This window comes from Phoca vitulina, unplaced genomic scaffold, assembly GCF_004348235.1.
Source record: "Phoca vitulina isolate PV1807 unplaced genomic scaffold, GSC_HSeal_1.0 scaffold5, whole genome shotgun sequence".
Classification (NCBI taxonomy): Eukaryota; Metazoa; Chordata; class Mammalia; order Carnivora; family Phocidae; genus Phoca; species Phoca vitulina.
Window position 1 is genome coordinate 73,266,456 of NW_022589708.1, and position 144,179 is coordinate 73,410,634.

Below are 144,179 nucleotides of genomic sequence, written 5' to 3' on the forward strand. Positions count from 1 at the left end.
GGGTGTGGAGCCTACTTAAAAAAAAAAAATACTAGAGGATTTGAAATACAAGTAGTAGCTCCACTGTTTGAAACCTGGCTAGCCTATAATAAATGTGTCAATTTATATAACAACAACAACAACGAAAAGAAGAAGACATGCATAAATGCAATTTAAAAAGAGAGACTCAATAGTTTCTCTCACAAAAAATAAAATAAAATGAAATAAAGTTCTCTGTAGCAAAAGTAATGACATTCAAAAAAAAGGCAAACAACAAAGTTTGTAGAAATAAATATAAATACAAAAATTCGGGCAGTTTACAGAAATAACTTAAAAAGCCCTAGGACACCAATGGGCAAAGACTACGGATACATAATTCACAGAAGAGAAAATGCAAACTACTAATAAACAAATCACTGTGGCAAAGAAATGCAAATTAAAGAGTACAGTGGTTTTAAATATCTCCTATTAGTAAATATTAAAAATAATACGCTGTTGAATAAAAGTGGTGGGAGTGGACATCCCTGCTTTGTTCCTGATCTTGGGGGGAAAGCATCTGGTCTGTCCTTGTTAAGCATGAAGCTAGCTGTACATTTTTCACAGATGCTCTCGATTGCATTGAGAGCTTTTCTCATGCCTAAATTCCTTTTTGTTCTCTATTTTAACAATAATGCACCATGTTGGCAACAGTCGAAAAGACAGACACAGTCTGCTCTGCTGTGGAGTGCTAAGGTCACACGCTTTTAGCGATCAAGTTAGCAATATGCATCCGCTGATTTTAGGCCATATTTTATGTCAATACATTTACTTCCACATATCTGACTTAAGGAAATGATCTGATACAAGATTAAAGAAAAGTTCATCATGATATTCATTACAAAATTATTCATAATACTGACAAAGTGAAACTAACATAAAGTCAGCATCAGGAGAATGGTTGAGATAATAAGGAGAATAATACGCAACTATGCAATTTTAATTTACAAAGGCTTTTTAATGGCATGGGAAAATGTTGATATATGAAAAAAAAATTATAGTAAAGACCAGATGTGGCCCAAGAACTTGGTTTCAAGTCAAAGCAGTAAGGTAAATGGATACAAAGTGATAGGGCTCTGAGATCCTGATTAGGGTTATGATGTTGGGACCAGAGATTGGAGTAAAGACTCCAATTAGGGTCACAGGATCAGAACTCTGGGTTTGGTGGGAAAAGAGCAAGAACAAAAGGCAGGAAAAAAGAGAGTCATCAGTGAGGAGAGTCAGAATAAAGACACCACTGCTTTAATATTTAGGTCCACCCATTCTCAGCACCAATGTGAAATCTAGCACTCCGAGCAACCTTTTTCTACTTGCAGAGAAAAAAGACTAGAAAGAAACACACCAAAATGTTAAGACCGATTTTTGTCTGACTGGTGGATTATGGGTGAGTCTAATTTTCTCCTTTATGTCTTGTTATGTTTTCAAATGCTTATGATAGAGAAGTATTTTTAAAGATTTCTTATTGCAGAAAATCAGCTTTTTAATTCCAGGTGCCAAGTTCAGAAACATACCCTAATGGAACAAGATAACTAAAAGATGGAAAAGACTTTGAGGTATATCCTTTTGATCTCTAGGCCAATTCTCAGTTGCTTTATACATGGACTTTTAGCCCCAAGTGTCCTCAAAGCACCGCAATCACTTTTACAAGTTGAGGAATAGCAAATGTCTCAAATATACCTTTTTTTTAAAACAGTTGGTTCAGGTTTAGCAGTCAGTGGGTGATTTTTTTGTGTTCCTTTGTTTTTTCTTAGCGTTCCTGATATACCCTTTCTTTTTTTTTTTTTTAAGATTTTATTTATTTGAGGGAGAGCACGAGCAAGAGAGCACGCACGCACGAGAGAGCGCACCCACAAGACAGCACACGCACGAGGGAGCACGTACAGGGGGAGGGGCAGAGGGGAGGAGCAGAGGGAAGGGGCAGAGGGAGAGGGAGAAGCAGACTCCCTACTGAGCAGAGAGCCCGATATGGGGCTCCATCCCAGGACCCTGAGATTGTGACCTGAGCCAAAGGCAGATGCTTAACCAGTTGAGCCACCCAGGCACCCCCTGTTATGCCCTTTCTTTTTGCCAACATAATATTAGGCCAGACCAACTGCTAACAAAGGTTAGGAGCTGTCCTCCCTGAGGATTGAACTCAGGACCTTCACATGTTGAGACTGACACACTGTCAGCAGCGCTAAGAGGGCAGGCTGAGAGCTTGGGCTTGTGTGTTTTGTAACTGTTCTTAATATATTCATTTACTCATTCATTATGTTCCCATTAGATGTTGAAGGTCTTACAAAGATGAAGTAATTATCTCTACATGTCTTCTGTTCAGATTCCTTATGTGGTACATATACAAGGAGCAGTTCAAATGAAGCAGAGCAGGAATTTTAGAGGCGTGAGAGAATATTTCTGCCTGAAGAGGTCAGGGCAGACAGAGGAGATGACATTTGCACTTCATATTTAAGTGCATGGGATTCCAGCAAGTAGAGAGGGGAGGATGCCATAATCTCCCTGTGAGGGTGAGATTTGTGCTTATCTTGTTTACTACTGGATTCTCTAGCTACTAACTAGTCCCTGATGCCTAGTAGGTGTTCAACAAAGATTTATTGAATGAACATTTGTATGCAGGCTAAAGAGACGAGACACATAATCAAATTCTCAGAGCCGTGGAAGCCAGGTTTATTCATACAAAAACCAGTTTACTTTTGCTGAAGGATAAGCTGCATGAAGAGGAAAACTGGAAACTGAAATTGGAAGTTATATATTGAATCCAGGTTCTACTAGACTAAGAAGTATTCAGTAGATAATCATGACAACGGATTGGAAATATTCATCCAGGGTGTTTTTTTAAAATCAATGGGATAGATCAAAGGTAAAGAAACCAATTCTAAATCTATTAAAAGAGAACTGCAGAGATGTGGACACGGGCTGGATATTTGATAATGTTAACAAATTATTGTTCATTTAAGTGTAATATTTTAGTTATTTTTTGGGGAAATACAAGGAAATATTTACAGATAAAATAATCTGATGTCTGGATTTGTTTCAAAGTCATCCTGGGAGTTGTGGGGTAGGGGTACAGATGAAAACAAGCATGGTCATGTATTGATAACTACTAAAACTGGGGGATGGCAAAGGAACTTTCTGGGGTGATGGAAATGTTCTATATGTTGATTGGGGGTGGTAGTTAAACAGATATATACATTTGTCAAAACACATTGTACACTTAAAGTTTATGCATTTTACTATATGTACGTTTTATGTAGAAAAACTGGGTGATGGTTAAGTTGAGTTCATCTTACTATTCTGCTTTTTAAAATATATTTGAACATTTCATAATAGAAAGTAAAAGGAAAGGAAGAAAGGGAAAAGAAAAAAATAGAGAGGAAGACATCTACTGCAGTACTGGGAGCAGGAAACTTACTCCAAGTGGTGGCATGGAATAAAAGGGGATCGATTGAGGGTCACATTTTTCAGGTCAAAACAGCTGATCACTTGGACTGAGCAGGGTTCTGCCTCATTGTAACACTAGCGCGGTATCGCAGAAAACGGGATGGGCAGCGTTGACCCAGGCATTAAAAGGAAAAAGCACACAGAAGGGTTTTCTGATCCAGTTCCCATTTTCTCCAACCAACTTCATGATCAACATCATCAAAATGCCTACTTGTTATTCTCATCCACAAACTAGTTACTCCATCATCTCATAAGGAAAAAAACGATTTGAAGAAATTTTCTTTGATGTGCTTTTGGTAGGATTGAGACTTTCTTAGACCATAATTATGGACCCAAGAAGAAAGGTATTTAGGGCTTTCCAGGTGGGGGCCTAATCCTAAAGAGATCTCTCTTAGAGATTAGCGTCCCCGGGTGCCTTGCTTCTAGCAGAACTATGTCTGTGGAATAGACTATATTATCATTTTCATGTTTGTAGATCCATTTTTATTTTAATATTTGAATGGTAGCAATTTCTGTGGGTATGTTTTTCTATAGATTTGATATTATGATGACTAAAAATACTATTGATGCAAAAGTTAGGGAGCAGCAACAAAGAAAGTTTTAATGATAAGGCTGACCGATCTTGACCATGAACAAATATGAACAAACAGGCTCTCATGTCATGCGTGCCAAGGAAGCCATTCATCCAAGCCTCTACAATAATGTTCTGAGTTATATTCAGATGAGGTTAAACATACTGTCCCAGAGATACCCTGACAGGATTGAAAGAAGGAAGACATTACCAGATGCAGCTATGGCCCGGAAGTGAATTATTCCCCCCAATCCTACCCCAAATGGACACTGTTTAGCTGGCATCTATTCTTTGCATCTTCTCTTCTGACAGAATGCCTGTATTGTCCAGGGTGGCCCCCATTCCTCGGACAGCCCCGTGCCTCAAGGGAAGCTGACTCCCAGCCCCAGTTCCAGGAGCGAAACTGCTTAATCAAAGCGAACCCCATACTTACACCATCACCAGTAATTTGTTCAGAAATTAACTTATGTCTGTTTCCTCCACTTAAATGTAAACTCGATGAGAATGTGGATGTTCATCTGTCTTGCCGAGAACCTGGATCAGCGCCTGGCATGTAGTTCTTCATAAACATCTCATGAATTCATTTTTCCATTCCTCTTCAGCAAATTTTAAATGAACACCTATTACATGTCGGGGGCTCTTCTGAGCACTGGGGATGCAAAAACACACAAGACTCAACAAGTCTAGTAAGGAAGATGGACATATAAACAATTCTCTAACAATACAACATGGTAAACACTGTCATGAGCTATATACATTGAAGGCTGAAGGAGCATGGGAGGAGAAACTGGCTTCCTCCATAGGACTCAGGCAAGGCTTCCCAGCACTTCTTCCAGCACTAGGAGCAGACTTAGAAGATGAGCAGAGATTTTCCAGGTGAAGAATTGGGGCAAATGCGGCGTGACCACATAATCTGTTGACCAAACCAGAACATTTGGAGAGTGAAAGGGAGGCTATTAATAATTACACTGAATTACAAGTGTAAACAGAGACTGTTCTGGGCAAACCAAGCCATATGGTCAGTCTTGGAAGAAGGAGCAACATGGGAGAGGGTGGAGGATGGTGGAAGCTCAGGGGAAGGCCAGCACTCCGGTGTGTGGGAGTAAAGAGTGTGGCACAGTGGGGGGAGGGGCTGCAGCTGGGGTGGGGGTGAGGGTCGCTGTGTGAGGGACCTATTCTGGCAACCAAAGAACTTCAACTTGGTCCTCCAGCATCCGGGTCCTGTGGAGCTTTCTCAGCAGGAGAACACCATTACCAGATTTGCATCTGGGGACAATAGCTCTGGCAGGCATGTAGAGAAAGAACTGGAGGGGCACAGACTAGAGAAGAGAAACCAGACAGGAGGCTGGTGCCGTGGCTCCTCAGGGGATGACGGGCCCCTGGTCTCAGGCAGCATGGGAGGGTGGGTTCAGAAGGAAATACATACTCCAGGTAATGCTGAGGGAGAATTGACCGATTGTATGGAGGGGCAGGGGGTTCGAGGAACAGAAGAAATAGATGATGCTAAGGTTTCCAGACCAGGTGACTGGTGGCTTCTGTTGTCCTTTCCCGTGGGTGGAGACAAGTAGAACATTACCTCAGCTGATGGCAGACTGAGAGTTGACAGGGAGCGGATACAGGAAGCTGAATTTTGTAGGAGCCAAGTGCCAAGCCAAGAGGCCAATCCAAAAGCTGAGTCACTATATCCAAAGGGGTCAGCACAGATGGGAAAGAAAGAGTCAAGGTGCCTCTTGGGACCAGGGAACCCCGTGAAGGAGAAGTACTGAAGCAGATGGGGAGGGAAGCAGGTACCAAGGGCAGACCCATTGAAGAACAGGTAAGACATGCCACCTATGTTTGGAGAAGTAGACTTGGTGGCAGAAGAGGTGAATCTGTAGGCAAGTCAACATAATAGAAGTGATTGGTGTTTTTGGTGCCCAGAGGAGGAAGAAACTCAGCATAAATGAACAAATTGGGTGGCTGAGTGACTCAGTGGGTTAAGCATTGCCTTCGGCTCAGGTCATGATCTCAGGGTCCTGGGATCGAGTCCCATGTCGGGCTCCCTGCTCAGCGTGGAGCCTGCTTCTCCCTCTCCCTCTGCCTGCCATTCCCCCTGCTTGTGCTCTCTCTCTCTGTCAAATAAATAAATAAAACCTTTAAAAAAATAAATGAACAAATTGGCATCCTGTTTTGTCTACAAGCCCTGGGTGATTTTTTAAAAATTATTGTTTTTTATTGGGGTAAAATATACATGCATTTTATTTTTTACCATTTTAACCATTTTTAAGTGTACAGTTCAGTGGTACTAAGTGTAAGTACATCCACATTGTTGTGCAACCATCACCAGTATCTATACCCAAAACTTTTTCCATCATCCATCCTCGATAGAAACTCTGTCCCCCCTTAAACAGCAACTGTTCCCTGCTCCCCCCAGCTCTTGGCAACCACCATTCTACTTCCTGCCTCTATGAATTTGACTTCCCTAGGTATCTCATATAGGTGGAATCAAATAGTATTTGTCTTTCTGTGACTGGCTGATTTCACTTAGCATCATATCTTTAAGGTTCATCCATGTTGTAGCATGTGCAGGATTTCCTTCTTTGCCAGGCTGAATAATATTCCACTGTATGGATATACCAATTGTGTTTAACCATTCATCCCTCGATGGACACGTGGGTTGTTTCTACATTTGGCTATTGTGATAGTTTTCAAATTAAGCAATCACACACTATTTTTTTTTTTAAGATTTTACTTATTTATTTGACAGAGAGAGACACAGCGAGAGAGGGAACACAAGCAGGGGGAGTGGGAGAGGGAGAAGCAGGCTCCCCACTGAGCAGGGAGCCCGATGTGGGGCTTGATCCCAGGACCCTGAGATCATGACCTGAGCCAAAGGCAGACGCTTAGCCATCTGAGCCACCCAGGGTCCCTACAATCACACACTATTCTGACTAACTGGTCTTACTGAGGAGAGGAGAGGAAAGATTCCAGGTGAACAATGGCATATTCCTTTTATCTCATTCATCCTATGATGGCCCACTGTGGTTCTGAGCACTTATGCACAGTTTCTCATTTAACCCTCAACAACGTGATGAAATAGGGAACTTTTCCTTTGTATAACGATGACACTGGAGCTTAGAGGGTTAAGAGCTTTTTCAGCATCGCAAACTGAATTGGACATCCTGGGGGGTGAGGTTGGGGAGAGGAGATTCAACTGAGCGTTCTGATGCCCTAATTATTATTATTTTTTTAAGTAATCTCTACACCCAACGTGGGGCTCAAACTCAAAACCCCAAGATCAAGAGTCCCATACTCTACTGACTGAGCCAGTCAGGAGCTGCTGATGCCCTAATTCTTAACTTGGGGCACCTGGGTGGCTCAGTCGGTTGAGCTTCTGGCTCAGGTCACGATGTCAGGGTGATGAGATCGAGCCCCACGTGGGGCTTCGTGCTCAGCAGGGAGTCTGCTTGGAGTCTGCTTCTCCCTCTGTTCTTCACCACCCACCCCGCGTGCGCTTGCTCAGTGTCTCTCTCTAAAATAAATAAATAACATCTTAAAAAAACAAAAACAAAAACAAACCTTGCCCTTTAATTCATGTGTAAAGAGACTGTTGTCTTTCTTTACTAGGAGTCTCTGAGCCACTGAAGGCATAAGGGCTCTAAGAGGGTCCTAAGGAAGGAAGTGTCGAGTTCAAGTGCATGTTCCATTTAGGCAGGGAGACCAGAATTAAACCAGGCTCACACTGATAAGTTACTTTTAAAAAGAAAACATTTTTAGATTGTGCCTAGTAATTAAAAAATATTGTCACATAGGGGCGCCTGGGTGGCTCAGTCGTTAAGCGTCTGCCTTTGGCTCAGGTCATGATCCCAGGGCCCTGGGATCGAGTCCTGCATTGAATTCCCTGCTTAGCAGGGAGTCTGCTTCTCCCTCTCCCTCTGCTGCTTCCCTCTCTTGTGCTCTCTCTCTCTCAATAAATAAATGGATAAAATCTTAAAAAAAATATTGTCATATAAATATGTTGCTTAAGCTTTAAAAATATTCAATCTATTTAATTTTTGAAATAATTATACATTTGTGTGATTCAAAACCCAAAAAGTATAAAAAAATAAATGGTAAAAATTCCTATTTCCATCTTGTCCCTTAACTCACACATTCCCACTTCCTCAATCCTGGGACTATGAACTGTTTCTTGTGTATCTGACAGGAGTTTCTTTATGCTAAATATATTTTGGAATTTTTGCTTTTGTTCAGCTTTGCAAAGCTTGGCTATTTTAATAGAGTATTTTTTAGAAAGAAGAAGTGGAAGCCACGCCTGTTTCTCTCAAGTGATGACAAAGTTTGAACATTTCAGGAAACCCCCAGGTGATACACTACCTCTTACCAGGTGCCCTGGGTAAGCTGATCAAGGTCAAGGGGCGGGGAGGCTTGGTGGGTGCTAAGATACAAATCTGGCAGTGAAATCACAAGTTAGAGCCATACTTTTACAATACAAACTCCAAACATACGGTTAAACTCTGGTAAAGCGTACAGAAAAGCCATCCTGAGAAGTTTCCGAGGGAGAGGGCATGATGAAAGAAGAAGCTGTCTCCATGGGAAAAAACCTAAAGACACAAGAAGGAAAATCAGAGTTCTGATTGGGGAAGTAAGACATAGGTGCTTGAGACTTTTTAGAGTCCAGAGAGTGTTATATTTTCTTTTCTTTCTTTTTTTTTTTCTGATGAATTTCCTCAAAAGAACCGAGCAAATGCCGAGGTGAAAATGGGAAATTCCGACATGATGAGAGTCAGAGAAGCAGCAGAGCATCCGGGAGTGCTTTGGGAGCCTTCAGATCTGTTGTGTTGATTAAAGAAGATAAAACACCTCTATGGACCAGAATTATTTTATTTTTCTTTGCTCCGGAGTTGGACCTATGGAAAGGTGTTTAGGAGAAGCAGGCTCCCCACTGAGCAGGGAGCCCGATGTGGGGCTCGATCCCAGGACCCTGAGATCATGACCTGAGCCAAAGGCAGACACTTAGCCATCTGAACTAAGGTGTTTATCGGTTCCGGCCCACAGAATAACAGGTGTTTATTCAGCACTTACTATTCTTCTGCAGCCTTGGGGATAGAGCTCTCCAGACAGATGAGGGTCCAGTTCTTGTGGGGGTCATGCTGAAAGGAGGGTGTCCAGTGACAGCAAGGACGTGACTGTGTGAGGGAGGGACAGTGCTCCGGGGACGAGGAATACCTAGGGTGAGCCCTCGTAGGTGGCACGGAGCTTGTTGGTGTTTGAGGAACAGAATGGAGGCCCATGTGATAGGAACATAGTGAATGAAGGGGAGGAATATGAGATGAAGCTGGAAAGATAGAAAGGAGGAGGAGGAGGAAGGAGAAGAGGTAGAGGAGGAGGGGGGTATAACAGAAGTATCTGTTCCTTAAGTGTCAGGTGCTGTTTTAAGTACTTTACAAGTATTAATTAATTTAATTCTCAAAAGACGTCAGGAGGTAGGTAATATCGTTATACCCATTTTACATAGGAAGAGATTTTTCTTTAACGATTAGTTATGAGATGTAATTAGGTTACTCTTTGAAATTTTCCAACTTTTCCCTTCGGATCAGGTGACCTGATTCTCTAGTACGCGGTAGCATTTTTTGACGTCCTAAAGAAGAAACGATCTTTCTCTTCTCTGAACCCTTATGATACTGTAAATCACACAATTGGCACTTGTCTAATTGAAAGTTGTTTGGGTACACATCTTCTCTCTCAACTAGTTGGCATACTTTTTGAAGGCAGGACTGCCCTTCCCTAAGCGCCTACCACAAGCCTTCACAAGTAGGAGGTATTCAAGGATAGGTATTGAATACAAAATGCAATTCAGATATACATTGTTGAATAATTGTGTGACCAGAACAGACCATGTTCCTCATGTTCCTATCCAAGGTTGTCAATGTGCTCTACACTTTACGGCTCTATTTCTCTCTGTTCTGCAATTTGCGTAGAAGAAAGGGGTGGCTCATGAAAGCATTTGAAAGGACATCCTCTTCTCAAGTTAAGCTCAGCAACTTTTGACTTTTTACAAACAGCTGAGATAATTGTGTCATCCTTCCCAGCATCTGGATAGTCAGGTCCTGCTTAATGAGGAGCTGAGTACATGAAGAAAATATTCTGGTTTACTTCTGTGCTCACCAGAACTCAAGGTTTTCTCCCCAGTTGTAAACCTGGGAGCTTGATGTCTCCTTGAAATTCTCTGCCATGTTTGGTCTCAACAAATTGCAGGACTGGGAAATGAAATTGATATGATGACGAACAAGGAACAAGGAACTTCTTAAGGTTCGCTGATTCTACCACTTAGTATTGATGGATTTGACAGAAGAGATCAGAGACTCTAATCTTTGCTGATGTCACTGTGGATCGGATCATCCCCTTGGCATTCCTCACTCATCTTCACAAACTCCCTGCAACATGCCCGGTGCTGAAGCCTTAGACACATGCCGTGCTCTTTCAAGGTTGGTGCATGAGACCCTCTCTCTGCCTGGGAGACCACTGCCTTCTCTTCCCCCACCGCTGTTCATCCTATTCTTCCTGGATCATGATGCTGTCTTCAGCTTGTCCCCCCCCCACCCCCCACCCCCCATGGGCAGAGCTCTTCTCACCCCCTCTGGGAGCTGCCAGGACTTTGTTCTTCATTTTCTCAGTGCATTTTCCGTAAATGAAGTCATCTGTCTATCCCAATGGCCTGGGTGCTTCCTGAGGGTGAATTCTCTTATTCATCAGTAGGTGACCAATAGATATTTGTTTTAATGAATTCACTCACATTTCAGTTTTAAATAGAGTATAACAGGATTGTATCCTTTTAAAACCTAGATTTAAATGGCGAAGTTTTAGATACATTAGCTATATGCCATCCTGCCCAGCAAATCAACGTCTTATATCCTTGGTGCAGATGACTCAACTTTACTCATCAGAATTAGAAGTCAGCCTCGAAAAGTAAGTCACTGATTTGTTGATTTGAACCAACAAAGAACATCACTGTTTTCATTAACATCTACCTCTGAACAACGGGACGATGTTAATGCCACCAAGAAAGTTGATTCATTGGACTGTCAATGGGCAGGGTAAAGAAGGGGAGAGATCATGGGTTTTCAAGCCCGAGTGTGTGGTGTGCTCCTGGGTCTGCACTGGCTAGGCAGCGCCATGATGAATGTGGTAAAATGAGCCCAAAATGATCAAGTTCCAAGGGCACTGGGAGGCTTACATTAGAAAATGTACCTAAGGGCACCTGGGTGGCTCAGTTAAACATCTGCCTTTGGCTCAGGTCATGATCCCAGGGTCCTGGGATGGAGCCCTGCACCAGGCTCCCTGCTCAGCAGGGAATCTGCTTCTCCCTCTCCCTCTGCCTGCTTGTGTGTGCTCTCTCTCTCTCTCTGCCTGTCAAATAAATAAATAAATAAAATCTTAAAAAAAAAAAAAAAAGAAAATGTACCTAAAGTACTAATTAGGTGTCTGGCACATAGCAGAGGCTAATTCTGGGGGAGTAAACTGGCAGACTGAGGGCTGTATGTGCCCACCCTGATTTTTAAAATATTGACTTTCAAGTGGTCATTCAAAGCTCTCCAATTTGTGCTGAGTGCCAGGCACTGTTCTAGACACGTCTGCATGTTTTATCCTTGCTGCACCCCTCTGAGGTAGACATGATTATTACCCTTCTTTTCCGGAGAGGGAAACTGAGAAAAAAAATATTTGAATATATTTCATAACTAAAACCTGCATGTGGGTCCCAAAGGAGTCAATGCCTCTCAACCTACCTCATCCTACTAGAATCAAAATGAGGCATTTTTACATGAGCTGATATAGCAGAGTGGACACAAACGTGGCCTCTGCAGCCAGGTTCAAATCCTGGTTCCACTGCTTACTAGTTGTGCAATCTAGGAAAGTTATCTCTGTGCCTCAGTTTCCCTACCTAGAAAATGGGGATTAATAATAGCACTTACCTCACTGGGTTATGATGAGGATTTGATAAATCATTTGGTGTATAGAAAAGTCCTCAAGTCATTTGACAGTTACCTGTCATTATGGTTGTCATATACCCCAACTCTACCTCCTTCTGCCTACTTCCTTCCCCACCCCACCACAGGCAACATTTCATTTATTTATGCTAGTTGGTACAAACACAAATGCCTTCAGGGAGAAGAGAAATAGCAAGAAGTACACAAGCATACCTCATTTTATTGCTCTTCACCTGTATTGTGCTTCACAGATATTGTGGTTTTTTACACTGAACGTCTGAGGCAATCGTGTGTCCAGCCATTCTGCCAACATCACGTGCTCACTTCGTGTCTCTGGCTCCCATTTTGCTAGTTCTTGCAATATTTCAACGGTTTTCATTCTTATTGTATCTGTTATTGTGATCTGTGGTCAGTGATCTTGCAATAATTGTTTTGGGGTGCCCATATGAGACAATGAACTTAATCACTATGCGTGTTCTGACTGCTCAGGTTGTTCACCCTTCTCTCTCCCTCTCCGCTGGCCTCCCTGTTCCCTGAGACACAACAATATTGAAATTAGGCCAGTTAGTAACCCTACAGTAGCCTCTAAGTGCTCAAATGAAAGGAAAGGTCTCTCACTTTAAATCAAAACTAGAAGTGATTAAGCTTAGTGAGGAAGCCATGTTGAAAGCCGAGATAGGCCCAAAACTAAGCCTCTTGCGCCAAACATTAGTCAAGTTGGGAATGCAAAGGAAACAATCTTGAAGGAAATTAAAAGTGCTATGTTATGATAATATGGAAGTGACGCAGCCTTACTGCTGATATGGAGAAAGTTCGAGTGGTCTGGAGAGAAGAGCAAACCAGCCCCAGCATTCCCTTAAGCCGAAGCCTAATCCAGAACAAGGCCCTAGCTAGCTCTCTGTAATTCTGTGAGGGCTGAGAGAGGTGAGGAGGCTGCAGAAGGAAAGTCTGAAGCGGCAGAGGTTGGTTCACGAGGTCGAAGGAAAGAAGTCAGCTCCACAACAGAAAGCACAAGGTGAAGCAGCGAGGGCTGGTGGAGAAGCTACAGCAAGTTCTCCAGAAGGTCCAGCTACGATAGCAATGAAGGTGGCTACACTCCACAGCAGGTTTGCAATGTTGACAAAATAGACTTCTACTGGAAGAAGATGCCATCGAGGACTTTCACAGCTCCAGAGGAGAAGTCAGTACCCGGCTTCAGAGCTTCAAAGGCCAGGCTGACTGTCCTGTCAGGGGCTAACGCAGCTGGTGACCTCAGTTGAAGCCAGTGCTCACTGACCGTTGCGGAAATCCTAGGGCCCTTCAGAACGATGCTCAGCCTACTCTACCTGTGCTCTGTACGTGGAACGACAAAGCCCGGATGACAGCACATCTGTTTACAACATGGTTCACCGAATATTGGAAGTCCACTGTTGAGACCTGCTGCTGAGAAAAATGATTCCTATCTAAATATTACTGCGCACTGACAATGCAGTTGAACACATACCCATCTTTCTCTAGGTACAGTGAAGGTTGTGGTAAAGCTGATACAGCTGCAGGTAAAAACTGGGTTCTAAACCCAGATGACCCCTTCTAAGCTCTGGGTACAAAAGGGTTGTGTTTCAGTCAAATCTTTTTTTTTTTTTTTTAATATTTATTTATTTATTTATTTATTTGCTTGTGAGAGAGAGAGAACATGGAGGAAGAGGGAGAGGGAGAAGCAGACTGCCTGCTGAGTAGGGAGCCCAGAACCCTGGGATCATGACCTGAGCTGAAGGCAGACTCTTAAACGACTGAGCCATCCAGGAACCCTCAATCAAATCTTAACTGTATTACATATTGTTAAAAAACACCCTGTTGCTGTGCTTAGCACATAGAAGAATCTCTTTTTATATCTGTGCCTCTCCGATAAACTTCAGGCTGGGGAGACAAGTCATCGTGAAGTTCTGCAGTTCGGATCTACAGCATCCCTTCTGAATTTAGATGGTTATGACATCACCTAGACACAACTCTTGCTAATTCTACCAGGAATCCATTTTTTAAAAGTCCTGTTCTTATGTAAAATTATGTGTAAAGCTGGCGGCTTCTGTTCCTGTGACATTTTAGGATTCATGGACAAAGAGGCATGTTGGTGGACAGCGTAGATGGAGGCAGGGCTCAAATTCTGGCACATCAGACCTGTTTCCTGGAACAGAATAGTAGAAGGGGAGGGCAGGATTACAATAGGCATTTACCCAAATAGGCAAGACAGGGTCTGGGAGCATGGTGACACTGGTAGGCCCTGGGGGTCTAAGCAGAATAGAACATAGAAAGAATTCAGGTGGGTGATACTTCCAAGTCTTAGGCAGGGAGACAGGGAGGCAAGCACTCCAAGATCCTGAATGTGTGGTGGTGAAAAGCAGGGTCCTAGCCACTGGCTTGGGTATCAGGGCAAAGAGGGAGCGCCCCAGCTTCCATGGAGGTAGGTGCCTGGAGAACCAGGCCAGCTACTATGGGACTTGGCTATATTCTATTTGCAATTTTTTTCCCAAGCAAGCTTATAATGGAAATCACTATGGAAACAGCATTCATGTACCAGAAGTCTGTTTTGCACCTAAATTTTGTTTGCTTTGTTTTGTGTTTCGAATGCTTTGAACCTATTGGGCAAGGCATATCTGATTTTGGAGCTTCATCTGAATTCAGGCCTTCAGCCACACTGAAATGGGGGAACCCAAAAAGCACCCCATCACTGCAGCTCACCAATTGGGAAGTATTACAAGCTTTCCAATATAATAAAATTATTCTAACTTGAACTACTTTCTCAAATAGGAAGAAATAAAGCTGAGCTTCCTGACATGAAGAACAGGATGCAATGATGTATTTTATAAAAGTAGAAAAGAGGAACTCTACCCCTAACTGACCCTGCTTAAGTATTTCTCACAGGACATTTTGCTCACTCAGGAAACTTCTTGTCTATGGTAACATCATCATCGGTGTTGGGTTGAGATCTTCCCTGTTTTGCAACTCAACTTTCAGAACAAATATATTTAGGTACTATATTTATAAACATATTCTAAATTTATGGCCAGCAAGGAGGCGGGAAGGCTGCTTGGCCCCCTTTCCCCATTACTTATCTTTCTTCCTAATTCAAGGAGCTAAATATATAGTTTCATTTTTAATTACCTTTTGCTAAGTTATGGTGTTTTGACCCAGGTGATTCACCCACTATATGTCAAAGAGACAGACTACCTGACATTTTGTTAAATGCTTGGGATGTTGGATTGCCCGGTTATTTCAAACGTACAGAAGCAGGTTTCCTCCCACCCCACCCAGAATTATCCAGATCATCACGTCCGTTTTCTATTTGGGGAGTGGGGACCAGCTGTCCTCTCACCCTTAGTGGAGGCTGCGGGTCAGTCCTTTCCTGGACTTACCCAGGTCGCCGCAGCCCGTGCAGCGAGAGGACGACCCCCCCTCCTCCCGTTCCCCTGCTCCCCCCGACTCCACTCGCCGCCAGGGCTCTGCGGGTACTCGGGCTCTAGGACCGCGAGGGACGCGGGCGGGAGGCGGGGTCCGGCCGAGCGCGGGGTGGGGCCGCGCCGGAGTTTCCCTGCTCGCGCGCTCTGGGGCCGAAGAGTCGTGCGAGGCGGAGTGGGCGGGGCCGCGCGGCGGGTGGGCGGGGCGCGCCGCTGGGCCGCGCAGCTGCCGGGCAGGCCGGGCAGTAGGGCCTCGGCAGAGCCCGCTCCCCAGCGCGCAGGGCGGGGTGTACGGGCGGGCGGCTTCGCGGGCAGGCGCGGGCCCCGAGGCAGCGGCTGCGCCCTGCGCCGGGGAGGAGCCGGGGGCGGGCTGGCGAGCGGCAGGCGGGGACTGGGGCCCGAGGCGGGGAGTGCCGGAGCGCCGGCGGCGAGGACGGCAGCGGCGGCAGAGCAGGCTCGGTGCGTGGGTCCGCGGCGGCTCGGGGTCCGCCCGCGGGCTGCGGTGCGAGCGGGCGGCCCGGCTCCTCTCCTCCCCCGCCCGCGGCTGCTGTGATTGGGTGGAAGATGGCGTTGGGCGGATGGAAATCCTAATGACAGTCTCCAAATTCGCCTCCATCTGTACCATGGTAAGTGCGGCGGGAGGGCGGCGGGGGCGGCCCCGGGACCCCCGCGGGCGGGCGGTGTCGGCTCGGCCCTTGTCCCCGCCCCTCGCCCGGGCGGCCCGCGGGGCCTAGCGCGGGGGCCCGCGGCCCGGGCGGGGGCGGTTGGACGGCGGCGGGCGGGGAGCGCGGGGGCTCAGCTCTCCCCGGGAAGCGGGGAGGCACCCGGCGAGCCGGGGCGGCGCAAGGGTGGCCGGCGCGGGGGCGACCGTGCCGGACGCGGCGGGGCGCGGGCACCGATCGTCAGCTCCCCCGGGCTCAACTGTCCGAGTCTTCCCGCGGCGCCGGGGCGGAGCGGCGAGGCGCACCCCGAGCTGTGGGCGCGCGGACCGGCGCGCGGCCCCCGGCTGGGGTCGGAGGTGGAAGGACGCGGAGCAGCGCCTCTCCATTTCCGTCTGGCGGTGCGCGGAGCGGGGAGGTGGCCCTGAGCGGGGGTGGGGGGTCCGCCGGCAGGAAGGCAGGGTCTCATTCCTGCCGGGAGAGGACGGAAGTCAAGTGCAGATTTCCTCCGCGCGCCTCTAGCGAGGCCGAGGCCCCCACCCGGTGCTTAGGGGAAGGGGGTGTGTGTGAAGGTGGAAACTTTAAATAAGTGCTGTTAAAAAATTTCCCATTTTCTACTCTTCCTGAGCAACGAGCTCTCCGTTTTCCAACCATGTGTCCAGGTGGCAGTCTTGTCTTTACGAATCCACGCTAATCTTGAAAACAGCTTAAGCTTCCCCGTCGATTGTTTACTTTAATACATCAGACACATCTGTGTGTGGCTGGAAGTATTTCTGTGCAGGGACTGACTGTGAGGGTTGTTGTTGGCGTTCCGTTGGGGCATTTAAATAGACCTTAAGGGAAAAGTGCTAATGCCTGTTGCAAAGTCCCGAATTAATTACAGCAAAACGTGGGTGCGTTTAAATCTTGGTGTTTTCGTGATTGGCCAGAAGGGCCACAGTTTTCCACACGATGGGGCAAATTCGTTTCGTTAGCTCCTTATGAGCTTACATCTAGGGATCATAATTGTGAACCCTCGCAGAAAAAAAGTTATTCTTTGCAATGTGGGCCTAGTGATTATGTTATTAAAGATTTCTGAAATCTTTCCTTCTGCTCTGTCTTACTGGCTCTTTTTGTGCACCCGATTGCATAAGGAGATCCCCGAGCAATCTTCGATTTAAGGGTAGTACATTTTATATACCTTTTTTTAAGGAGTGGTGAATCAGATTGGAAGGATGCTTTAGAGGCAGATTCTATACTGCACGCTGAGGAACAGTACAAAAAATGGCTGAAGTCAGGTGGGATTAAAATCTACAGTATTAAATCATGTTGAAGAGTGAATCACTGAAGAATCCAAATGGATGTTTGTTCTTTCTCACAATTTACATTTTAGGAAATCATTGATATTAAAGGGACTTTATTAAAAACGATTCCCCAGGATCATTTGGATTAATTATTTTTAGATACGCCAGTTATTATCGTATTCTGTTTCAGAAGGAATGTGATAATTAATTCTTTGAGAGTGATAATCTTGCCAGATTGCTGAGCTATACAGATTGCCTGGTCATAGTTCGTTGTTAAAGTTTATTGCTTCGGGAGTGATGTGTTACTCTTTCCTCACCATTCATTCACTCAAGTATGTAAGGTACATACTTAGCCCTTGCTAAGGGAGAGAGACTGGCCTCAGCCGCTGGGGGGAAACAGTAGTGATCAGGGCAGTCTCTGCTTTCATGGTGTTTACAATCTAGTTGAGGGACGCAAACAGTATTCAGGTAAACATATTAATAAATATATATGTTCTAATTAGGTTAGGAAGATAGGGAGAGATTTGCCAAATCAAACGCTGAGTAAGGAATTCTGAGTAAGGGATTCTGAGCTGAAGAATGCAGGCTCCAAAGCTCTTTCTGGGGCTTTCACTCAAGTGCATTAATTGATTGCATGTGGTGTGTGTGTATTGTTGGTGAATATGGAAACATCAGTGCCTGGTCAAATAAGATTGTTCGAAAACTAGTGTTAGAATTGGGTGTGTCTCTAGTCATATTTGGGTAAATTCTGATGCACTCCCAAAATAATGCTGAATATCTCAAAGTAATCTGTAATCTTATTCTTTAAAGAAGACTGCAACTCAGAATTAGAAAATTGACAGTCAAGAAAAGTAAAAGTATTTTACCTTTATGGCTTTGTAGATGCTATTTTGGTAGACTTTGAACACTCCCTCTTTACTTCTTGTCTGGTGAGTTTTTCCTGGTCTCTCAAGCTGGTAGCCTTACTTGGATAATCCTACTCCTGTCCATCCCCACCCTCCTCTATCCCCCTCATAATTTCATGGAGTTTTTGTAATCTCAATAGCATTTATCATCCTTGCTGTGTTGTAAATTTTTCTCTCGTCTCCTCATTAGACTGGGAAGGCCTTAAGTGGAAGGACTGTTGTTTATTTCTGCAGTTTGGTGGATCACTAACTTCTGCAAACCAGAGAACAGTTTCCCCGAGTCCTTCATTTCTCCTACCAGAGTCTGGGGGGAAGGGAGTTTGTTTAGCATGGATGAGGTTGGGGCTATATGTGTGTGGAGTGGTAAAGAGGAGGCGTTGGATCTAAAGAGAATGATAGTACTACTCAGGGAGTCAACATCTGTGAAAATATTTATGATGAATTGGAATTTTATTTTAGAAATAGTAAAGTTTACCTGATTTTTTTCATTTGTCAACTTAAGGCATCTGGGCAAATTGGCAGTACCTTAATCGGATTAAGTAACTGTTAAAAACACATCTCTTCAGGTATGTCTTATTCTAGGTCACTCTTGTGCTAACATGTGAAAATCAGTTTTTCTTAAGTTAGTGTTATAGCCTGACCCAAATGAGTGATTCTTTTTAGATTGCAGTGAATAAATTTGCAAAGGTCCCTCTCGAAATGCCTCTTGTTATTTGTCCGTGAACTGATATATTTTCAGTATCACATGGTGTTTGTTTTGCCACTCAAGTGGCTTCAGATTTCACATAGTAGTTACCTAATATTAAATAGTGTACTTAATAATTATGAGGTGGTGGGAAAAGTGGCCTGGTACATATTAAGAGGAGCCAAGGTTTGGAAATTGAGGTGCAAGCTGTAGAGCAGTTTTGGGTGGCCTAGGACTCGAAAGTTATAATATGGGTCATGGACTGGTACACGAAGGCAGGTCCGTAATCATTGTTAGCACCAACTGGGACCATTATGTCTCTTCCTGTTCGGGTTGCAGAAGTCCTGGTTGGGAAGAGATTGCTGAGGAGGGGGATTGGGTAAAGGAGAAGTTGGTAAGGGTGGTAGGTCCTGGGGTGGCACTGGCCTGGCTGCTAGCCCACTCCCAGTCACAGCAGGGGGAGGTAGAGCCGTCGGAACGTGGTGAGGCCAAGGCCACAAGTCAGCTCTGCGTGGGTCTGACAGGTTTACTTCTTAAAAGCCTGTACCTAACACAGCACCCTACACACGGGAACCTTTAAACTACTTATTGAAGGAAAGTCACAGGTGGAGCAGGCTATTTGTCTTTTCTCATTGTTTTGCGTCTCAATGGGGTCACTCAGTAAGAGTTAAGATGTGTGCAAGGTCAGCGCAGTTTATCATCACTCCAGAGAGAAAGGAAAGGGAGGAAGAACCCTCAAAGCCTGTGCCCTGTTAATTGCCCCCCGGGGTGGCGATGGGTGTGTGTGCGCACGCGCTCAGGCTGCTCTCCTCTTATGCAGTCCGAATATTGTATTAAATAATAAAATGCTTTGTTCCTTCTCGGGAAATAGGGTGGGTGTATTTCTTTTATTAGTAAAATAACTAATTTTTATTAATATTTTATTAGTAAAATAGTACTTCTATGATAGGAACATTCAGAGTGAGTTGCCATTGTTTTACTAATTTTTGCTGTTTTTACCATAAATGTTAATTCTAGACAGGAAAATTTCAAAAAGAAGGGTTTTTCTAATCATGTAAATGGTTAAATACTGATAAGGAATGTTTGAGCATGTGTTTGAGGAGGCTTAGTGGAGAGAACATTTAGAACAAGTTATAAAAGTTTTATTTAAGCTTGCTAATCTGATTTTGGCTAAAGTACATTTTGGTTATTAAAAATTATACATTCTCATTATAGAAAATTTGGAAAATATTTTGTAAAAAGCATTTGAAAGCTCTTAAGCAAAAGGAAAGAACTGCTTTACCTCCCAGAGCATATTTTGTCTTTTAAAAAAAAACTTAATTGAGCTTATACCCTAGATAAAATTTTCCATTTCAGTTTTCCCCATGAATGGTTGTCTTGCTAGTTTTAAAATTTGTACAATTGCAGGATAAGCATGGAGAGTTTAATGTTTAAAATGATAATATGACAAGATAGTTAACACAGAAAGGTATAGTGATAGGCTACCAGGTTGTTGACAGGTTATTTATCGATCGTTAGAGGATAAAGTTATATAGTTAGGAGAAAAGGAATTTTGTAAAAGATGATGGGTTTAGTCTAATCTTAGGCACTTATTAGTTATCACAAAGGTAAGACCATTGGGATTTGAAACTTTTAATATGCTTAAAAAGTATAGTTTTAAACACCATATTCAGGTGTGTAGAATGTGTCTAAAGACTGGTTTTATTTTATATCATGTGGTTTTGCTTACCTTCAGCTTCTAGCTAATCTTTTTATAATAGATCTCAGAACAGGTTAATTATTTACCCTACCATGATCCATGTGGCCGGTTTTAGCCAGACTTGATCACAACATGTCTGTTGTCTTATTTGATTTCAGGCTTTTGACCAGGCCCCCGGAGATGGAAAACCTCCATTTTTGTTACTTGCAAGTTTCTTTCTTCCTGCCTTTGAGATAATTTTTATTCTAGTTCTTCTGAAATTTTTACTGTCTCAGGAAAGATTATTTAAGCACTTGTTCACTTAGTAGCATTAATTCCTTTCCAGAAACCTTCATTTTTCCAGATTTAGATGGTCTAATTTAGATAGTCTAACCTAAAATCTAATTTAGATTTTCTTTTAGTAACTTAATTCCAGAAACTTAATATTTAATATTTTATTATGTATCCTACGGCATGGTATATTAAAAAGAGCAGTTGAACCAGAAGATAAATTCTAGTTCACATTTTGACATTTAGATCTATATAGATGGGAAAATCTCTTAAAACTTTCTGAGTTCATTTTTCTCATCTGTGAGATAAAGGGATTAGATTGGACACTTTGATAAATATTTTTTGTATATTTGTTTCCTTCCAGATCTAAAACTGATACTTTGATCCCTTCAGGGTTTATAAATTATTATTGATATCATCAGTATTTTGGAAGCTCTAATCAGGTTTTATCTATTAATTTTTTTCTTCTGACTTTTTGACCACCTTCACCCCCTGCACCTCTGCAACCACCAATCTGTTCTCTGTATCTGTGAGTTTGGTGGGGTTTTTTGTTTGTTTGTTTTTAAGATTCCACATATGAGAGATCATCTGGTATTTGTCTTTCTCTGATTTACTTCACTTAGCATAATGCCCTCTAGGTCCATCCGTGGTGTTGCATATGGCAAGATTTCATTCTTTTTTTCTGGCTGAGTAATATTCCATGGTTGTGTATATACCATAATTTCTTTTATCCAGTCATCTATCAGTAGACACTTAGGTTGCTTCTATGTCTTGGCTATTGTAAATAATGCTGCAGTGAACACAAGGGTGCAGATATCTCTTCGAGTTAGTGTTTTCATTCTCTTCAGATAAATACCCAGAAGTGGGATTGCAGGATCATGGTTGTTCTATTTTTATTTTTTTTGAGGAACTTCCATACTATTTGCCATAGTGGTTGTACCAATTTACATTCTCACCAACAGTGCATAAAGGTTCCCTCTTCTTCATATCCTCACCAATACTTATTTCTTGTCTTTTTGATAATACATTCTAACAGGTACGAGGCCGTACCTCATTGTGGTTTTGATTTGCGTTTCTTTGAGGATTAATGATGAGTATCTTTTCATATACCTGTTGGCTATCTGTGTGTCTTTGGAAAAATGTTTATTCAGATCTTCTGCCCATTTAAAAAATCAGATTTTTCTTTTTTTTTTTTTACTATTGAGCTGTATGAGTGAGTTCTTTATATATCTTGGATATTAGTCCCTTACCAGATACGTGATTTGCAAATATTTCTCCCATTTAGTAGGTTGCGTCCAGTCATGTTTTAGATAATATAAGGAGCATGGAATTAGATATAGTTAAATATGAATTATGCCTAGTTCCCCAGTTTTGTTCATGGAAAATTGCAGTCCAAATTAATATCTATTTCTAACTTTAAAAGCATTTAGTGGAGGTTAGTGAAATTGCCATTTTATTCATTAACAGGCTATTCTATGTAACTATTTACTCATGTTTCAACATTTTTTCTTTTCCAGTACCATTAAAACGAATTTGAATTGGTGCCATTTCTTGAGAGTCTACATTTGTTTCCTTAGGTGTGAGTGTAACCTTGGACAAATTAATTGTGCCATGGTTTCCTTATCTGTAAAATGGGGATAAAATGATAGCTGGTTCATAGTAATCACTCTGTAATGGTGGTGGAGGTTCTTTAATACCCCTCTAAAGTGATTTGCTCCCTCAGTGTGGAAAGGACTCTTTGGCGCTACTGATTAATGTTAGCTCAACAAATATTAGTAAGCAAAACTGAAATTTGTTTTATGAAATGCAATTATTGCAGTTCATTTTCATCACAAGAAACAGCTCATTAGTAATATATGCCTCTGAAAGCACAGATTTATTTTGAAGTGGATTAGATTATGATACTGTAAACTAAGAATGAAGATGATCTTTCTCTGTTTTAAATAGTTTGTAGAAAGATTTTATTCTTTTTACCTGGGAATAAAAATGTCCTAATTTGTGACATTCTCGAACGTGTTTGAGAAGTTTAGATAAGTTGGGAATACTACTTTTAGAAGAAAAATCTTGCCTTATTTTTTATACTAGAAAAAAAGCAACCCAACTTTTTGTTTGTTCGAGCTGTGTGTATCAAAGTCAACTTCAGGCCTTATTTTCTTTTGTGTTTTCCTATTGTTCCTGCCTCTGTCCTTTCTTGGAATAACATCTCTTGTTGGCCTGCCATGCAGTTACCCAGTCTGCTTTCATATCTTGTCGAAAACCTGTTCTCTCCTTGTCTCATGGGCTGGAAGAGGATTAAATATCTGTAAAGTGCTTTAAGGTGTTGTAAGAAAAGGGTAAATGATAGATGTTATGAAGTTATGTATGGGTTGCTGGATTGAAAACTCGCAACCAGAGACAAAGTGTTGTTGAAAATACCTAAAACTAGAGTTTGAGCATTTAAAATCTTATGCTTAGAATTTGTGTTAGAAGGAGGTGAGGGACACAGTTTATAGACATAATTTGTTTTGGAAGAAAAACTATTAAGTCTTTGTTTTCACGAAAGTACTCAGTCAAGAATTTTGTGATAGTGTCAAGTACAAGATATTTAATAGGAAACCTAATTGAGTGAGGTGCTCTAGCTTTTCATAGTCCTCTGTGTTCACTGGCTTATGCTTTTCTGTTGCTTTTTTGTAAGAAAGACCATTAACTTTTTCTAAAAATTGTGTAGTGTCTGCAGTGTACAAGCTTGCCTAGACTCCCCATCTGTAGTAATCCACATGTCGAAGGCTGCATGCCAGTAAACATTTATTTCCAACTTAGAAGAAGAAGTGGATGTTTATTTCCATGATAGCTGACAGATGTTCTTATTGAAATGCTTCATAGGTGCAGGAATCATCCATGCATTTCCTACTTGTGAATACTGGTTTAAATCACAGTATCTTTTAACTGAGTTATTGACTGTTGCCTTTGATTTTATTTTGGTGTTTTAGTGACCTAATCAGTCTTCTGCCTGATAGTAAGTGTTTTTCATGGGAGGATGGGGAGGATTTTTTATAAGCCAGTAGTGACACGCTTTGTTTTTTTTGTTTTTGTTTTTTTGGTAGAGACTGCCTTTTCTTCAGTAAGTACTTTTAGGAAGTATTAATGGAGAATTACATTATATTAGGGTTTATGTGGGTACTGAGAATACAAAGATGACAATGATAGGCCCTGGTATTTACAGAGCTTCCCATTTAGTGTGTCCTGAATGGGTTCGAGTTGTGCTGAGAAAGTAATCCTGGTGGCCTCTGGGCAGCCAGGAGGCATGTGGATTGACCAGATCCCTTGACTAGTCTCATCCAGGTGAGAACATTTTTATCTGTATATTTTTGTGGGCTCCACAGTTACTACTGCTTATGTATGTCGTGATGAGAAAAAGGTTGAGAAAGAGGGTAGACATATAGAACAAATGAGTGCAAGGAGATGGTTTTTCTGTAAGTAATGATACATACATGAGAAAGAGAAAGTGGTTCTAAGAGAAAAGAGGAGATTTGAACTTTGTGAAATGAAGTCATATATTGTATAGACAAGAAGGGGTGGGATTCCAGATGGGAGCAAAGGTCATGAGATAATGTGCTACTTTTAAAATCTGTAGCTGGTTTGGCATGGAAGGAATCCTGGGAGAATTTAGGCTGGAGAGGAGGAAGGGACAGATCTGAAGAAGTACGAAGAGAGTTTACCAACCATTGACTTTCATTAAAATATCATTAAAATATGTATTTAACCTGAGAAAATGTAAGTTCAGAGGAAAGTTGTAGGGATAATGAAACAATGGAATTGATAAAAATATGTCAGTAATTTTATTACATTGATTGTTAAAAGTTACTTGTATTATTACTATTTTTTTAAAGATGACAGTAACAAGATGGGGTAGAAGGCTATTCAGTGGGTGGTTAAAACCTGATAAAGGTTTGATCCCCTGGAAAACCCCAGTATTAGAAATTTTAAAGTTATATAGGCATGTTAAAAATGAAGGATAGATAAATACACACCCACACAAGAAATGAATTTTCTTGCATCCAGACGAGCAGGAAATTAAACTATCACTCAAAGTCTGAGGGCAGGAAAATAGAAAAAGCAAGATGCAGAATTAAAAAAAAAAACAAAAAACAGAAAACCAAAATAAAGTGGAATAAGCCCTATTTCATTAATTACAATAAACTTAAATGGGTTAAATTTATCTGTATTACAGTAAAGGGACTATCAAATTGGATAAAAACCAAAATATTGCTAAATAAGAAACCTGCCTAAAACAAAAAGACAACATATATAACCATACAATCCTATTATCATTCCTAAGAAAACCAGTTATATAGATTGAGATATTTCAAAGTTATTTAGTCCTTTTTCTCTTAGCTTCATACTTTCTCGTAACTGTTGTCTTGGAGATCCATTTAGGGCTAGGAAAGCTCAAGTAATATTAACCCCGTTTTCACAGATTGGAGAAATAGGCTTCAGGTCATCCCCACACTCACTAGGGATGAGGTCTGAATTTCTTGACCCCCAAATCCATAATGGTATCTACAAGCCAATATGTTGAATCTTTCATGGTTGGAACAAAATTGTTTTTCCTTCCTTTTTAAAGAAGAATTTGGGAATTTTTGTCCCTAACTTCCAAGCTTTCTCTGTGTGTGTGTGTGCGCGCGCGCGCGCGCGCGAGCGCACGCGCGTGTCTAGCTTTGAGTCCCACTTCATTACCTATTGGTACTTGGATTTCAGCTATGAAATGGCATAGTCATTCCCATTAGATCGCATAAGGGGATGCATGTGAAATGAGATGATTCATATAGACATCCTTTGTGCTATAAAATAGAACCTAAAATCATTATATGACCATTATTAATAGGACTCCTTGTCCTCCTAAGGAGAGAATGGAAGGCACATTAAGGTGCCATAGTCCGGGAGTTACAACAGGGCTCACAAGTTCACTTTCACAAAGTGTAGTCGTGTCAAAATTTGAAAATGTTGTTAATTTCTTCAGTACTGGTCCACCTGGGTTTTTCAGGGGTCCTTGACAAGAGAACTTTTGTAATTCTTTCAAGTTAGGATCTTATAAAGAGCCCATCTCAGCACAAATAAACTAAGCAGTGAAGGGGCAAGGAGAGAGTAAAATAAAAGCCTTCTGTTCTTTGGAATGGTAAATATGTTTGTAATATGAGATTCTGTAGACAAAAACATTTATTCTGATTTGTATGTGATTATGTCAAGCATTATAACTGAAGAAGTTACTATCTTTTTTCCTAGAGTGTTGTTCCACAGTTTTGTTTTTGTTTTTGTTTTTGTTTAGTTTTTTGCTGATGTCGGACAGATTCCCTGGTATTTAATTTGCTTCATGAGGGTACTCATGCAGGATGATTACGGTGGTACCTTGGGGGTAGCAATTGGTACTTTGAAGTTTGCATGAGGGTGCTTGCTTCGGCAGCACATATACTAAAAATTGAAGTTTGCCTGAGGAAAATGTGTTTTGAAAGAGTAGGGAAGAAGGGTGTTCTTGTTTCTGCAAAACAGGATATAATATTTAGGTTTCCAACTTAGAGCTTTGAATGATGAAGCTTTGGTTCATCTAGGAACAGGTATGGAATAGAAATGGGGTGTTTCATCATTCATTATTTGATGGACTTAGGGTGATATTCTCAGACTGATGGTTGTCAGGGTTATTTCTTTAAAGGTGAACAAAAGTTGGAACAATTTTGAAATGTCAGAGGCTCAAAACTAGATATAATTGATTAAAAACAAAACCAGAAATACTGTGCTTTGATTCTCCTAGGCAAATTTATTATTCTTGTTGTTAGTATTTGCATATGTTTCTTTAAAAGACCGTTCACTCTTTTTTTTTTTTTTTTACTAGTTTCTTTAGTTTACTAGTTAGTTTTGTTTGTTTTACCACATTTTTTTTTTTTTTTTAATTTGAGGAGGTTTACATATCTCTCACAGGGAACCCAGTTCAGTGAAGACCTGACATGTTCCCATGCCCGGTAAAGCAGATGCCTGGACTTTGACTGTCAGTTTTACAAAGAGAAAGTTGAAGGAAGTAATCTTAACTTCTGATTCATTTTTTTCTCCCCCTGTGAAAATCAAGCCTTAGCCTAGTAACCCCACTTGCGAATTGGCAATATTGTCATCTTGTTTGAAGATGCGCTAGATTGCCCTTTTAAACTAACAAGTAAAATCTGTCACTTGTTTGTTCTGTCTGTAATTTTATTGTTTTTGTTCCTTAAAGACTACATGGCCGCCTTTGCTGAGGTCACTGGTTCTCCCAGCACTCCGTGGTCCTGCTGTGCCAGCCTACTTGTTTTAATTCTCTCCTGTCTCTCCCTTCCTTCTGGAGCTAGACCATTTCAGCCCTGACAGCCTGGCTTTGTTGTGATGTTCTTGCCATTTTCTGTTAGTGACGACTTAGATCATCTTAGCAGACTTTGGAAAGTTGAATATGACTTCAGTAATTTTCAGCTTTCCCAGAGAGCTTAGATATAGATTTCTTGGTGAGAATTTTTTGCATCCATGTTCATCAGAAATATTGGTCTGTAATTCTCCCTTTTGGTGGGGTATTTGTCTGGTTTTGGGATCAAGGTAATACTGGTCTCATAGAATGAGTTTGGAAATTTTCCTTCCGTTTTTATTTTTTTGAAACAGTTTCCGAAGAATAGGTATTAATTCTTCTTTAAATGTTTGGTAGAATTCCCCTGGGAAACCCTCTGGTCCTGGACTTTGTTAGGAGATTTTTGATGACTGCTTCAATTTCTTTGCTGATTATGGGTCTGTTCAGGTTTTCTATTTCTTCCTGTTTCAGTTTCGGTAGTTTGTTTCTAGGAATGCATCCATTTTTTCCAGAGTGCCTAATTTGTTGACATATAGTTCATAATATGTTCTTATAATTGTTTGTATTTCTTTGGTGTTGGTTGTGATCTTTCTTCTTTGATTCGTGATTTTGTATATTTGGGTCCTTTCTCTTTTTGATAAGTCGGCTAGGGGTTTATCAATCTTACTAATTCTTTCAAAGAACCAGCTCCTAGTTTTGTTGGTCTGCTTTACTGTTCTTTTGATATCTGCTTCATTGATTTCTGTTCTAATCTTTATTATTTTTCTGCTGGATTTAGGCTTTATTTGCTGTTCTTTTTCTGTCTGCTCTAGGTGTAAGGTTAGGTTGTGTATTTGAGATTTTCTTGTTTCTTGAGAAAGGCTTGTATTGCTGTATACTAGATTTAGATTTCTAACATTTATTGAGTGGCTACTTTCTGGTGATGTTGCTAGGTAAACTCACAATTTGAGATCTTATAAATAAAGGTGAAAAAACAGTTTGGACTTAGGTAAATTTATAGATGATAAATCTAGAATGAATTATTCAAGAAAGGATATTTGGGTATGTTTTTGGTTGACATCAAAGTTAACAAGGCTCTCTTTAAATGTTACTTGGTACTGTAACAGGGAGAAGGCTGGACTGAATAGGTGTGGCACAGTTGAGAAGTGAAATGTAATGATGGAACTTTTGTAAAACCTCCAGAATTATACGCCTGGTAGACATGGAGTGGTTGGTAAATGTTGCCTTATTTTCCTTCTGTCATTTTTACAAACGAAATATATTTAATACTGACTCTGAAATATGACGATGAGGTCAGTTTTAGAAATGGAGTTGTAAATATGCCTTTGTAGATTAGTAACTAATGAATTCTTTTGAATTGTCAAAATAAGGAATTTAAAAGGGAAGTAAATCACTCAGGTTTAACAGTGTGTGTTGTTAAAGAACATGACATCTGATTACCTTGGAAACAATAGTTTCTTTTAATTCTGCATTTCTAATAAGTTAAAAAAATTAAACCATTTAGTATTTTAAAAAGTACGAAGCTGTGTGAAGTAAAAAAAAAATTCATCTTCTGCAAAGAGGAGAAGCAGTCTTTCCCAAGAGTTAACTGCTTGTGAGAGTCTGTGTGTTTGTGTACTTAGACGTTTCTTATGCACGTACAAACATGATGTGTGTGTGTCACCTTTCCACCCCCAACAAAATCTGCAGATTTATTTGCATCTTGCTCTTTTTACTTCATGTATAATGGCTATTTTTCTTTGTCATTTGGTTGCTTCCTTCTAGGTCAAAACTGCTCATTTTATTCTCCGTTATTTTCAGTGTCCCTCATATTAGACCTTATACAGTACTATTGCACATTTTCATTTTCTTAAACCCCAATTGTATCAGTTTCTTAGAGCTGCCCAAACAAAACTCCAAAAGCTCTGTGGCTTAAAAATCACAAAAGTGTATTGTCTCCCAGTTCTGGAGGCCAGAAGTCCAAAATCAAGGAGTCAGCAGAGTTGGTTCCTTTGGAGGGCAGTCAAGAGAGTCCTCTCTGCCTTTCTCGAAGCTTCTGGTGTTTGCTGGCAGTCTTTGGCGTGTAGACGCATCCCGCCTTCATCTTTTCTTTATTTTTTTTAAGATTTTATTTATTTATTTGAAAGAGAGAGAGCACAAGCAGAGGGAGAGGGAGAAGCAGGTTCCCGTGGAGCAGGGAGCCTGATGTGGGGCTTGATCCCGGGACCCTGGGATCATGACCTGCACCGAAGGCAGATGCTTAACCGACTGAGCCACCCAGGCGTCCCCCCTACTGTCTTCATCTTTACTTGGCGTTTTCCATGTTTCTATCTCTCCCATCGCTGTCCCTCTGCACATGTCTATCTCCGTGTCCACGTTTCCCCTTTACATAAAGACACCAGGCATTGGATTAGGGCCCACTCTAGTGACCTCTAACTTGATGACTTTCTAAAGACCCTGTATCCAAATAAGGTTGCTTTCTGAGGTCCTGGGGGTTAGGACTTCAGATGCCTTTATTGGGGGGTCCCATTCATCCCATAACAGCAGTGGAGCAGTCCGGCCCATTTCTGCAGTCAGAATCTGTGAATGGTCATGAAGTCAGGCTATGTCCCAGACACTCGGGATGCAAAGCTCTTTACCTCTTTACCAGTCTTTGTTCTCAAAGGACTTGAAGTCTAGTTGGGAAGACCAGACTCACCATGGCAAGGTAAGCAGTGATACAGACTTCAGATTTGTTGCTTAAATGGAAGACAAGCTGGCCTTTAGTTCGAACAAAGCCTGGACCAGCTGGAGGCTTTTGGGAATGTTGGAGAGGGGAGCTTGCTGGGATTCGAAAGGTAACAGGAAGGACAATGAGGGTGGGGAAGGGGCTTTGGAGAGGAGGCAAGAATGTATGAATGAATGAAAAACAGCTAACAAATAAGGGTTTAGTGATTAAAATGACATAAGTAGTTTAATGCTTCAGTAATTTTGTCCTCAGATTTGTTAAGTGGATTCTGTTGTATTGGTTTAGGCAAAAACCTCCTGTGAAGGTTGTCTGGTAGTTTAAAAAAAGCCATGTGTATGTGGTTAATAATCACACGTGTAGCCTACAGGACTCATTTTTGCTACAGTGAGTTAATGCAGTGGGTAAAGGAAAGTGGGAGACATCATAAATAGGACACTCACTCCTTTCCTCGCCAAAGTAGTGACAGAGAAAGACAAGTCTAAAAACCTTTGGTCCTTTTCAGCTATGGCACTATTCCTCTTTTTTTTTTTTAGCTTATTATATGTAAAACTTAACAAGCAAAAAAGGGATCAGAGGAAGTGGTTTCATAAAAAATTTATCTTAAAAAGTCAACAAAACCAGGTTACTGTGGGTCAGTCATTAGTAAAAATAACTTATGCAGAATATATTTTCATGGCAGATACTTGCTATGAAGAAGCCTCACCAAGATCATTTTCATTTTAGACCACTGTATTACTTTATTTTTTCTGAACAGCAACTGTAAAATCTGTGAAATGGGCCAGTAGGTAGTAGTGTTCTGTTTCACAAATGAGAAAATGGACGAATAGCTTACTTCAGACTACGGTTATATGATCAGTAATTCGGGATTAGGAATCTGCCTGGGATCTCTCCAGATTCCATCTAGTGCTTTTGCCACTGGACTGTACTGCTAGTAATGTAAATGTGGAATTCCCCCGTCCCCCAGTACAACCACAGTATCATTTACTGCCCCCCCATTTCACAATTTCTTAATACCTCAATCCAGTTATTATTGAAATTGCCTGATTATCTGAAATGGTTTTACATAGCTGGGTCTGTACATTGCATTTGGATGTTCTGTCTCTTAAGTATGGATCTCTTACTCCTTTTATAAATAACAGCTTATCTATTGAAGAAATTCGATTGTCCCATAGCTTTTCTCATATTCTGCATTTTGCTGACTATATTCTTTTAGTGGTATCCCTCCATCCTGTGTATTTCTGGAAACTGGTAGATCTGGATGCTTGATCCAGAATCCTTGTTTTTTGTTGTTGTTTTGGTTGTTTTTTTTCTCTCCCCCCCCCAGCAAGGGTGGAATGAGTGAGTAGGTGGGTGGTGGTGAGAAGAATATATCATAACTGATGTGTACTTGTGGTTCCATCACATCGGGGGGTACACGTGTCTTCTCTTTTTGTGCCAGTGAAGTTGACGGTGGGTTCAGGTGTTGTCAGCATCATTCCTATTATGCAGCTCCCCAGCAGCTTTTCACCTAATGATTTTAGCAACTGTTGGTAATAATGGCCTAGGTCCAGCATTTCATTAGAGGTTAAGAATAGAGTTTTAAATGCTTTTATCGGTTTTCGTATTTGAAGAAAGTATTATAGAAAACATTTAGAGAGAATGTAGATTTATTCTTCATATCATGTTTAAAGCTACGTAGATGTAAATTTCTTACATATGCTGAATATTTTCATAATTGCACTCTCAAAGTAATAGGCTAAGTTTTAAAATAAAGTTTAACTTTTTTCATACCTAAATATGATTTTGTGATATTACAAGTGGATAAGTACCTGGGATCCTAATAAAATTCTTGCATCTGAACTATAATAAGACTTGACTGTGATTGTACACTCGTGCTAGACAAAGTAGTTTTTCTTTTCTTTTCCCCTTTTTAGTATGTACTTGTTATAATAACTCTTGTTATTAAAGCAACTTCAAATTTTTAATCATATGATTGAGAATACTAGATAAACTAACCAGATACAGTCACTTTTAGGCTATTAGAGTGCATTGATTTCTGTTTGTAATGTTTAAAATGGACCAGAAATTTGTGTGTACGTAACAGATTACCACCAATTTAGTGGCTGAAAACAACATAAACTTCTTATCGTTCTGGAGGTCAGAAGTTTGAAATGGGTCTCACTGGGCTAAAATGAAGATGTCAGTAGAGCTCTGGTCCCTCTGGAGGCTCTAGGGGTGAGACTCTTTCCTTGCCTTTTCCTGCTTCTGGAGGCCACTCTCGTTCCTGGGCTGCTGGCTCCTCCGTTTTACAAAGCCAGAGAGGGTGGGTCAGTCTTTTTCACATCACATCATCCTGACCCTGACTCTCCTGCCAACCTCTTGCACTAACAAGGACCTTGTGATTGCATTGGGCCCATTTGTGAAATGCACGATAATTTCCCGTCTCAAAGTGAGTTGATTAGTAACCTTAATTTCTCCCCCCCATTGTGTAACCTAACATATTCTCAGGTCCTGAGGATTAATGATATGGACATTTGTCGTTTGGGAGGGCGGTAGTGCTATTATTTTTCTGTGAGCACAGTGTGTATGCATCTTTAACTTCAAAAAATAAAGCCAGCATTATATTTAATGTGGGAAATTCATTCCTGATATGCTTGTAATGAAGTTTGGGCTGTGGTGAAGTATTAGAAGGGAGTTTGAGTGGATTAGTAAACATAGGCCTTTTGCACTAAGTGGGTGTTAAGAGGTCATTAGCTGTTGCAACGGTAGGAGTGGAAATGTGAATTTTTACTTCAAGAACTGTTGGCACATCACCAATCTTAGCAGGAGAAATGTAAAGATACAACAGGGCATTTAAAGTGCTCCATTCAGTGGGTTTTGTATATTGTCAGAGTTGTACAACTCGGACCAGCGTTGGTTTACAACATTTCTGTCACCTCTACTATAGAGTGAATACAAGTTGTGTCTCCCCAGAATTCATCTGTTGAAAATGGTGGGTATTTAGGAGGGCACTTGTGATGATGAGCACTGGGCGTTGTATGTAAGTGATGAGTCATTGAATTCTCCTCCTGAAGCCAATATTACACTGTATGTTAACTAAGTATAATTTAAATAAAAATTTGGAAAAAAAAAATGGTGGCGGTGATATATTCGAAGGTGGGGCCTTTGGGAGGTGATTAATTCATGAGGGTGGAGCCCTCACAAATGGGCTTACTGTCCTTAGAAAAGACACCCCAGAGTCCACTGCCCCTCTGCTATGTGAGCAGTGTGCCATTTGGAAGAGGGCTCTCACCAGAACTCAGCTGTGCTGCCATCATCTGGGACTTCAGCCTCAGAACTGTGAGAAGTAAGGACGCGCTGTTTAAGCCCACCCAGTCTGTGGTGACTGGTTACAGCAGCCCGAGCAGACTAAGGCAGCTACCTTAAATTTTATAAATTTTTTCCCCTACTCGTGTCTTTTTTTTCCTCTCCTGTATTCCCCCTTTACTGCTTTCTTTTGCATAGAGTGAATGTTTTCTAATGTAGCATATTTTCATTATTGATGTTTTACTCTGTTTGCATATATATATATTTTTAATGGTTGCTCTAGATTTTACCATATGCATTTTAAATGATCTGAATCATTTTCAAATTTATTCTGACTTAATTCCAGTGAAATAGAGGAATTACTCCTGTGTGGGCCTATTTTCTTTCTCCCCTTTTCGTGGCATTATTTTTGTACGGATTTCATCTGTTAATGTTATAAACTCATCAATACATGATTATAATTAATACTTTACCATTTCTGTTTCCTAAGCCCATTGCCCATTATTGATACATATATGTATATTACAGTATATTACATTTATATATATTATAGTCCCAACACTACTTTATGTACATATTATCTTATGTAATTGCTTTTTAAGTCAGTTAAGAGAGGAAAGGAGGAAAACAATGTGTTTATAGTGGTATTTGTAGTGAAACAGTTACCATTACAGTCCTCTTTTTTTTTTTTTTTGGTTCATGCGCGCTTGAATTCCTATCTGAGGTCACTTGCTTTCAGCCTGAACAACCTCCTTTAGTAGTTCTTGTTAAGTGTGGTTGCTGGAAAAAATTGTCAAGTTTTCTTCTTTCTTTCTTTTTCTTTTCTTTCTTTCTTTTTTTTTTTTTGGTTTAAGAAAGTCTATTTCACAGTTGGTTTGAAAGCTTTGCCAGATTTAGTATTCTTGGTTGATAGTTTTTTTTCTTTGAGCACTTTGAATATGTTACCCCACTGCCTTCTTGCCATTGTTTCTGCTGAGAAGTCAGCTGTCAATCCTATTGGCGGTCCAGCGTAAGTGACAACTCCTTTTTCTGTTGCTGCTTTCAAGATTTTCTCCTTGTCTTTGACTCTCAGTGTCTCTGGGTCTCTCTGTGTTTATGACCTATATATTCTTAAATTCTGATTTATGTTAAATGCCTCTGCCTTTCAGTTGAAAGTATTGCTTTTTTTATTTTGACATTTCAGTTATACTATATCAACTTTGTAACTCAGAATGATTAGATTAATTCAGAATTGTTTTGTCTCAGCTGAGAATCTGTTATTGTTAAATATTGTAGACATTCTCACAGAAGGCTTTTATAAGAAAATTCGATGCAAACTAAAACAGAATGATAATATGAATTCTTTTCATGAGTTGTATGTTGTTGTGCCTATAGGTTAGTTTCACTGTATTCTGCAAATAAATTTGTTCCATGCTAGCTCTTTTAAAAAGGCAGTGGATGTGAGGGTGTCTAGATGCATAGAATTTATAAGATGGGGTATTAGTTGCATAGGTCTTTATAACAAGTACCAGAGACAGTGCTTAGAACAAGGAAAATGTATTGTCTTATAGCTTTGAGGGCCAGAAGTTGGATCAGGGTGTCAGCAGGGTTATGCCCCCTCTGAAGGTACTAGAGAAGCATCTGTTACAGGTTTCTCTCCTAGCTTCTGACAACTTCAGATGTTCCTTAGTTTATAGAAGGCTCTCTTCTCAGTCTCTCTTCAGATTGTTTTCCCTCTGCGTGTGTCTGTGTCTACTTTTCTCCTTTTTGGAAGGACATCAGTGATATTGGATTAGGGCTTACCTTAATGGCCTCATTTTAACTTCATTACTTCTGCAAAGACCCTATTTCTAAATTAGATCACAGCCTGTGCTACTGGGAGGTCAGACTTTAATGACTTTTGGGGGAACACAGTTCTGCCCATAACAGATGGGTTAAAGGGGTGTTGCCATCTGAAGTCCTTTCAGAAACAAGGTAGGGACTTAAGGAACTGTACTTTTTGAAGGGGAGTAGCAATTACTTTGTTTAGGTCTCTTTTAAACTAACTAGTTTAAGTACCTCTAACTTCACTTACAAGCCAGCATTGGAGCTCTACAGCTCTGATTTCACATTAATCTCATAATGGCTGACATCTTCTGGAAGTGGTTAACCAACTGCTTGATTCCCCCCCCCCTTTTTGTAACTGCTCAACCCCCTACTTTCCACCCCCTGAACCTTTCACAGCTATGCAATATTTTCATTAATTACATGGATACTTAATAAGAAATTTTATTGTTTTATTGATAATAAAAAGAATATATGTGATGAACAGGAATGTGTAAAGAAGAAACTAAAAGTACTTATAGCCCATTAATTAATTACTAGTAATTGATAACGTGTTTTTGTATGTTCTCCTGGTCTTTTCCATACATAGCAAATATGATTTTTAAAACAAATTTGTGTGATTACATAGCCTTTTAACTGGGCTGTGGGTAATTGGATTAATTATTAATGCTAGTGCTCTTAAATTAGGCATTTTTAAATTTATTGCTATCTTCTCCTCTTCTGTTACCTTTTGGAGCCCAAGATAGACTTACTTTTATTGTTTCTCATCTTCCCTACTGCCAACAGAAATGTGGTTTTTATAGAGTTTTGGAGTTAAAAGGGACCTTAGGACAGCTAGCCCTTTATGGCGACAGGTACTGCACGGGAGCTAAATCTGGGATCATGATATTCACTGTGATGAGCAGATTCTAAATGAACTCCTTCAACATAGTAATTTAGATGGAAGCTATGTGGGAGCTAGTTTACATTATTATTAATTTGCCCTTCCTTCTGAAAAGCTACCAAACCGGAATAACAAACACTGGGGAGAAAATGGTTATGCAGGAAGTCTTCAGCTAACAGATTGGTTTCCAAAGATTCTTTTTTGATGTCAGTTGATTGGAGCTCATTATTCATTTTCTCAGAAACAGTGTGTCAATTCAGTTCCTTAGCCAAACAGACAGGGTGTGTTTTAGCACCGATTACTACCATAGTTCACAACGTTATGGCATAGAGTTCATTCACAGGGGCCGCTGTTGCCACATGGAGAAAAAAGTGTGGCTCAGAATTTCATGTCTTTTGCTGCCTGTCATTCTTCAAGAAGGAAACTCATGGGATATAGTTGGATAGTTGGATAGTTATCTGAGGAGAACCTGACAGTTGGGGAGGCAGGGAAGTAGGTGGAAGGAGTGGGATCTCTGCATTTGACCCAGACTTGTGTTCAGGTTTCCCCTCTCCCATTTTAGTTACAGCCCTGGGCACGTGACCTTAAACTCTTTGAGTTCATCTAGAAAAATGGGCAAAAATAAAACGTGTAACCGTTAGTTACCTTACTTCAAGCTTGACATTATTCTAAGACCTCTACACATATTAACTCATTTAATCCGCACAACAACTCTGAGGTTGGTACTATTGTTGTCTTTTATGGATAAAAAAACTGAGGCACAAAATAGCTTAAGGAATTTCCCCAGTGTCCTACAGTAATTAAGCTGGTGGAGCTGGGAATCCTGTCCTTGAAGTCTGGATCCAGAGTCTTTGTAATGACCATACTTAACTGCTTGTCCCAAAACACTGCTTTCAGGGTTGTTGGGAGGAGTAAATAAGATCGCGTGTGTCAGGCGGCCAGTTCAGTGAGTGTTCGTTCCCTTCAACTCTTTAGGTGTGTGCTAGGAACCCTGCATTTTCCTGGCGGCCTCTGCTTATAATCACAAATTATGAATTCCCTGTATTAGCAAAAGCAAGTTGTAATAATGTAGTACCTCTCTTGACTTGTGTACACATTACCTTCTTATGGCAGGTGAAAATCCCCAGTCACAGTTGAGGGCAGTTTCAGGGTGAGTGGAAAGGGGAAGGGAAAACACTGGGGAAAGTCTGATCAGCACAGTGGCAGTGTGACTTAATGTCGGGGCTAATCAGTGACTGGGAACCCTGGACACAGCAGAGCACCTCTCCCCGCTGGGGACTGAGAGCCTTTTCTTTGTAGTCTTAAATTAAATTTATCTCTTCCTTATATAGGCTCTAAAGAAAAAATTAACCTTTAGATAAAAAATTATAGACCTTTTTGATGAAGGGATTGAATTCTAAGGAATGATTAAGTAGGCAGACCCTGATGGATCATCTAAAAATAATGACATACTTCTACCTGACAGCTCCCATTTTCTCACCCAAGAAAAATAATGGCCATTTTCCAATGTTGTCTAATATTTAGACCATATTCTAGTCACCCCAGTTGTTTTAAAAATGTCTTCTGTGGTCTTTTGTGGGTTTTTCTGAACAACAGTCGAATCAAGGTTCACGCTCTGCCTTTGTCTCTGTAGTCTTTTTAAATCTAGAATAGTCCCTTAAGTTCTTTTTTTTTCTCAATGACCCTGACTTTTCCAACAGACAGGACAAATTGTCTCATTTAATGACCCTGTCTGAATTTGTCTGAACATTTCTTTGTGGTATCTCTTAATTTGTTCTTCTTTTTTTTTTTTTTTTTTTTTTTTTAAAGATTTTTATTTATTCATTTGAGACACAGAGATACAGAGGGAGAGAGCATGAGCAGGGAGAGAGGCAGAGGGAGAAGGAGAAGCAGGCTCCCCGCTGAGCCAGGAGCCCGATGTGGGGCTCGATCCCAGGACCCTGGGATCATGACCTGAGCCGAAGGCAGATGCTTAACCATCTGAGCCACCCAGGCGCCCTCTTAATTTGTTCTTCTATCTCTTGTATTTTTTATCAAGTTGAAATTAGGCCACAAGGCTTGATTAGACTGAGGTTAAACATTCTTCAACAAGGATACTTCGTGAGTAATGTTACGCACCTCATATTGCAGCATCTAATGTGGAACATGATGGTAGTTGTGTCTGTAAGTGTGATGTTGAATTTGATACTATGATTAAAGTAGAGACCATCAGCTCTCTTCATTGTAGGTGAAATATTTCACTTTGCAGTTACCAAGTAATCTGAGGTATTTGGCACTTTGCTGATATCCTATTCCCCTATGCACCCACTGATGATGAGGGCAGTTTCAAACATTTCTTTGGGTTTTGCAAAATGGTATTTTTCTGTCATTCCTTCCATGCTTATTAGCAGGCATTCCTCTGTAAAGAATTTTCTTTCGTTATCTGGAGTTGAAGTATACCTCTTCCTATAAAGGCAGAATAAATGTTTAAGTCTTCAATGATCAGTTTTTAGAATAAGGAATCAGTATGTCATTCCCCACCAGTGGTATGAATGAGTTTTCCAGTTTCTCGTTCTTTTCCTGGCTTTTGAGTATCATGATGGATTTTTGAATGTTTTATAGTCAGTTACAGTTGGCTTAATATTTATAATTATTCTTTCTGATGCTTAAATTATTCTGGATTTTGCCAGTGAGAGCCCCTCACTGGCTGCTGCATGACTTGTTGATATATAGAAGTTGCAAGAGTGGTACAGGGAATTCCCAAATAGCCTTTCCTCAGATTCACTGATTGTTTACATTTTGCTAAATTTGCTTGGCACGCATAAACACATGATTTTATCTGAACCATTTAAGGATAAATTGGAGAATTGTGTCACTTTACTCTTAAGTTCTTCAGCATGCATTTCCCAAGAGCAAGGATGTTCTTTCATAAACACAGTATAATTTAGAAAATTAATACTGTTAGCTAATCTGTAGTGCATTTTTAAATCTAGCCAGTTGTCCCAGTAACATTCAATATCAAATTAAAGATTATCATAGTGTATTTACTTAGCTTTTTTTTTTTTTTAAGTGTCCTTTAATAACTGTTCCTCAGGGAGCCTGGGTGGCTCAGTCGTTAAGAGCGTCTGCCTTCGGCTCAGGTCATGATCCCAGTGTCCTGGGATCGAGTCCTGCATCGGGCTCCCTGCTCGGCGGGGAGCCTGCTTCTCTCTCTCCCACTCCCCCTGCTTGTGTTCCCTCTCTCGCTGTCTCTCTCTCTCTGTCAAATAAATAAATAAAATCTTTAAAAAAAATTAACTGTTCCTCAGCCTTTTTTTTGTCTTTGTTGCCCTTGACACTTCTGTGGAGTATCAGCCCAATAGTTTGTATACTGTTCCTTACTTTGGGTTTGGTGATAATTCTTTATGATTATATTTTTAACAGGAATACCACAGAAGTGATGTGTCCTATTCAGGAGGCCTATGATCTTGATTTTGTTCGAATATTGGTGATGGTAGCTTTGATCATTTGGTTGTGGTTTCCCTTTCATCATCAAATTACTGTATTTACTTTGTAATTAATTTGGGGGGAGATACTTTTGATACAAAATATATATACTGCTTCTTATCACATTTCACTGACTAGTTTTAGGACTGTCATTTTTTCTGTCGGTATGATTTGGTATTCTCCTGCCACAAAGAGGCTCCCTTCCTTCTATGTATTTATTCATGTGTTTATTTAAGCAGTCTGGGCTTTTATTTTGTTCAATACATTATGATCTACTGTTACTAATTTTGATGTGTAAATTGCCCCCGACCTGGCCAGTGGACATTAAGCTGGCTCTTCTTTCCCTTTGTCATATTTTTATCATTCTTTGAACACTTATTAAACTTCCTGGCATAAAGTATTCTAGGTTCATCTCGTACTTTCCTTTCCCTGGCCCTGCAAACAGTTTTTTCTGTAAAGTGTCTTGGTTCCTTTTAGTGGAGAATGGTATTTAGAAACCAAGACGTGGATTCTAGGTGTGCTCATTGCTATGGTGTGTCATGGTTTTGAGGTTCTTTTCTTTTAGTGGACCTATAGCAAGGAAAATTTTTTCAAATTAGTTCACATATTTTCAAATCAAATTTAACATTAGAGTGCTTTTTTTCTTTGAATTTTAATTTCTGCAATTTTAATTGGAATAGCTACAGAAGACTTTAGAGAAATTCATTAGTAATCTAGTTTTTCAGTATGTTGTTTTGGCTATATAGTCACTGTCAGTGGGTGGAAATAATTGTGAAGCCTGCTGATCTCATTAGAACGGATGGATGTTTTGCAATTAAAAAATTTTTAAATTTCATGTTATGAACTTTTAAAATGAAACCTATTATATCTAGATATTGTTCTTTTTATACATGAAGAAAAAGTAGCATTGATCAAATTTCCAGTCTTTGAAGGATTCAAAGTGCTAACTTCAATTTTGTTATTTATAAAATTAGGATAATATCTAAAAGGGTTGTTATGAAGATAAAATAGATAATGTATATAAAGGACCTAGGATAGTCTTTGGCCTTTCATAGATACTTAATAAATGGTATCTATTATTATTATTATACTGTTTTTGTCTTGAATATTGCCTATAGGGACATAGTAAGCACTATAAATTACTCTAAAAACTACTCATTTGATTAAATTCCTTGTTGATGTAGATCTAAGATTTTGTATTCTAAAACTTTTGACTTTCTGTGTTTTCATAACTATACCGATTTGTTTAACATACAAGCCTAAGCCTCAGTGAATTTTCAGACTACATATACCCCGGTAACCAACACCAATATTAAGAAACATTATCAGCACTTCTGAAGTCACCTTCATGTTCTCTTCCAGTGACTACCTACCATTCTCTTTCTCCAGGGACAGTGCATGACTTTTTCTCTCTTATACGCTACCCAAAACATAAAGAATATATTAAAGAAACTATTTTTGAGATTAGAATTGTATTGGATGAGAAACTTTATATTTTCTTTTCAAAATTAAAAAAAATTTTTTTTTTAGATTTTATTTGAGAGAGAGAGCACGTGAGAGAGAGAGAGAGAGAGAGAATGAGTGGGGGGGCAAGGGGCAGAGGGAGAGGGAGAGGCAGGCTCCCTGCAGGGAGCCTGATGTGGGGCTTAATCCCAGAACCCCGGGATTATGACCTGAGCCAAAGTCAGACGCTTAGCCAACTGAGCCATGCAGGCGCGCCTCTTTTCAAATTTTTATTTAAATTCTAGTTAATATACAGTGCAATATTGGTTTTAGGAGTAGAATTCAGTGGTTCGTCACTTACATAGAATACCCAGTGCTCATCATAACAAGTGTCCTCCTTAATACCCATCACCCATCTAGCCCATCCCCCACCCAGAGCCCTCCATCAACCCTCAGTTTGTTCTCTATCATTAAAAGTCTCTTATGGTTGGTTTCCCTCTCTCTCCTTTTTTTTCCCTCCCCTTCCATATGTTCATCTGTTCCCATGTATGAGTGAGATCATATGGTATTTGTCTTTCTCTGACTTATTTCGCTTAGCATTATGTCCTCTAGCCCCATCCATGTCATTGCAAATGGCAAGACTTCATTTTTTTCGATGGCTGAGTAATATTCTATTCTGTGTACCTATCACATCTTCTTTATCCATTCATCAGTTGATGGACATTTGGGCTCTTTCTGTAGTTTGGCTGTTGTTGCTAATACTGCTATAAACATTGGGGTGCATGCACCCCTTCGAATCAGTATTTCTGTATACTTTGGGTAAATACTTAGTAGTGCAGTTGCTGGGTCATAGGGTAGTTCTATTTTTAACTTTTTGAGGAACCTCCATACTGTTTTCCAGAGTGGCTGCACCAGTTTGCATTTCCAGTGACAGTGCAAGAGGGTTCCCCTTTCTCCACATCCTCATCAACACCTGTTGTTTCTTGTGTTGTTAATTTTAGCCATTTGGACAGGTGCAAGGTGGTATCTCATCGTGGTTTTGATTTGTATTTCTCTGATGTTGAGTGATGTTGAGCATCTTCTCATGTGTCTGTTAGCCATCTGGATGTCTTCTTTGGAAAAATGTCTATTCATGTCTTCTGCCCATTTCTTAACTGGATAATTTTTTTTTTGGGTGTTGAGTTTGATAAGTTCTTTATAAGTTTTGGATACTAACCCTATATTATATATGTCATTTGCAAATATCTTCTTCCGTTCCGTAGGCTGCCTTTTAGTTTTGTTGATTGTTTTCTTTGCTGTGCAGAAGCTTTTTCTCTTGATGAAGTCCCACTGGTTCATTTTTGCTTTTGTTTCCCTTGCCTGTGCTGGTGTGACTAGTTAAGAAGTTGCTGTGGCCGAGGTCAGAGAGGTTGCTGCCTGTGTTCTTCTCTAGGATTTTGATGGTTTCCTGTCTCACATTGAGATCTTTCATCCATTTTGAATTTATTTTTGTGTATGGTGTAAGAAAGTGGTCCAGTTTCATTCTTCTGCATGTGGCTGTCCAGTTTTCCCAACACCACTTGTTGAAGAAACTGTGTTTTTTCTGTTGGATACTCTTGTTGAAGATTAGTTGACCTAGATGAGAGACTTTAAATGGGCTTTGTAAATAGCTTTTTGCCTAAGTTGCATATTGTAATTTTTAATGTCAATACACTAGTGATATATTTTACATGTAGGAAGTAAACTTTAATTTGTATTTTACTTTATTAAAGGGTAATTATAATAAGTAGAACCTCTTTGAGGGACAAGGAAGTTAGACTGTCTCTTCAGTATCACTTGTTTATTAATAGTCTGTGAACAACAAAAGTGGAACCTCAGTTTGCTTTTCTGTAGGGATAAATCAACTTCGTATCTCTTATAATAGTATGTACCTAGTGCACATAAGTTGTATAAGAAAATGTTTTTAAGATAAATATATGAATCAGTATAGGCAGTGACTTATGTATGACTTCACTTGCATTTATTTATATTTTACTTATATAAAATCATTTAAGTTGGGACTTGCATGTGTGAAATAGCTATAGGAAAGCTCTGTCTTTCTAAAGAAATTTTAGATATTACTGATTTATATAAGAGTGACTTTTAGAAAACATTTTATTCAAGTATGTAGGATAAGCTTTGGGAAACTACCACAGTTATAGGAATATAGGGTATATCAGCATTATAGAAATTAATCATACCCCATTCAAATGTAAAGTAAGGCTCTATTAAGTGTGTCTGCATATTTTGATCTGTATGCTAAACTTCTTCGCTGAAGAAATCATCAATCAGGGAAAAGTCCAGCAACATGTTACTGTAATGATTAGAGATATGAAGTATATGCAGTAAGAGCAAACTGAAAAGATTAAGATAAACTTGCCTGGAATGATAATGGGTAATATGTAGAATGTGATTATAAGACTGAGTGACCATTTATTGTCTAAACTGGGGCACTTAGGGAGTGAAAAGATGTGCTCTTATTTATGCCATGACAACTGACACACATTGTCTCAGGCAAACCGGGACATCTGGTCATCCTATTAGAGGGTTAACATGGATTTCTCAGTCATGTCCTAGAGTTCTAGAATTACTCTTTCTTTAAACTCAAAAGAAGTGATAGTAGCCCAACTAAAGGGGCAAACATTACATGAAACATGGCAAACATGAGGTCTTCAAACAGAAAATACGAGGGAAAGTTTATAGGTAAATGGATGATTATATTTTTCTATGCTACGTAACAAATTGCCATAAATTTAGCAACTTAAGCCGACACATGTTTATTATATAATAGCTTCTGTGAGTAAGCTGTACCCTCTGGAAGGCTGCATTGAGTGGGTTGGCCAGAGCTTGCTTAGTTCTCATCTGGAGTCTCACCTGGCAATGGATCTGTTTTCCAAGCTCACTTAGGGTGTTGCGGAATTTGTTGTAAGGCTGAGTAAGGGCCCTGGGTTTTTGCTGGCCACTCTCAGCGCTGAGAGACTTTCTGCAGTTTGTTTCCATGTGGGCTTCTCCGCAAGCCCTCTGACAGCTTGGCAGCTTGGTGCTTTAGAGCCAGTCAGTGAGTCAGAGAGCAAGGCTGGGAGCAATATGGAGTCTTCTGTAACGTAATCCAGTCGCAGGAGTGATGTTCCCTCACCTTTGTCATATTCGGTTAGAGGCAGGTCACAGGTCCTGCCTGCACTCAAGGGAACAATTTCTGTCCACCACAGTGAGGCGTTCCCAGTAGCTCATCGGCGAGGAGCTTCAGTCTGACAGGTTTAATTCTTACGTGGTATGGTGAATACCTTACTTGTGATTGTCTTAGGTGAGGTGAGTGGCTGTCTCTTTCTGAACTAATGTAGTTGTTACCTCTCTCACTTGTTGGGCAGTTAATCATGTGTTGCATTTTGTTTTAACCAAACCTAATCTTTATTATAGAAAAACTTAAACGTATATTAGGGGAGACAAAATAGTATTGTGTACTGCCATATTGCTATCAACTAGCTACAGCAAAAAGCATCTCTTGGCCAACCGTGTGTCTTCTTTGTTCCTGCCTACCTTAAACCTTCCTAGATCATTTTGAGGCAAATCCCAGTATTTAAATATTGTATGATTTAACTTTTTTTTTTTAAAAAGGATTTTATTTGTTTATGAGAGAGAGAGCATGTGCGGGAGTGGGGGGGAGGGGCAGAGGGAGAAGCAGACTCCCTGCTGAGCAGGGAGCCCGACACGGGCCTCCATCTCAGGACCCTGGGATCATGACCTGAGCTGAAGGCAGATGCTTAACTGACTGAGCCACCCAGCCACCCTTAACTTTTTTTTTTCTTAAGATTTTATTTATTTTAGAGAGAGAGTGGGAAGGTGAGTGGCGGGGCGGGGGGGCAGAGGGAGAGAGAGAGAGGGAGAGAATCTCAAGCCACTCCATGCTGAGCGTGGAGACTGACATGGGGCTCAGTTCCGTGATCCTGAGATCATGACCTGAGCCGAAACTGAGAGTCAGATGCTTAACTGACTGAGGTTCTCAGGCCCCCCATGGTTTAGCTTTTTATGTGTTTGATTTAGGTTCTCCTCTTGTATATTGTATATTCCCTGAGGTTCTGGAACATATATATTCCATATATTGCTATGTTCTAGTGGTGCTTTATATAAACTTAGAAGTCAGAAAGTTCTGTATTCTCAAGTTAGTTCAGTCTACAAACCAACCTAGGATAAGTTACTTTTCTATTTTGTTCTCTCCATTGAAGAATTTCACTTTATTAAACTACCTAAAGGGTCTTTATTAAGGTCTGTTTTGTTCTAGTTATTTATAAAACGTGGACTTAGATTGTTAGAGTCCCCCCAACTCTGCCATCCTCAGCAGTGTGACGGAAAATTAGGTTCTGCTTAAAGTAATCTTTTTATCTCAGCAAGAATCATTTCAGAGTCCTGCAAGCAGTGGGGCCTGGGAGCTGGGCCCCTCTTCCTGACTGCTTTCTCACAGCTGGCTTGTGCTGGGGAAACAGTCCCAGCTCAGGGACAACGGAGGCCTCCAGTGGGTAGGATGGTGGCGACGGGGGGACTGCTGGTTCCTGAAGTCGAGCCAGAATGAGCCCTAGGAAAACAGAGTTTATATGTTTCAGGGTGGGCTGTTCTTATCCAATGCGGCAAGTAAAGAAAAGCAAGTTTTCCTTCACACTCCCCTCCTTCACCAGCTTGCTTCTGGCAGTCGTTTCTATATGGTTATATGCCTATATATAAAATAGCAGATATCATAAGATAACATTGAACACTTAAGCGTTTGAGTAGAATATAAATGTTTAGAGATTCAGATGGTATAGGAGAGGGTTACTTACATTTAATTTATAAGTGTTACATAAAGAGATTTGAGATAAAATGTAAATTGTAAATGTTTTCATTTTATGGTATGTTTTAATTCATATTCAAATTGCTCATAGGTATCTTTTTTTTTTTTTTTTTTTTTTTTTGCTCATAGGTATCTTTAACATTAGTGGTGGGTTCATTTCTAGTTATTTTTGTGACCTAGAGCGTAGTTTGTGAGAGCATGTCATCTTTACTTTAGGTGTTTCCCTATGTATAGCACTTTTAAATTCATTTTTGATGGCGTCAGTGGGTACTGCAGCTTGGGATAATAGCATTTCTATTTTTATAACATTGACAATTGATTTTTTGTTTGTCTGTTTGCTCATGTCCCCACATAATATATCACTGATTGCTGACCTTTTCTCTCCTTTATAAAAGTGATTTTGCAAGTCTTATTTATTACAACATCCATCTTGTACAATGATGAGATCATATCTCTAGGCATAATTAATAAATGTGTTTAAGTTCTTTACTTCTCTAAAGGCATCTCTTATTTAGCGAGGTTGTTTCGGGTCCACAGACTTCTTGGATAACCTTTGTTGTTCAAAAGGAAGTAATTGTGAGAGTATTTTTTTGGTAATAGATAGACTCAAGGGGACCTGGATAAAGGTAACTCCCTCTATTCTGAGAGCTTTGGGAGAAAGTACCCTGTATGTTTGGGCATGTGGATACATGGGTTCGCACCTTGGATTCATCGACCTCTTATTCCCTAGCTCCCCCGATTGAATAGGGGACACCTATTCTCCCCTTCTTCTGTGTCAGCTTTCAGAATAGAATAGAAGGTGAGTCTAGATGGCAAACCAAATGTGGTAGAAATTTTAGAAATTGAATTGCTTTTGATCAAAACACTTCGCTGTGTGTTGCGTCTCTCCAAATTCTATCTTGCGGATCTTTAGTGACCTTGTAAAGAGAATTTCTTGAGTCGTTTTCATTTAGTGTGGGGACACATATCATAAAGTATGACTAATAAAGTCATTTTTGTTTTTTTATTTTTATTTTTATTTTTTTTAAGATTTTATTTATTTATTTGACAGAGAGAGAGAGACGAGAGAGGGAACAGAAGCAGGGGGAGCAGGAGAGGGAGAAGCAGGCTTCCCGCTGAGCAGGGAGCCCGATGTGGGGCTCGATCCCAGGACCCTGGGATCATGACCTGAGCCGAAGGCAGACGCTTAACGACTGAGCCACCCAGGCGCCCCTAATAAAGTCATTTTTAAATAAATCAGAATAAAATGTGAAAATTTTTCTGAAATCGATAATCTATAAATTTCTTTTACATTTCTATATGTAATATTTAGGAAAACATTGAAGATTTTTGCTTGGTATAGTGGTCTGAATGAAATGGCTTTAATATGGGCTGAGAGTTTCTGATGAGGTTGATTTAGCATCAGAGATACTCCTATTACAACGTTTATTAGCAAAGCTTTTCTTTTTTTTTTTTTTTTTTTTTTAAAGATTTTATTTATTTTTCAACAGAGAGAGAGAGCGAGCGGGAGAGGGAACACAAGCAGGGGGAGTGGGAGAGGGAGAAGCAGGCTTCCCGCTGAGTAGGGAGCCCGATGTGGGACTTGATCCCAGGACCCTGGGATCATGACGTGAGCTGAAGGCAGACGCTTAACGACTGAGCCACCCAGGTGCCCCATAGCAAAGCTTTTCATATGAATTACACAATATTTACATTCTGGGGAGAGTTGACCACTTTGAAGTAATATACTTGTTAAACTAAAAACTCTTATTTTCTAAGAAATATGTTAGAAGGAACCAGAGGCCAGTCTGAGCTCCTACACATCCACTTCTCCAATTTCTATGGAAGTGACAGAAAGATGTGTGTGGTGAGTGTATTGTATTCTCTTTATTAAACTATAACATGATAGAGGATAAATGGTGCTACCAATGGACCAGATATTTTCGAGGAATTCCTAGAGGAGTGAAAAGTAGTAGGAAGGATTCAAGAGACAGCAGCGAGTGCGAAGAGTTAGAGCAGGGAAGAGAATAACCGATTAAGAACCTCGGGCCGTAGCCTTCTCCGGAGAGCCTTGAAGGTTGCATTTGGAATCTGTAGCTGCTGTTGGAGTGTGGCTGTGATGTGGTCACCACGGTAATCAATTAAAGAAGGGGGTTTGCCGGAGCTGGCTCAGCCGAGCCTTGTGTTTTCTGTTCAGAGTAGCTGGCATGGCAGGCTTTGACCTTGAGGGGGAAGCCAGAGACATGGTCCTTGTGGGGAGTGGGTGACCTCTTACCTGAGGAGAGCTGACAGGCTCCTGGGCCTCGCGACTGGAGAGAGCAGAGAGGGCCTATGGTAGTTTGGTTCTTCCGCCCGAGTGGGGGGCAGGGTGCGGTGCCACCCCACTTGTTAGCTTGCCTGCCGACTGCTCACACTCAGCTGCCTCTCTAGAACGTGCGGCCGCCGCTCTCTGGACAAGTGCACGGGAGGCCCGTGCCAGGTCCTTCTGCTAATCATCTTCCATTCACAAACCGGAACACCTAACCAAGGATTTCCAGACACTTGACGAAAACCGAGAGCTTGAAAGAGAACAAGAAACTTGAAAGATTCTCCTTTGAGTGGCAGTAGTGTAATGAGTAGGGTCACATTTCTGTTCCTTTTCTTTTTCCTTCCTTCCCTCCCTCCCTCCTTCCCTCCCTTCTTCCTTCCTTCCTTCCTTCCCTCCCTCCCTCCTTCCCTCCCTCCTTCCTTCCTTCTCTCCCTCCCTCCCTCCTTCCCTCCCTCCCTCCCTCCCTCCCTCCTTCCTTCCTCCCTCTCTCCTTCCTTCCTTCTCTCCCTCCCTCTCTCCTTCCCTCCCTCCCTCCTTCCTTCCTTCCTCCCTCCCTCCCTCACTTCCATCCCTCTCTCCCTTCTTCTACCTTTTTTTTTTAATTTTTGCTTTCCTGAACTGCTTTTTGTTAGAGTGATGGCATTTTCTTTATTTTTTGCTAGTTACCTATAAAATTTTTAGCATATGTGACTAAAATTTTCTTATGTCTTAAGTTATTCAATATCTCTGTCTTCTCCTCTTTACAAGGCAAGCTCCTTAGCATGCATTAGCTACTCTTTGAGTAATCTCTCTTTCTAGTTGTTTTTTGAATAAATCATGGCAGATTTAGTTGTAATTATAGCAATGAATGTTTAAGTGTTACAGTCCCTGAGTACATAAAGAATTAATTGGGAGGTGGAAGAAATAAGAGGTAGAAGGAAAGGTACACCTGTTTTCTTTTGCTTCATGGCAGGAATTTCTTAAGTACTATATGAAATTGGTAAATCTAGCTAGAGATATAAATGTGGAATTACTAGAAGCCCTAGAGCAATATTGTATCCAATAATACACAGTAAAAATTAAAAGGTGACCTGGAGAAGTGGAGTTTGGACGTACTGTGTGTGTGTGTGTGTGTGTGTGTGTGTGTGTGCGCGCGCGCACGCACGCACACCACTTTCTCATCTTGCGTAGCAGATTTAAAAGCTTTTCACTGAGGCATATGTTAAAGTGACAATAATCACCATAAAAACTAAAACCTCACTGTTAACAGTGGTTGTCCCTGGGGAAAGGAATGTAAAGGGAAGGAGTGGTAAATAAAACTTCTGTGTTTTCATTTTTTGCCCCCTTTACGGTTTGCATTGCCTTTCAGATTGTGAACATGCAGTATTTATTAAAGTCTTGTACAAGGCTCACAGAAGGGATTTGATACTAATTCTAGTATTTTTAACAACTGTCCATAGGGAGCCAACTCCAAATTTTTGAGTAGATTGAAGATTGGCATACCTGCCTTTCTGCCTACACAGTTGCTATCGAAACAAAGTGCACTTAAAGAAAGTACTGTCCTCTACTGGAATTTTCCATCATGTTGCTCAGTTTGGTAAAATGACCACTTAGAAAAACCTCAGTGACTAATGCTTTCATCCTACCTTTACATCGTGCTTTAATCTTCTAGAGAAGTTTCACATTCATTATTTGATTTCCACGACAACCCTGTGAGGTAGGCAGAGTAGATGTTTTTCCTGCATTATAAGGCGAGGAAATGGAGACTGACAAAGTGACTTGCTAAGGTCGTAGGGCTTGTAAAGTGGCGACGGCACCTGCAGTCCAGCTTCTGTGATGCCCTGCACGTCCCACACCACTGTAACAGTTCGAGTCCTGCGCGGCTGCCCATGGCCCCCGGTGTCTGAAGTGTCTCTCTTACCAGCGTACATCTTTCTTCTTCATAACGTGACCCAAACTCCAGTTCCGACATTAATGGCCTTGATTTCTTCCTGCATTCTGAAATTTGTATTCTCATTGTGTTTAAAATATTTAAATCTGTGTTAATTGTGGAAGATGAATTTTACTGCAGTTTTTGAGAAGGTGCCACACATAAACGTTGGGTATTATTCAGCCTCTTGCTATTTCAGCAGCTGGACAGCCCTTATTCCTTACCCTGCTGAGCCGATCTTTTCTCAGAGACATAGATGCCTTCCAGATTTTTCTCATATCCTTGTTTGGCCCTGTTGTGGTTTGCTGAATCAAGCAGTGGAATTTAAATGTTTTTTACTTCAAGAATTAACTTATCATTTTGGGCTTGCCTGAACCCTACAGTTATGTTTTTTACCCAAGGAATTTTGATTTCAACTCGTGACTTGCTCTCCAGGAAAACAAGAGTGGGGAAGTAAGTGTATTTAGCTCTTGTCTTGGGAGCCCAGTGTAATACTCTTGTCCCTTGATCATGGGTTTTTTAAAAATTGTGGTAGAAACATAGAATGTAAAATTTGTCATTTTAACTGATTTTAAGGGTACACTTCGGTGACATTAGTTACTTCACCATGTTGTGTAACCATCACCACTCTCTCATTCCAAAACTTTTTCATTACCCCAAACAGAAACTCTGAGCCATTTGGTGGTAGCTCCCCATTCCTCCCTCTCTCCAAACCTTGGTGTCCTGTACTCTACTTTCTGTCTTCTATGAATTTGCCTACTATAGGTATGTCATGTAAGTGGAAGCAGACAGTATCTGTCCTTTTGTGTCTTTTTTCACTTAGCATACTGTTTTCAAGGTTCATTCATTTGTTGCATGACTCAGTACTTGATGTTTTTAAGTGGCCGAATAATATCCCACCACATTGCATTGTATCATCCATAGCTTGTTTATCCATTCAGCTCTTGATGGGCGTTTGGAGTTGTTTCCACCTTCTGGCTGTTATGAATAATGCTGCTGTGAACATTGACAAATGTGTGTCTATTTGACTTCCTGACTTCAAATCTTTTGGATATGTATACCTAGGACTGAAGTTATTGAGCCATATGGTTATCCTGTATTTAACTTTTTGAGGAACCACCAAATCTCCCAACATCCTCATCATGACTTCTTTTATTTTTTATTTTTATTATTATTTTTTTTTTTTTTTAAGATTTTATTTATTTATTTGCGAGAGAGAAATGAGAGACAGAGAGCATGAGAGGGAGGAGGATCAGAGGGAGAAGCAGACTCCCTGCTGAGCAGGGAGCCCGATGCGGGACTCGATCCCGGGACTCCAGGATCATGACCTGAGCCGAAGGCAGTCGCTTAACCGACTGAGCCACCCAGGCGCCCTATTTTTATTATCTTGATTCTAGCCATCCTGATGGGTGTTGAAGTGGTACCTTGTGATTTTGATTTGCATTTGCCTAAAGAGTATTGATATTAAGCGTCTTTTCATGTACTTAGCTGCCAGCTGGGTTGTCTTTTTGTTTTTGTTTTTTTAAGAGAGGGGTGGGGGTGGGACAAAGGGAGAGAGAGAATCTTTTTTTTTTTTAAGTTTTTTTTTTGTTTATTATTTTAGAGAGAGAGAGAGCAGGGGGCAGGGCAGAGGTGGAGAAGGAGAATCTTAAGCAGGTGGGAGCCCAATGGGGGCTCGATCTCACGACCCTGAAATTATGACCTGAGCCAAAATCAAGAGTTGGACGCTTAACTGACTGAGCCACCCAGGTGCTGCCCCAGTTGTCTTTTTCTTCTTGAGTTATAGAAGTTCTTTATATATTCTGGATTTTAATCCCACTTGGTCATGGTCAAGAACCCTTTTAATGTGTTGTGAATTTGGTTTTGCTAGTATTTTGTTGAGTATTTTTGCATCTCCATTCATAAGGCATATTGGTCTGTAGTTTTCTTATAGTGTCTTAGTCTGGCTTCAGTGTAAGGGTAATGCTGGCCTCATTAAATGAATTAGGAAGTGTTCCCTCCTCTTCAGTTTTTTGGAAGAGTTTGAGAAAGATTGGTGTTAATTCTTCTTTAAATGTTTCATAGAATTCACCAGTGGAGACATCTGGTGCTGGACTTTTCTTTGTTGAGAGGTTTTCAGTTACTGACTCAATCTCCTTACTTGTTTTAAGTCCTCAGATTTTCAGTTTTTTTCTTGAGTCAATTGGCAATTTGTATTTTTAGGAATTTGTCCATTTCATCTGGATTTTCCAGTTTGTTGGCATACAGTTCATTATATTCTCTTATAATCTTTTTATTTCTGTCATGTTGGTAAGTAATATTCTCTCTCTTCTGATTTTATTAATTTGAATCTTTTCTCTTTTTTCTTCATTAGTCTAGCTAAAGGTTTGTCAAATGTGTTGATCTTTCCAAAGAATCAACTTTTGGTTTTGTTGATTTTCTCTATTCTTCTAACTTCTGTTTTATTTACTTACATGTGACTCTTCATTACTTCCTTCTGCTAGCTTTGGGTTAGATTGCTCTTCTTTTTCTACTTTCTTAAGCTGGACAGTGAGATCTTTCTTCGTTGTTAATGTAGGCTTTTCCAGCTATAAATTTCTCTCTGAGCATTGCTTTTGCTGTATCCCATTTGTTACACATATATTGTGTTTTTGTTTTCATTCATCTTAAGGTATTTTCTAATTCCCTTTGGTTTTTTCTTTACCTCTTGGTTAAGAGTATGCTGTTTAATTTCCACTACTTGTGAGTTTTTCAGTTTTCCTTGTTTTATCAGTTTGTAGTCTTACCACGGTGTGATTAGAAAAGATACTTTGTATGGTTTCAGTCTTTTACTATTCATTAAGGCTTGTTTTAGGGTCTAACATGATGTATTCTGGAGAATCTTCCAACTGCACTTGAGAAGAATGTATATTCTGTTGTTGGGTGGAGTGTTCCATTTATGTGTGTTAGGTTTATTTGGTTAACAGCGTTATTTAAGTACTGTTTACTTCTTGAGCTTCTGTCTGGTTGTTATATCCATTACTGAAAGAGAGTATTAAGTTATCCACCTATTGTACAACTGCCCCCTTTCCCTTCAATTTTGTCAGTTTTTAAAATGTCTTTTTTTAATTGAGGTATGATTGGCCCATAACATAGAGGTGTACAACATAATGATTTGATACTCATTGTGAAGCAGTTATCACAATAAGTGTAGTTACTATCCATCTTCATAAAGAATTACAAAAAAAATTTTTTTGTGTGTGATAAGAACTTTCAAGATCTGTTCTCAGCAACTTTCAAATATGCAGTGCAGTATTACTGACTGTAGTCATCATGAGGTGTATTATTTATTTATTAAAAATAAATGACTTATTTATTTTATAATTGGAAATTTTTACCTTTTGATCCTCTTCACCCATTTTACCTATTCCCTCCCACCCCTCTGGCAGTCACCAGTCTGTTATCTCTGTCAGTGAGTTTTTTTTTTTTTTTTTTTCCAGTTCCACACAAAAGTGAAATCATATGGTGTTTGACTTATTTCACTTAGCATAATAATCTCAAGGTCCATCCATGGTGTTGCAAATGACAAGATTACATTCTTTTTTTATGGCTGAGTAGTATTCCATTTTGTGTGTGTGTGTGTGTGTGTGTGTGTGTGTGTATACATATATATATATATAACATATATCACATTTTTGTCCATTTATCCATCAGTGGACATTTAGGTTGTTTCTGTATCTGTGCTGTTGTAAATAATGAATGGCACCATGAACATTGAGGTACATACATATTTTCAAATTAGTGTTTCCATTTTCTTTGGATATATACCCAGAAGTAGAATTGCTGGATCATATGGTAGTTCTATTTTCAATTTTTAATTTTTTGAAGAACCTCTGTACTGTATATGATTATGTTGAGGTACATTCCATCTATACCCACTTTGAGAGTTTTTATCATACATGGATGTTGAATTTTGTCAGATGCCTTTCCTGCAACTGTGGAGATACAATTTTTATCCTTCATTTTGTTAATGTGGAGTATCATGTTGATTTTGTAGATGTTGAACCATTCTTGCATCTCCGGAATAAATGCCACTTGATCATGGTGTACGATCATTTCAGTGTGTTGTTGACTTCCGTTTGCTAATACTTTGTTGAGGATTTTTGCATCTGTGTTCATCAGGGATACTGACCTGTAATTTTCTCCTTTTTTGTTGTTCTTATTTGATTTTGATATCATGGTAATGCTGGCCTTGTAAAATGGGTTTGGAAGTTTGGGAAGAGTTTGAGAAGGATAGGTATTGAATGTTCTTTGAATGTTTGGTAGAATTCACCAGTGAAGTCCATCTGATCCTGGACTTTTGCTTGTTGGGAGGATTTTGATTACTGATTCAGTCTCTTTACTAGTAATCAGTCTTTTCAGACTTCTTGTTTCTTCAGGATTCTGTCTTGGAAGATTTATGTTTCCAGGAATTTATCCATTTCTTCTAGGTTGTCCAATTCGTTGGCATATAATTGCTCATAATAGTCTCTTTGATCCTTTGTATTTCTTTGTTATCATTTGTAACTTCTCTTTCATTTCTAATTTTATTTATTTGAGCCCTGTTTATGTTGTTCTTAGTCTAGCTAAAGCATTTTCAATTTTTTTTATCTTTTCAAGGAAAAGAGACTCTTCATTTCATTGATCTTTTTTCTACTTTTTGTCTCTATTTTTGCTGTGATCTGTGTTATTTTCTTCTTTCTACTAACTTTGGCCTTTTTCCTTTTCTAGTTACTTTAGGTATAAAGTTAGATTGCTTATTTGAGATTTTTCTTGTTTCTTGAGGTAGACCTGTATTGCTATAATCTTCTCTCTTAGAACTGCTTTTTCTCCATCCCATAGATTTTAGTGGGTTGTATTTCCATTTTAATTTGTTTCAAGATTTTAAAAAGTTTTTTTTCCTTTGATTTCTTCATTGACCCATTGGTTGTTTAGGAACGTGTTGTTTGATCGCCACATATTTGTGATATTTTGGTTTTGTTTTCTTCTTATAATTGCTTTCTAGTCATACTGTTGTAGTTGGAAAAAATACTTGATAAGATTTCAGTTTTCTTACATTAATTATTAAGAATGTTTTGTGGGCTAACATACCTGTTTTGGAGAATGTTTCAGGGGTACTTGAGAAAAAAGTCTATTCTGCTTTTGGATGGAATGTTCTGTATATGTTTATTAAGTTCATCTAATCTAATGTGTTGTTTAAGACTGTTATTTCCTTACTGATTTTTTTGGTTTGGGTTATCTATCCATTGCTGTCACTATTGTATTGCTGTCAGTTTCTCTCTTTAGGTCTGTTAATAGTGATAGTGATAAATCCTTTAGCTATTGCTTGTTTGGAAAACTCTTATCTCTCCTTGAGTTCTGAATGATAACCTTGCTGGATAGAGTTCTTGGTTGGAAGTTTTTTCCTTCCAGCACTTTGAATATATCCTTCCACTCCCTCTGGCCTGCAAATAAATCTCCTTCACATGGTTTAGGTGTTTTTCAACCTGCTGCTTTTTCCCTGGATCTGGGAGTGAATGAGTCTGCACACAAGCCCTCTAAGAGCAGAATCTTTGTTTCCTACAGCCCTGTGTTTCTCCTGGATGTAAGCCCCATTGGTTTTCCAAACCAGATGTTTTGAGGGTTCGTCTCTCTGGTGTAGGTCCCAAGGGTTCAGGTGCTTGAAGGAAAGCTCCATATTTGTGAGATCTCTCTCAACTCCTTCTGATTGTGGATCATTGCACCAGGGGTGGGGTTTTTGGAAAGATAGTGTCTCTCTGCCTCTCTTTCCCTTGTTGATGTGGCCTTTTTATTCTTTGTTGTGGAGGCTATGTTCAGCTAATTTTCAGTCCCCCTCCCCCCCCCAAATTGTTGCATATGTAGCTGTAGATTTGTTTTGTCCATGGAAGGAGGTAAGTTCAGGATTCTCCTAGGAGACCATCTTTAACTGTTTCAATTTTGTCAATTGTTGGTTGGTGCATGTTATGTTTGTAATTGTTATATTGTCTTGATGGATTAAACCTTTTATTAATATGTAATGTTCTTTGTCTCTTATCTTCCCCACCATCCCCCCCAGCTTTACTGAGATATTGATGTAAGACATGCAAGTTTAAGGTGGTGATGTGATACATGTGTGTATTGCAAAATGGTTACCACCTTAAGATTAATTAACAACTCCATCTCACATAATTGCTGTGTGTGTGTGTGTGTGGGGGGTGATAACATTTAAGAATTACTTTCTTAGATCTTTCAAGTATATAATAGAGTATTTTTGTAAGTTTTTGGGGAGTGTATTTCACATTGGTTTCAGGTGTACATATAACTTTTTTTGACTTAAAAATCTATCTTGTCTGATAATAATAGCTTCCTTCCCTTCAGCCCTCTTTTAGTTACTATTTGCTTAGAATATCTTTTTGCATTTTTTTAATTTCAATCTCTTGGTGTCTGTTTATCTAAAATGAGTCCGTTGTAGACATCCTATAGTTAGATCATGTTTTTTATCTGTTCTGCCAATCTCTACCAGTTAGCTGAATCCATTTACATTGAAAAGTAATTACTGATAAGCACTCTGCATTTAAGTATTTGTGGTTTGTTTTGTTTTGTTTTTTGTTCTTTAATCCCTCTAGTAGTGACTTTTTGGTATTTACTTGATTTCTTTTAATGTACCATTTTGATTCCCTTATTTCCTGTATATATTTTAGGTTTTTTTTTTTAGTTTTCTTGAGTGTTAGAATTAGCATCTTAAATTTATAACAACCTAGTTTGAATACCAATTCAGTTTCAGTAGTATACAAACATTCTGTGCCTGTATGTCCCTGTTCCTCCACCTTTATATTGTTGTCACAGATTACATGTGTACATTTTACATGTATTAACACAAATCTATATTTATTGTTTAATATATTTGTCTTTTAAATCCTATATGAAGAAAAGGGGAGTTAAAAGCAGAAGTACAGTAATACTGGCTATTGTATTTACCTCTGTTCTTTATTTCTTTACATGGCTTTGAGTGATTTCCTAGCTTTTTTTTCCATCTTGACCTGAGGGACTCCTTTTAGTATTTTCTTGGAGGTCAGGTCTACTAGGCCTATCTTGGAATGTCCTAATTCTTCATTGCTGAAAGACAGTCTGCAGTTAGAGAATTGTTGGACACTTTTTCTTTTTCAGCACTTGATTCCTGAAAAAGAAGCTCTTAATCTTATTGTGGATCCCTGGTATGTGATGAGTTGTTTCTGTCTTGCTGATTTCAAGATTTTTCTTTGTCCTTTGGTAGTTTGACTGTAATGTGTGGCTCTCTTTGAGGTTTTCCTGCTTGGAATTTGTTGAATTCCTTGGATATGTAGATTCAGGTCTTTAATCAAATTTGGGAAGTTTGGGGCCATTATAATAATCTTCAGATTTTTTTTACTGCATGCTTTTTCCCTCCCCCTCCACTTCTTTGGGGATTCTCCTGTGGTATATGTTGGTATGTTTGGTGGTGTCCCATACGTCCCTCAGTCATTTTTCTGCATTCTTTTTTCATTGTGCTCTTCAGCCTGGATAATTTTAATTTCCTTATTTTCAAGTTTGCTGATTATTTTTCCTGCCTGCTCAAATCTGCCATTGGACCTCTCTAACGAATTTCTTCGTCAGAGGTTCTACTTAGTAATTCCAAATGTTCTCTTCAGCTTCTTTTTTATTATAATCTCTATTGGCATTCCCTGTTTATTCATACAGCATTCTCTTGATATCCTTTGTTAGTTCTTTGGACATATTTAGGACCGTTGATTTAACATCTTAGTAATTCTGACATCTAGCATTCCTCAGGGGTAGTTTTTGTCAAATTCTTTTTCTCCTCCCGAAGTGCTGTGGTTTTCTGTTTCTTTGTATGTTTTGTAACTTTCTGTTGAGAACTGGACCATTTGAATATTGCAGTGTGGTGACTGAGGAATCAGATTCTCCCCTTTCTCAGTGATTGCTGTTGAGGGTTGCAGTCTCTGTTTGTGTGGTGACTTTTCCGAAATAACTTTGCAAAGTCTGTATTCTTTGTTGTGTGTGTGGTTACTGCAGTTTCTTTTACATTATCTGTGGTCAGCTTGTGGCCTGGTGGAGATTTATTTAAATGTCTAGGTCTCCCCTCCCACCACTCAGAAAATCCAGAAGGGGAAGTTCATGCAGCCCAGGAGGGTGGAAACAAATGTAAGCGTCCGTGTTGTTTCCCTAGGCTACCTCCAGTATGACAGGATAGACAACCCAGTGTTAGGAGGGCAGGGTCCCCATTGCCCACCCTGGCACCAGCCAGTGCTCGAGGCACATGGGCCCTGTGCCTCCTTGTGCTGCGGGGTGGAGTGACGGGGACTGGTAGCTGGTTTGTGCACTCTACCCTCTGCCCTGGGTTGAGCAGCCTCTGGGTTGGTGTTAAGTGTTCTGAACTAGGTGATTCGGACGGGTTTTCCAGCTTAATGGTTTTGTGGAGGCACCGACCCCAGGAGTTTGAATTTTCTGTGCAACGTCACTCCACCCGTGGTTACATTTTGGACGTGCAGTGGTGGCACCTGCATTCAGTTCCTTTCTATGTTTGACAAAACTAAGTTTGATGATATTTTTACTTTTTATTAGGGTGAGCAGGAGTACCGTTAGCCTCTGGAATCTGGAGTATGAACGCTGTTGCAGTAACAGAGTCACTCAGGAAATAATTTTGATTTCACTTCAACGTAATAATATCTTGTATCTATATAGTGATTTTCTTCACAGGAATGTGGGAGACTTTACATATAGGTCATTATACTATAACCTAGGAGTTGGGGAAAAATAGAAGTGTTCCTGTTTTTATAAGTGGAAAAGCATTGAACACGTGTTTTCTGATTGAGCATTATCATACAATCACTTATCCAAGTCAGGTGTCTGAAGTTGGCCTAGTACTAGTCCAGGGCTCCTTACTTTTTTTTTTTTTTTTTTTTTAAAGATTTTATTTATTTATTTTGACAGAGAGAGACACAGCGAGAGAGGGAACACAAGCAGGGGGAGTGGGAGAGAGAGAGAAGCAGGCTTCCCGTGGAGCAGGGAGCCCGATGTGGGGCTCGATCCCAGGACCCTGGGATCATGACCTGAGCCGAAGGCAGACGCTTAACGACTGAGCCACCCAGGCGCCCCAGGGCTCCTTACTTTTTATAGAGCAAAATATTTTGTTCTATTATTTGGTAAAATAGAATATAAAAACTATAAAGAATATGGTAGAAAGAGCTTAAAACAATGTCACATTTCTTGTTATTTGTTCACCAAAGTAGGTGAATCTCTGCAGAGAGGCTGTAAAAACGAAATCTTAACCTTTTTTTGTCGTAGGTAAGGTGCCAGGAAGGGACTTCAGATATGGTTAAGTTTTAAATGTGTAACTGTTCATGAGAGTGTCTTATAAATTTCTCAGGGAAGTTTTTTGGTATTGATATGAATAGGATTTGTAAAATTCAGTGTACTCACTCAAATTAAGTATGTCATTATGCTAAGTTTGGTCGTATTTGAGAATTTTCTTTTTGATGTTATTGTTAAGCTAAATGTGAAGGCTTGGCAGAGTAATTCTTGCTAAGCCCAGTATCACCACCATTACTTTCTGCCAGAGATGAATTAATGAGAGCATATTCAGTAACTCATTGTCTCGTGAACATTTACAGATTAAAAACATAGGGGTTTTTTGTTGTTGTTGTTGGCACCAAGTCAGTGTTCTTTTTTTGTTGTTGTTGTTTTTGTTTTTTTTAAAGTTTTATTATTTTTTTTTAAAGATTTTTATTTATTTATTGAGAGAGAGAGAATGATAGAGAGAGAGCATGAGAGGGAGGAGGGTCAGAGGGAGAAGCAGACTCCCTGCTGAGCAGGGAACCCGATGCGGGACTCGATCCTGGGACTCCAGGATCATGACCTGAGCCAAAGGCAGTCGCTTAACCAACTGAGCCACCCAGGCGCCCCCAAGTCAGTGTTCTTACTTTCTCATTCCTTGACTGATTTAAAAGACTTAAAAATGAATCTGAATCTTATTTTATTCTCTACATATAAATGTTCTCTACAAATAACACATTAGCTTGTGAATTATATAGCTAAACTTTTCATTTGAAGATATTAGATCAAATAATAAAAAGATCATAGCTTTTAAAATGTTCCAATGGATATGTGAACTTCTGGAGGTTAAAATGATATGTCTAATGTTTTGGGGTTGGTCATTTATCATTGAATTATAATAATGATTCAGATACGTAACTTGCTTAGCTTCTGTTTCTTACATGGTATGTTTGTATATATATTACTGTTAGATGAAAAGGATTATATAAGTGTAGTTCTGAGTAAATTTACATTTGCAGTCATTTGGCCAGTGATTAATCATAGAATTGAATTTTCCTTAATTGCTTAGCTGGGGAATGTTACCTGTGTAACTTACATGTTGCATGTATGTTCCTGTAGCAGCAGCTGAAGAAGGGAGTAAGCTGCTTTAATTTCTTCTGAATTCTTGAAAACTCGCCACACATCTTCCCTGCTGGGTTGAAGATTTTTGGGGTGGTGTGGAGGATGGAGGGAAAATGGGAGGGACACGTGAGCATGTACACATGAGCACCATTGGAAGAAAGTTTTTATGGCTTCTCCTTCTCTGTGGAACTTAACGCAAATGGCTTTCAGAAGACCTGTGATGGAACAGAGGCCAGAGCCCTTCAGGAGTGTAATTCATTTCCAGAGGCTGATAACTGGTTGTATAGTAGTTCAGAGATAGGGCGGCGTGTTGAGTGCTCCCTTCGTGTTGGAGGCTGTCCCTCCCTCCCTGTGTATGCTGTTTATACCATATGCTGTCTTGCCAGGGGTGGCTTTGCTTTGTGCCCATCTCACATTCTCAGCATTGCAGCCCTCTGTGAGATGCCTCGAGGGCGCCGCTCCACTCTTAGGTCTGGCTCAATCTTAAGAATCCCGTGTACTTTCTGTGGAGCACATCTTCACTTTGATGGCAGAGTTAAAACCAGAGGAGGCCAGTGTAGAGGTCCTAGACCAAGATTCTTAGAATGACAGCACACCAGTGTGGAACCTCCAAATACTTTCTCAGTTACTTTGACAATTTCAGTCTCTTGGGGGGTTGATCTGAAGGTGGGAGTAAGAAGGGGTAAAGAAACTATTGGTTTAGTGCCTGCTGTGCTGGACATTGTTCTAAATCTTCTGTACAGTTTTTAGAAACAGGACATAATAAGTAAGGGTATCGTCTGCCCTGTTTTGCAGATTTGGAAATTGGAGCACAAAGGGATGAAATATTTTGCCCTAAGTTCACACTGTGATTGTGATTCTGTGTTGCTGCTAACTAACCGTCTTAGAATTCTAGCATTTTAGATTTGCAGTAGATGCCGTAAATCTGGTCTGGCTTACCTTGCTGATGAGAAGAGCAAGGCGGAGTGATTTTGGAAGGTTATGCTATGGTTAACTCCTATTAGGCGGGGGATGCAGGCCTCCTGCTTACAGGCCATTTACTCAGTCCACTGCGCAGCCAGCAGCTGGAATGGTTAAGTGCCTCCTCATGTTCTCTGGGCTCTCATTTTACCAGCATGGAAAGCTATAATGGAAATACTTTGAAGAAAAATTTAAGGCTTGACTCTTTTAGTTACATCTGAAGCCTTTCCCAGATTCTCCAGCTCTTGGAGTCATTCCTGTCCTGATATCCTGTAGTACCTACTGTATACTAGCATAGTTTGACATTTATTTTCCCCTCTGTAACTTTAAAACAAATTGAAAACCAATGTTTAGTTACTGTATACTCCCCAATTGGATTATGACTTTGCAGTTTTTTCTTACTCTTTTAAATCTTTGGTAGCACTGTATATATCAAAACTTTTTTTATTTAAACTCACAATGAAAATAGATTTTACAGTTAGACCTAATACAGACATACTTAATTTTTGGAACAAAAGTTTCACAAACCATTGTTTACTTGTAAGGAGATACACCATGACCTCTTCTGTTTTACTAAAAAAGCAAATGGTAGATCCACCACGTTGATCTCACTGTCCACTACGTGGTCTTACAATTTGACAGTCATGTTCTACAAGTTTTCACACAGGGCTGGGGAGAAAGTAGATATTCAGATACTTGGTGAATTTCACCTTTTGTGAAGGACTGCTGCTTTGAGATTATTTTTATGATGCCTGAAACTTAGGGTGTGGAAATTTTTTTTTTTTTTAATACAAATTTTTGTTGTCTCTGATACAGTTTCAGGGACATGGTATCTTCCAGGAGAGCAGATGTGGGCTTTTAGCCTTCCTGTTCTTTTCCATTCTCTCATTTAAGATACTTGCTTCTTGTATCTTCTTCATTTTGGATTCATCCTTTCACTGCTTAGATTCACTTCTTCTGTGTTTGTTCATATGCTCACATGGGCTCTTCCTGTGCCTCCAGAACTTTTCTTAGTTTTACCAAGGTCACTTGATTGTCTCTCCTTCGGGAAGCCTTTCCTGCCTGTTCTGGCAGTTCTCCTTTGGGTCCTGACCTGGTGTGACCCTTCGGTGTTACACTTGGAATGATAAACACTGAATTCTAAGATATGATTTGAAACATGAGAGTGGGGGAAAATGTATTTTATCATATTTGTTTTAAACAAAAAGTTGTCTGGGAACTAATAGTTCAATGCACCTATCTAGTCTAAAAAAAGGAAGTATTCTTGATAAGTATATTTTCTAGGTAGTAGATATTCATCTTTTTACAATTTACCATTTTTTATTTCTTGCTCAAATGTATTGTGTTGTCTTGTGTCTTTCTCATAATGACAGAATGGAGGGCGGTCAGAGAGGCGTGGTTTCCATGGTTGACCATGTAAAAATTGTTTAATCAGAAACAGCCTTCCCCTGGGTTATGTTCTTTTTTCCTGTTTGCACATGGTATCTTCAGAATGATAGATCAAAGACATCCTTATAGTTTCAACTTACTCTTCCTTCACTTGGATGGTTATTTTTTGGCATGAAAAAGAAGCGTTGCTCAGCTTTCTAAGATTTCATAGTAGGCAGGTTTAAGGAGGCACTTAACTCCATGACCTATACATTCTTGGACTGCATGACTGTTTCTGGGGATGTGATCATATATCCTAACTTTTATTTAGAACTTAATGTTTGACCTTTAATAGACTGTCCAGACATTTTCCCTTAATGTCTTAATGAGAAGAACCAATAGATTCACACATTGCTAGACACATGGGGATGGGAGGTACTGTAGATTTTGAGGTCTTACGTATGAGATAACCAAGGTCCAGAGAGAGAAGCATTTTGCCTCAAGTGGTTACAGCTAGTTAGTGGCAAGGCCCGGACCAGACCCAAGTCTGTAGCTTTGCTAGGTCAGTGCCATGGTAGTGTTCCATGGTCTCGCTACAGCAGCTCCCAACGGACCCATTCTTCTGTGAAATATTTTCCATAAAACAACATTTCCTATTTTTAATAAAATGGTAGTTTGAATTACTAGCATTATATTGACAGGAATGTTGACTAAAAAAATATTACCCAGGGGAGCCCGGGTGGCTCAGTCAGTTAGGCATCCAACTCTTGATCTCAGCTCAGGCCTTGATCTCAGAGTCATGAGTTCAAGCCTCACGTTGGGCTCCATTTAAAAAAAAAGAAAAAATATTACTCAGTATTAACCTTGTTTCTTAGGTACAGCCATTGAGTTTTTTCTTTTTTCTGATTTAATTAATTTATCTTATTAAGACTTTCTTTTGGGGGGGGTAGGGTAGTACAGGGATTTCCCATATAGCCCTGCCCCTATGCGTGCGTAGCCTCCCTCATTATCAACATCCCCCGCCAGAGTGGTACATTTGTCATAACTGATGAACTGCACTGAAACATCATAATCACCTAAAGTCCATAGTTCATGTTACTGTGTACTTTTGGTATACGTTCTGAACAAATGTATAATGACCTATCCATCATTATAGTATTATACAGAATATTGTCACTGCCCTAAAAATCCTCTGTGCTCTGCCTATTCATCCCTCCTTCTCCCCAACTTCCAATTTTTTTACTGCCTTCCATAGTTACCATTGAGTTTTTAGTTTCAATTATTATAATTTTTATATTTAGAAGTTTGATTCAGTTCTTTCACAAAATCTGCTTAGGCTTTAGAGTCTCATCTCTGTTCTTATAATCAAGCAATTGTTATTTCCTGGCACATAGTAAGCATTTGTTTTGTGTCCTGTCTGAAATAGTTCTGATAGTTAATATATTGAGAGTCTAATTCTGCTGTCTGTGCTTCTGCTGGCTTTTATTCACAGTGCTCTGTTTTCCTCTTGTTTTGTGTATGTGTAGGAGTTTTGATTTTGAACTCAAATCTCTTGGAGTTTTAGTTGTGGGAGTTTTTTGCGGGGTGGATTAACTTCATCTTCCAGATTGAACTTGTGGTTCTGCTAGTTGTTGGGTGAAGAGGGTGCCATCAGCTCAGGGTCTCTCTGAATATCATTACCTGCTTGAGTGGTTCTGTTTAAGATCATGCAGCTTGCGTGGATTTGGGTTACAGTCTTTCATGAGGGTCAGCTTGGGGTTATGAATTTTTTGAAGCTATCCTCCACCCCCAGTGCCAAGGACATGTCACGCATGTTTCCTTGCTGCCTCCTCTTGTGGTAGAGGATTATTTCTTGCTCCCCCTGACATGAAGATCCAGCCCTTTTGGAATCTTAGTGTCATGCTCAGGTCTTCTGTTAGCCTTCCTGTCGTCCCAAGTTTTAGGTTTCCCTGCCACTCCCATTTCATTCAGCTGTCAGAAAAGAGTGTAAAGGTCATTAGTGTTGACAAATACCCTCAGTGTAAAATCTGTCTTTGGCATTGGCCTATCTCCCAGGGTTCTCCCATCATTTTGTTCTTTCTTTCCTGCAGAGTCCTCATTTTCTCACCAGCTCAGTAAATTATTATTTTTTTAATATTAAAATTCATCCACCTTCTTGTTTTCATCAGGAGGGTCATGAATACCTCATTGCTTCTTTATGATGAATTCTGTAGTAATAGGTACTGACTCTAAAATAATCTTTTGTGTAAGTTACAAAAATGGAGACAGAATGATCAGAAAAGTGTATCTTCTTCCTTCTCTGTGTCGTGTACTCATACAAAAGAGAAGAATCCTGATACCTATGAAAGCTTTAGAGCAGAAATTTTTTTTTTTAAAGATTTTATTTATTTATTTGACAGAGACACAGCAAGAGAGGGAACACAAGCAGGGGGAGTGGGAGAGGGAGAAGCAGGCTTCCCGCCGAGCAGGGAGCCCGATGCGGGGCTCGATCCCAGGACCCTGAGCCAAAGGCAGCCACTTAACGACTGAGCCACCCAGGCGCCCCTAGAGCAGAAATTCTTAACCTGAGCACGGCCACCATTTCTTTCCTTTTTCCTGGTAAATCATCACTGATTTAATAAACCACTGTTAATTGTGGTGGGATCATATTTCTCAAGTGTAGAGATGGAGAATTGTTCAGAGCCATTACTATTGGATATTGACTTGTTCTAGGTTCAATTTAAACCTTGGGGTGCTTCGTTGACCATTATTTGACATGATAGGGTTTGTCAGCCTTCAACAAAATCTTCAACGGATGACGTTGAGAACGCTTCTGAAGATAGTAAACATTATACAGCAAACTTCTGGCTTGGTGGCTGTTTTTCCCAGCTATATCTAATTCTAGTGCTGAAAACCAGTCACCAGAGTCTGAATTACTTAGTCTCCTCTTTGCCTTTGTAGTTAGCATTCAGCTAGAGGTAGAGATGGACTCTGATTGTTTCTGCAGAGAAAATCTTGAATTCATGCCGTAAGAATAACCTCCTGCACGTTCACAGAATCTGCATTATACAGCATCATTATCATGGTAAGGTATATGTTACTATGCTGCACTTTAATTTAGAACTGTCATGAAGTAAATTCCATTCTCTCTTTGAACTTTCTTTTTGGATCTGCTCCCCTTACTCCATCTGTCGCTATAATCTCTCCCTTTTGAACAGTGTTGTTTGGCATATATTGGTTGGCTTGGACTTCCATGGAGCTTTGTGTTGATATAGTAAATGTCCTCAGAAATGTTGATGAAAGTGATTGGTAATGTTAGAATGTTGAGTTAGAAGAGACTTTAGAAATTACCTAGTCTTAATTTTCTAAACATACTTAGCTGTGAAAACCTTAATTTGGGTAAAGGATTACTTGAAACCCAACAGATAAACTTGGAGCTGGGGTTTTTGAAAATCGGTGGGAGATGAACCCTTTTATTTCGCAAATGATGCTTCTTAAATCCAGAAAGGTTAAATGACTATGGTTTATGGCTGTTTCCATTTTATCACACTTAGCATCCTCTTCCCAGACCTCTGATTGGATTGTGGTTTTGCTTTACTGTAAGCCCTTTGGAGAGTACAGTGACTGTGCCTCTGGGCCTCTAGGTGGAATTGGCTAGAGTGAGGAGAGCCAGTTTTTTAATAATAGCTATCTCATTTTTTCTTCTGACTTGTTTTCTTCTCTTATTTCTTAGCTGTTGCACGGAGCAGATACTTATTACCATTACTGGCTAATGAGGGTAGTTTTTTGCCCCCTTGAATTTGAAGGGAAGGGGAAGAAGGAAACCAACGTTTATGGGACACCTGCCTATGGAATGGGCACTGCAGGATGCTGTCACAGAGGTTTAAATTCCTTTCATTTGTAGCTATCCTATAAAGGAGTTGGTGACATTTTCCTTTTGTAGTTAAGGAAACTGAGGTGCAGAGAAGCTAATAATTTGATCCATAGTCAGACTTACCTTGAGGATGCAGGACAGCTGGAGGATTTTCTAAGCAGTGCGTGAAAGTCTATGATGTGGGCGGCGGAGGGGGGGAACGCGGATAAATGGATCGTCTGGCATGGTTAGAATACACGGTCTGTTGTGTGTGATTGGCATTAGCCTGGGCAGAGAATGTTCACATATTATTCTGTTCATCCTAAGGGCCAGAAATGCTTTCCTGAGTTATGTGTACTGGCATTTTACTGTTCCACATAAATAGATGTAATAAGATTGTATTTTGGATAATAGAACCTTTCCTCTTTCTCCTTCTCCCCCACTTCCTCCCCCTCCTCCTCTTCTGTTTTGTGGGGAAGGGGTTATACTTATTTGAATAAACTAATATCAGTTTGAATTATTATAGTAAGTGGTAAACATCTGGGCTTATTGATACTTTTCAGCATATGTGAGGAAATTTTATGACGTGATAACTTGAGCTGGCAGGGGTGGGGAGTGGGGCTTGCAACATTTCCACCAAGACAGATTTGTTCAGTAGATCTTGAAGTTGCTGTGATAATTGAATTTGATGTTGTTACAAAACAGTGGATGGCCAAATTAGAAATAAATGGTTATCTATAAACTAGCGATTATATCAAGGTTTTGTAGAAAGCCTAAAATAAGTTCTAAATTAAAAAAAAAATAAAGGCAGTATCATGTTTATATACAAGTGCTGGATGGCTGGAGGATATTAAAGGAAATGTCTTGTTTTGGTAGAATTTGACCACCGGTCCACCAGGTCCCTTTAATCAGTACTTACGATCAGGAAGTTGAGGATGTGTTGTCTAACAGAGGTTGGGCTTCCCCAGTCCAGGAGTGGAGCTCAGTCAGGAAACAACAGGGGTGGGCTTCTGAGCATGGGGTGTTAACCTCATGTCCGTGCCTTGGAGGAGGCATAGTGTGTGTGTTGTCTTGTGTGCAACTTTGCAAAGTGGTGTTCAGGTAGTTTGTGAATAAAACTGATACGGTGTCATGTCTGTGGTGGTATGTTTTCTTGGGAATTTTCAAGTAAACATAGAGTTATGTGTTCAGAATTGCTGTCATTTCTCTTTCCAGCTGTGTTTGGAGTCCATTTAGTGGCATGTGTCAGTACGCAGGGGCACCCCGCCCCCGCCCTCTTTTTCAGGGACCTCCGTGCACAGAGTTGAGTCAGTCGTATTCCCAAGACCATGACACTCAATCGTTGTCTGGGCAAGGCCCTTCTTTTGTTGGGTTTCATTTTATTTTTTTCCTTTTTTATCCTTCATCCCCAATTCCATGTCCCAGTCCTTTCAGCACCCATTCAAGTATGTTTAATGTACGTTCTTCAGCCCATTGGCCATGTGCTATTTTTTATATATGTGTTAATCTCATTTTTTTTCTTTAACGTTATGTTTTTGAGACATGCTTTTGTATGTGAACCCAGTTCTGTTGTTCTGTCTCTGCTACGTAGTATGCTGTTTGTCTGCTGGGCAATCATCAGTGCTACTTCACACAGCATTCTTGTCACTTTGGGCTCTGTGTGGGGACTTTTCAGGTATATACCGCCAAAGAATTGTTAGGTCATTGACTATCTGCATACGTGATTCCAGCTCTCCTGTTACAGCAGGGGCTTTAGTCCATTACCTAGAAAAAAAGTAGCACATTATAAATATAATTTCTTGATCCACGCTTCGGTTTCCTGAGGAAGTTCTTGTGAACTGGTTTTTAGTCATATTATTAATATCCTTTACTCTTCACTATCTTCCTTTATTTTCCTCCAGTAATGTTAGGGAGTCAGAGGGAACAGTTTTTTAAAGGATTTCTCTGTTGGGGTACCTGGGTGGCTCAGCCGTTAAGCGTCTGCCTTTGGCTCAGGTCATGATCCCAGGGTCCTGGGATCGAGTTCCGCGTCGGGCTCCCTGCTCAGCCGGAAGCCTGCTTCTCCCTCTCCTTCTGTCTGCCATTCCCCCTGCTTGCTCTCTCTCTCTCTATGTCTCTCTCTGTCAAATAAATAAAATCTTAAAAAATAAAGGATTTCTCTGTAATGCCTATATAACTATGAAAATACTACAAATACTAACATTTGTTTTTTTATTTTATAGGGCGCCAATGCCTCGGCATTAGAGAAAGAGATTGGTCCAGAACAGTTTCCAGTCAATGAGCACTATTTTGGATTAGTCAATGTAAGTATCCGTTGATACTTAGCCTTCACCAGTATTGTTGGAAATAGTTTTAAAAATGATGAATGCGTTTCATAATTTATTAAAGGAAAATTGTTTATTTGCATCAGTAGGATTAAGGCCAAGAAACTTGATTTGAATTCTCTTTTTAATGGAAGGGAAATAAAGTTGCCCAAGGTCTTAAGAGTTTTAAAACAGTTTCGTTTTTCCTATTTTTTTTTCCTTTTTTCCCCCGTTTTGTGTCAGAATTTATCGTAACCAAAATTTTGTATGGCCTACACCAAATGATCTCTTGCTTCTTTGAGAATCCTTTAAATGTCTAAATATAAGTGGCCCAAATGTACAGGTATAATAAACTTTTGCAAGTGCCTCCGTGTGTCTGTAGAGTATTTGTCAACTTACTTCTGGCAGTGTCCCACTAGTATAGATATACAAGTGCAAAATATAGGAAAAGGGTACATTCCCCAGTCCTTGTGGAAGTAGTTCTAGCAATTATACATCATGAAAACTTTGGAAGAACTTTCTTTAGAATTTTCAACTCTTTTCTGAATCATCAGCACACAGCACAGCTCTGTGTTGTTGTGTACTGTTAGGTAGATCCATGATGAGTGTTTTAGACTATATATAGAGAGGTGATAATACAGGTGACTAAGTTCCATCGAACACACCTGTGTGTCACTGAACACTAGTACGTAATTGTAACATAGGAGGTGGATTTCTTGTCTGATTTGAGGAAAATAGTTAAAGTGATGTGGGTGTTTCCTCTTGCTCTGGGAGTCCCCTCGTGGGTGTGAAGCTTGTAACGCATTCAGCAGTCCCCACTCCACAGTGCCTCTTCCCCAGAGGAGGCTGCTCCTTCCTCCATGGGCTGGTTTTCCTGGAATCTACCCCTACATTCTAAGTGAAGTGCCTGTGCTGCTATTAAAAACAGTCCATTGACTTCCTGTTACGGTGGGTAAGAAACTTCGCCCTCTTCAACCATCATCCCTGCCCATTCTCCAGTATGGAATTAACCATTTATTTTCCATGTCATTAATTTTCATTTATTCTTCCCAAAGTCTTCAGCGCTAAAAAAGCTGAGAAGACTTCCTCAGTACCAGTTTGCACTGCATCGTCCTCAAGGCCTTGACATCCCTCTGGAGCCCTGTCATCCCGCCATGCGGCCTCTGCAGCCTTCTCTTCCCTTCACCCTAGACATCCCTTCACTTCTCTCCTTCCCTAGATCCCCTCTTCTGCTTGGGTTTTTCCCTGCTTTGTGGAACATGTTCTGTAGTAGCTTCTTTAGGGAGTGTGCCTAGGAGGTAAACATTGAGATCTTGTGTATTTATCTTGTTTTGGTTATTGTCAAAGCTAGATATAGATCCTAAGTTATAACTGTCCTTTAGAATTTGTAAGGGATTACTCTATGGCTTTCTGGCTTCTGTTGACATCAACAGGGCTGGTGCCATTCTGATTCTTCATCTCTTCTGTGTGGCCTTTTCCCCTTTAAAAAAATGTTTGGGAGGCTTTCAGAATGTGGATGGATATCCACAGGGTTCTGAAATTTCATGATGTGTCTTTGTGCTCCCCCCCACCCCCCCCACTGGTGTTGCATTGGCTATTTATCAACCCATTTAGACATTTTTCATTTTCTTCAGTTCTAGAACATTTCTGATACTAGTATTTGGATAATTTCCTTCCTGTCAGTGTTATCTCTTTGTTCTGTCCTTTTTCATATACTCTTAGTTGCATTTGAAATGCAGACTGATTCTTTGTTTTTCCTACTTTTTCCATTTTTTTGATCATCTGATATTATTCTACATTGCCCTTTTTTGTCCAGTTCATTGCACTTTTTTTTTTAAAGATTTTATTTATTTATTTATTAGAGAGAGAGAGATAGGGAGGGAACACAAGCAGGAGGAGTGGGAGAGGTAGAAGCAGGCTTCCCGCTGAGCAGGGAGCCCAATGTGGGGCTCGATCCCAGGACCCCGGGATTATGACCTGAGCCGAAGGCAGACACTTAACGACTGAGCCACCCAGGCGCCCCTGCGCTTTTATTTTGTAGAGTGTTACCTTAATTTTTTGATCTTGTTTTATGGAGGCAGTATTCTCTGTTATTTTTCTCAGGATATTATTTATAATTTTTGTTGTTGAGGTTTTCTTATGCTTACTGGATTGTTTTGAGGCCCCCACTCCTCCCCCCCACCATTTTAAATTCTGTCTTTCCTAATGGGATCTTTCCTCAAATTTCATCCATACGTAAAAGTGAAATTCTGAAAAGCTGACTGGGACTTGGTGTATTATGGGTGGAGCTTGTCTGCTATGGGTTTCCCTCTAGGGTGACCCCTTGGCAAGCAGGCTTTAGAAATAGCTGCACCCATCCCCCATTCTAGTGGCTAGAGCATTTCCTCTGGGGCTATTCCTTGGTGCTGGGGGACTTTCAGGTTCTGTCGAGGGGTGGCTTATTCAGGGTTTTGTTGAGCCCTCTGTTTTCTGTCCGGTGCCTCGCTGCTGTCCTCTGCTGTCCTTAAGGGCTCTTGAACCAGACTCTCCTGGGCAGCTTCTGTGGAGACTAAACCTGCAGTTGAAAGAAAGGTTAAGTATCTAGGGGTCTGAATGGTCCTTTTAAAAGACTTACAACCAGACCTCTGTTTTTAGGTGAACCCCTACCCCCCATTTTTTTTTTTTTTGGCCTTTTGAGTTTTTTGCTTAATTTATTCTTTTACTGTCATTTTATTGGGGTTTTGTGGGGAGGGCAGGGAGTTAATGGACTATTTAATTTCCCTGGTTTAACATGACCTGGCCTCTACTTCTAATATCTAAAATGTTCATGCTTACGTGCAGAGGCATCTGGTGATCAGAAGCCTGGTGTCCATTCTGGCAAAGGCAGAACCCCAGCTTCTTCACTCTCATGAACTACTTCCCTGCGGCTCCCACCCTTACTCGGTTCATGCTCTAAAGCTAATGGTCTTGAATTGTAGGAAAGTTGTGCTCACTGATAGTGTCTCAGAACCCATTTTCTTCAGCACAGGAGTATTTTATATATTGAAGGCTGTTTTACCTTTAATCTTCTCCAGTTTAAATATTTCAGTCTCTCCGTTTCGTGTCCGACTGTAACTCTTTTGGTAGATAGCCTCAGAACAACTAAAACAACATCCTTGAGAAAAATCTTATTATAAATTGAGTTTAAAAGTCTTTTTTTTTGTTACGTTGTTTTTACTCTCATGTATCACTTTGAGAATACCATTGTCAATTGTGTAAAAAAAAAAAAAGGATTTCTAAGAAGGTTTCATTTTTATTATTCCCTGTGGATCAATCCAAATTAAAAGGGCAGTATTTGTGCTTCTCCCTGAAGCTGACTAACCGAGATTCAGTAAAACCCAAGAGAAACAGGAGGGAGTGAAGTTAGTAAGGGACCTTTAGAGGAAGCTTTGTCTTTTACCCCTTCCAGAGACTCATTTGATGGGTAGAAATGTAGTTTCTGATCTCTGTGCCTAGTTACTATGATGAAGAATTGGGATCTCTAAGGTAGCCAGGGCTCAGTCAACTATGAAAGACTGATGAACACCTGAGTTAAATTGAGAAATTAATTGGTGGTTAGAGTAGATGCAGCAGAACTAGTGTAGTGATTAACTCTTTCTGTGATTTAAACTTTCAGGCTACCTTGCAACTGTGTTCTGTACTGTTAACTTTTTGCTATAGGTCCTATTTTCCAGTTCTTAAAATATCATCACTCTTTCTCTTTGTTTCCCTCCCCCTTCCTCCTTTTTAAAAAAAAAATTATGGAGTTAATCATTCTATTTATAGGAGTCCCTTAAAAATGAAGGGTGGAGCTTTGGGATGGGTAGGGGAGGGTAGCTTACTTAATTCAGAGATCAACATTTTAACTTCTTTTTCTCTCTCTGTACCTGTCTGCCAGGTAGGTAGTGTTGAAACAACACTGGAATGCAACTGCTTTAAGAAACTGTGGTTTATCTTTTCCAATAATTGGATTTTGTTAAAATGAGGCACACATATATTTTCTTTTTATCAGTGTGTTCTCAGCTAAGTATGCATTTCCAAGGTTCATTTTAATTGCTCTTAACAAAAAGCTTACCCCGAGAAGAGTTCCTATTAGACCTGCCCTTTTGGAGCCTTTTTGTGACTGGCGAGTGACACAGTCATTCACTAGCACTTGCCTTTGGGAAATAGTACATGTATTTGGGCAGTTAGAAAATCAGACTTTTTTTTTTTTTGTTAATGGGCAGAAGAAAAATAACCACAGTTTGATTAACTAGCACAAAATTCAACATAGGGGTTACTCTCGACATTGTTAATATAACCTATTTTCCATTACTTTCAGTTGCAGTTATCTTTTTCTTGGAAGAATATTTTCACAAATGATCCTTTTATAGCAGTTCACTCTTAATAGTTCTGATGTCTATCACTGTACTTTGCATAATACATAGAGTGGGGATTTCTTTTTGGTTTAACTCTTGAGCATGCTTTAATATTTTCAGAGATGAGAAATATTAGTGTGGTGTGGGGGTTCAGGAACTGTCTTTTGAGTAGGCAAGGGAGCCTTTTGGAAGCTTTCTCTTGCAGCAGAATATCCTACTTAAATGTCCCCTGTTTATAGGGTCAGCTAAATTCTTTAAAAATGAATTGTTTTAATCTGATGAACGAGATGGCCTGTTTCCCCTTATATCTTGCAGCTAGTGAGTACTTATTTTCGTAAAGTTGATAGAAAAGGAGTGATTTCAATTAGTAGTATCTCTTTCCTACTTTTGTGTGCAGTCTCCATTTTTAAATAGCCTTTTTCCATTGTTTTATTATATGGTTCTGTATTAATTCTCTAATACAGTAGGAGCCAACAGACATATGGCCTCAATAAATCTGTTTGTGAGACTACAGTGGAATGTGCTTTTCCGTAAAATCTTTGTTATGAAATAACAATTGTGTTCCTTAGACCATCTTACAAAAGACATTTAATCCTGAATTGCTAGTAGTCATTGGTTGGAATTCTGGATGCAGGGAACAGGAGCCATCATGAAGGAGAGAGACAAATAAAAATGAAACTTTCTTTCCCTTTGTAGGTTATAAAGTTGATTAGGCAAATGTCTCTTGGTTCTGTTTTCATTTGAATTGATTCATTCTCATTTAGTTTCTCTCCACCTGATGGCCATAGGCTACTTGAGGGTTATGTTATCAGAGATCCCAGAGAATGTTCATAATAGACTTGACAAGACAACTCTGCCCCAAGTACTCTGCTGAGATTGGATCAGGTGTCCAGCCCTGTTGCAGGGTCTATAAAAGGGTTTGTGATTGACAACCCCAGAATTTATGTAGAGAAGTCACTTTCTATAAGGAAGGGTGGGACAGTGGAGTAAGGGTGTGGAGTGAGGAATGGATGTCCACTAGCATGTGGAAGGACACTTTTAGATTAGGTCCACTTGGCTGTAGTGAGAATAGTGGGTAGGGGAATGTGGGGTATAGTGTTAAAAAAACAGAGCCACCTAAACAAACTGCAGGAGGGGAAGAGGGTCTTTCCTTAGAAGGGGATGTTCACAGGACAGGCATCATCATCACCAGCCTCCGTGGGGGACAGTGGAGCATTTAAACATTTTAAAACATTTTTTGAAGGCAAAATTGTTGAGCTAATGGTAAACAACAGTAGTCTCCAAATGACATATGTAAGATGAACAATTGGGCTTTGGGAAGAACTATACAATTGCTAATGTTTATTTTTATCTAAAAATGAGAGATAAGCCTTACTAATTCTTGTTTTTAAAGTTTTTTATTCATTTGAGAGAGGGAGAGCATGTAAGGGGGAGGGTGGTGGGAGGGGCAGAAGGAGAGGGAGAGAATCTCAAGCAGACTTCCCCACTGAGTGTGGAGTCCTGTGTGGGGCTCGATCCCAGGACTCTGAGATCATGACCTGAGCCGAAATCAAGAGTCAAATGCTCAACTGACTGAGCCACCCAGGCGCCCCAGCTTTACTGATTCCTAATAAATGGATGATACAGGTCTCCATACTCCATTCATGTGTGAAGTGGTCCTATGATGCTTCAAGTTCAATAGCGCCAAAGACTTGACAGTATAACCGTCTCTTATTCATTTATGTGGTTACAAACTATTATCATTTCAATGTAGATTTAGAGATTATATGATTTAATTTCGGTTAATCTACTTTTTCCAAAATGGACAAATGACTTAAAAAGTTGGTTTCAAAAAATAACAATGCAATGATGAAGTCCTGGGAACCGTTGTCTGTGCTTCATGTGGATTATTAATTTAATTCTTTACAAGAGTTTAGAAGGTGGGCACTGTATCATAAACCCCATTTACAGACGAGGAAGCGGATGAACAGAGTGGTTTAGTAGTTTGCCAAGGTCAGAGAGCAGAGCCAGTCTTGAACCTAGGTTTGGTTTCAGAGCCTGGGCGCTTAGTTACTGTGCTGTGCTGCTCTCAAGGCAGGTAATTACTCAAATGAATTCAAACAAATTCGGTAGGTAGGATTGGGAATTTAATTTAGAAAGTAAAGTAAGGCCCTTGGACCTATCTATATATCTGTGTACCTATCTTTGATTGCCATTAAACGCACATACCGAAATAACTGAATATAAACAGACTATCAGTCAGAGTATTAAAATCTGTAACCCACAGTTTACCAAAAGGCATACTCTGTTTCATTGCTCTCACTTAAAAAGTAATAACTTTTAGTGAAAAACAAAATCAATGTAAATAAGATAAAAATTGTACGCATTTACTTTGTCTTAATCACATTTGTTCTACAGTTAGCTATTGAACAACACAGGTTTGAGCTGCCCAGGTCCATCTATATGCAGATTTTTTTTTTTTTTGGTATAAATACAGTATAGTATTGTAAATGTATTTTCTTTTATGATTTTCTTAATAGCATTTTCTTTTCTCTAGCTTGCTTTATTGTAACAACATGGTATATCATACATATAACATACAAAATATGTGTTAACTGTTTGTTATAGGTAAGGCTTCTGGTAAACAGTAGTCTATTATTAGTGAAGTTTTTGGGAAGTCGAAAGTTACACGCAGATTTTTGACTGTGTTGAGGGGTCAGCGCCCCTAACTCCTACATTGTTGAAAGGCCAACTATATGTAATGTATATTTTTATGTCTATAAATTTTGCATTTTATAAAAGTATACTTTGATGTATATGATGTAGCACGTACATTATTTTTATTTGTATTTATTAGGGATGTGTGCTCAAAATGATCTTAGAGATGGGGATACGATAAATATTTGTGGAGGGGGCATTTATTTTAAAACTAGGAGAAAAAAGGCATTAGAGAAAGCAAGCACAGGTCATTGTGTTCAGTAAGCAACTGAAAAATCAATGCTCAGACCTTGAGGAGGGTGGCAGCTTTTTAAAATTTGTTTCCCCTGATTTTAAACCTGGTTATACCTTTGATCTTCAGAACTAGCTGAGAAGACACAGGGTAGGTTTCAACCCTAAAGCAATGTCTTTTTTTTTTTTTTTAAGATTTTATTTATTTATTTGACAGAGAGAGATAGCAAGGGCAGGACCACAGCAGGGGGAGTGGGAGAGGGAGAAGCAGGCTTCCTGCTGAGCAGAGAGCCCGATGTGGGACTCGATCCCAGGACCCTGGGATCATGACCTGAGCCGAAGGCAGCCGCTTAACGACTGAGCCACCCCGGCGCCCCAAGCAATGTCTTTTTTAGAAATTGAGCATTCGAAAACAGGAATGTGGGGGAAATCACCCCAGACAATCTTTTGCATGAAAGCTACACATTAGAAAGGTATAGTTTTAGGCTTTAGGAACTTGAAAGAAAGTTACTATCAGGGAAGCTGAAGGAAAAGTTTAATAAGAGTTATGATTAAGATTGAAAGTTATTATTTAGTCTGGAGAAATTGTAGTAGTTTCAAGCTTTAATTTTTCTTTAATGGGATTGATGAAGATAAGTGCAAGACTGTAAGAGAAGACCTCAAAGAATTGATTATAATGTTACCTATTGCTTTATGTTCAGAAGATGAGCAAGAGTCTACCTTCCAGCATTCTGTACAAAATAATAGACTCCCTCTGGTTCCTTAGCTTATCCATTGGTCAACCTTTATTGTAAATTTTTCTAATATACTGTGAGAGGCTATCTTTTGTTTTTACCTACTCTTTGGAAGTCATTAGAATCCCTATTGCTTATTCTTTTTTTAATTTTTAATTTTTATTTAATTTTTATTTATTTTTTCCCTATTGCTTATTCTTTAATAAAAATGTCCAAATAATGGTGATTGAATCTTCTCTTCAATGGACAGAGGCATAGTTTGTTGGTCATTAGCATCATTAGACTGTGATACAAATACTAGTATTTTTTAGACTAATTAATATTGAATAATTGATAAATTAATCTTAGTAATATTGTAGATTCTACTGCAGGTGTACTTAGCCCCTGGATAGGTTTTATTAAAGTATATCCATAGTTATATTTATCAATAGTTCAGTGCATCATCTGCTTATCATCTACTTCTTTTAGCATTTCCCTGGAAAGCCTTTAAAGCATCCGTTTATATGAAACCACTTATTGACTCTGACCACCAATATGAATGTAAAAATCATGTATCCTCACTGGGCCATATGTTCTGTTCTTTTTTTGTGGTATTGTTTAACTCATTTCTCTGTTCCTTAAATATCTGGTAAATTGGTAGATAGGTCTAGACACTTGATTAAAATTTAGTAGTTGTTTTTTTTTTTAAAGATTTTATTTATTTATTTGACAGAGAGAGACAGCGAGAGAGGGAACACAGGCAGGTGGAGTGGGAGAGGGAGAAGCAGGCTTCCCACTGAGCAGGGGGCCTGATGTGGGGCTCGATACCAGGACCCTGGGATCATGACCTAAGCCGAAAGCAGAAGCTTAAGGACTGAGCCACCCAGGCGCCCCAGTAGTTTTGTTTTTTAAGATAAGAATACTTTGTAAGAATTGCTACATATTTCTTCTGCAAGAGACATAAAAGTTTGGCTGCTCATTTTTAATGATGCTGGAATGCACTGGGGGTTCAGGAACTTTTTAAAGTTCCCCCTCAGCCTTTAATGCTTTTGGTATCTGTTGATAATTATTTCCTAATCCATTATTTACAGTCATTTCTTCTGAATTTATTAGCTGGATTTATTCTATAAGCTGGAACTTCGTTCATCAACTATTTAGTTCCCCGTGAAATACTGTTCTTATAAGAAAGACAAGGGCGCCTGGGTGGCTGAGTCGATTAAGCGTTCGACTCTTGATTTTGGCTCAGGTCATGATCTCAGGATCCTGGGATTGAGCCCCTCATCTGGCTCCACGCTGGGTGTGGAGCTTGCTTGAGATTCTGTCTCTCCCTCTGCCCCTACCCCCCACCCCACGCTCATGCTCTCTCTCGCTAAAAAAAAAAAAAAAAAAAAAAAAGATAAAACTTTGATGTTTTCCTTTTATATATTAGTTTACGACTTCCATGGAGACTAATGAAAGGTTTTTTAAAATGTCATTATTAATTCATAAATTTTTATGTAGTTGATATGCTTTTTATCAATTGTGCGGTATTTATTTCTTTTTGATGAAAGTGGCTCTTGAATCTACGCAAAAAGATATTCCAGGCTGATCTACATTTGTATATTTCCTGTCCCAGACCTAGTGTATCCATATCTGCAAGGCCTCCTAGTTCCTTTTTGTGGGAAAAAGGTTTTTAGAGACTACAATCTGTGCGCCAGGGAAACTTGGTGCTGCTAGGCCTTTCAGTGGATAGAGGTTGAAAAAACACACACACACACTTATAAAAAGACATGAGTTTATACTGATACCTCAAATTCCAATTTAAGTTTATAGGGCTTTTACTCTTATCTTTATTATTGTATCTTTTTTCCTTTGCATTAACAATTTTGGTTCCTAAGGATATTAATGCTTGCTTTGTCCTACAGAAATCTATAGTAGTTTCAAAATAATAATGTTACTAGATTAGTTCTAACAATGTGATTACTGAATGCACTTAAAATTCCTTTTTTTTATTCTTAGACTATTTCAGTAGGCATGTATAGTAAAAATTCCATGTTTTAAAGTTGCTCGAGCTAATTTTTTGTGTAGTTCTCCACGGACTGGATAAACAGTTAGGTTTCCCTGATCTCTTTTGCCTTTCAACTTTAGGAATTTCTTTTTTTCCTCTGAAATCTTTTCAATTTAATTTAGTAAAAAAAATCGGTGCTGGGGCGCCTGGGTGGCTCAGTCCTTAAGCGTCTGCCTTCAGCTCAGGTCATCATCCCGGGGTCCTGGGATCGAGCCCCGCATCGGGCTCCCTGCTCAGCGGGAAGCCTGCTTCTCCCTCTCCCACTCTCCCTGCTTGTGTTCCCTCTCACGCTGTCTCTCTCTCTCTGTCAAATAAATAAATAAAATCTTAAAAAAAAAAAAATCGGTGCAAAGCAAATGTTTTTAAAAATATACTTTGAGGGGCGCCTGGGTGGCTCAGTCGTTAAGCGTCTGCCTTCGGCTCAGGTCATGATCCCGGGGTTCCGGGATCGAGTCCCACATCGGGCTCCCTGCTCGGCGGGAGGCCTGCTTCTCCCTCTCCCACTCCCCCTGCTTGTGTTCCTGCTCTCGCTATCTCTCTCTCTGTCAAATAAATAAAATCTTTAAAAATATATATATATATATATATATATATACTTTGATTCCTCTGCACTCTTCCCTCTTTCTCTATAGATAACCATTTTTATTTTTGATTTATCCTTCCTGGTTTTTAAATATAAGCAAATATGTACATGTCTGTGGATGTGTGTTTGACATTGCCCTTTTTTTAAAAAAAAGATTTATTTATTTATTTTTAGAGAGAGAGTGTGTGTGTGAGTGGGGGGTGTGTGGAGGGACAGAGGGAGAGGCAGAGAGAATCTCCAGAAGACTCTGCACTGAATGCAGAGCCCGAATTGGGGCCTGATCCCACGACCCGAGATCATGATGAGATCAGCACCCGAGTAGAAACCAGGAGTCTGGCGCTTAACCTTCAGAGCCACCCAGGCACCTCGACATTGCCCATTCTTAAAAGTCTTCTCTGCCTGGGGCACCTGGGTGGCTCAGTCGTTAAGTGTCTGCCTTCAGCTCAGGTCATGATCCCAGAGTACTGGGATCGAGCCCCACATTGGGCTCCCTGCTCCACAGGAAGCCTGCTTCTCCCTCTCCCACTCCCCCTGCTTGTATTCCCTCTCTTGCTGTCTCTCTCTGTCAAATAAATAAATAAAAATCTTTAAAAAAAAAAAAAAAAAGTCTTCTCTGCCTACGCTTTTTTGGGTAGTGAGTGTGTGACCTGGACGCATGGTAGCGCTGTGAGAATTGTCCTCTTTCCTTTTTTTATGCTTTCAAAGTCTCCCCCAAGTCCTCATCGATTAACTTTTGGGTGTTTTGTCAGCTGGCTTTGGGAGCCAGTGTCTATTAATGAGAAGGGAAAAGGAAGACAATAAATGTTTATCAAACTGTGTCATTTTCTCATAAGGTGGGATTATTTTTCCCCATTATTAAAGAGGAGGAAGTTGAAGTTCAGTGAAGGCTGTAGTTACACACACACCAGATCACATGGCCGGTAAGAAGTCAGTTATAGTTGAGGATTTAATGCACCTGAAGTCTCTTTGTAATGTATCAAGAATGATGTGTGGGCATCTCAGCATTTCAGTGGTGGTTGTGCTAGCATATTGAACAGTTTTTGCTTTTTTTTAAAGATTTTTATTTATTTATTTGATAGAACACGAGCGGGGTTGGGGGGAGGAGGAGAGGGAGAAGCAGACTCCCCACTGGGCAGGGAGCCTGATGTGGGGCTCGATCCCAGGACCCCAGGACATGACCTGAGCTGAAGGCAGGAGCCCAACTGACCGAGCCAGCCAGGCGCCCCTGATATTTTTAATCTAACATTTCAGAGGATCTAATTTTATTTCGCTTTTTGGTTTTATTTTTTATTTTATTTTATTTTAAGATTTTTTATTCATTTGAGAAAGAGCACGAGCGGGGGGGAAGGTCAGAAGGAGAGAAAGGAGCAGACTCCCCATTGAGCAGGGAAGCCTGATGCGGGGCTCAATCCTAGGACCCTGGGATCATGACCTGAGCCGAGGGCAGATGCTTCACCGACTGAGCCACCCAGGCGCCCCTTGTTTATATTTTTTGAGTGGCACTTAAGAATCTGATAGAAAACCTCACTTTTGTGTTTTTTTAAAAGAATTTTTGAGAGTTATATTTTAAAATGTATAATATATGAAATGCTTAATATCCAGAATGTAACCATGGGAATTGAAAAAGAAAAAAATTACAGAGAATTTTTAAATCCGTTTTCATGAAGGCCAAATTTATTGCATATATTTTCCTTCAATTTTAACCTGAAACCAATGCCTAGAGCATCCGTTTAATGTTAAAATGGCAGATTTGCAGTCAGAATAATTATTTCTACTCTCAGATACCTTTTAATTTATGAGGATCATAAATTCCCTATCTCCTCTCTGTTCTCTTAACTATACATGGAAATTCTTTCTCTTGATAATGTGTTGCCCCAAATTTAACAAGATTTTTTTTTTTTCTATTCTAGTTTGGGAATACCTGCTACTGTAATTCAGTTCTTCAAGCACTTTATTTTTGTCGTCCATTTCGGGAAAAAGTTCTAGCATACAAGAGCCAACCTAGGAAGAAGGAGAACCTTCTTACCTGCCTAGCAGACCTCTTCCATAGCATAGCCACTCAGAAGAAGAAGGTTGGGGTGATTCCTCCTAAGAAGTTCATAACAAGATTACGGAAGGAAAATGGTAATTCTTCTACTTCTGAATGTATTCTTACATAGCAGAAAGGGTAAATACAGCACACTACACTTCAGCAAGCACTGACCGAGCATCTTCTAAGCCTGAAAGTATTTTAGCCATTGAAAAACCAAAGCTGACGTTCTTTAAGGAAGTGCTAGTTTAGTGAGGAGGTAGTCACACAGTAATTAATATGAGGTGTGATTAATGCTGGAAGTATGTTCTACAAAGACCAAATGCTGTATGCCAGGAAATGAGAAATGATTTTTTTTTTTTTTTTTTTGCTTGCTTGGCTTTTCTATTGAGAATGTAGTTGGGTTCCCTCCCCACCCCGCATTGTTTGTTTTGTAGTTCTTTCATGTATATTGACCCATTTGATCCTTACACTGCCCTGATTTAGAGAGCATGTTATTTCCCCCATTTTAGCCATGCAAAGAACAGAGGCTAAAAAGCTTTCCAGGAGTCATACTCCAGGGAAAGAGCCAGAATAATAAAACTTTTTGGCCTAGGGTAAGTGGTTTTAACTCCACTCACCCCCTTCTTTAAATAGTTACTGATTAAGCCCCACTTCTCTTTTCTCTCTTAAATGTTGTTTAATGCTCACAGCAAGCCCAGAAGTCAGATGTTATTACCTCACTTTACATGAGATAGTGGACGCTCAGAGAAGTTAAAATGGCTTGTCAGGGTCCCACACATCTTCCTGACATCTAAATCCCATATTCTGTCTAGTGTGGTATGTTACCTCAAAAAATTCAAGTGGGGTTTAAATAACATGTAGAATTCTGTGTTTTGTTTGATTTAGGCATTTTAGTCATTGTAGAAATAAAATTGAGTGATATTTTTAGTTTGATTTGTTATCAAAAGATGCCCACAGAAATAAGATTTGAGAAGTCTTTAAGATTGGTTATTAAACACACCATTGAATAATCCTGTCCTTAACTGAGTTGACAATGTTCATTGTCCCATGAACTGAGATAAGCCTGGGTCATATCTAGTTTCCTGAAATGTAAGGAGACACTGAGATAATATGGCGACAGGCTCTTATTCTTGAATCTGATTCACGTGTTAAAGATTTTATTCATTTCCTCCATATACAGATACAAAGCAGTTTATCATTTATTCACAAAAATACATTTTTTAATTTTTTCCCTATCAAAGCCAAACATCTTTCTTAAATTATAAATCTGTAGTATCTTCTATTTTTAAGAACACCATATACAGCTCTGTTAGAATGTGGCTGAGTGATTCAAGTCCTCTCAGTCTTTTTGTCTGTATTGGTATGAAATTTCAAGAATTTTGTCCTGGTAGAAAATTCATGAGCATGGTAATTGAATGTGCCATCCTTTCTCAGTGATTTTGTTAGTATTTTAGAAATGTTCAGCATCAGAAACATGAAACACAGAATACACATTATTTTTCTTTTTCAGTTAATAGTGCGTTTTTCTTGACCTTATTCTTTTTTTTAAAGATTTATTTATTTGAGTGGGTGGGAGGAGCAGAAGGAGAGGAAGAGGGAGAGAATCTCAAGTAGACTCCCCACTAAGCGTGGAGCTGGGCACAGGGCTCAGATGCAGGGCTTGGTCTCACAACCCTGAGATCGTGACCTGAGCCAAAATCAAGAGTCGGACGCTTAACCAGCTGAGCCACCCAGGTGCCCCTTGACCTTATTCTTTAATATGTTGTATGTGCTCTTAGTTTGGGCCGCTGTAACAAAAGTACCACAGACTGGGTGGCTTAAACAATAGACGTGTATTTCTCACAGTAACATGCTGGCAGCTTCAGTGTGATGCGGGCCGTCTTCCTTGTTTGCAGATGGCTACCTTCTTGCCGTGTCCCCACATGGTGAAGAGAGAGAAGCAAGCTCTCTCATGTCTGTTCTTAAAAGGGCACTAATCCCAGTCTTCAAGACCTGAAGGTCCTCCCAAGGCCCCATTTCCAAAGAGCATCACACTGGGGGTTAGGGTTTCAAAGTGAATGTTGGTGGAGGTACATGCATGTGGCCCTCAACATGATCTTTAAGTGTGCAGTGACTTTTTAAATTTAGATTAAGTCATGCTGAACACAGAGCTCAAGTTACTGTGTTTTGAAAGTTGTGTATGTGTGGCTTTATATGTTTGCTTGGCAAAGCTGGGATGTTTTTACTGTGTTTATTATTTTTTAATAATTCAGTATTTTCTGAAAATTTTTTATATGTTTAGGCAGAGTAAATTGATATACAGTAGACTTCTTAAATATTTTTTCAATGAAATTTGATTCCAGAATGAATATTCCAAACTTATCTTCTCATAGTTTTGTTTCATTTTTCTATACCTCAAACAATATTTAATGGAAAAACATGTTTATTATTTGATGTTGCTCACATTTTTATGTTTTGAAATACAGTTTTGCCTTTTGATTTTTTTCCTGATAATTTTGTAGAGGAGAGCATACAAATTAAAGAGGATTTAATGGGTTATCCATTGCTTAACTCTCCTTCTGAGATTATGTTTGCTAGTTTTTTTTTTTTTAATCTCTGGAAGAAACGGATGTTGCCCATTTTAGAATTTCCACTAACTTTCACTGTTGGACTGTTGTTCTTAAATCAGTTTTCTTCCATGGGATGCTGTAAACATGTTTTATATTTTCAGTAGATATTAGCTCCATATTGTGTTAAACACTGTTACTTTATATAACTAATCATTTTGATATTACTTGGGAAGAATCTATTTTAATTTCAGTAATGGATTTTTGTTTTCAAAATTTTATTTCATGTTACCTAATCATAGCATATGAGACTATAGCATAGTACTTTTACAGTGTGATAAAACACTTGCTCCATAAATGTGTTATCCTTGATGATGGGAAACTAGTTGAATGTTTGAATTGATTATATATTTAGCTTCTGCTGAGTGCCATAAACTAGGGGAGAAGACAAACAATCATGTAATATAATGTATTATCGCCATGAAAAAAAATTAAGCATGGAAAGGGAGTTGGTAGGTTATGTTAGTTCAGAGAGTTGGAGAAGCCATTGAAAGGTCTCAGGCAAAATCGTTCTAAGCGGATAGAATAGAAATTGCAGTTGCCCTGAGTGCTTGAAGGATGACAAGGAAATTAATGTGGCTCAAGTGGAGTAAGATGAAGATAGAGAAAAAAGGTAAGGGCCTAGCACTTGGGTTTTATTTTGAAAGCCATGGCAAGCCATTGGAGGGTGCTGAGCAGGTGGGTGATGTGTTTTGATCTGCATTAGGAAGTGATCTCTCTGGTTGCTGGGTGGTGTGGTGGTGGGAATGAGTGGGCATGGGCCGCATGAGTACACACAGGTAGACCAGCCAGGAGGCTGTTTCACTAATGTAGGTAAGAAATGAAGCCCTCTGTTTCACACTGCTACCTTCCTGTAGAAGAATTAAAACCTGGACTGATGATCTACTTCTGTGCTAGCTAGTAGTGACTCACCTTGGGATCATTTATGGTGGGTTTGAAAGTCACATCAGCTGGCACGTGTAGCTGTGGGCTCTGACTCACCGAGCCTTCCCGGCACACCCTGTTCACACTGTTGTCTGGGGCCAGATTTATTCTCATGTCATTGTAGCTGTTTCAGCCCCTGTTGTTCATTTGGTAGTTCATTTGTTCGCCCATTCATTCATTCATTCATAAAATGTCAAGCACATCTAAATATGTGGCAAGGACTGTTCTGGGTGCTGGGGATACAGTACTGAATGAGATAGAAAAGATCCTTATTCTCAAGAAACCTGTATGTACATAGCGATGCTTCAGGTGATGTAGATATTAATAGTATATATATTTAAGGATGGGTATTCCTTAAGTGAGGATATAATTACAAATAATACCTATTAAGTAGATTTGAGTGAATAATTTCCCATATTCATTTTAATCCTTTTTCTCCAGAAGAGCACGAAAGATTTTTTGTATTAATGAAAGCTACCTATTTCTGAATTATGAAGAACACATAAGATTTTTAAGCATTGATTTAGTTTTTTTTTTTTGCATTAATGTTGCAGCTATATTAGGACTTTAATAATTTATACCTTTCATATACATTTATTTAATAATGAAATTGTCTGTCTCTCCCACTAGACTGTCAGTTCCATGATGGAGGGATCCCATTTGTTTTTGCTCACCATTGTATTCCCAGCACATAATCCAGTTCCTGGTACATAGTAGGTGCTTACTAAATATTTGATGAGTGAGTGAATGAATGAGTGAATTTGTTTAATTTGCCAAAGCAACTTTGAAGTCCACCTTTCCCATCATGCTACTTAGCAGAGAAGAAAGCAAAGCATAAGGAAACCAAGATTTTAGAAATTAAATGTAATACAGTTTATGGGGATTGTCTGCGGCCATTTAGTTGATGTTGTTTTGATGTTTATGTGGTCCTGGCTGAAGTTTTTAAATCTGTATTGGCTACTCTTAGGCACAGCGAGAGTCTGGCACATTCAGCGTACTGTGTTTATAGAAAATGGAGTATAAATTGTTTTAAATATTTCAACAAAATGCTTAAAAAGAGTATTTTCTGGTTTACTTTACATCTCATTTGCGGAGCATTCAAGTCAGTTGAGGTATATTTGTGAATGTGAAGTCATTGTTCTGTGTTCAAAGAACATCCAAAAAAAGATGTTTCAAGTTTTTAAAAAAACAAAAACATTTGTACATTTTTGCTTTACAAATTATTTTGAAAGACATGCATAGATGCTAAAATAATTTTAAACAGGAAAAAAATGAGACTTTATTATTTTTTTATTTAGAACTTTTTAGTTATTTTTTTAATTTTGTAGTTTATTTTAAATATATATGGCAAGAATGTATTCTTTAAAACTTTGGTTATAAAAAACCTGATTTAGGGGAAAAGAGACTACTTTAGACTGTGGCGTTGAGCCAGCAGATAGAGATCCACCTCAATGAATTGTTCATATCTCACTTCAACTAGGCCCTTAGAGTGTTGATAAAATATTTTTACTGGTCCTCTCCCATTATCCTTCCTTTTAGATTCCTCCCTGACTTTTCCAATTTGTTTGTATTTTCCTTGAGCCCCCTAATCAACTTTAGCATATTTCCTTTCAGTTCTTATCTTAGCAGACCTGGGTGGTTCTAGATTTGTGACCTGGGGATGGGTGAGTGAGAGATGAAAAGGGGACTTTGAAGGGTGTCCTGTGCACTTCTGGAAGCTGCCCCGACACTCAAAGTGTCAGGGTTGGTGAGGGAGTTGGGATGGACAAAGAGACCACGAATCAGGCCATCAGTGGGTGAGGGGAAGTTGGCAGATGACCACAGAAAGATCTTAATAGCTTTTTTGACTGAGGGCGAGTTTTTCATATGCAAAGGAAAGGTAATGATTGAGAAGTGGCTGCAGGGAGCTCAGAAATGCCAAAGGTTGAAGGGATGGGGAGTTTAGAACAGAAAGTGGTTTCTGGAGGGAACAGCAGAAAGAAGAACATCCCAACGATGAGGAAGGAAATAAGGAACAATAAACGACTGAAAGTAGTAGAGGATGGGAGAGTAGGGTTGGGAGGTGGACTAGTATTTTCAGGGATGAAGTATCGTTGCATTGAGAGGCAAAGTGAAAGGTAATTGACTTCAGTTATCCCAGCCTTGGCCTAGACCAGTCCAGTGGTGGAACCATCTAAAAGTTCTGAGCGTGACTTGGTCTGGTCTCAGGGAGATGGAGTAGACGGCCAGGAGGCTTTGCGGTGAGCTGTGTCACAGTGTCGGTCGGGAGTGACACACGGACTTTTGCTGGGAATAGGGGACGGGGAATGGTGTCCACAGTGCTTGGATCTATCCCTCATGGGCAAAAACCACTGGACAGACACAATACCAAATTATCATCAGTTAGGTGTTAAGTCCACATAGGCTAATGCAGTATCTCTTAGGACCCAGGGCTTTTATTGTTCTAAAAAATAACATAAGGGGTTTGTTTAAGGCTAATCAAATCCCTTAGGACAAGCTTACAGCAGAGAAATGAAGTGTGGCTCTAACTGCGTTAATATTATTGTGTTTGACTTGAACTCCAAGAAAGAGGTTAAATAAATTGCCTGTGACATACATGTAATTAAAGGTAGAACTATCCTAGGAATCCAGACAGTCTTGCTCTAGCGGCTGCACCTTACATCTGAGGCTTTTTAAAGGTCTTACTGACACCAAGATTAAAAATCAGTCTTTATTTTCTTTGACTATACCTCCCATTTTCACTTGTTCCCATTCTATTTGTACAGTCCCTTTGCAAAGGAAGATGGTGTTCCATTTTACAGACTGCAAAATCAAGGCCTTTTTGATTACCATGAGAGGGTGAACATTTTCTCATGTTTCTTAACCTTTTGAATTTTGTGTCTATAAATTGTTGATTTCCACCCATTGTATTTCCTTTTGTATAAGCTCTTTCTGTGTTGAAGATGTTAATAGTTTTTGTTTTAATTTTTTTTAACTTTTTCAATGATTTCTAATGCACAGAACTTAATTTTATGCAGTCATAACTGTAGCTCTTCTAAAATGTAATGTTTTGTTCTTTTTATCTTAGACCTTCCCTAAGTTTTGTTCCTAATTTGCCTTTTATTTAAAAAATGTTAGCTGTAATCTTTCTGGAATGTATTAAATGTGCATCGAGGATCTAAAGGTAACATTTTGCTGAGCGGGTTGTCTTCTGTGTGTGCTGGATGGCCAAGCCGCAGGGGCCGTTGCGTGGCTGGGTCTCCCTGGCACGCTGCTTTGTATGCGGCTTGCGGCGTCGGACTGCCACTTCCCGGCAGCATGACTTTCCCTCTCTGATCCCATTCCCTCATTTGGAAGATGACAATAACAGTGTCACAGAGTTGTTCAAAAATCAAATGGGATACTGCCTGTGAAGTCCTTACCTTTCAGTTTCAGGTTGTGTAATGTCAAGCTCGGGGTATAAAGCCCTTCATGTTCGTGACTGTTTTTCCGTGATATTTATTCATTTGTATAGTGACAGGGAACGTTTCATAGAGTTATAAAATCGCACATTTTAGAGATTATCTGGATTGAAGAGATAATTTGTGATACCCTTGTTTCCTATACCTGACTGCAGATCAGAGTCGCCTGGAGGAACTTTGAAAGTCCCAGGTTCCAGGCCTCACCTCTGACTGAGTCCCTAGGATGCATGGCCCCGTCATCATCATTTCCACAACCTTTCTGTGTAGTTCTTACCCAGTTGGCTTCGCATTGACAAGAGGTTGTCCAGCTTCTGTTTTCAAGCTTGCTGTGTCAAACAAATAAATAAAGAATAAAACTTGCCATGTTTTAATCATTGTGGAATAATAAGATGAGCTAATAAAAAGTAGTAGTTTTTGATCTCTTCCATATATTATATAAATGTATGAGGTTAAAAGTTTTGCCTTTTTCTCATGGATCACTTAGTATGTTGCTTTAAAAAGAAGATTCTCATTCATCTTAACTGGATTTTTCTCCAAGTTTAGTCATATTTTTATGTGAAAGCTAATCTATTTCTTGTACATGACTGACAACCAAACGTTTGTACTTAGTTCTGATAGAATATTGGGTATTTGTTTTAAATTTAGTTTTAATCAAGTTACTAAGTCTGAAGTAATTCTCTAATATATTTTTATTTTTAGAGCTTTTTGACAACTACATGCAGCAAGATGCCCATGAATTCTTAAATTACCTACTAAATACAATTGCTGATATTTTACAAGAAGAAAGAAAGCAGGAAAAACAAAATGGCCGTTTACCTAACGGTAATATTGACAGTGAGAACAACAACAACAGCACACCAGACCCAACGTGGGTTCATGAGATTTTTCAGGGAACATTGACAAATGAAACCAGATGTCTTACTTGTGAAACTGTAAGTATGTCATAAAATTTTGTGTAGACCAGATTTAATTCATTTTTATTAAAAGTTCTTTGAGGATGAGTGTGAGAGATGAACGTGAAGGTTGTAATTTCTTAGGTATAGTATAAATGAATTATCAAAGATGTACTTGTCTGTTGAAAGGACTGTGTATCCTCTTTTGTAATGCTGCTTATTAACAGTGAATACCTGAGGTGACAGAAAAATACTTACTGTGGTTTGGACTGTAGTTGACCTTGAACAACAGGGGTTCGAACTGCATGGGTCCACTTATTTGTGGAATTTTTTTTTATATATAGTACTGTAAATGTATTTTCTTTATGATTTTCTTAATGACATTTTCTTTTCTCTAGCTAACTTTATTGTAATACTACGATACATATACAAAATGTGTGTTAATCAAGTATTTATGTTATTGGTAAGGCTTCTGGTCAACAGAAAGCTATTAGTGGTTAGGTTTTTGGAGAGTCAAAAGTTACACATGGATTTTCGACTGCGGGGACAGGGGTAGGAGGTTTCGGCACCCCTAACCTCTGCATTGCTCAAGAGTCAACTGTATTTGATTTTATTTCAGTATAAGGAGCAATAGAGCCATGTTCTGGAAGTTATATGTCTGTGTCTTAGTTAAGCTCATAAGAAACTTCCAGGTTAGGGAGGTACATTAATTTGTTTTCCCTTTCCCTACAATTATGTTTATTGTTGGAATAAAAACTAAAGCATACTGTGTACACTCAAGTGGGGGAAGTACCCACTTGCTGGATACTTTGTGAAGATGAGCAGTAGGGAAGAAGCATGAAAATGGATTTTATGTGGGATCAGATAGCCCAGTCCCTTTGTTGTATCATTGCCTTGTTACTTCATTTCTCATTTGAGGAATGAAAGATCAGGCATCCATTATTCACCTTTGCTGGTGGAGCCAACATACCCTTTCCAGCCTGTCTTCAGCACAGGATCCAGTTTAGAGTTTAGTAGTTTGCATTGCATATACTTGTCGTGTTTTCTCTAGCCTCCTTTAATCTGGAACATTTCCATAGTTGTTTTTGTCTTTTATGACATTTACATTTTTAAAGAATATGTCTTTTTTTAAAAAAAATCTAACATTTCTCATATTGAGTTTGATGTTTCCCTCTGCTGAGATGCAGGTATACATTCTTGGCTGGAGTGATTCAGTTAATGTTGTGCCTTTCTCAGGGTCTCACATCTGGGCACACGATATCCGTCTGCCTCTTATTGGTGAAATTAATTTTGATCTCTCATTCAAGGTGTACTTCACTTTCTCCGATTGATAATGACTGGCTTTTATGCCCTGGTAACTAGTAGGCTGTCTGTGGGGAGACACAAATATCTTGTTCATCAAAATCTCCCCCGAGATTTAGCATCCACTAAATGGATGGGTTTTTTTTTGCCTGATCCAGTTTTACTATGATGGTTCTATGACTAGTTTTTAATAGCTTAGAAGAGTAGCATCGTCCATTGGAAAAGAGAATTCACAAGCAAGAAAATAAGATGTTTTATGGATGTTTGGAAGACTGGCATAGTTACTTGTTTGACTAAATCAGATAAATAAACACTAGTGGAGGCTACTAAGAAACTGTATTTTTTTTTTTTTTTTTATTAATGGACTTCAGAAAAATTGAGTGGGAAGTACAGAAGTTCCCAAATATCTCTCTCCTTTCCTCCACTTTCCCCTATGATTAACGTTTTGCATTAATGAGGTACATTTGTTGCAGTTGATGGGCCAGTAATGATACATTATTAACTAAAATCTGTAGTTCATATTTGAGTTCAGTTTTAGTGTTGTCTGTTCTTTGGTTCCGTATATTTTGACAAATGTATAGTGACACATGTCTGTCATTACAGTATCATACAGAGTAGTGTCACTCTGTGTTTCACAAATTCATCCCTCCTTCCTCCCCAAATCCCTGGCAACCACTGATCATTTTACTGCCTCCATAGTTTTGACTTTTCCAGAATGTCGTATATTTGGAATCGTAGAGTATGAGGCCTTTTTAGATTGTCTTCTTTGACTTAGCAGTATGTATTTAAGGTGCCTCCATGTCTTTTTGTAGCTTTATAGCTCATTTCTTTTTATCACTTAATTATATTTCATTATGTGGATATACCACAGTTTATCCGTTCATTTATTGAAGGACACTATTGAAGGACAACTTGCCTTCAAGTTTTGATGATTATTGCTTTGTCTTCTCTGGGCCTTTTGCCTCTCCATATATACTATGGAATCATACGAAATTTAGAAACTAGTTTATTATCCGTAATACAGTGTGCTGTGATTTCAAAGGCGATTGTGTTGAATCTCTAGATCAAGTTGGGAAGAACTGACATCTTGACAGTCTTGAATCTTACTGTCCATTTACATGGACTGTACACTTATTTACATCGTCTTTGATTTAGAAAGAAATCATCTTGTAGTTTTCCTCATGTCGATCTTGTACTTATTTTATTATGTTTATATAGGTAAGTGTGGTTTTTGTTTTTGGTGCTAATGTAAATAGTATTGTGGTTTCTTTCTCTCTCTATCTCTTAAAGCAGATGGTGACCCTTTTGGTTCAACCATGAATAAAAAGTTAGGGTCTTTAAATAGAACTATAACCCATATCGATGAGTGATCTATTGACTGTTGATTATGCATTGATCTTTTCAACTATAACCAGGCATTTGGAAAATGATTGTTGCCAGTAGTGTGATTTTAGTTAATGAAGGACACAGTAGTCATAAATGAATAAAATTCTCTTGTGGAAATACATTTTTATTGGTGACCCTCTCTCACATCAAGTGAAAGAGGTATAATTGAGTGTTTGAATACATTAACATCCCGTGAAGATGTTTTTGGGTTAGAGTAAGGACTGTTGCTCATTGCTGCAGCCATTAGTTAATTGTAGTAAGAATCTGGGCAATGTTTGATGACAGGAATTGGTCTCAGTACTCATATTTGTTCAATCTAACCAACTCCAGTTATTTTAACAGAAGTTTTGTAGATACATCTTATAAAGAAAAATTTTATTGTAGCTGAGTTCTAAGCTTTAGGAAATAAATATACTGTCCAATTATTAGAGCAGTATTTCAGTTGGAATAGTAGGTATAATCAGAGAATTTGGCAGTTGCTTCATGTTTGGTATGATGGAATTTGGTCCGTGTTACAAGATATGTGTAATTTACCCTCTTCAATAAAAGAGAAAATAATTAAATTTGCATTGCATGTTGAGAAATGCAGTAATAGGTGAGGCTGGCATAGTAGATTTGGGAGGTCTTTGGGATACTGTGGTGTAAGGCCTTTGAAGTTTACTGAGGATGATGGGGAGTGAGGATTAGATGGAGAAGGTGATATCACCCATCCTTGTTTGCTCAAATATTTATTAATTTTATTTGTAATGGATGGATAGTGATCCTTCCACCCATTCTTCACTAGGTCCTCCTGTGGTCAACAATATATATTTGCAGATAGTCTCCCAAGAATTAAGGGTATGACTTGAGAATATTTCCTCAAAATCTCCATCATCATCTTGCAGATTCAGTAAATGATCATTAGTACCATGCCTTTATCAAATTCAGCTAGAGGGATGAAATTGAGGATTTCTCAGAGTGAATATATATCATTTCTTCATTTAGTTTTGCACAAATACTTGAGTACCGGCTATGCCAGGTAGAAGATGGGTAGAGGTTGGCAGAGGATGAATAAGGGAGTGGGAAGGAGTTGTGAAGGTTCAGAGTGGGCTTCTTGGAGGAGACAGTATTTGTATGGCAGATTTTAGTAATGCAGTTGTAAATATCCCACTTGGTAGGAGGTTGGGTTTCTGTAACAGCACCCTCTTCTTGTGTTCTTTTGTTCTTTGGTGCTTTCTTCTGGTCCCATTCCTTTTCTACTGTTTATTCTTCAAATGTGGGCATCCTCCAGGGTTTCATTTTGGGCTGCTTTTCACTCTGCCTTGGGAGGATCATGTTCCATTTCCTTACCACCTGTGCTGATGACTCCCCACCCACATCTCCAGCCTACACTTCTTTACTGAGGCTCCCACATCCTGGGTGTGACCTGACCTTAGAACATGGGAGTCCCAACAACAACCAGACATGTTTACAAACACTTTTAAAAGTTAAATACTGCCCCACTTGGTGGTTTTCCAGTACCAACACAATTGTAAACCCAAACGTAGTAACTCAGGTGTATCCAGATGATCCAGAACAATCCTTATGTCAGATTTTTTATGTTATAATAAAGATGGAAATCTAAAATGAAGACCCCTGAGGCAGTGCCTGAGAACCACAGACCTCATTTTGAGAAACAACCAGACTCTTTAATCTTCATTTCTCTTTAGCTTACATATAAGGCCCTGCTCAGTCTGGCTTTAGCCTGTCTCTGCCATACTATCCCTCGCCACCCTGCTCTCCTTCCTCCAAAACTGGGCTGATTCTTTTTCCTCAGCACCTCACATTCCCTTTCCTCTCTCTGTGTTGTCTTTCTTATTTTTTTTCACTGTATCTTTTGAGACCCAGATCACTTATCTTGTGGTGCCCCTAGGCCGTGCATACATGGTACTCTCAGCTACTCCTCTTCGATACAGCCACATAATCTGTCACAAGTTAATGATACTGAGCTTATAAAACTGATGCACTATTGAGGCAGGAAAGCATTTACTACACCAGATGTATAGCCCTTGTGGGTGAGAGGCACAGTCAGAGATCTCCTGTTGTGTGCTCACCTTAAGCATAGAGTCTTTGAAGGAAAGAACTAGGAAAATTGATGTCTGAAGTTCTGTCCTAATCCAATTCAAATGAATTAAGTAATAACTTGAATTTTTTTATCAGAGGGTTTGCCCATAATTCAAACAGAACTTTATATTAGATTTTTTTTTTTTTTTTTGGAGAAGGATTAAAGAAGGTCCTCAATGAAGATTGTAATTTGGCATTTTAGGCTAAATGATTTCCTTGAATGATGAAACAACACAGGTTGATGCCCTTTGCCAAGCATCCCCATTCAGTCTTAGCCTGTGTTTTTTTAAGAATTAGTATATATGGGCAGTTTGTTTCATGCTTTACCATAATACCGAGGTTTTGGAAAGTAATGGGATTTCACGTGCTAGCCTTTGCCAGAAAGGGAATCAGTCACAGGTGCACTTTGCTGTTTAACCTGTACGTGTGTTGAGAGTCATTTACTCAGTGTCCCTTTGGATAATCCAGATTCGGTAGATTTCTTTTGAACTCGGGGAAGATGAATTCTTCATGTACTTACTACTAATAAGAGAATGAATGCATTTAATTCTGTCATTTCAGAACAGTGATTTACTGATATTTAAAGAAATCAAAGGTAATTCCCTATTTTTACAGATAAGCAGCAAAGATGAAGATTTTTTAGACCTTTCTGTTGACGTGGAACAAAACACATCGATCACTCACTGCTTAAGGTAACTGGAGAGTTATTTATTTTGAAATTTAATGAATATCTTTGGTTTAGAGTATTTTTAAATGAATACACGGTTTTCTGGTATAGACAAAATAAATTTATTTTGAATTTTACACAGGGGTTTCAGCAACACAGAAACTCTGTGCAGTGAATACAAATATTACTGTGAAGAATGTCGCAGCAAACAGGAAGCACACAAACGGTAATTTAGTGTTTTTAAAAATTTGTTAGTGATTCTCTGGCAGTGGGTGTTGTAGATGGGCCTTTCCAGCTGAAAGTGATGTCTGAAAATTTACACTGAGTAAAAATTCCTAATTTTATCATTAAGTAATTAAGACTCACTAAGTTATTACTAGATAAACAATATTCAGCTCTGCAACCTCCGGTGATTTTCTACACTTAGTAAAAGTCGTTTAAGAGTCATAAACCAGTACAGTTAAAATATTTGACTTTGAAGCTTGCCTGCTTAAGTAAACTTTTTCTTGGTGAGGAGAGAGAAGGGGGAAGATCCTTTCCTTGCCCCTACCCTAGCTTCTGCTAATCCTACACGGGATCTTGTACCTTCTCTTATTTGGTATTTGGTGTCAAAGAATGGAATTGTCATCATCATTCTTGTTACTTTACTTTTCATTTTGAAATAATCTCAAGCTCAAAGAAAAGTTGTATGAACAGTACCAAGAATGTTTTTTTTTTTTTTTGTACCCAAAACCACTTGAAAATAAGGTCCTAATATGATGTCCCATGATCCTGGACACTTGAGTGGCTATTTTCGACCGACGAGGAAGTTTTCCTATTGCCATATTCACCCACATGGGGCAAGCAACACTGACACGTTAACTGTTTTCGTGGAACTTACTTCATTAGCACGGATGTCCCAGTAATGTCCTTTATAGAACAAAAGGATCCAGTCCAGAAACACACATTACATTTAGTATTCATGTCTGTTTCGTCTTTTTACATTTGGAACAGTCTTTTCTTGATTTTAAAAATCTTGACACTTTTGAAAATTGTAGATTATTTTATAGACTGTCCCTCTTGGGCTTCATCTCGTGTTTTCTTATGATGGGGTTCAGGTTATATATTCTGGTGGGAAATCTCACAGAAGTGATGCTCTGTTCTCCTCCTTGTATCCTCTTATCCACAATTCTGATTTGTCTCATGTGTGGGGGTCCCTCAGACCATTCCTGAGATGCACTGGAAGGACTCTCAGGACTCAGCATGTATAGTCAGGCCCACAGCCAAGACTCCTTACAGGGAAAGACGGCAAAGCATCGCAGCAGAGCAGAAAGCCAGGGGAGCTTCCAAGAAGAGTTCAGTGCAGTGGAGTCACACAAGACACACTGAACTCCTTCAGCACTGAATATTGACATGGGGAAGTGTTGTCTCCCCTGAGGCTCATTACAGACTCAGTGTCCAAGGTTTTAAACTGAGGACTGGGCACATGGGCACGCTCTGTCTAGCATGTACCAAAATTCCAGACTCTCAGAAGGAAAGTAGGTGTTGAGCATAAACCATGTTGTTTGTCCAGACAATTTAGGCATGTTGAGACACTCTATATCATTTAGGAAGTGGTGGAAACACCCCTCAAATCCAAGTTGTCATACGTTAACCAATTTTGTCATACTACAACATGGTTGAATCTTGAGCATGTTATGCTAAGTGAAATAAGCTAATCACAAAAAGGCAAATTCTGTATGACTCTAGTTATATGAGGAATCTTAAGTAGTCACATTTTTAGTAACAAAGTAAAATGTTGGTTGCCAGTGTCTGGGGAGAGGGGGAAAAAGGGGAGTTGTTCAGTGGGTATAGAGTTTCAGTTTGCAAGATGAAAAAGTTCTCGAGATCTGTTGCACCACAACATGCTAATCGGGAACACTACTGTACATCTAGAAAGGGTTAAGGTGGTAAAGTTTATGTTATTTGTTTTTTAACCACAGTAGAAAAATGCATGTGGTTTGGCCTTCATTCAGAATATATCTATGTTTGTATTAACATAAAGACAATGTCTTCTTCAGAACCAAAGGTTTCAATCTTGGAACACTGAAGAATGATTTCTGGAAATGTTACTGTAAAATAAGTATTCCATGATCAAATGAATTTTCTGTATAATAAAATTTCCTCTTCATTATTTATTCATGCTTCATATTATAGACTTTGAGAGGACCCACAGAATAGGAGAAATTTATCTTCTTATCTAGCTTAATACAGAATTTATCTGCACATAGATTCCTTTTTATATGGCACACCTGTTGAACTATATATAGCACAGCCCAGGAAAAATACCGGCTTGGTAAATGTAGGTGAAACAACCATAAGCTGTTACCCAATGGGAGGATAAAGCATCTAGGGAAAAGCAAAGTGATGTCCCCGGGGAGCTGGAATGAGAGGATTCAATGGCTTTGTTTCTGGTGGTGTTTCCCTGTCCTCTGGGCATTGGGGTGGGAGTGGTGCGGGAGATTTTTAAAGAGCACTCCTCTGTCAGTCCTCTCTGCCTTAGCGCGGGATCCGACGATGAGTGGCTGGACTGGGAGCTGAGCCGGCCTGCTCAGGCTGTTCTCTTCTCTGCTACACATCCTTCCTCTCTTCACTCCCCGTCCGCTCCCTTTGTGCCAGATGCAGCTTAGCCCACCTCCAGGCCCAGTGCTGTGTGAGGCACGGGGGAAGACTCTCGCAGTGCCCAGCTCAGCCCGCATCAAGGTGTCATGGCCACTGTCTGTCTCCGTCTACCCTGGATCTAGTAATTGAGGTTCTTCCTGTTTCTGAGGGCAAGTTCTTCCCTTTTGCTCTGTTTTCATAATGAGATCCATAGCTTATTCCTCCATGTGCAGGTCCTAATCACGATTAGTGTCCTGTCAGCAGCCATGATGTAGTCAACATCCCCAGCCAGCCCTGGCACGTACCCTGCCTTAGTCCACTGAGACTGCTGTCACAAAATAGCATAGACTGGGTGGATTATAAACAGCAGAAATGGCCTCCTTAGAGTTCTGGAGGCTAGCAGTCCAAAATCGAGGCACCAGCATGCCATGTGCCGGTGAGGGCTCTCTTCCTGCTTCCTAGTGGGTGCCCTCTCGTCGTGTCCTCACGTGGTGGAAGGATGCTAGCAAACTCTGGCGTCTCTTTGATAAGGATACCAATTCCATTCCTGAGGGCTCCACCGTCATGACCTAAGCACCTCCCAGAGGCCCCGCCTCCTAGTACCATCACGTGGGGCCTTAGGTGTTGAACACAGGACTTTTGGGGGGACACAAGCATTCAGACTGCAGCACCCCTTCCCCATTAGAATCCTCCTGAATCTGACCTGTGTTCTGGTTTCCTGGGTCCTTGCGTCTTTTGACAGGTTGATGCTGTCTGGGTGCACAGCTGGTAGCATCTCCAGACAGCACTCAGTACTCTTCCCCCTCTGCTCGGGGCACTCCACGCCCACCTCCCCTGGCCGCTGACCCGCCTTCCTTGAGCACACGTGCTGGCGGTCAGGCTCCGTCATGTCTGACTTTCCTCTCAGTGCTGCCAACTCCGTCATCTGGTGTCTTCCTCACATCTAGTCCTAGCTTCTGTTCTCTCACCCCTCAGCCTGACCTGCCCCAGGTAGGCCCTGTGGATGTGATAGTATATGAGAATGTGGGATTTTATGTTTGTACAACTACTAAACTCTTCTGTGTGGTCAAGACTTCTCTGCCAGGGCGCCTGGGTGGCTCAGCCGTTAAGCGTCTGCCTTCGGCTCAGGTCATGATCCCAGGGTCCTGGGATCGAGCCCCGCATCTGGCTCCCTGCTCAGCAGGAAGCCTGCTTCTCCCTCTCCCTCTGTGCTTCTCTCTCTCTCTCTCTGTCAAATAAATAAAAATCTTAAAAAAAAAAAAGACTTCTCTGCCAACAGAATTTTAAGTTCTTATGTGCTTGTGCTGGGATGTTAAATTTCTCTGGCAGAGTTTGCATATTAGTGCCCTTTGGCCCACATTCAACATATAGACCTCTTGGCTGGGCTCACACAATTTATACAAATGGGCAGTTTTACTTTAAAAATGGTTTCGGCTTTTCTTGGCAGGGGGAGGGGTAAAGAAATCAAAGCAGCAGAGAGCACTGGAATCTGGAACCTGCGTTCCTAGGGCCACCTGTAGCCTGCAGCGGAGTAGCTGGTGTTCTGGGCCGGGAATGGTTGCAGACAGTGTTCTCCACGCCCCCACTCCTGTAGGATGCTCTCGCTCTGCCTCTTCTCTGGGGACCTCCCCTTGGTCTGCTGCTGAAGGAAGCTCCTGAGAGTTTCTTTCCCCCGTGACCTTTGACCAGCAGATGGAGAAGTCCCTCTGTGGGACTTTTCCAGAGAGTGAACCCTTAGCTGCTTCTTCCCCTTCCTTCTTGGCTCCCCGGGTCAGGGTCTGCTTCTGGGTAATAAGACCCCAAATAGGAAGGATGTGCTCCTCATCGCTGTGGTCCTGCCGCCTGTTCTTACAGCGGCTGCTGCAGATTTGAGTTCATAACCTGGTATGTACGCGGGCAGTGCATTTTTGCTAAGAAAGTAAGTCTGCTCATTCCTGGTTTTCTGGCAAAATATTTTGATTAGGTTGGAAGAGGACATGCTTGTTTTTAAAAATCACATTGTTGATAAGCATAAGTTTTCTGCCGAGATCTAAAATTTCTTGGAAAATTTAAGTAGGGGGCAAGGTTGCTTTTTTCAGGAGGATAAATATGCTAATCTAATATTTTAAGATGCCCCTTACATATTTATTATTATTATTTTGCTAATTTAGGAATATAAAGGAATCTTTCCATTTTTACAGTTACTGGTCTTTATTTAGAAAGAACCTGAGGAAAATACATCGTCATTTCATTTAGTAGAACTAGTGTTATCATCACCAAGTGAGGTTTATATGTTGCTGGATTCAGTTTGCTAATGTTGTCTTGATTTTCACATCTTTGAAATAAATACCATGAGGGGTATTATTAGTCTGTAATTCTCTTATACCTTTGTCAGAGTTTGGTATCAGGTCCATGCTGGTCTCAAAAGTGAGCTGATGACGATTCCCTCTTGGATAAAGGAGTTTGTATAAGCTAGGTACAGGTGGGCCTTGCTTTATTGCACTTCACAGATACTGCGTTTTCTACAACTTGAACGTTTATGGCATCCGTGAAGCACACAAGTCTATTACTGCCCCTTTTCCAGCAGCGTTTGCTGACTTGATGTCTGTGTGTCGTATTTTGGTAATTCCCACGGTATTTCAGACTTTTTCATCATTATTACATTTGTTATGCTGATCTGTGATCAGTGATCTTTGATGTCGCTGTTGTAATTGTTTGGGGGTACCAGAGACTGTGCCCGTATGAGGTGATGAGCTTACCTGATAATATGTGTGTGTTCTGACTGCTCTGCCCACTGCCCATTCCCCCACCTCTTTTCCTCTCCTTTGGCCTCTCTGTTCCCTGAGACACAACGAAATTGAAATTAGGCCAGTTAGTAACCCCATAGTGGTGTCTAAGTGCTCAAGTGGGAAGAAGAATCACGTGTCTCTCACTTTGAATCAAAAGCTAGAAATGGTTAAGCTTAGTGAGGAAGGCATGTTGAAACTGAGATAGGCTGAAAGCTAGGTCTTTTGTGCCAAACATCAGCCAAGTTGTGAGTGCAAGGGAAACATGCCTGAAGGACATTAAAAGTGCTCCTCCAGTGAGCACATGAATCATAAGAAGGCGGAAAGAGTTTTATTGCTGATAAGGAGAAATTCTGAGAGGAATTTGATCTCCTCTGGAGAGAAGAGCAAACCAGCCCCAGCATTCCCTTAAGCCGAAGCCTAATCCAGAGCAAGGCCCTAGCTAGCTCTCTGTAATTCTGTGAGGGCTGAGAGAGGTGAGGAGGCTGCGGAAGGAAAGTCTGAAGCGGCAGAGGTTGGTTCATGAGGTCGAAGGAAAGAAGCCAGCTCCACAACAGAAAGCATAAGGTGAAGCAGCGAGGGCTGGTGGGGAAGCTGCAGCAAGTTCTCCAGAAGGTCCAGCTACGATAGCAATGAAGGTGGCTACACTCCACAGCAGGTTTCCAGTGTAGACAAGACAGCCTTCTACTGGAAGAAGATGCCATCGAGGACTTTCACAGCTCCAGAGGAGAAGTCAGTACCCGGCTTCAGAGCTTCAAAGGCCAGGCTGACTGTCCTGTCAGGGGCTAACGCAGCTGGTGACCTCAGTTGAAGCCAGTGCTCACTGACCGTTGCGGAAATCCTAGGGCCCTTCAGAACGATGCTCAGCCTACTCTGCCTGTGCTCTGTACGTGGAACGACAAAGCCCGGATGACAGCACGTCTGTTTACAACATGGTTCACCGAATATTGGAAGCCCACTGTTGAGACCTGCTGCTGAGAAAAACGATTCCTATCTAAATATTACTGCGCACTGACCGTGCACCCGGTCCTCCAGGAGCTCTGACGGAGACGCACCAGATGAATGTTGTTTTCATGCCTGCTGACAGAGCATCCATTCTGCAGCCCCTGGATCACGGAGTCATCTTGACTTCCAAGTTTTATTTTTTATTTTATTATTGTTATTATTATTTTTAATACTTTTTTCTTGTGTTGAGGGCTGACTTTTAATAGATTGCTGTGAGGGAGCTGCTTGGCTACATACGAAACCCTGAAGGTCTTATATTTCAATAAATACATTTTGTAAGGTTATAGCTGTCATAGTGATTCCTCTGATAGATGTGGGCTAAGCAAATAAAACCCTCCGGAAAGGATTCACCATTCCAGATGCTTTTAAAATATTTATGGGAAGAGGTCAAAATCTCCACATTCACAGGAGTTTGGGAGAGGTTGGTTCCCACCCACACGGAGGACTTGGAGGGGTTCAGGACATCAGTGGGGGCAGTCACTGCAGAGGTGGTAGAAACAGCAAGAGAACTGGAAATAGAAGTGGGGCCTGAAGGTGGAACTGCATTGCTGCAATCTCATGATCCAACTTGAACGGATGAGGAGCTGCTTCTTGTGGATGAGCAAAGAAAGTGGATTCTTGAGATGGAATCTGTTGGTGAAGATGCTGTGAAAACTGTTGAGATGACCACAAAGGATTAAGAATCTTACATCAACTTAGCTGATAAAGCAGCAGCAGGGTTTGACAAGACTGACTCTACTTTTGAAAGACGTTCTGTGGATGAAATGCTCTCAAACAGTGTCCCATGCTACAGAGAAATCGTTCATGAAAGGAAGAGCCAGTCACTGTGGCAAACTTTATTGTCTTCTTTTAAGAAACTGCCACAGCCACCCAGCCTTCAGGAGCCACCGCCCTGATCGGTCATCAGCTACCAGCAGTGAGCCAAGACCCTTGTCCCCAGCAAAAAGATTATGACTTGTTGAAGTTGTAGATGATGGTTTGCCTTTTTTAGCAATGAGGTATTTTTAAATTAAGGTATCTGCATTGTTTTTCTAGACATAATGCTATTGTGCATTTAATAGATACAGTATAGTGTAAATCTAACTTTTGTATGCGCTGGGAAACCAAAAATTTCACTTCATTGGCTTTATTGCGATATTTACTTTACTGTGGTGGTCTGGAACTGAACACACAATATCTCTGTGATATGCCTGTCTCCTGGACTTCCTCAGTTTTTCACGATATAAAATAACCCTAGAAGTGAATTATTTTTTTCAGAAGTCTTGTATTCGAGATGATATATTTCAGTTCTAGAAGTGGGATTCCTGAGGCAAAGGCCATAAAGACTCTTATACTGCTAGATTTCTTTCCAGGAATGACTATCTGTTTATTCTTGCTAATGTTTTTCAAAGGCCAGGGTAGAATAGTAAATGTTTCTGAAATAATAAGCTGCCCACCACATTTAAGATTTGTAGGATGCAGATTTAGTAAATGCTACAAAATGATTTTTGTTTTCACTTCATTAGAGGCAATGGCTTAGTAAATTTCATTTTTTAATTATGAAAAGCGTTATGCTTCATTGAACACCTGTAGAATTCGGTTCCGCTACATTTGTCAAGTATCTGTCATGTGCCAGGCATGTTGCTCGATAGAGAAATAAAATGGAAAAAAAAAAAAAAGGTTTCTACCTGCCAAGACTTCAGATCCTAGAAGAAGAGAAAGACCCATAATCATCTAAATATTTTATGGTGTTGTAAATGGTACACACACACACACACACAGTGAATCCGTGAAGTGCCGATGGGGGATTGAAGGGAGGAGATACTTATGTCAGGGGTTATAACGTGAGCTGAGCCTTCAGAAGAATAAACTGTCGTTAGATGAAGTAGGAGTGCAGAGGTCGTATCAGGGAGAAATGGCATTTAAGGGCATACTAAAGATTATTTAAAATGTGGAAGATAGCCAGTTAAAAATTTATCTCCTAAATTTGCAGGTTATTAACTCCCTTTTTAGAATACATGTAGTCATCATTCTTGATATGGAGTTATTTCTTAATCTCTGGCAAACACCTTTCACAGAATGGTCTTTAATGCTTTCTCATCATTTGTCCTGTTCTCCATCCGTTATTGAATTATATAGACCGATAGAACAAATGGCTCTGTCTGCACTCACGTCCAAAGGAGTTAGCAGCTGTAAAGAACTGGTTTTCTTCCACCCATCGTCGGCCTCATGTGCAGTTAGCCTGATTCTCAGGGGCCTGTGTTTCAGAATAAGGATTTCTGAACAAAGGACTGATGCCGGTCCATCTACTTTGAAGCCGTATGGAGTACAAAGTCATATTATGTCATTTAGTGATGATGGGTGGGATAGTCAAGATGTTCAGAATGTTGCTTCGCCACTATAAAAATAATTGGTAGGAATATGCAAAAGTGGGCAGTGCTGGGCTATTAAAACCGACCATGAACTATTTGTTAATGGAATCATAAAGTTTGATAGTTCTTTTAAGGACATGGTATGAGTGCCTTTCATGAAATTTTGTTTCCATGTTTATTTGAATAGGATGAAAGTTAAAAAACTGCCCATGATTCTAGCCCTACACCTGAAGAGGTTTAAATACATGGATCAACTTCATCGATACACAAAACTGTCTTATCGGGTAGTTTTTCCTTTAGAACTTCGTCTGTTCAACACCTCTGGTGATGCGACCAACCCTGACAGAATGTACGACCTTGTCGCCGTGGTGGTTCACTGTGGAAGGTAACTGCAACTGTGGGCCGCGCGGGCGAGGGTCTCTGTCCGGGGGCAGGTGTTCAGGATGGGCCCGAGTGCTTCCGCTCTAGACCTTCCGGGGGCATCAGGATAACTTGATTGCAAAATGGGATCTTTCAGATACAGTGCATTTATCATTTCCTCCTTACACTTTTATATATTGAAATATTATTGCCCAGATTTGATTTTCACTCTTACTCTGTAAATATTACTCTAAAGGAACTTTAAGACCTCTTAGATTTTCTTATTTCAATTCTTTTCTTCTCCCTTCTTTTCATCTCTTTTTTTCTTTTCCTTTTTCTTTTCAGTAAAATGATGCCTAAATAGATTTTGCAAAATAAATTCTTTCTGAGATTAATTGCATATGTTCATCATTACAATGGTTATGAAAAAATTTAAAATGGCTTTGGAAATAATCTTCAAAGACAAGTTTTCTGATTTTATCAATCAGTATGTTTATTTTGATAGTTTAGTGTGCTATCTCATTCTATATATGTGCATTTATAAAATAGCTCAAAAAATTCTCAAAACTACAGGGGCATCACACAGTCAAAATGTATATTTGGAACATGCAGTCTTCATTGACTGTTTAGAATTTCCTGTATAATTTAAAGAGAGACACTCACTCTTTTCCCCCTGGCTTGGGGAAGCTTGTACTAACAGCATGTTTCAGCCAATGAAAAAAGTCCCTGGCCTTCTCACCTTAAGCTGCCCCTCTCAGCTTTCTGTTGAGAAAATGTAAGGACAGCCTGGGTGGTAACCTTGCTGTAACTCCACTGTCCCTTTCAGCCTGCCTCCTTGTCTTCCATCCTCAGCAGTAATCTTTCTTTTCCATGCTTGGAACATCCTGTTCTAAAGGAAGGCTGGAGACCTCTGAATGGAGGAAAACCTTACCAGACAACTTAACCTTGGTGGAGTGATTCAAACCAGAGGTTTTAGAGTCAGAGAAACCCGGCTTTCGGTTCTGTCCTGCCATTTAGGGCTGGTGTGACTTCACACAGTACTCCCTGAGTGTCTACTTTCTCTTGTGTAAAATGCAAATCATATTACCGACCTCGCTGTGGCGTTAGGGTTAAAGGGGGAATGCAAATCACTTAGCTGCTGCTACTGTTTTCTTAACAATAACAACATCATAATATTACCTTTTCACATCCTAACTTAACTGTTCCTTAGCCTCTTCAAATTCGGGGACAGTTATTATTTCACTTTACTTAGATTATACTAGGGTTCTTGGAATTGTTCTACTCACAAGACCATGAACTCTGAGATTCCTGATCACAATCAGGGCCCCCTCCCTGACTCCTTATTCCTCTTCTCTCACTGTGATTCCCCCCTGCCTTCCTCCCCTCCCGGCCTCTCTAAACCTCTCTGGAAGCCTCTCTGGAAGCCGTGCTGGGTGCTCTTCTATCCAGCCCAGCTCCATCTGGTGCCCTGCCTCCGTGTTCACATAACTGCTACCGTATTGTATTTATCAGATTGGAGGTCCGTTTCCGTTATGAGAACAGGCACTTCTTAAAACAGGAAATGATTTGTCCATTAACAAAGATTAAAAACATTTTCAAATCTTATTTTTTACTTATCAGATTTACTCATAGTTCTGTCTCAGATGAGAGTAGAAAGGGTGTACTTTGCCCGCATCCTTCACCTGTGGACGATGCTCGTTGTTAGCAAGCCTGTGCCAGTCCAGCTCCTGCGTGCTCTCTCCTGAATGTCTGCCATATAGTAGATTTCTAACAGGTGCTTGCAGAATGATTACGTGTGATCCTTTCAGCCCATCTCCAGCCTCGATTCCTCAGGCCTCTCCCTCCCACCTCCTCTCTCCCCTCTCCTTTCTCACTGGATGAGGTCTGTGGGTTGCACTACGCCTGCAGCTCTGCTTTTATATCCTTTGGAGCCTGTATTGTGTTTTGGGAGGGCTCTCTCCTGTACTCACTGTGTCTTCGGGGCAGGAAGTTGTTGGTGCCTTTCTAATCCCCACAGCCACCAGCACAGGTATTTGCACACACGAGGCATTCATACATCCTGAACTGAGCATGTCTCGTGTTCAGAATGCAAGTCCCTGATCCACGGTTTTCTTAGGTAGAAGTTTATCAGCCTCAGCCCTTCCTCATCTTACTGGTTTCTGTAATTAACTTTTGTCTTTTGTTCTTCAAACTACCTCTTTGCCAGAGGAAGCAGCTGCCTACCCTTTTCAGTCTTAAACCTACCGGCCCTCAGCCCACCTGTCTCCTTCCCTCTCAGGCTCTGTTCCTCAGCCTTTCTGATTTTTCTTTATGTTCACCACCTCAAAAATTTAAAAAAAAAAAAAAAATTAAAAATTCTTACCCTCTCACTATAAAACACAAGACTCTTTAGATGAACCCTATAGAAATGGGGAAAATATATATATTTTTTTTAGTTCTTATTTTTAAATTTATTTTAGCATTAAAAGCCTTTAAAAAAAAGTTGTGAGGTATTTTCTTCTGTGGAGAAAGAGAGGTACTCTTGTTTTTGTCATTTTGCCAGGGTCAGAGGGGCCGAGACAAGGACACACAGGAGGCTGCTGATTCTGTTATCTGATCTTGCTGTTCACCAGAAACAGCAGTGTGTGTTGAAAATTATCTCAAATTCTATAATGTAATAATTACAATGGAATTATAACTTAATAAAGAATTATAGAAGCTTTTATAATGAGTCATACTTCAACTGGGAGAGGTTAAAATCTTTGCCATGTCCTTTATAAAGCAAAGGATATTTTTGAAAAGAAATAATCCCGCCTGCATTTTTATGCATTTCTAGATTTCTTTATTCCAGATTTGTTTAAAATGAGATGCAGAGGCAATTCTAAGAATTACAATGGTGCTAAGATCCAGGTACTTAAAAATAGCACTAATAATACTAACAAAATGTCATTTGTTTTTAAAGAAGTTTATGAAGGCCAGGCTTGATTTCAGAACAAAAATGTGATATCTTTGCTTTTTTAGGCATCACGTGGTATGGTATCTTTCCTCAAGAGAAAAACTATGGCCAAGGGAATAAGACTTAGAAAAAAAATTCTACATGTGTTGTTCTGTAGTTAAACTCAGGGGGCTGTGACCCTCTATCATCCCCCCCAAATGCTAAAAAATATATTTAAATTTTTCATAGAAGCAAATTTGAAAATTATTTTAAAAATTATAATTAAATTATTACAAAGATAACAAATAATTTTAATAGCATAGCTTTATATAAATAGAATGCTGGTTATAGCTCTCAAAGTAGAGTACTAATTATTTGGTTATAAAATTGAATGCCAAGTCACATCAATGTAGCTTGATATTTTGGGGAAGAATAGATAAGGAGTATTTTTATCGGTTTCAGTTATTCTCCTTTATAGAACATGAAGTTGAGGACATAGAAGAGTGATATTAATAAACATTGTATAAAACTAACTTCTCTTTCTCTTTGTTTTAGTGGTCCCAATCGAGGACATTATATTGCAATAGTTAAGAGTCATGATTTTTGGTTGTTGTTTGATGACGACATTGTAGAAGTAAGTAGTTCCTGAATTTCTTATTTTTCTTCAAAGTTGTTTATTTTACTCTTCTCTTTTTTCTCCCAGCCTCTCATTCTGAGAATATCACAGGTGATAAATATTGGGCAAATGTCGAGGTCTTCAGATTGTAGTCGGATTCCTACTTCTTACTCCCCAACAGGCAATCCCAATGCTTGAATGGTCAGGTGACCTTCAAAATGCTTAGAATAAAACAAAGAAAAGCTTTCAACAAGAGAGCTAGTTTAAAGAAAATCTTTCATTGTCTAAAAAAAATTATTGAGCTGTAACATACGTACAGAAAGTACACAGATCTTAAGCAACACTTGAATTTTTTACATGTGAGTGTGCACACACACGTGGTACACGCACATACACACACTCTGTAACCACTCTCCAGATCAAGGTGCGGTACATTCTCACACCCTTCAGTAAGCCCCTTACCCTCTTCCTGGTCAGTCTTCACAGCTTTCCGTCCCTCTCCCCACCGTCCTCTGAACCCACTGTTGTGACTTTTATCGTTATGATGCATTTTGCCCCTGTTTGACTATAAATGGACTCGTCCAGTAGGACTTCTTTTGTATCCAGCAGTTCATTCTTGTTGCCTGTAGTAGTGGTTCTTTTTTATTGCTGTGTAATTTCCCATTGTAAGAGTATAACAAGTTAGAAATTTGCCTTTTCGTCCCTTACGGACTCTTATCGATAAAACTGCCTTGATCACCCTTGTCTAATGCTGGACATATGCACTCATTTTTCTTGGGTGTATGTTAGGTGGGACCATACGAACTTGCCATTTTCACAGGTCACAAATGGTTGGGAATTGGTGGTTTCATATAGTTCAGGTAATTCTGTTCCCTAGGAATAGAATTGCTGGATCAAAGGGTATTTGTATGTTCAGCCTTAGAAGATAATGCTAAACATTTCCCTAAGGTCTCTGTCCCATCCTGCCTTCCTGCCAGCTATGTATGAGAGCGCTGTTTGCTTCACGTTCTCACCACTACTTGGCATGATCAGTCTTTTTAATTTGAGCCATTCTCGTTGTGCAGAGCCGTTTTATAAACAAGAAAATGAAAGGCATGATTCTAAGAAATGTGGAAGACTTTACTGGACTGAAGAGCTCATTTCTGTACTAATATTTCCATTTTGCCTCACAGAAAATAGATGCACAAGCTATTGAAGAATTCTACGGGTTGACATCAGATATCTCAAAGAACTCTGAGTCTGGTTACATCCTTTTCTATCAGTCTCGGGACTGAGAAGGGACCGTGATGAAGAGAGATACTTTCTGCCTCATTTCTTCTCTGGTTATTTTGGAAAGGATCAAGCACTGATTTTTCAAGACAAGAGAAATGCAGGAAGCTCAGGGGGCAGTAGCACACTTTGCACACAATAAAGCAAAGACTATGGATTAACACGCTCTTCCTATCATGGTAGTTGATTTATTTGCTCAGGTATCATGCTGTCCGTGCAGTTCCACACAACAAGGAAGTGAAATCAGAGATAGCAGCTCCTCTTGTAAAACAGCCTTCCAGTAATTGACATGCATTTCTCTCTATTAATTGCACCAGTAATGATTTGAACTCCTTGGGGGTGCAGTAGAAAGACTAGGAATCTGTGCTAGGTTGTAATGATCATTTAAGGAGATCATACTGAACACACTGCATAAATTTGCCCGTGTTGAAGATACACAGAAGGAATATTCGGTGGTCTTTTCAAGCGTAAACCAGAACTTCATTTGGGCCCAACACTTGCAGTTGCCTTCCTGATGTAAGAACTAACAGATCACTAGAATCCAGTGTCAGGAAGACAAATATGTTTTGCTTCTCTGAAGAAGCTTATAATAATATACAGTATATGTATATGTAGGGAACAATTGGTCAAAAGTGGCTTTTTGTTTCCCCAAGGGGAAAGACTGGCTTTGTAATTATAATTTTTTTTTCTTATTTATTTTACTTAAAACTGGTAGAGTCTAAGTATTGTGTGAAGTGCCCATGATTATGTCAGTAAATTTGAGCATATTTTTATTAGTTTTTGTCAGTTTAACTAGTCCTTTTATTTGTTTCTATTTTTAAGGCGAATTTTAAGCTCTATTTTAAATTGTAGGATACCTTAAGAAAAATTTGCAACGAGAGGAGGTAAATATTCTTTTTCAGGAGGAACTGATATCTCTGGCTAAATATTTGTCCTTTTGTTATAGTTTATAAATCAGTTATTCAGCTTTAATTTCAGTACCACAAAAAACTATCCAAAATTCCGTGTCACGGTTGGGACGACAAAGAAGTTGTGGCTCCGTGGTGGTGCATCAGTCTTGAGAAGTCTCAAGCGCTCTCACGTGTCAGGTTGAGGCCGTGTTTGGAAAATTGGTGTCATAGCAAGTTACGTTCTTTTCAAATGTCATTCTTTACCCTGGAGAGAAGTAATGTGTCAGAACCCCAGCAGCCCACGAGGCTCGCCGCGAACCCGACGAGGATGAAGTGTTTGTGACACAGGCCAGGAACACACCGAGCAAGTCCTTTTCTCCCCCCCGCCCTCCTCCTTCATCTTTACCAATCATACTGGAAGAGTGTTCAGAAATTACACTTGCATTTGTTAAGACTTCCTTCTGTTGGGAGTTTTAAGAATTAATATATGTAATGTAAAACGTATGTGAACCATTGCGGTCGACACTTTTCCACGCATCAGTAAGTTGTCTGACGGTGGCCAAATGTAACGTGCAGGAAATGATTGAATATATATTCAAAATAATAGCGACCAGGCCTTGGATGTTCTTTAAGTCCTTTTCGGCAGTAATTTTTTTTTAATTGCTGTAATTTTCTAAACTTCTTTTACTAGTACTGTTGAATATGAAAAAAAAAAAAAATTTTTTGTCTGCTGCTATTTATTAACATTTATTATCTGTATCTTTTAGCTCAGGAAATGACTTCACCTATTCGTTCCATGAACTGATCTTTAACAGGGTCACTTGGCTAATCGGGCTGTTTAAGCAGATGCGCTGGGAGAAAATGATGATGTATTTTGACAACTTGCTTTTTAAGATTATAGTCGCTAAAGCCTTACGCTGGCTGGAGTGGGTTTATACAAATTACGTAGCCTGCCCGATGACAACATTGCACAGAGAATCACGACTGAGAATGTGGGGAAGGTCACAGACGTGGAAGTGGATACATTTTTTTATTTTGAGGGCTTAAACCAAATTGTCTTGGAATTCGAGGCTGTGTTTCTGCAGCGTTCAGTGCAGAGAGACGCAAAGTGAAGCTGAGTCAGTCTTTACTTGAGTCAGGCCACAGCATGGACGAGAGAGATAGATGAAGTCATTTGCATAGAGGTACAGCATTGGAATACAACGCTGTGTTTGTTTCTACATTTTGCATTTAAAAAAATACAGTAAAAGCAAGGTTAAATTTCATATTAAAGTAAGTTCTAGCATTTTTATTGAGTTCCTTGGTAGTCACACACTGTTCACATCTACATCGTGTTTAATAGTATGATTTGTCAGGGGAGGGACTGTGGGGTGATGGTTCTCAATTTCCTTTTTACTCTTAGTACAGCTGCATCTACATAAAATGTTTTGAAGCTTATCAGAAACTCATTATACTTTAAAAACATGGGGTTAGGGGTGGGGGAAAAAATGCAGGTATTTAGTAAGAGAAGTGACCCATATAGAAAGCATTGTGAGGTTGTATGTTGGTTGACTGTGATTGAAATGAGGGGCGGGGTTAGGTTGTAAATGGTGGCTGATTGCCCTCTAACCATGTACATGTTTGTTGGGATGGCTGTCCCATATTTTTTGTATATTGGAATAAAAATTTCTATAAATTATCGTAACTGAAAGTAAATATTCTAAATTAAGTCTCACTGCTAAGTCATATGGCTTCTGTCTTGGAAACTTTACCTTTAGAAGATTGCTTAAGACAGGGGCCGTGAGACTTCAGGAAAAGGGAAAAAAAGGAAATGTGTAATATATGGGTCTTGTTGCCTTTAACCATCAGTATCGGGTTTTTTCTTTTCCGTGATGGCAGTAGAAAGACCTCACTTTCATAACATACTACTCTTGATACTTTCTTTAAGGATACTTTTCATTAAAGATTCTCTCATGAGGTATTTAACTGGGAGCCGGGAGGCTAAGGCGCTCAGGTCCTGGCTCTTCAGTGAATTTAACTGTGTGACCTTGGGCAAGTCACTTAACCTCTCTGTGCTTCAGTCTCCCTATCTTGTAAAATGGGAGTAATACCTACCTCACAGGGTTGTTGTGGGGATTAATTAGATATAATGTCTGTAAAGCATCTAAGGTTCTTGAAGAAGGCGCTATATAAATACAAAATAATATCTATTAAAGTTGGTTTATTTGTGCTTGTGGGGTTTTAAGTGTGTTCTTTCCTTTTTGCGTAAAATGTCTTTGCAAATTAGAAGAAGGGTTGACCCATGAACAACACAGGTTTGGGCTGTGTGGGTCCACTTGTAAGTGGATCTTTTTTGATAATACAGTACTGTGAACGTAGTTTCTCTTAGGATTTTTCTTTTTCTTTTTTTTTTTTTTTAAAGATTTTATTTATTTGACAGAGAGAGACACAGCGAGAGAGGGAACACAAGCAGGGGGAGTGGGAGAGGGAGAAGCAGGCTTCCCGCCGAGTGGGGAGCCCGATGCGGGGCTCGATCCCAGGACCCTGGGATCATGACCTGAGCTGAAGGCAGACGCTTAACGACTGAGCCACCCAGGCACCCCTCTCTCAGGATTTTTCTTAACATTTTCTTTTCTCTAGCTTTATTGTCAGAACACAGTGTATAAAACATAGACACACTGTGTGTTAATGGCCTGCTTATGTTGTCGGTAAGCCTTCAGGACAACAGTAGGCTCTTAATGGTTACGTTTTGGGGAGTCAAACATTAGATGAGGTTTTTTTGACTGCCCAGACACGGTGCCCATTACCCCTGGGTTGTTGCAGTTCAACTGGATACGCTTGGGCAACTGCCGTACTGCTTTGGCTGCGAACTTACCACTTCTGTTATCCAGAGATTGTCCCAGAACCGCATTCCGTGTGTACCCCGGCACCTGCAATCCCATGCCCGCAGGTGATCATCTCGTACCTTCCATCTGTCTTTACATAGCACTGTCTTTAAAAATGTAAATTTAGGATCATAGAATCTTAGAGGGGCAAATATGTTAGAAGGCATTATTTTTAGCACTCCTTGTCCCTTCCAGCCTAGTGAATTGCTCCAGCGAGATCTGTAACTTGGGGGTATTCCCCCCTGTGCTGGAGTACTTGAAGCCCTGCTCCCCTGCTGAGTGACTCAGTAAGTAGTTGCTAATACTGCCTTCATTCGTAATCCACCTTCCTCACTCTTGGGAGACTGGCCTGGAAACACTCTTGTGTATTCATCTCTCTGAAGGAGCGTTCTTACAATCCGTGCAGAACAGGTGAACTAGACTGTCACTGGGGACCTAAGACGGCATTCTCTCGTTCAAACATCTGTATCACACACCTCGTGTTGAAATTTTAATAAATGAAATTCTCTGTACTCGAGAGAGCTTCTTGGGAACTGTTGCAAAGCCAAGACTGCCCTTCCCTTGATTTTCAAGTTCCCTTGTTACCCAGTACCTGTTTCTCTTCTTTTGAAGCTTTTTTTTTTTTAACCTTTGTTCATTTATGTTTTCTATGATAACATACTACCTTTTTTTATTTCCAGAGCTGCTAAACATCATTTGTTGGTTGATGGCATGATAGGCCCTATACTCAGCATTTTACTTTTTCCTTTTTTATTTTATTTTATTTTTTTTTTTTTAAAGATTTTTTATTTATTTATCTGAGAGAGAGAATGGGAGACAGAGAGCATGAGAGGGGGAGGATCAGAGGGAGAAGCAGACTCCCCGCTGAGCAGGGAGTCCGATGCGGGACTCGATCCCGGGACTCCAGGATCATGACCCGAGCCGAAGGCAGTTGCTTAACCAACTGAGCCACCCAGGCGCCCCTTACTTTTTCCTTTTTAATGCTGATCTTGACTTTGACCTCATGAATGTGTGATATCCTCATTTTACAAGAAGAAACTAAAACTCTTAAGAGGTTGAGTCATTTTCCCAAAGTCACTCAGCTGGGACGTAGTAGATCCAGGGGCTGTCATTATCAAAGTATTGTGGAAAATACACATGACATAGTTTGCCATTTTAACCATTTTTAAGTGTGCAGTGGAGTGACATTAAGCACATTTGCAATGTACAGTTCTCACCACCGTTGATTTCTAGGATTTTTCATCTTTCCAAACAGAAACTCTGTACCCATTAAATAATAACTTCCCATTTCCTCCCCTTCCCCGGCTCCTAGTAACTCCTTTTCTGCTTTGTGTCTTTATGACTTTGACTGCTCTAGGTAACTCATGTAAGTGGAATCCTACAGTATTTGTACTCTTGCGTCTGGCTTATTGCGCTTACATAACATTTTTAAGCTTCATTCATGTTGAGGCACGGGTCAGCATCTCCTTCCTTGTTAGGGCTCGGTGATATTCCACTGCATGGATATGCCACATTTTTATCCATTCATCTCTTGATGGACATTTGAGTGGTTTCCACTTTTGAGCCTTTGTGAGGAACGCAGCTACGAGCACGTACAAATACCTGAGTCCTTGACTTCAGTTCTTTTAGGTATATACAAGAGATTGCTGGATCATGTGGTAATTCTGTTTTAACTTTTTTTTTTTTTAAGATTTTATTTATTTGAGAGGGAGGGAGGGCAAGAGAGAGAAATCGAGAGAACAAGTGGGAGGAGGGGCAGAGGGAGAAGCAGACTCCCCGAGGAGCAGGGAGCCTGACGCGGGACTCGATCCCAGGACCCCGAGATCATGACCTGAGCCGAAGGTAGATGCTTAACTGACTAAGCCACCCAGACGCCCCTGTTTTAACTTTTTAAGGACCTGTTTTCTATACTCCTCTACATTCCCCACCAGTGATGCACCAGCACTGCAGTTTCTGTATATCGCTGCCAGCGATTGTTACCTTTTCTGCAGTGTTCTTGGTCGTGGCCATCCCAGCTGGTGTGAGATGATCTCACTGTGGTTTCGATTTGCATTTCCCTGACGAAGAGTGATGTTGAGCATCTTTTCCTGGGCTCCATGGCCATTTGTATAACTTCTTTGGAGAAATGTCTATTCAAGCTCTTTGTCTATTTTTTAAATTGGGTTGTTTCTTTGTAGGGGTTCTTTATAAGTGCTGAATATTAATCCCTTTTCAGAGAGAGATTTTCTCCCCATTTCTTTTCACTCTTACGGATCGTATCCTTTGATGCACAGAAGTTTTTAATTTTTATGTAGTCCAGTTAACCAATTTTTTTCTTCTGTTGCCTTTGGTGTCATATCTAAGAAATCACTACCAAACCCACTGTCGTGAAACTTCCCCTCTGTGTTTTCTAGTAAAAGTTTTGGAGTTTTAGCTCTTAACATTTAGGTCTTTGATCTATTTTGAGTTAATTTTTCAATGTGGTGTTAGATAAGGGTCCCACTTCATTGTCTTGCGTGTGGATATCCAGTTTTCCCAGCACTACTTGTTGAAAAGACTGTTCTTTCCCCATTGAATGATCTTGGCATTTTTATCAAAAATCCATTGGCCATATATGTGAGGGTTTATTTCTGGGCTCTATTTTGTTCCACTGGTCAGTATGTCTGTTCTTAGGCCACTACGACACTGTTTTTATTACTGTAGTAAGTTTTGAAATCAGGAAGTATGAGGCCTCTAACTTTGTTGTTCTTTTTCAAGAGTGTTTTGGCTGTTTGGGGTCCCATGAAATTTCATATGAATTTTGGGATTTTTAAAAAAATTTATGCAAAAGTTGCTGTTGAGATTTTGAGAGGGATTGCATTGACAATGTCTTCCACGTTGAACACAAGAATGTCTTCTGTTTATTTGTGTTGCCTTTCATTTCTTTCAGCGATATTTTATTTGTAGTTTTCAATGTAATAATCTTTCACCTCCTTGGTTAAGTTTATTCCTAATTATTTTATTTGTTTTGATGGTATTATAAATGGATTGTTCTCTTAATTTTCTTTGTCGGATTGTTCATTGTTAGTGTATAGAAATGCAACTGATTTTTGTATATTGATTTTATATCTTGCAATGTTGCTGAATTTGTTTGTTTTGACAGTTTTGGGGGAAATCTTTAGGGTTTTCTACATCTAAGATCGCGTCATTTGCAAATAGATAATTTTACTTCATCTTTTTCAAATTTGTATGCCTTTTATTTCTTACTGTTGCCTTATTGCTCTGGCTAGAACTTTCAATACTGCATTGAATAAAAGTGGTGAAGTCAGGCATCCTTGCCTTGTTCCTGATCTTAGAGAAAAAGCTTTCAACCTTGCACCACTGAGTGTGATGGTAGCTGTGCGTTTCTCATGTATGGCCTTCATGTTGAGGAAGTTTCTCTCTTATCTCTAGTTTGAGTGTTTGTATCAAGAACGGGTATTGAGTTTTGTGAAATGGCTTTTTCTGTATCATTGAGATGATCCTGTGGGGTTTGTTTTTGTTTTGCTTTGTTTGTATTATAGTGATTTTCATATGTTGAACAATCCTTGCATTTTGGGAGTAAATCCCATGTGGTCTTGGTATACAAACCCTGTAATATGCTGCTGAATTCGCTTTGTCAGTACTTTGTACATGATTTTTACATGAATATTTTAAGGGATACTGGTCTGTAGTTTTTTAAATTATCTTGGGCTTGGGCATCAGGGTAATGCTGGCTTCACAGAATGAGTTAGGAAGTATTCCCTCCTTTTCAACTTTTTGGAAGAGTTGGAGAATATCAAAGATTTTTCCAAATAACCAATACTTACATGCTCACTGTACGTCGTTATGTAGGTCATTAAGAAAGGTGAAGGTGTAGCCTTTGCCCTTGAGGAATCCGCCACCTAGGAAGGAGTCAAAGGAAACAGCTTGCTAGGAAAGTCAGCTGTATGCTTCAGCATATACACAACTGTACAGAACAGGTGGAGAAAAATTGAGTGGAGAGGTATTAACATCCACACAGATGCAGTCAGACTGCTAGGCCCACAGAGAGGCCGGGAAATCAAAAACAGTCAAAGGGATTGGGTATACTAAATGTAATGAGAAATTAAGAATATTAACTCATAATACTCTTCAGTAATAGAATTTCTAAGGCTGACTCAAATACTTATTTTCCCTCCTTGTTCCCTAAGGAGAGGCTCTAACTTACTCACAGGAATTCACCCAGGCAGCTACTATGGGACTGATTTCCTGAGGAAACCAGCTTATGCTATTCTGCATCATATGTTGCTCATTATATTTCACCTTAAAAATTGGTTCCTTTTTTGAATTTCCTCACCTGTTGTGATTTGCCCCATAATTAAACCCTGACATTAAGACTTAGTTAAAACTTCCTACCTCCTAATTGTTTTCAAATAAGCAAAATTCTGTTTTAAGATCAAGAAAAATGGTCCCACTCTACTGATTTGATGAGTCATCCCCAAATCTGGGTGACGAGCAGAATCACTGGGGAGTCGTACAGACATTCAGATGCCTGAGACCCATCCCCAGCGATTTTGATTCTCTGGGGAGGAGAAATCTGGTTCTGGAAAGTTCACAGGTGATTCTAATCATCCGGGTTCGGGACTCGCTGGGGTAGAACTCCTCTCAAGTTCTGTATCATTTTTCTGTAAGGTCACTGCCAATCTGGAGTTGACCTGGAGCATTATCAAAAAACCAAATTACTTAAGGAATTAAGTAATTTGGCTAGGAGGCTGTGCCAGACAACCCTGTGCTCCCAGATGAGGCAGGGAGACGGGCGATGAGCAGCCAGCCGGGTGTTGTATTCCAGGGCTCATACTCAGTTCTGTATCCACACGTAGTTGGACATAGGGTGCTATGATTTACTGTGGGGAGAGTTCAGGTTGCCACTCATCGTTAGGATGGAAAGCAGCCCGTCCCCAGTTGCTAGCTTGAAAGGAGGGAGGTGGGTTGAATAAAACACCAGTCTGGAGATTTCAAACGTGGCAGTCGTGGAATTCATTCTGCCTTCAGTTGGAGCAGGCAGGATGCCTTGGGCGAATCTACCCTCATAAATCCAGCGCTTCCCACTATCTCTCCAAACGCTTTCTTTTGAGGAACCTTCAGGTCCTTTGGATTTAGGGACCTCTGAATTGTGGCTGACGTTAACAGAAGACCTGTTCAAAACGGACTGAGGTGTGACCTGCTCACCTTCCGTGAGGGACATCCTGCTCACCCAACAAATCCGGGAAATCGTGTGTTAGGTCATTTTTAAGTAAAACTGCAGAAAAGCCAAGTACAATCTTGATTTTACTATACTCAGCCATGTCATTACAAAGTCTTTCTCCACCGTCTGCGAGGCCCAGAAACAAGACAGTAAAATCATGCTGTCTGTGCACAGTTCGGGACAAATGCAATGATTTTGTTGTTTTTAACTGAAACTTGTTTGCTGGGAGCCTTTCCCTTCAGGTAGAAACCATTTTCCAAACGGTGTTTATTTTCGGCTGCAGAAACGAACATTTTCTTGGCTGGACTTCTATGGGTAGTATTGTTTAACCTGCCAGAGTTTTTGCACGGATTTTAAGGAAAAATACAGGGACGATAGAACGATGAGGAAGGTAAATTTGCAAAATTGCATGTCAGTGGGTTAGATTATTAGATGTAATAATGGAAGCTTCAGAAAATATAACTATAGGTAAGCCCCCTTACCTTTTTTTCCCAGTGTTACATAGAGTTATCATTCTAAAAGTCTTACCGGTTGTTGCACTCTGTTCAACAGATGTATTTTTAAATTCCTGTCATGAACACAGTAGGGGCAGCGTAGTATCTGATTTCTGTACGTCATCTATGCTCCGTATACTCTATATACAGCTAGTGATTGGAGCTGGTGTGAAATTACATTACTGAATGCAAAGCTAGTTACAAACTGGGATCGGGTTTATGATCCTCTGCCAAAGCAGGCAGGGGTGGGGAGATTTGTACTCCCAGAACATACTGCTGGCTGTGGTGTGGAAGGAGCTAGAGTGGGTGTGATGAGGCCTCAGGGGGACAGGACTTGGCATTAAGTTAGCTGGCGGGGGACGAGGGCAGAGGCGTGTCAGGGAGGACTCTTAGCCCGCACAACGGGGAGGAGAGGAGCCTCTTGCTGGGAGCCCACGAAGAGGACCAGGCTTGGGGGTCAGGTCACGGTGCTCCATGGTATGGAGGTACCCCAATTTTACAAGCAATTGCCCTTAACAGACGGACATTGCCCGGCAGGGTGGGCAGGCCCGGCCGCAGAGGTGTGTGCACCACGAGGAATTCTCGCGCTCAGGCTGTCCCCCACGCGCCACACGTACAAAGCTGTGACTTCAGAAGTTAAGATTTGGTAAAAAGCTGAAATGCCTGTTGTACTTCAGAGGTAATTACCCTGTTTGGGTGAACTCACCGAATGTCTCCCAGAGTCCGCAGTGATTCTGAGGCATTTAATAACCGAGGACAGACTGATAAAATGTGCAGCCTCATGTCGAAGAATGCTGGGTGCCTTTTGAAAGCTTTTACTGGAAATAATTGTATCATTTGCTCTGGCATTAAAAAAGCTTCCTTTCCTTTATGGACAGTTGATACATTTTAAGGACCCTGGAGACGCCTGAGGATAAGAAAGAAAGAAAAAAAAAAGTGCAGCTGACGGGCAACTTGAAAACTTTGGGAAGGAAGTTTTGCGAAGTGAATGTGATGCTGGAGAGTTGAAAGCCCGGTCCCGAGAGGTCTGAAGAAACCCCCCGCAGGCGGCTGCTGGCCTCTGTGGGAGGCAGAGGGTGCAGTCCCGTCGGGAGGTGGGAGGGCTCTCCAGGAGGATCTCCGCAAGGGTCTCTGGCAGACGTCTCTTGTGTCTTTCCCAGCACCAGTCGGGGCCTGAGCTGTTGCTCGCTCGGGGACCCTGATGTCTCCTGCCTGCCTTGCGTGTCACGTCCTCACACGCGCTCCAACAGCGAGCCGATCCTTCCAGACTCAGGACCTCGAGCAAGTGACGCAGCGCCCTGAGCCCACATTCCTCATTCGTAAAACGGCAGAAGTAACGGTATCATGTAGGAATGTCGTGAAGGGGCTCCAGGTACACTTGGTACGCTTCAGGCAACAGCTGCTCGAATAGCGTTGTCTAGAAACTTGGGCTGAAACCCCGCACTGATTTCTTTCTTTCTTTAAGATTTTACTTAGTTATTTGAGAGAGAGAGACCCACAGCGAGAGCAGGAATACAAGCAGGGGGAGTGGGAGAGGGAGAAGCAGGCTCCCCGCCGAGCAGGGAGCCCGATGCGGGGCTCGATCCCAGGACCCCGGGACCATGACCTGAGCCGAGGGCAGACGCTGAACTGACTGAGCCCCCCAGGCACCCCCTGCACTGATTTCTTAGGTACTTAATGACCTAGGGGGAGGAGGCATTATGGGAAAAGCATCGTATCCGTTGTTGCAAGGGACGTAAAGATGACAAAGACACGGCTTCTGTTCTCATGGAGCTTACAGTGTAGAACATAAGTTCATTTAAAAAAAAAAACGAAATGTAAGTAAAATGTTCAGAAGGAGTTTAGCGGTCGCATAGTGTGGTTAAGAGCGCAGGTTCTGGAAGCAGACCACCTCAGAGCCCAACCCCACCACTGCCTGTGTTCGCTTGAGCAAACTCCTGTGCTTCAGGCCCCGTCTATAACATAGAGAAATTTTGTGGGTGTCTACTTAGCGCATAGTGTGACGATGATTCAGGGAGTGAGGATTCCTTTGAAGGTGCTCAATAAATGTTAGCAATGATGTATTTATTCAGTGCATATTTATTGAATGTCTACTACTATGCACCAATTGCTGAGAACACAAAGTTGAACAAGACTTTGTATATTCAGGTCGGCGAAGGAAACAGACAAATCAATAATTGATTGCAGTGATACGGAGTGTTGAGAGCCATAATGGGAACATAAATAAGATAATGTGGGAACACAGAGGAAGAGCATCTAAATCAGATTGCTGGGCAGGGAAGGCCTCCCGGAGGAAATGCTACTTGAACGGAGCTTTCAAGAAGGAAGGTTATTCGGATCCAGGAAAGGAGAGAGGGGGAAGCATCAGGTTTAAAGGAACAGGATGTGGGAGGGCACCTGGCACGGAAGGGCATTGCGTATTTGGGCAGTGTGGGTTTCATGTGGCTACAGCGGACTACATTTGGCAATATGGAGCAAGAAAGGTAGAGTTCTAAATCCAAAAGGCCTGATTTATTAAGCTAATAAGTTTGGGTTTTATGAAAATAGACATAGGGGACTTCTGAAGTATTTCAAGTAGATGACTAATTTCTCAGAATGACGTTTTGGGAAGATCATTTTAGTTGCAGTGTGGAAGTAAATTAGAAGGGGAAGACCAGTGAGAAGCTTGTAGTAATCCTATCAAGAAGGCACGAGCGCCTAGACAAGGTGGCGTCAGGAATGGAGGTGGGGGCACTGGGACACAAGGAACTGAGGTAGAACCTAAAGGACCTGCTGGAAGAATTAGCTGTGGAAGTCGGCATGGGGAAGGGTTCTGCTTGGGCCCCTGGGGGTTGGTGTTCTCCAGGGTTCTCTTCTAGGTTATTTGCCCCCTTCTCTTCACACTTCTGGACAGTGTCAGTCATCACCTGATGCCAGTGACTATCAGAGCCTCACCTCTAGCCCAGGTGCCTCCTGGGCAGCTCCACCAAGGTGTTACACAGACACCTCAAACTCAGCTCACAGAATGGCAGCTGGGATCCAAGAGAGCAAGGCGAAAGCACACGGCGTTGTAATGATCTCTCCTCGGAGGTCACCTAGCATCGCTTCAGCCTTACAGCATTGGTTGAGTCGGCCCCACAGCGTCACCCAGATGGAAAGGAAGCGGACATAAATCCCATCACGTGGTGGGAGGGGTGTCAGCGTCACACCCCAGGAAGAGCAGGTGGGATGGGAGATACTGTGGCCATCTTCGGGAAATCCGGTCTGCCAGAGTCGTTCTCCCGTTTCTTCTCTGTTTGACTTTGCTGAGGAGAGCTGTCATCTAGAGAGCATATTTATTGAGTAGAAACATTTTGGTTATGCCCCTCATAGATGTTCAAGGTGCAGAGGAAAGAGCGAAAGAGCAGAAAGGAGTTTTGGGCCTGGAGATGCCAATAGGGAAAGGTGTTGGGAGCAGGTCACATCATGTAAGGGGAGTTCACAGCCACAGGGAGTAGTCTTCCCGTGGATACGTGTCTGGGTCTGAGGCTGCTGTGAGCACATGACAAAGAAGCAGGGAGAGGGTGTGTGTCTTGTACACAGCGAGCAGCACACACAGTCACACCCCTTCTGCAGTCTGTGTAGACAGAACGCTGACCGATGGAGCCCCTTTGCCTATGACAGTCCACCATGAACTCCTGAGTGTGGGGACAGCAGGCTAAGGGTGCATCAGAAAGTGAACAAAGAGGCTTTGGTTTGGAGGCAATATCTGTCATCTTTTGGCATCAAAGTATTAAATAAAATCAGCAACACATTAGTTGCCGAAGTTATGAATCCGTGCCTTTTCAAAGACCTAGTGCTCCAATAAGTAGAATTTCTTCAACTCAAGATATACGAGAGAGAAACCAAGCACAGGTGGTTAGGCATTTAAAAATGAAACAGAAGATTGAAAACAGGTTTATTAGTAAGGGTTCTATTATGGTTAAGAGAAAAACATGTCAGCTTCCTTGAAAGAGAGTGTTACTCAGACACTGGACAGATACTTAAACCGAAGAAGGGGTCATTCATTCATTGCTTCGTTCAAGAAATATGGTTAAGCAGGTAATGTGTGCTCAGCACTATTCCAAGCAATAAAGAAGTGAATGAGACTGGCTGTCTTCAAGGAATTTATGCTCTACTGGGGGCAAACAAGACAGAGCATTAGATACCGCGACGTGTGGGAAGGAAATAGACGGGGCCGTGTGCTACAGTGACTGAACTGGGGTGGCCTGCCATAAATGGGGTGACAGGCAAGGCCTCTCTGAGGAGCTGAACTTGAAGGGTGAGAAAGAGTCAACTATGCCAAGTGCTGGGTGGAGAGCATCCCGGCCCCTGTGGTGGCCGGCAAACACACAAGCCCTGAAATGGCAACAAGTTTGCAGTGCAGGACGAGGTCATGCGGCTGATTCATTGGGAATCCTAAGCACGATTGGCTTTACTGCTGTGTTCAAACAGCGAGTCTTTTTTGCGGAGCATGAAAGTTTGACTAGTCACTAGGTGGGGATTTAAAAAATGACCTAAAAATTATTACATCTGTTTTCCGTGCACATCGTAGAATCTTTGGTGTATGGAATGAAGGAGGAAATGAAACAGCCAGCTAGTTTTCTCAATGCCGTTCACTGGGTAAAATGTCTTTTCCCCATTGGGTTGATAAAACACAGTCTCTGTCGCGTACTGAAATCCCACACGAATCTGTGGCTCCTTGGGGCCCTGTCTTCAGTTTCATCCATCTGCCTGTCTGGCCCTGATCCCAGGACCATCCTGATGGAATCGCCGTGCTCCTCGGTCTCAGCGGCACCTTCTTGAAAACTAGCATAGACTACCATATAGCAGTGCTTAGCGTTTGGGGTTTTTGATAGGTTGTCATAGAACACTATTAGCATCCCACAGAACGCGTGTGTTCCCTGGATCTCAGTTTGAGAAATACTAAGCTTGTACCGTCTTGCTTCGGAAAGGACTGGCAGGCCTGGAGTTGGCTCTGGAAGAAGCCACATTTGCACAACATTTACACGTGTCAGACATTGTACAGCATGCTTTTGGGTGTATCATCTCCTTTAGTCCTTACCTCTACCCTTTGGAGTAGCTATTACGGCTCCTGTTTTACCAGGAAGGGTCCACGAGGTTAAGGGGCTGTGTTCTAAAGGATGTCTAATAGATACCAAGCAGTGGGCCAAGTGCTCTGGATGGAAAGACACTTCTGCCCATATCCTACTGCAGTCAAATCGGACTGCTTGATGGACCCCCAAACACTAAAAATAATAGCTGATGTTTCTGGAGCACTTCTATGTGCGAGAATCGGGCCTCGCCCTCCACATGCATTATCTCATCCTACCCTCCCACCACGGGATGGTTTTCTCCTGTGGGAACTCCAGCTTGTCCATAAGTGGCGTGGAAGATAGTGTAGCCAGCTTGAAGGGAGGCAGATTACTTCTCATTTTGCAGGTGAGGAAATGAGGATGGGGACGGTTAGTGCACTCACTGGCAGAGTCACAGTGCTCACGAAGTGGCGAGGCTGAGATTTGGACCCAGGAGAAGCAGGGTTGGAGTCCATCCATGGTACAGTGGACCATCCCCTGAGTCCTGAGGTTTTCCGCTTTGGGGCCTCCGTTTCCCTTCCGAGGCCTATCTGGAACCCCAGCCGCTTCATGAGACCTCACTGATGGCTCAGCTGGACGAAATTGCTTTCTTTCATCTCCCCTGACCTGCTGTACTGGTAATTGGGCTAGCCTGGCTACTGGATTTCAGCCTCCCCAGGGGCCGGGGCCACATCTGGCTCATCCCTGGCCACACGTGGCACAATGCCCCGCAGACAGACGGATATGTATTGAATGTTTTGAGCTGACGCTCTCAAGGGGCCAAACCCAAGACCTTGTATAGGGAGGATAGCTGGGCAAAAGTCGGAGCCCATCATCCCCAACAGACGACAAGTCCTCTCTTGCGATACTCCTAGTAAGTGGTGCAGAAAAGAGTATGAGGCCCAAAGGCAGACAGAACCGATTTGAAAATTGCTTCCACCACGTAGAAGCTATGTGCTCCCTGCAGCTCGGTTTCCTCACTTGGGAATCGTTGTGAGATTTATACAATGCAATAATGCAATAAATACAAAAAGTCCCAGGGACATGCCATCTCCGTCTCCAACTCCCTCATTTACTCAACAAATATTTATGGACCTCCCATGAAGCTCGAGGCACTGTGCTAACCATTATATTTATCAGTTGTTTCTATGGAATAGTATTTCAGAGTTCAGGCTGGGAGTACCCCAAGAGTGGATCATATCCCCAACACTGTGCTCCTCGTTGACCCTGACTGTGGAAGCCTCATTGTCCAGTTTACAAGGTGATGTTACCTTCATAAGCAATGTGTGATTTTATCAAAGTTCTACATGAGCTGGTGTTCGGGTAACTCAGCTCAGCTCTTTGGTTTCCTCACAATTGTTATGGAACCCAGAGCTGGTGCAGCCAACCCTGGGATGAATCCAAACAGGGCTGTCAATCTGGGGGTGTGGAGAGTGAAGGGAGGCCTCTCCCCACAAGCTCTTCTAGAGTAATGCTATGGATTCTTTATCCCTCAGGAGTTACTTCTGCAATTAGAAGGGCTCTCCGTTTCGATATTTTATGCACCTAATTCCATGCATGAGGTGGTCAGACCCAGGCCTTGCAATAAGTCTCCAAAATCAGGGCCAGAGTGAGTTTAATGGGGAAGGTTACTGTTTCCTCAAGGATTAAAAGAAGCAAAGAGGATGGGTTATTACATAATCAATAACATTGGCCCCTTGATTAAAAACACAAATGTAATTTATCTCCAAATGATCCTCTAGTTTGTTGTTCTCCAAAATTAGATTACAATAACAAATGTGTTGAGCTTCTTGAACAGACAGTTATTCTCATGTCAACAGCCTCCGGAGGAACAGTCTTCCCAGCCCAGATTTTCTATGGATGGAATTTTGGGGAAAAAAGCCCTTCGAATCCGAACATTCGAACCACGGTTCTTGACAGCATGACCTAATGGGGAAAGCCTGGACTTCGGAATCAGATAAACCTGGATGGAAATTCTGGCTTCCTTACTGACCCAGCTGTGTGAGTTTTGTTCGACTTCACCTTTTGGAGTCTGTCTTCTTAGCTAAAAAATAAAACACTTAAAAAGGGGAATAACAATATCTACCTTACAGGATTGTTTTTAGGTTTCAGATACTGTATATGAATGTACATGACATAGTACCTGGCGCATATCAGGCCCGCGGTCTAGGCTAAGACTACAAGTGCTTAGTAGAATACAGAGTAAAAGACTAAATTGGTTCCAGGATCCGAGGGCTCTGTCTCCATCTTAGAAAGAGAGAAACACTTAGCCAGTGGTTCTCAACTCCGGCAGCTCAGAATCTGCTGGGGAGCTTCTAAGAAAGGCCACTGCCCTGGTCTTGCCTCCAAAGATTTTGCTTCTAATTGATTTGAGCTGAGGCTGGGTGTCAGGATGCCCTGCAGTGCCAAGGCTGAGAACCCTGCCCGCGTCCTCACCAGCTAGGGCTGGCAGACCACACGCCGGGAAGCCTCGCAGAGATGTCTATCAGGGAGCTGGCCTTTAGCCTCCCAAGTTCAGAAACCCTCTTGTTAGACCTTCAAGGTGAACAGACTCAGACACATGCTGAAAAGGAAATGGAGAGGCTTTTAATTTATAATTAAAAATGTACCTGCCAAACAGACCAAGTACGTGCATTGGCCTGAACAGCGTATTCTCCCTTTAAGCAGACTCCAAAGGAAGCCCAATGATGGAGAAATGACTCAGAGCAGAGGAAGTGGTTACACAGTTTAAATGGTGCCTGGCATCTGGTCTGATGGCTCAGCAAGGGCATGTGCCCTTCAGGCAGGCTGGTGGCGCTATCTTCCCACGTGGCCCCTTCTCACCCGTGAATGGGGTTTACGGGCACGTCCAGGGTTTGCTGCTGGAACAACCCTTTCTGTGGGCTTCAGGGTCTCCCCTGCATGCCACCATCCTCAGGTCATTGCGAAGTGGGCCCCGTAATGTGAGAGCAGTAGAACTAGCTCACATCTGCATCTAACAAACTGACTTGCCAATGCACCAGAGAGAGCAGGGTGTGAACCTCAGCTACGGTCTGATGAAAGTGAGGGTCATAAACATGCGTGGGAATGCCCCAGAGGAAAGGATTTTGGCTTTGACCTTCATCCTTGTCATTCCACAGGAGGATTTGAAAGCTGTAGCTAAAACGCCTGCAGGACCATAAACATCTGACGTTGCTTTTAGAGCCCATTACTGATCCCACAGTTGCCTCGCCAGTAGGGAGAGGGTCTCAGTGAACGATGGGATGGGGAGTGTGGTTGGGTCCATAGCCAAGGCCAACACCCCCATTAGCATGGGGGTGACAAATGGGCAGAACAACAGGGCGGTTGAGACGTCTGGGTTTGGTATAAAATGTTACCAGGTGAAGAAAGCAAGAGTCAAAAGTTAGGGTCACTCTGGACTCAGAAGTCTAAATACCTGGAGGGAATAATTTATTCAGAATTGAGAATCACTGTTCAGTCATTCTTACCAGAGAGTGAGAACTATGTTCAGTTTATTAACTGATGATACGGGATAATTACATTTATCAAAACCCAACTTTCATCCGGCTGTAAACTAATTCCTGTTCCTTCGCATGTTATTTCTTTGGCCAGGAGAGGCAGAAGGAAATTTCTTGCCCGGGTTCTGTTTGGATCCTTGTTTCACTGAGCTGACCTAATTTTGCTTTGCCCATTCTCTTGGGTGGGGTCCACACTGGTTTCCATCAGAGTGGCCATGTGCTGGTGCCAGGATTTTTACACTGCAGAACAGGTTTTATTTTCCTCCCTCCTCTAAGTCGACTCACCAGGCCCGATGAACATGGCGGCCCTCCAGCTCACCCGCACCCCTTTGAGTTGAGCGGTGTCTGTTCCTAAACCAGTTTATGCCCACAGTACATGTTATAGTAATTAAGTGACTTACTTACCTACTATGTCAATCAACTTAATATTATGTAAACCAATACGATGAGTATGAAAAGAAAAGGTTATTTCTTTGAGAACTAAGTGAAATTATTTGGAAAGACTCAATAAAGGCAAATTGACTTAAAGATTTGCTTTAAGTGTGCGGAGATTGGGGGAAAATAAGAAGAATATGGAAGAATTCTGTACTGGAAGTCCTTTTTAAGACTCTAAGATTTCATGCCACTCTAAAGAAGTTGAAATTTAAAATTGTAGATAACACGTTATAGGTGTGATTTATGCAAAAAAGAGACAGCAAGGATCCCCAGTGAGGGCACCAGGCTCAAAGAAAAGACTTTGGCCCTATGTCAAAATATTGGCAAACTGGGGCGCCTGGCTGGCTCAGTTGATAGAACACGTGACTCTTGATCTTGGGGTTCAGTTCGAGCCCCGTGTGAGCATAGAGCTTACTTTAAAGAAATAAATATGATATATGTGTTTTAAGCTAAAATGCTTTAAGTATATAATATATATTTTTATCCTTGATTCATCATTTAACATATATTATTGAGTGCATCCCGTGTGTCAGAATTCTAGGTCCTGGGAATGCAGAAATGAGTAAGGCCGACAAAGTCCCTGCCCTCAGATGGACATTCTGGTGAAGGAGACAGTGGAGGATGGCGTCTAGTACGCTGTATATAATGTAAACCACCATGCACACGTGTGGACTCAGGGTAAGCAGACTCATGATGGGGTGGACAGGCAGTCACAGGACAAGCCTTGCCAGTGAGGAAACAGAGTGGAGATGCAGCTCTGTGGGCAGAGGGGAGCCATGTGGAGATCTAGGGGAGACTCTCTGGGGTGGAGGGGCCAATGAGGCTGAGACCCCAAGCCGGGACTGAGCTGGTATTTAAGGAACAGCAAGAAGGAGCAGGTTGGAAGGCAAGAGCCAAAGGGTAAAGTGAGCCCTAGGGTCATCCAGGGCATGGGGAGCCTGGGAAAGACTTTGGATCGGGCCCTGAAAATGAGAAGAAGCCACTGGGGCTTCTGAGAAGAGGACTGGCCAGGTCTGATTGCTATGTTTAAAAGGTCACCCTGCTGCTGTCTGAAGAGAATTGACGACGAGGGGCAAGAGTGGAAGCGAAAAGCCGCAAACGGGACAGACAAGGAAGAGTCAGCGATGTGGGAGGGGACCAGTGGAGAGGCGCTCCCAGAAAGCAAAGCTGCGGAAGCATCCCAGGCTCGCAGGACTGGAAGTCGCTCTGGAGGCCTAGCGAGCCCGTGGGGAGAAGCCTCGGAGGAACCAGGGGCCAGAAGCCACTGTCCAGGAGCACAGGAAGTAGCCGCTGGGGAGTCTGAGCCCTTTCGAGGGGCTTTAAGGGAAAGGGCAGGAGAGACAAGGGCTGGAGAGAGAAGGACCGGGGTCCGGGAGAGGTACAGGTAAGAGGCTGGCGGCAAGGAACGCGCAGGTGGCCCCCCAGGCCTCCCAGAGTCCTCCGCGCCAGATGTGGAGCTTCCTGTGAATAAGCAGAGAGATGGCCTTGTTTATGGCTAGGAGATAACGGGGCAGAACTTGACTTATTCACCATTAGAAGCAGTTTGCCTGACTTAGGAGCTACTTCCTTATTGTCTTCTGCTCTTCCGGTTTTCTTCTCCCTCCAGTGGGGAGGGCCGAGGCAGGAAGCCCACAGAAGCCTGCTTTTTGTTTGTGTTTGCAGCAGACTTGACTGGAGAGGGGGGGCTCTGGGGCCTGTGGTGGGGCCTGCAGAGTATCAGGGAGATGGCCTGGTGCCCGAGGGGGCTGATCTTGCCCATTTTTGGCCGTCACTGTTGGGGAATGCTACTGGGCAGAGTTCCCATGTCAGAGGGAAAATAAGCTCAAGGCTTAAATTTCTCAGGCTTTAGGTAGACTCTCTGTGGTTTTCAAGCTTTTGAAAAATGTCTGTTTATGGGAATCTATTTTATATATAGGTGTCAGCAATCTGACTGGAGAGAAAGAGGTTCCTGGCAGCCTTAGGACCTGGCTGGGACCCCAGTGTGGACTGGAAATGTCCAGGCATCGCATCACTTTTGAGGATTGGATCTTTCTGGCTGGGGAATGGAAAGAGCCTGGTTCAGAAATTTTTACCCTAAAGGCCTGGCCTTAATTTTTCACCCTCTTTGCCTCCACCCCTAGGTACTGACTGGCCTTTGGGAACAGTTGAGGCAAGGGGTTGAAGATCTTCAGGCTTGGAATTCTGCCCCAACACAGCCCTTCCTCCTTTTGATGTGCCCAACACAGGGAGGTGAAGGCAAACGTGTGCTTTTGATGACAACAAAGCCTAATGCGGACCCTCATAAGCTAGTGTTGGCCCCGGGGAGTATGCCTCTTTCCTGGGCTGGACGCAGGCCTAGGGCCCAGAATCAAAGCAGGTGGAGTGGACATTCCCTCCAAGCCCACACCTGAATCTTTCCAGTAGGCATCCCAGGAAAGGCCTGCACAGTGGGGAGAAGCCAGAGCCAGAAGCCTTCCCAGCCAGACCTGTAGCCTGCTACCGTGCCCTAGGCCACCTGGGAGTAGGGGGAGGATTCATGTGGGAGGAGGCTGAAGGTGGGAGGAAGAGCAGGCGAGTGAAGGGAGCAGAGAAAGAGAAGGGCAGAGCTTCTCTGGTGGGGACAGCTCCCAGGGGGCGCCTTTCTTAAGTTTTTTTTTTTTTAGATTTTATTTATTTATTTGACAGAGAGAGACACAGTGAGAGAGGGAACACAAGCAGAGGGAGTGGGAGAGGGAGAAGCAGGCTTCCCGCAGAGCAGGGAGCCCGATGCGGGGCTCGATCCCAGGACCCTGGGATCATGACCTGAGCCGAAGGCAGACACTTAACGACTGAGCCACCCAGGCACTCTTAAGTTTTTGAACCATTGCTTTTATTGGTGAACACAACCAACATACATATACGCGCATAAAAGTATCTGTATGGTTTAATAAAGAAGTCTAGAGGGAACACCTGGGTAATCATTGCTTAGTCAAGAAGCAGAAGAGGGCCTGCACTCCAGATGCCCCTGGGCAACCCCTACCACCCCACCCAGAGTGACGATTGTCCTAACTCGTGGTAACATCTCTTTACTTTCCTTTATAGTGTGATCACTTATATATGTATCTTTTTTTTCTAATTTTTTAAAGATTTTATTTGTTTATTTTTGTGAAAGAGAGAGAGAGCATGAGTTGGAGGAATGGCAGAGGGAGTAGCAGACTCTCCACCGAGCTGGGAGCCTCATACAGGACTCAGTCCCAGGACCCTGGGATCATGACCTGAGCTGAAGGCAGACACTTAACTGACTGAGCCACCCAGGCGCCCTTATGTATGTATCTTAAACAATGAACTCTAGCTTTGATTGTTTTTAAACGGTATGGGAATAGAATCATACTCTATATGTCCTTTTATCTTGCCTCTTTCCCTCGACATTGTTCCTTGAGACTCATCCGTACTGTCATGTTAGTTCCCTGATTTTCACTAAGGTATATGATTCTCTCGTATGAATATGCCATGATCACTTATCCATTTGACTGTAGTTGGGAAATTGGCTGTTGTGCAGGGCTGTTGGCAATGCGCAAGGCTGCGATGAGTATCTTTGACTGTGAGTCACAGTGCGCATGTGGCCAGGTTTCTCTGCAGTGCATACGGAGAATTGGAAGTTCTGGGTTCGCTGATCCATAATCTTAAAGAAGTGCCGAACTGTTTTCCAGAAAGATGAATTGGGTTGTCCAAGGTTATATCCTTGCTGGTTCTTCTCTGTTTGTTAATTCCTGAAAGAAGCGTGTCAAAATCTCCCACTATGTTTGTGGATTTGTCTGTTTATCGTGTGAGTTTTGTTGGGGTTTTTTTGCTTTTATATTTGAAGCTATGTTATTAGATAGGTAAAATTATTATATCTTCTTGGTGAATTGATCGTATTTAAAACAGTTTGGAGGTTCAAGAACATTTATAAGGGCATTATGCATTGCCAAGGACACTGAACCACAGCCCCAGATGAGAAATTGTCCAAATGTTACTTTAGCACTAGGAAATGACCCTAATTACCTCTGGTAATGCTTTTTGCATTAAAGTCTATTTTGTGCTTCTAACCTTGTTGCCTCCAGGATCTTGGGAGGAAGAGAGCCCAAGACAAAGTGAAGTTGCTACGAGTAAGTCAAAGAGAGAGAAAAATAAGGCTGCTCCCCAGTGAACCACCCAGCCCCTCTGGGCTCAGGGAAGTTGAGGGATCCTCAGTTCACTGCCTTGGGGGGACTGGAATGAGGCCAAGGAGGAGGAGCAGAGCCTTCAGGAAGGCCACTTCTCATCAGAACACCTGCTAGACTGGGGATCAGAGCATGGGAAACTCAGCTGTGTGCATACATGGCCTCTCCACGTGCTCACCCCACAGCTCCAGGGGGTTTGTGGCCAGTGGGAGAGATGATGCTCTCAGGTGTGTGCGAGGATGTACTTCCTGTCAGCTCACGCTAGAACTCCAGATATTTGGGAATTTGTCATTCTCTTCTTCGTGTACGTACTTATCCAGTCAACAATACTTTTTTTTAAGGATGAAATACATTTTTATTTATAGTCTTATGGTAAAGGGGAAAGCCTTAACTTGTAAGAAATTCTTGGGCAGTACGTACAACATACTTTTTACTTCCACGGAAGGGACTCAAACACGGACTGAGACTATAGAGTACACACTGGAAATCAGCAAATGCCAGGAACGGAGTAGGAAGAAGACAAAGAAATGAGACCTAAACATGCAGACCCCTTCACGGGGATCTGCTGACTGCAGCCAGGACCAGGGCTGGATCCCACGACAGGAACGGGTTCCAGGACACGTGGAACGGGAGTGGGGTGAGGGCGGGGAAGGGTCTGCACTGGGCGGTGGGTTTAGCACCAGGTCAGTTGCTCTTGGTATTTACATACAAAATCAGTTGGCTCTATTCCTTAGAAATGCACACGGAAAGAAAGGAAGATTTGATCACTGCTTTATGGATCTCCCGCTTGGCAATACCAACATCATCAGAAATAGGGACAATTCACTCAGATTCAAATTTCAGTAGCAGGAAAGAGTATCAAAACATCGTCGCTGGCCGCCAGTACAAAACCTCTCCCCGACGCGATCCTCCCTCCTTGTCCCACCCCCTACCGCCCCTGGGCGGCTACCACTTCACCGCTGCCCACTGCCCCCACACGTGCCACACGAGTGTCACGCACCCCCAAGGTGGGAGAGAAGCAGGAGTGAAACAGGCCAAAGACTGTGCTGCAACTCTCTCCCCACTTGTTTTTATACCACAGACTTCTTCAAGGATCTGGTCATTCAATAGGAACGGTAAATAGCTTTTTAGGAAAAAAAAAATCCTAAAAAAGAAGGGGGATTAATTCTGATGACTCCAAACCGGTCACCTTCTTGAAGTAGAGCAGTCCACAGATTCACCAAGTCTATGAAACGGAGGGGAGGGGGGCCCGGGAGGAAGGGCCTGGGAGGGGCTGGAGCCCTCGGGGCCTGTGCCCGCCAGGGCTGGAGGATCTGGTGGCCGGTCAGGACACCATGTGCTCAGAGGGCCGGCCATCTGTCCTCCACAGAAGAGGCTGCCAAGCTGGGGTGTCTTGGTTTAAAAATACCTGGTGGGGACAGGGAATCCCTGAAGGAAACGTCAAAAAAAATTGTGGAAATGGGGAGGGAGAATGAGAGCTGTTGGCCAAGAGCTTCTACATAAAGATGAAATTTGAGAAAAAGAGGAAACCAAGTCTCTTAAATGATGTGAGGGTTCTAGGGAGGAACTGAAAGGCGGCTGGGACGATGGGGGAGACGGTCATTTGGTGCTGCTGGCCTGCCCCGCGGAGTTTAGGTGGCCTCCATCCGGGGCTCCTCCCTGCTCTGGGGCTCCTGGGGCTCCCCCTCGAGCCGGAGAGATGGTGCTGCCCTTGGCGCTGGGGTAGAGGCTGTTGTCGGAGGACGGACAGTTGGTCGAGTTGGGCACCGGGCCTCTCCTTCTCCACTGCACAGACTCGCTGCTCCCAAGGAGCATCCCACCGCTTGAGGTCGTCGATGTCTTGCTGGTGTGTGTGGTTTTTCCTTCGCATACCCAGGATGTACCCTGTGGCTCTGTCTAGGACTTGGGCCCGGGATGCCTTCTGTCCTTGGAGTGACGGGGCCGAGTCCCGCAAACTGTGAAAGCTGTCTCGATGTCCTCCCTGTGTTTTCGTTCCGGTGCATTATGATGAGCCCGTTTGTCAGCCTCGGATTGAAACCTCGGTTGCTCTTTGTCGCTCTCCACCTCCATGTCGTGTCATCCTTATCCCTCATTTCCTGGGGCTCAGACGGCCTGAGGAGGCAGGGGGAAGTCACCTCACTGACAGCAAGAAGCCCGGTCCCCCCACACACTCACTTGCTCACACACACACACACAACATGGGCAAGAACCACTTCCTCACTCCAGTCAACAAACACTTATGAAGTGCCTACTGTGCGCAGACACTGGGCCCATTCAGGGTCTTCTCTTTGAGTTTCCTGATCCCTGCTCAGGGGACGCTGGACAAAATCTCCCATCCTTGAAAGGCCCGAGCCGCTCTCTGCGGTCCTGGGGTGACCGGGAAGGCTTTGGCCAGTTAGCAGGGGAGAGCAAGAGACTAAGGCTTCCCATTCCCTCGGACCCCTCTCTCCCCTCAAAAGCTGGAAACCTCTGATACGGACATTTCTTGCTCTGGAGCAGTTCTCTGCTCCTAAGAACTGAGAAGGCTGGTGACCGGGAGTCGCCATCTGAAACCGGCTGGGGATCTCCACTTTGAGGGTGACATGAGGTGAGGCGTGTGCTGCAAAATGTCCCTTATTCTTTCTCCTCAAAGTGACAAGATCTTCATTAGGCTTCAGCCCAGGGGAAAACTCAAGAATAAACCAACCACCGATGCCACGGGGGTTCTAGAAGCCCAGAGGTGTCGCAGCCATCACCTAGGCCGAGGATAACTATATAAAGTTGTTGCCAGAGTGGGACACTTTTGAGAACGACAGGGAGTGCTGTTAATGTGCACCCCGAACAACAACTGTAACCCCAGACCGTCTTAGGCAAACGGAGAGGCATGGTCACTCTCTCTAGAATGGAGTTCCTCAGAAACGATCTGCAACGGAGAAATTTAGCTCCCCTTCAGCCTTCTCAGAATGTGACTCAGAACTCATGCTAACCAAGAGGAATCTTTCCTAGACAGGCCTGCTCCCTTTTTCCAGAACACACGGCAGGAGAGCATCCCCAAATGCTGCTGGGTTGGGCCACTTTAGAAAGCCACCCTGAGGGACCTCAAAGGCAGAGGAGGACACGGAAAAGATGCATGCAGGGTTCCTGTGAGCAAAGTGCATCAACACTGGAATCTTAGGGAATCTTTGACAATATGCTGGCCGGAGGGGGGAGGTTCTTGTTAGTCAGTGGGGTCAGAACACAGGCCTCCGCTCCACACTGACACTTTGCTAGAAGGTCAAAAATGTGTTTGGGCTTTGTAGATGGTTGGCTGAGATATGATTTAGGGGAAGTTCCAGGCTCTGAGATTCAACTTCCTAGGCTCCTGTCTCTTGTTTCCATGTGGTGATGTGGTTATTGACCATATTTTTAGAAGAGGCTATTTGAAAATGAGAAGACATTTATGACAGTGAAGTGACTCAGCCTTCATTGGCTGTGTCTCTGTTCTGGATGACTCGGGATGGGACAGCATTCAGGATGTGAGTGGGACTCGGAGAGGCCTAGCTCGTTACTGTGAAGTGGGCTGAAACCTAAACCTTTCACCTGAGGGGCAGGCTCCCAGGTAGACCAGAGGCGGGGAAGGACTCTAGAATCTGGACTTACCCGCAGGGCTGGAATGGAGCTGACCTGGCGTGTCTCAGCTCCCATCTGTGCGCGAGTGTCAGGCAGACCACATGGGTATGTGCCCTTCACAAGTGAAAACCTTCCAGATCTGCTCAGCTGTCCCCCTAACCAATAAGTGTCCTCTCTTCTTTAAGTACTGCAGATGTGAGATGCAGCACGCTACCCTTAGCAGAAGAGGGTAGCCCCGCAGTAGAACTGGTGGCTCTGGACAAGGGTGCCTGATCCTCTAGGCTGAGGGAATGGCACCAGGGAAAGATCTGACCTGCCTTTTTGGTCTCTAAAAACTAAAAAGGAAAACCCAGGGAGACCAAGAGAATAGACTTGATAATTGATTCTTACAACTAAAGATAGCCATACTAATAATAGTGTTCATGGTAATAATTACTAGGCACGGTAGCACACATTTACTGAACATGCTTTAATGCGGGGTTTTAATGAATCCTCAGGGTAACCCTCTGAGGTTGGTATCATTATCCCATATTTCAGATGGGGAGACAGGCGGAGAGAGGCTACGTCGCTTGCCTGATATCCCACTGCTGGAGGTGGCACCGGGTAGACCACAGCCTCCATGGCACACAGGACGTGATGGCCGTGGGTCAGATGGGAGTGTCCTTGGGCTCCCACCACCACACCTCATGACTGCCCGTCTGCTTCTCCCCATTCCTTCCCCCTTTCTGGCTAGTGAGGAAGGAAGAAGCAGATCCGCCTGGGTACGGCTTACCTTGTTGAGGGACTGTCCTCCCGGCCCAGCCCTGTCTTCAGCCTTTCCCTCCCTTACGGGTCCTTCCCATCACAAAGTCTCTCAGGAAAAAGAACCAGAAACTAAACCCTCTTCCTGGAGCCCATTCCCCTCCACCTCCTCTTCTTTCTCCCCCAACCACTGAACTTCTAGAAGAATTTGTCTGGGTTCTCTGTGCCCACTTCATTTCCTTTTAGTCCATAACCTGCTATAACCTGCATTTTGCCGCATCCCCATCCCCTTTCCACCAATAACCTTACACCCAACCCAGCGTCCATCTCTGCCCCTATTGTACTTGCCTTCTGGAAGATTCCATCCCTGTCGATCCCTCCTTGCTTACTGAAGGGCCCCCTCTCTGTGATGTCCCTCCTACCACCTTCTCTTAATTTCCTCCTGTTCCTCTAGCTTCCCCTTTGTTGGCTTTACAGGCTCTACCCTTTCTGCCCATCTGTGATGGTTAATTTTATTTGTCAACTTGACTGGGCCATGGGATGCCCAGACATTAGGTTAAGCATCATTCTGGGCGTAACTGTGAGGGAGTTTCAGGATGAGATTAACATGTGAATAAGTGGATTGAATAAAGCAGATTGCCCTTCCCAATGTGGTGGTCCTCATCCAATCCATCAAAGGCCTAAATACACAAAAAGTCCGAAAAAGGGAGAATTTGGTCGCTCTGCCTGTCTTTGAGCTGGGTCATTGGTCTTCCTCTGCCTTTGGACTCAGACTCGGACTGGAATTTACACTGTCAGCTCTCCTGGGTCTCCAGCTTGCCCACTGTAGATCTTGGTACTTCTCAGCGTCCATAATCACGTGAGCCGATTTATAACCAACCTATCTCTATCTACATCTCTATCTACCCATTGCTCCTATAATATATATATATAATCTCCTATCGGTTCTGTCTCTCCAGAGCACTCTGACCAAAGGGCTGGAGCCCCTGAGCACTCTTCACTCCTTGTCCACATAACGTTATATCTGTAATAATAGAATTTTTTTCCACATTATCGTAGCCTAATGAGCTCCTTAAGGACACTGATTGTGTCTCATTCATCTACCCAGTCGGAAATGTTTGTTGAATGAATGAACAAACTATAAACTTGGATGCACATAGAACTAAGTACGATGTGTATAATCACAAGTGAGGCTCATTTAATGTCCACGTGACCCTCATGTTGGCAGTGCAGACTACCATTGAGGGTAAGTAAACTTCATGCATCTTAAATCTAATCTAGAGCCGAAAATCCCCCAAATGCATTACTTCAGTCAGGCCTTCTGTGCTTTGGTCTCCATGGCCAGGCATTCTTGTCGGTTCAGTAAACAATCTTTGGGAAGGAAAAGAGTAAACATACATTATCTTTCTGACCCTACAGACATGATTTCAAAATCTCACCTCCACCGAAGGCCCTAGATTCCCTCTCACTGTGCACTCTGTCACTTTCTCTGTCCACCTGTCCCCTTGCTGTCACTCCATCATATTTGCAGGGCGGAGTTCTTGGAGAAGAGAATAAGGCTGCATGCCGCTTGTCTATAGTTAGAAATTATTTGGCAGGTTAGCAGTCAGCCCTAGGCCTTATTCTCTGTCTTGAATTTATAGGTGAAGTACCTACACTCCTCAGGCTGACATAAAACCACAAGAACCTGTTTTGGCTTTTGTTTGGGATGAGCCGGGACCAGTGTGCCGGGACCTGTACAAACAGGGCGGTGGACATATTAGAAGGCATGTCCAGGCCTGAGGGCTGCGGGTGGTGACAGCAGGAGAGAGTTCTGACAGAAGTCTATAAAACAGAAAAGGGCAGAAAAACAGGTTGTGAGGGTTCATAGGCCAATTAAGTAGAACATTCCGTCACGTTCCTTCTGTGTCTTTCCCAGCGACACAGAACTAGTTTCTCCCCCGTAGGTCATGTGCCTCACCTGGGACCCAAGGTAGGGTGTGAAGTGACAGAGAGGCAGGACCAACAGTTGCTTCCAGGATGGGCAGCCTGTGGTATCATCGGGGACGGGGCTGCAGCAACTCCTTCCTTGAAGAGACGAAGGAGCAACTGCCTCCAACATCCATTGGCTTCCTACATATAATGTGTGAAGATCTGCTCCTTTCCCCCAACACGTTTATGACACATCTTTAAGGGCAGTGCCTTCCCCTAAATGTTCATGTTGAAAGTGGCTGGTGAATATTGGTGGTAATCAGACTGACATAACTCCCTGGAGCTTGTATAAAGCTGAAATCCTTCCTTAATTTTGAAAGGAACCCTAGCGATAAAAGCAAAAATGCCCACAGTCCAGTGGTACCAAGGACTCCACCTTTGTTGGGTGGGACTTCTCCTGAGCTGTTACCTGTGTGGCTGAGCATGTCCCGCACATCTTTGTTGGGGATAACTCCAAGGCAGCATTGAAATCAGTCACTTGCAAGTTTGAAGTTGATGAATTCTTGGAGCGTCCACCACCCATACCCAACAGTACAGAAGCAGAGCCCGAGGACCTTCGTGACTCTCGGTGATACTAAAGCTACCTCTTAATGACTGTCTCTTCAGGGTCAGGCCCCTAGCATGTTAGGCTTATTCCTAATCAAGCCAGATCTTCTCATGGCTAAGAAAATCTGAGCCTGGAAAATTCTACCTTTAGCTAGTGAGCAGCAGAACTGAGGGTTAGACCCTAGTGCTTCTCACCCATTGTGATCTCCCCATTATTTCCTCTCAGCGTATTTTCCATGACTCCTTTGGTCTTTTTCATTCTGTTCTTCTTCTTCCTGCTCTCCACAGAAGCTATGGAGAAGAGCCCCTTGCTTGCCTAGAGGGACACTTTTCTGGCAGTCCTCGTAAGCCCTAACACCTGTCAAATGCCTTTGTACTTAGAGATCCCCGTTGAGCACCTCTGATCCCTCCCCGTCTGCTTCCGTGCCCCAGGCTGCAGGGTGCTGCTCAGCAGCGCCTGGGTCCTGTTCATCTTTGCATTCCAGGGCTGAGCCCCAACTGGAACACGGTACATGCTCAGTACGGACAGAACCTCCCTCCTTCCTCACGTCCCACATGTCCTGCCGGCCCCTCTGCCCATGTCCCAGTGTCCTGACTGCCCCCTCCAGCCACCTGCCTGGCCTTCTCCAGCACCCTGCACCGGGGGCTTTAAAACCACAAAAATGGATTCTCTCACAGTTTGGGAGGCTAAAAGTCTGAAATCAAGGTGTTGTTGGTGGGGCCCTGCTCCCTCTGAAGGTTCTAGAGGGGAATCTGGTTTTTGCCTTTTCCAGTTCCTGGAAACCCCAGGTGTTCCTCAGCTTGGGGCCACACATCTCCAAACTCTGCCACCCCGGTCACCTGGCCTCTTCTTCTCTCTGTGAACTTTCCCCCAGCCTTTCTCTCATAAGGACACATGCTGACGTTTAGGGTCCACCGGGTACTCCAGAGGAATCTCCTCACCTCAGAATCCTTAACGTAATCACTTCTGCAAAGACCTCCTTCCAGCTAGGTCATATTTACAATTTCCAGGGATCAGGACTTGCTGTCTTTGGGGGCCGTTACTCAGAGGATCACAGCCCTTCGAGAATGGGCAGGGAGGGATCCCAGGTGCAAGTGGGGGCTGGAGGTGGGCTGCAGCAGGGGGTCTACCACTGTCGGGGGAGGAAGCAGGTGGCGCTGGGATCCAGGGAAGTGCAGGAAAGGAGTCAGGGGTGAGGGGTAGCGGGGGTAGTGGTAGGAGAGTGCCCACAGGGAGATTAAAGAGAGTGTGAAATAACTTCTGAGAGAATTAGAAAAGTGACTGGAGACCCAGAGAACTGCTGGCAGCGCCGAGGTCGCTTGGGGCTATAGGCCATAGATGTGTAGTGGCACCTAACTCATGCCCAGGGAACATTCTCTGATAGTTTAAGCAGCCTGTGTGTGTGTGTGTGTGTGTGTGAGAGAGAGAGAGAGAGAGAGAACATGGGGCAGAGAGCCCACCATGTCTTTGGCCAGGTAGGTTTGCAAAGAGGACAGGGAGCCTGGCGGTTGGCGATACTGGTTCAAGTCTGGGCTGCCCAGGAATGCCCAGGGAGGAAGGATCACTGGGAAGAGCACAGATGGACGGAAAGCCGGGCCACCTGGGTGCTGTCAAAGAGCAAGTGTGGTGCCTGTTGCTGGAATGAGTGTTTAAAGTTTCAGAAAATTGCCAACTAAGCAGAGTTCAAAGTACGGGATGATGCAGGTGCGGGCTCCTGGGTATGCTGAGAGGGGCTGAGATGTAGGGGAGCAGGGGAGGGCGGGAGCTCTGGGACCAGACTGCTGGTGCGCCAGCCGGGGGTGGATGTGACCTGCCAGGTCACAACGGGACTTACAAGGGAGGAAGAATGGGCTCAGGGGCCATGGCGTTCCATGAACACAGGAGGGGTAGACAGACTGCCACGGCACCCATGAGCCCTATGGTGGCAGGGTTTCATTTTTCTAAACAAGGGTAGAGGAAAGGAGTTTAGAAGTGTTTTTTAAAGCAAGAGCGGAGACAGGGATTGGAAGCTGGAAGAGCATAGATAAGCAAAGGCCAGGAAGTAAATGAAACTTCCCTTGATGAGATTGGGGATGTGGGGGACTTTGCCATGAAAGGAGAGTTCCAGAGGCACAGTATTTCCTGTGCAGGCCCGAAAGGAGCAAGAACTGGGGGAGCTTGGGTCAGTGACCAGAAGCCCAGGCATGACGGGGGAGCCTTGAGGGTGATGTAGGGGGCCTGGTGGGGCTGATCCGCCTCAAGTCTCCAAACAGAACTCCAGTCTCTTCAAGGCAGAGCTGTGCCGAGGCCCCAGGCGGTGTGGGGAGTTAGCACTGGTAGTTTCTGTTACACATTCGTTGACTGTGCTATGTTTGAGAGAGGTAGCTAAAGTTGGCACGAGCCGCTGAAAGGCAGTTTCAGAACAAAGGAAGAAGAAATGGTCTACTCATCAGTCGGGGCCCGACGTCTGGTTTTGCTGCATAGGGTAGTCATTTATTTGTCAACGCTTAGGCCTCTGCTTGAGAACCCTGTCCAGTCCGGGGAGCTGATGCAAGCTCCGGCAATCAAGGTGAGAAGAAATGCAAGCTCAAGGACTGCCCATGGCCCTTTGGGGTCTGCCCACAGGGGACCCAGCGGCCCCGCCGGAAAACCACCCTTGTGGCTGGACAGACCTGCTCTGCTCGCCGGCAGCAAACTCCCTCGGCGGAGAGGTGAGGCTCGGGGCACGGGAGCTGCGAACACGGGAAGACTTTGTACTAAGACCTTGGAGGAAGGGGTGGCCTTGGGTTAGGCAGGAAGTGACTTTTGACTCGCATAATTTAAGATCTGTGTTGCCACAGAAATAAATACAAAGCAGGAAGACAGGGGCTTCTTAAAGCACATGTCTTTAACTATTATTGTTTATTTTTTTGGCTGAGAGTTGTTTTAAGTGTTCTCCATCATTGGCTTTTTACTATTTTGCAATGTTCTCTCTCCTCAGTTACCAGGGTGGGGGGATCGACGAGCTGGTGTGGGATTCTCCGCTGCATGTTTTGTCACATTTAACTTCTGCTCTGAAGTTAATGGATTTCGGGCAAAATTTTCAGCACCTGTGCATAGTGAATACTTGGATGACATTTTTATCAGCACCAAAAATACTTTCAATTATAACGTTAGCGCATGATAAAATAAGAGCATGCCAGTCATCAAAATCACTCACAGGGTTTGCAGGGCTCAAGAACAGCCTGGCCCAGGGGATACCAAACCCAAACCCAGTCTCCATCTAGAATGGTACCACTCTTGTGATATTGTATATCATAAAATATATATATTTGATCCTTGTCCCTGTTCCTGGCACAGAGCTCCTAATATAATACAATAAATAAATATTTGGTTTTCCTCCCAGGTTCTTGGCACAGAGTTTCTAGGGCCCTTGGAATTTCCCAAATGATAGGAGTGAAAGGAGCTTCTTTTGTTATTCATAACCGAGCCCCTTTGCAACCCCACCTGAGTGTTACTGAGGTGACTCCAGGAGGGTGGGGGCTGGTTGCCAAAGGAACCCACCCAACCGGGTGATTAAAGGGCTGGAACTTTCAGCCCCACCCTTTGACTTCTGCGGAGGGGAGAGGCTGGAGATTGAGTTCAACCACCAGTGGACAACAATGTGTTCTGTGTAAGGGAGAGTTCACAAAGCCTAACTGAAGGAGTTGGAGAGCGTCCAGGTAGGTGAACTCGGGGTGGTGCCGGGAAGGTGATGCACCTGGAGAGGGGTGGAAGCTTCGCGCCCCCTTCCACACGCCTTGCCCTATGCATCTCTTCCATCTGGCTGCTCCTGAGCTGAATCCCCCTCTATAATAAATTAGTAATAGCAAGGGAACCGTTTACTTGGATTCTGTGAGATGTTCTAGCAAATTATTGAACCGGAGGGGCCCGGAGGGGGGAGTTGTGGGAACCTTTGATTTGTAGCCAAGTTGGACAGAAGTTGTGGAAATCTGGGGACCCCACTACTTGCGATTGGTGACCGAGGCTGGGAGGCAGTCTTGTGGGACTGAGCCCTCAGCCTGTGGGGTCTGGGCTAACTGGGAAGTTTGTGCCAGAATTGAATTAGATATTGGGACACCCAGTCAATGTCCCCTAAGAATTGGAAAATTGCTTGGTATAGAAAAACACATTTTCTCGGTGTCAGAGTGTTAGGAGTACAGAAACAGAGGTTTTTCTTTTAACCAAGGTTAACAGCAGAAACACGGCTTATCATTTCCCTGTTCTACTAGCTGTGAAATCCAGTGACTCTTGATGAATTCTTACAATTCGGAAACATTTCAAATTTTGCAAACAAAGTGAGTCTTTATTAATATTTTACATGGTACCATTTCAGCTTTGCATAATCTTTTTTTTTTTTTAAAGATTTTATTTATTTATTTGAGAGAAAGAGTGAGCACAAGCAGGGGGAGCTGCAGGGGGAGAGGGAGAAGCAGGCTTCCCACTGCGCAGGGAGCCGATGCGGGGCTTCATCCCAGAACCCTGAGATCATGACCTGAGCCGAAGGAAGGCGCTTAAATGACTGAGCAACTCAGGCGCTCCAACTTTGCATAATCTTAATTAGCATGAAATCTATTCAGTCATTCAACAAATCTTTTTTGGAGTATCTTCTGTGGACCAGACTCTCTCCGAGGTGTTAGAGATTCAGCAGTAAGCAAAAGAAAGTCCCCACCCCCGAGGACTTCTTAGTCTAATGGGGAGATTGATAGATAATAAACAAATAATAGATACATGATACAATGTCAGGTAAGGGTAAGTTTATGAACAAATAAAGCAGAAATGTGTGAAGGTGGTCAAAAGGTATCAACTTTTAGTTACAAAATACGTAAGTCCTGGGGATGTAATGTTCAGCCTGGTGACTATAGTTAAATAAAACATTGTATATTTTGAAAGTTGCTAGGAGAGTAGATCTTAAAATTTCTCATCACAGGAAAAGCAATTTGGATGTTAACTGGACTTATTGGGCTGATCATTTTGCAATATATACAGGTATCAAATCACTGTGTGGTACACCTGAAACTAATACAGTGTTATATGTCAGTTATATCTCAATAAAAGAAACCTCCAAAATAAATAAATAAATAAATAAAGCAGAGGAAGGGATAAGGAAAGATGGAGGAGGAGGCGCCATTCCAGACAGGATGCTGGAAGGAGTTATGTGGGTGCAGGGAGGCAAAGGGAACAGCCAGGAGCAGAAGGTCCTTGGTGACTATTCAGCTCAGAAGGACTTAGTCTGGCATTGACACAGAAGATGGGTTAAGCCCACTAGTTACGGAATCAGACTGCGTTCAAAACCCAGCTCCACCACCTATTAACTATGTGTCTTTGGGCAAGTGAATTAATCTTTCTATGTTTGCTCGTCTGTTGAATTGGGATAATAGTATACTTGGCTCATAGGGTTGTGGTAAGCATTAAATATGATAACGAATGTAAAACCTTTATCTCTGACCCTAATACATAGGATGTGCTCCAAACACGATGGCTGTCACTATTATTATAGTTACCGGGAATAAAAAGCCCTTTGAAAGCAACCTTTGTGTGGTTACTACTGTCGACAGGTGGAACTTGGGCAGAGCACAGAGGCTGTCTCTGCGGGGAAGAGTAACACGTAAACACATCTGCGGATATTCAAGCCCACGAACTCTCCGGACAAGCACTGGTGAGGGCCGAGGGCAAGAGAGCTCAGTTCAGAGCAACGTAAGAGGGAGAATGAGTGTGAACAGGATCTGCTTTTAGAGCACCTGCTCATTGTTCTGCACCTGCAGGCGCCTCGCCAGCCGGGTCTCTGGCTGCGGGACTAGATCCTGGGTGACCGCTGCCACTTTGGGAAGGCAGGGCACACGGCTTCCCACGCAGCAGCTCTGGGAAGAAGACTGTTGATTCCCCGCTGCACGTGCTGTTCGCAGAGCCAACTCGGGCCTTCCTCTAAGCTTCTAGGTGCCCAAACCTTTGGCCCACCCAGCCTGAGGTGACCACAGGCAGATGTCAGCACTGGGAGGAGCATCCTTGAGTGCGAGGTAGAGAATGGAGTTTGGCAAAAGGAAGCGCTTGTGTTTTTATAAATCTAAAATTGAAGAACACATCCTTCTCTTACACCTGTCAGCAGTGGACCAG

The 144,179-nt window shown here is 41.5% G+C and overlaps 1 protein-coding gene and 1 pseudogene across 1 annotated transcript; one reads left to right on the forward strand and one right to left on the reverse strand.

The window, feature by feature from the left end:
• Positions 1–15,839: 15,839 nt before the first annotated feature.
• On the forward strand, positions 15,840–109,645 carry USP12 (ubiquitin specific peptidase 12). Its single transcript, XM_032403300.1, has 9 exons — positions 15,840–16,045; positions 68,669–68,749; positions 81,286–81,499; positions 89,077–89,309; positions 94,656–94,732; positions 94,850–94,933; positions 103,635–103,832; positions 107,277–107,355; positions 108,510–109,645. The coding sequence occupies exons 1-9, from the start codon at positions 15,998–16,000 to the stop codon at positions 108,609–108,611; spliced, it is 1,116 nt and encodes a 371-aa protein (XP_032259191.1). The 5' UTR covers positions 15,840–15,997; the 3' UTR covers positions 108,612–109,645.
• Positions 109,646–132,852: 23,207 nt separating this feature from the next.
• LOC116631349 lies at positions 132,853–133,291 on the reverse strand (annotated as a pseudogene).
• Positions 133,292–144,179: the final 10,888 nt, after the last annotated feature.

What these genes read in the sequence shown, in the direction of transcription:
- USP12 (XM_032403300.1), top strand. Translation starts at nt 15,998, where the DNA reads ATGGAAATCCTAATGACAGTCTCCAAATTCGCCTCCATCTGTACCATG. An exon ending in TCGATCACTCACTGCTTAAG is followed by an intron (nt 94,733 to 94,849) that starts GTAACTGGAGAG and finishes AATTTTACACAG; the next exon opens with GGGTTTCAGCAACACAGAAA. An exon ending in TTGATGACGACATTGTAGAA is followed by an intron (nt 107,356 to 108,509) that starts GTAAGTAGTTCC and finishes TTTGCCTCACAG; the next exon opens with AAAATAGATGCACAAGCTAT.